Source organism: Eutrigla gurnardus (assembly GCF_963514095.1).
Source record: "Eutrigla gurnardus genome assembly, chromosome: 3".
Classification (NCBI taxonomy): Eukaryota; Metazoa; Chordata; class Actinopteri; order Perciformes; family Triglidae; genus Eutrigla; species Eutrigla gurnardus.
The window spans coordinates 5,005,931-5,146,334 of NC_139917.1; the positions used below are offsets into that span (position 1 = coordinate 5,005,931).

At 43.4% G+C, this 140,404-nt stretch overlaps 6 protein-coding genes across 11 annotated transcripts; 3 read left to right on the top strand and 3 right to left on the bottom strand.

Annotated features, from left to right (window-relative positions):
• Window positions 1-471: 471 nt before the first annotated feature.
• On the bottom strand, window positions 472-6,411 carry tmx2b (thioredoxin-related transmembrane protein 2b). The gene is made up of 8 exons (XM_084003617.1): window positions 6,110-6,411; window positions 5,057-5,117; window positions 4,821-4,934; window positions 4,315-4,391; window positions 3,974-4,080; window positions 3,831-3,896; window positions 3,567-3,696; window positions 472-1,977 (listed from the first exon to the last, which is right to left on the bottom strand). The coding sequence occupies exons 1-8, from the start codon at window positions 6,296-6,298 to the stop codon at window positions 1,798-1,800; spliced, it is 924 nt and encodes a 307-aa protein (XP_083859743.1). The 5' UTR covers window positions 6,299-6,411; the 3' UTR covers window positions 472-1,797.
• A 4,068-nt stretch (window positions 6,412-10,479) lies between these two features.
• Window positions 10,480-23,936, top strand: tesk1a (testis associated actin remodelling kinase 1a). The gene is made up of 10 exons (XM_084002152.1): window positions 10,480-11,056; window positions 17,161-17,282; window positions 17,377-17,425; window positions 17,618-17,764; window positions 18,807-18,889; window positions 19,247-19,337; window positions 20,453-20,536; window positions 21,174-21,260; window positions 21,398-21,491; window positions 21,642-23,936. Exons 1-10 carry the CDS (start codon window positions 10,850-10,852, stop codon window positions 22,844-22,846), a joined length of 2,169 nt encoding a protein of 722 aa, XP_083858278.1. The 5' UTR covers window positions 10,480-10,849; the 3' UTR covers window positions 22,847-23,936.
• Window positions 23,937-27,231: 3,295 nt separating this feature from the next.
• adisspa (adipose secreted signaling protein a) lies at window positions 27,232-34,250 on the top strand. Of its 2 annotated transcripts, none has more exons than XM_084005448.1 (6): window positions 27,232-27,325; window positions 28,216-28,279; window positions 29,722-29,858; window positions 29,968-30,121; window positions 32,008-32,133; window positions 32,584-34,250. In XM_084005448.1, the coding sequence occupies exons 2-6, from the start codon at window positions 28,261-28,263 to the stop codon at window positions 32,676-32,678; spliced, it is 531 nt and encodes a 176-aa protein (XP_083861574.1). In that variant the 5' UTR covers window positions 27,232-27,325; window positions 28,216-28,260; the 3' UTR covers window positions 32,679-34,250. The 2 variants fall into 2 exon arrangements, with proteins under 2 accessions (XP_083861574.1, XP_083861575.1); XM_084005449.1 differs by having other exon boundaries at window positions 27,233-27,325; window positions 32,011-32,133.
• Window positions 34,251-42,610: 8,360 nt separating this feature from the next.
• On the bottom strand, window positions 42,611-64,703 carry LOC311011468 (E3 ubiquitin-protein ligase TRIM21-like). The gene is made up of 11 exons (XM_084006417.1): window positions 64,559-64,703; window positions 55,583-56,111; window positions 53,774-53,954; window positions 53,177-53,272; window positions 51,436-51,525; window positions 51,165-51,308; window positions 45,251-45,398; window positions 44,973-45,017; window positions 44,841-44,867; window positions 44,545-44,720; window positions 42,611-44,214 (listed from the first exon to the last, which is right to left on the bottom strand). Exons 2-11 carry the CDS (start codon window positions 56,092-56,094, stop codon window positions 43,846-43,848), a joined length of 1,788 nt encoding a protein of 595 aa, XP_083862543.1. The 5' UTR covers window positions 56,095-56,111; window positions 64,559-64,703; the 3' UTR covers window positions 42,611-43,845.
• Window positions 64,704-67,453: 2,750 nt separating this feature from the next.
• On the bottom strand, window positions 67,454-94,321 carry LOC311011278 (uncharacterized protein). Of its 5 annotated transcripts, none has more exons than XM_084006124.1 (25): window positions 94,203-94,321; window positions 89,937-91,668; window positions 87,220-87,281; window positions 86,171-86,200; window positions 85,626-85,822; window positions 84,780-84,958; window positions 83,877-84,092; window positions 83,357-83,455; window positions 83,101-83,138; window positions 82,947-82,993; window positions 82,605-82,636; window positions 82,347-82,466; window positions 79,681-79,812; window positions 79,498-79,539; window positions 77,807-77,944; window positions 77,506-77,670; window positions 76,906-77,328; window positions 76,346-76,801; window positions 75,691-75,837; window positions 75,345-75,588; window positions 74,311-74,365; window positions 73,817-74,103; window positions 69,406-69,531; window positions 69,196-69,317; window positions 67,454-67,989 (listed from the first exon to the last, which is right to left on the bottom strand). In XM_084006124.1, exons 2-25 carry the CDS (start codon window positions 91,293-91,295, stop codon window positions 67,939-67,941), a joined length of 4,767 nt encoding a protein of 1,588 aa, XP_083862250.1. In that variant the 5' UTR covers window positions 91,296-91,668; window positions 94,203-94,321; the 3' UTR covers window positions 67,454-67,938. The 5 variants fall into 5 exon arrangements, with proteins under 5 accessions (XP_083862250.1, XP_083862249.1, XP_083862248.1 ...); XM_084006123.1 differs by having other exon boundaries at window positions 73,817-74,154; XM_084006122.1 differs by having other exon boundaries at window positions 73,817-74,365; window positions 84,792-84,958.
• A 41,890-nt stretch (window positions 94,322-136,211) lies between these two features.
• LOC311010855 (glutamine synthetase-like) lies at window positions 136,212-139,321 on the top strand (the record flags this gene model as incomplete). Its single annotated transcript, XM_084005498.1, has 6 exons — window positions 136,212-136,275; window positions 136,704-136,841; window positions 136,929-137,072; window positions 137,930-138,051; window positions 138,730-138,929; window positions 139,021-139,321. Exons 2-6 carry the CDS (start codon window positions 136,763-136,765, stop codon window positions 139,319-139,321), a joined length of 846 nt encoding a protein of 281 aa, XP_083861624.1. The 5' UTR covers window positions 136,212-136,275; window positions 136,704-136,762.
• Between the last annotated feature and the right edge of the window lie 1,083 nt (window positions 139,322-140,404).

Consider the following 140,404-nt stretch of genomic DNA (forward strand, 5'->3'; position numbering starts at 1 on the left):
CACAATGCTTTGTAACTATGACATCACTTTGTACCTATGACATAATGGGTCTAAGTATGACTTTAAATTAGTGTCATCTCTACATCACCATCTTTAGCCGTGTTGTCTTAATCCAGTCAGGGACCAGAGGGACGCCACAGCACCACATTCTACCACATCATTTTACTGCCACTGGTGCAGCATTAGCCTGGCCTCGTGTCCAGAGTAGGATCTTCCTGGATGATGAAGGCGTTGATGCCGTTGACTGACCTGAGCCCTACTGAGCACTTTTGGGATGTAACGTATCGGTGCATCCATTCAGAGACGTTGTCTGGTTCAGTCTGTGGTTTTAATGTTTCACTTTGATTCTCTGTGTGATTTTGAATCCAGCCCTCAATGGGTTGATGGTTTATGTTTCTGTCGACCGTTGTTACGTTATTTTGTTCTCAACAAATGATTCAATGAACACAACAGAACAAACAAACACGTATCTGAAGAATGGACTTGAAATGCTTCAAGCACACATTGTTTTATTGCATGAATAACAGACAGAGGCCAGTGTGTGAGGTCTTTTCAGCGGTCTTCTCCATCCATGTGCAGGAGCAGATATACAGAAGCCTTGGAATGCAGCTCAAATGAAATGTAATGACAAAAACATCAAATCTAGATCACAACTACCTGACAATACAAAACAACAGTTTTAGTTATAAAGTCATTGTGACAGAATAAAGTCACGGTATCCTAAAAAAAATAGCTAATTCAAACAGTATGTGTGCACATGTTTAATAGTAGAAAAGGAAAATATCCTGATAGGAATGTTAAAAAGACAGGGCGACCCATCACCAGGTTATGGAAGAAATAAAAGAATGAAATCAACTCTTCACATCCGGTCGGGAGAGCTGCAGCGGGAAACCAACATCACTGCTTCCCTCCACAAAAAGCCGACCGGACGGTTTCCGTTAGCCACCGAAAGGGGTTGCTATGACTACAACACTTAAATGAATCAATGTGTCGATGAATACTGGTTTGTTCTTTTGTATAAATACTGGGTTCTTCCACCAGATACAGCAGACGTCCATGTAGTTGGATCCGTGCAGCGAGTACGGCTCAGGAAACTCATCCACGTTGAGAAGAGTCGTCAGAGCGAGGGAGTAGAGATCCTATCACACGTGGTCAGTGGAGACGGTCCAGTTGTGATCAGATCTCCCAAAACACATGTTGATGTCAGAACTGGGTCTGAGGTCTGAAGACAGTCATGGTCTCTGAAGGGGACGGGCAGCGACTACAAACACCAACAAAGAAGTGGAATGGATGATGGAATGACAGTGGAGATGAACAGGAATGCTGTCCAGCTGCTATAACACCAGATGTGTGAAACAAGCGCTCCCATGTTGTATCTCCCAACAGCCTATTTAGTGTGGAGTTACCTGAATGTACAGTTCTTCATAGAATGATTAAAAAAAGGTCATTAAATTAGTTGCATTCAAAATCTAAATCAACAAAGTAGCATCACATTCAGTGCTCCCTTCCTGTTAGTCAGAACTAAAGTGACACTCAGACTTCACAGCTTTAAGAACCCTGCAGGCCGTACCAAATCCTGGACCCCCCCGCTAAAGTGTACACTCGTTTTCTTTCTTTCTGTTATAGAGGGGACATTATTGTGTGAACCGGGGTTTAGTGTGAAACACCAGTCCAGGAGGAGGTGGAGGAGGAGGAGGAGGAGGAGGTGGAGGAGGAGGAGGAGGAGGAGGAGGAGGAGGAGGTGACCTGGACCCACTCGTTCCATCCAGAAGTGAAAGCTGAGTGACTCAATCCGTCTTATTTGTCCTTCTTGGATTCAGAGTCCAGGGTGTCTGCGTGGGCTGCCGGCTGCTCGGCCTCGTCCTCCTCGGGGACCGGTGGGAACTGGGACGGGACCAGCTTGTCCCCTTTGGGCTTGTTGAACTTCTTGGATTTCTGGTAGAGCTCATTCAGGTTGAACTCTCGGATGATGTTCTCCTGGTGGGCAGAGACAGACACTGTTGTGGTACTGTTTGAATCAATGATGAAGACAGTATGAGAGTATTATTCTTGTCGAGTTGTTTCGTAGTTCTTGGTCGACTACGAGACGTGCCGGACCGACTCACGTGAGAGGCTTTCTTGTCTGGGCAGAGCTTTAGGTTTGGTCGTGTAGAGTTTACAAACTTGCGTGTACTTGCAGTGTGATGCATAAATGTCTGTTCATATTATTTACTGGATAGAACTGCTGATCGTGTGCTCAGCTGACACCCACACGCAAACACACACACTATTGATATTGATAGTGATCTATTAATAACCAACCCCTACCTGTGCACAACCACTGGTCTACTAATTAGGCGAGAAGGTTTTCATTCACACAAGTATTGAAGAAAGTAGCTGGTATGGTATCAAGGTGTGGGTGATGTCACACCTTCATTGCTGAGTTTCAGAACTGATTTGGACATTTTACCTCTTGTTTTAAAGCCTTGAGGGGTCCGGTTCCTGCCTTTACCAGTGACATCATGTAATGAGCCTGATCGCTGCCTGAGACCCCCTCTAAGGTTCCTAATGATACATCTTTAAATCTCTTCTCAAGACTCGATTTAGCCTACTGTTCTTTTCTCAATGCATGCTATATTGTTGTCTATATTTAAATGATGGTGATCTAGGGCTGGGCAATTTGGCCTAAAAATAAAATCTTTTATTCAAACTAATGGACAATTTTCGATTTAAACCTCAATGTTTCTTTTTTTTTTCTCTAAACAAACTAAAAAGACAGAGGCAAAATTTAAATACATATTTTCTTTAACACAAGAAAAAGAAATGAGATTACCAAGTAGTCTAGAATCCATAAAAAAGCTAAACTAAAAGTAATTTGGTTTAATAAAGAGTAAAAATGGTTATGTCTGAGATTAAGACAAATTAATCATAAATGAGTAAATTATTGTAAATGTTTGGAACAGTAAGGTAAACTGTGGAAAAATAGAGACTGTGCCTTTATTCTTGTTTGTGTAATTTGTAATTGAAGAGCCCGGGAGGGGCGGGGCTTAAGGAGGAGGGCGGGGCTTAAGGAGGAGGGGCGGGAAGACCCAAGAGGGAAGAGAGATCTCCGTTTACTGCCAAGGAGCAGTAAACGGAGATCGCAAACTTTTGGAAGTATTCTCGTTAGTTGGTAAAAGGACTTTTGAGCTCGTGGACATTTTTATGGTCCGTCTGTCGGCGCGGTGGACGTGATCGTATGTGGATGACTTTTGCTCGCGTTCTGGAAAGTGAGAGAGTCGGCTACTACGGAGTCCCTTAAAGCAAAACAAATCTACAGAGTCTAGAACTGTTTTTAAATTGTGATTTTGCGGTTCAACCATTTCACAAACTGTAGGAAAGTAAAAATGCTCATAAATCAATTAAATCTAAATAATCGCCCAGCCCTATGATGATTCTTTGAAAGGCTCTATCAGCGAGCCAACATGATGCTTCTAAAGATGGCACAACAAGTCTTCACTCTACTGTTTCCTCTACTGCAGCTATGTCCTCTATCTTTTTGAATATAAAGTATTACATATGATAATTGATCACACAAGCCGTCTGACCTCAGTGAAGCTCCAGGATACGGCTCTGCCCTTCTTGTCCACCTGGGGGCGCCGCATCACCTCCTTCCCACCTTGGAACAACACCAGGGACGGCAGCTGTTTGGACAGCGGAGACGTGGACACCTTGTACCTACGGGACAGAATCAAACCCACGAGACAACATGTTCACATGTCTCCTCGGTCCTCTCTCTCACACACACACACACACACACACACACACACACACACACACACACACACACACACAGGATTTAAGTGTCTTACTTTTTGGAGACCTCTCCGTAACGCCCGATGTCCACTTTACCAAACTTGAGACCAGCACAGTTATACCTGAAATAACAAACAGTGATTTAAGTTGTCTTGTTGACGTTTTAGTACTTTACATGTTTGGGTGGGCGGAGTCTTACTTCAGAGAGAGGTCAGCATATACGGAAGCGAAGGACTGGCACTCTGGAGACCAGTTGGCGAAAAACTCAACAATCCACGTCACACGACTGTCTCTGTCCAGCTCGTCCTGGGGGACGGGGACGGGGACGGGGACACGGACACGGACACGGACACGGACACACACACACACACACACACACACACACACACACACACACACACACACACACACACACACACACACACACACACACACACACACACACAGGTTGGATTTATGGTTTTAATAAAGAAAACTCTACACATATTTGCCTTTGATGATGTCCAAACTGCTACTACAGGCGGGAGCATATTTCCTCACATCGATGGTTTTGTCGCTGAAGTACTTGATGTACTCTGGTCCCATGTAAAGAGGAGGCTTACAGGTCATCAGAAACACTGCAACACACAACGGAGCCACAGGACAGGAGGACATTTAGGATATTTGCATATTTGCAGAGCTGGTGCTGAAGATGTGTTAACTGATGGTCAACGACTGAATCGATTGGCACACATTTGTTCATTTTATGGACACAAACATTCTCTGGTGGCACGCTCTCCAATGTACGCTGCTTTTTTCTGCTTTCATCATGTATATAGATCATATTTGTTGTCGTTTGTTTTGCAATGCGAGGGCGTCGCCCAGGGCTCTAGGATATTATTTTCAAACTACACAGAAATAACATTCAATCAAATAAAATGGAATTGTTTCCTCTGTCACTAACTACCAACACGTAATTAGAAATATTTGGAAGCTACTTCATTCCCAAACAATGTGCTCCATATGAGTGAGTCAGCCGACTGTGTGGTGGGAGTGTAGAGGCTGACCTATGCAGAGCGTCAGGTAGAGCAGGCCCATCCTGATGTCCAGTCTGAAGAACAGGATGACGTTGGCCACTTTGCTGAACAGGATGATGTTTCCCACATGCTGCTCCACCGTAACTAACATGAACACATACAGACGAAGGATAATGACGAGGAGGAGGAGATCATGACGCTGATCTTAAGCAGCGCTGTTTTCTAAATTTGCTCAGGAGAAATGAGAAAAGAAGAGCTTCACTCACTTGCTCGTCTGTTCTTCATCATGACGATGGCACTGAGGAACATGAGGACCTCCACCTCCCTCTGAGAACACAAACATGATGTCAGACAATATGGGATGTATGGGAATTAATGAACTACCATTTAATTCATTATACGATCTTGCAAATCAAATATCTTAAATTAATTTTAGTCTTGTAAGTGCATTTATACAGTTTCCCTTTTTTAGGGAGTTGAGGCTCGAGGACAGAGGATGTTGGACCCTGTACAGATTGTAAAGCCCTCTGAGGCAAAGTGGTGATTTTGGGCTACTTAAATAAAATTGAATTGAAGAGAAATATTGTTTTTATAGTATGTGTAGCTGTACACTGATGGATGCAGGATGCTGCAAAGTATCAGTGAAAGTTGTGGCAGGTGTGCACACAGCAACATGCAAGCATCTCTAAAGAGCTTCAGCGTGAATGGGATAGTACTGCAGCAGCAGCAGCAGCAGGAGGCCACCTTCCCTTTTAAAGCTACACTCTCTGATGGGACGACAAATCTCAATATAACTAAGAATTTAAGACATTTTGATGGTCGATTAATGTCTTGGAGTCTGTGATGTAACGCTACGCCCGTTAACAGTAAGAATCCACTCTGAAATTCGGCACAATACATACACGACTTGGTTTTTGACTCTATGAAAAAACTTGATTATGTCCTATTCCTGTATCTTAGTGACGTCAGAGAACGTCAATATATTTGCTACCGTTAGCTGGCTGACTAGATCTAAAGGTTAAATCTGTATTTAAATAAAGAGGATGTAAAGTCTATGTATGCCGTATGCAATATAAACACCTTCATTGACTATACTAAGTTATAAAATACGTTTTGTGTCTCGAGTATACCTGCCATTAACCAAAACAGTATGAATTTCCAGTTTTGCAACCGTAGTTCGGCCTGTCATCCTCTGCCTATAGCTTACAGCTAATATCACCGAACAGCTAACGGCAGCCCTTAATACCACACAACGGTGCCAACTGACTAGCTAGCTGACTAGCTGAGGGCAATTTTATTTTCTAGCGTTTTCTACGGACCCAGTCGAAGTCGCAGGAGTTGCCGTCCTCTCGCTGCGTGGACAGATGGTCGCAGATGCCCGGCGTCTTGCGGACAGCTAGAAAGGCTACGGACATGAAGATAGAGGCTATATAATAGGGCTTCAGCAGCCACTTGTACACCTGCGGTAAGTGGTACAGGAACGCGAGCAGCGGCGTTAGCAGAGCCATTTTCTATTTAGCTGTCGTGCTACAACTAAAACTGGTAACCGAACCCCGAATAACCCGGCCAGGCAGCCAGTGATGGAGCAGTTAGCTTAAATTGAATGGCTCGACGCTAGCTAACTGTTCGTTACAGTGTGAGTGTAGCCAAAATAAAACTTCCGGTTGAGATGTTAACAGTATTAACAGAAATATTGAGTGATATGTATATACATTGTATTGTATTATACAGTGTATGTAAAGTAAATATAATAGGCTATTACGATTTCTATTTCATACATGTCTTAGTTCTTTACACCCACGGGCGTGTTTTCTCACCCACTTTTAGTATGAAGGTGGAAGACGTAACTTCCGGTGTACTTGTGTTAACTCATGGTAGCTTGATTTGGCTTTGCCCTTTACAGTCGGCGAAATTGTATAGAAATCCGGATTTAAAGGGGCGGAAAGACGTACGGACTACGAAGGTCAATTAGGACGATGTGGTACGTCATGAACCACGTGGCCTGCTCGGCGAGATCAGGGAGTGTGGCCTTTGATAGATAGAGCAGCGGTTCCCAATCTTTTTGTGCCAAGGATTCTTAAAAAAAAACCTCTAGGGACCGGTTGTCAATTTTAATGCCTCGATTTTAATATGCAAAATGGAAACCATACATTTTAGCTCAGCTTAGCTGTTACTGTTTTACATAGTTTTTTTAATCAACATTGTCCCAACTCAAAATTATTATTTCTTCTTGTTGCTGAACTATTCCTGATTAACACAGTCAAAACATGCAACCATTAAACGTTGTGGAAAGTTCACTGGTTATCAGTCAACTAGCAGATGACACCACGGTATTTTTAAAACTTCACAGAGCAAATTCCTATAGGTTTCTCTGTTTACATTGAAATATAAAAAAGTGTGAAATATCAGCCTCTCTCTTCTCCCAGTAAATCATTAAGTTAAATATTTAGGATTATAATTTCAAAAGACAAAAAGATTAGGCAAACATCTAACATAGAAAAATAAAACTATAGCAATAGTTGGCTTCAGAGAGACTTACAAAGATGGAAGATTTGTCTATCCACCTTATTCATTGGAGATACTTGACAAATGAACCAAGAAAATAATTAATCAACTTTAAATTCATATGGAAAAATATATAATTCAGTGAACATTGTTGGTTTGATTTTCCTCCTAAAATCTCCAGGAATTTTGGTGGTATCAGTGTTTTATTAAGATGTGAGATCTTTATCCATCAAGTTATCTGCTTTTCATCAACAAGTCCTCCATTATTGGAAGCTGATACACAAACACAACTCTACCCCACACACAGTCCCCGTATGGAATAATAGGAGCGGAATAATTAAGACAAAACTTGATGGATGAAAATATTAAGTTTGGTCTCCAACTCTTTTTTATATATACAATACAAAATACTTGTGAAATGTTGTAAATTGTAAAATGTATGAATATCTATGAACCTTATTTCCTGACTGACCACTTGGATTTTTCAACTCTTTTATTATTATTTATTTATGTCTGCTCATTTATATTTGATCTGTCATTGATGTCACTCATTCGTTTTTATTATTTAGAAATTGTATTCTTTTGAATATGCTATATGCCTTTTTGATTGTGCAATAAAAAAAGCAACAATATAGAAAAACCTTCTTTTATTTGTTATGACAGTTTTCCCACCTCACTTGAACGCAGCACAAGCATTGCAGTGTGTAGGTTTTGCTTTGTAGTGACATCATCCTTTTGTGTTGATGCTGGGTTTATGAGCTCATCATATTTGGGGATTTATCAAACATGTTTGTTTGTTACTGAATTTGCTCATGAACCTGCAGACAAAAGACTAAATATTGAATTATGATATGAGTTTATTATTTTTATTTGAAATATTTGTTATATATTTTAAATACATACTGTTACGGCCTCATAGACTTTAGTTGACTTAGGCTCGATGAGACCATAGCACATAGAAGGGACACCACAAGAATTAAGTTGCAAAAGTTTATTTATTAAACTTAACGATTACTGGGGAAGAAAAAAGAGAACACATACAAACATACAGATATCGCGGCGTTTTCGTTTCATTGGTTACATCCAGGCGGAACAGATTTGCGGCGCTTCAATGGGCGCGGGCGCGTGCGCGTGCGCGTGCAGCGTTCCCTCATCACTTCCTCCAGCGTGAACAGGAAAACGCTGTCAGGAGGAGCACACAGGAAGAGGAGGAAGAGATGATCCGTGAAACTGATCCATTTCCTTTCACTCGTTTTATTTTGAAATCCTTATTGTTATTATTACCAATAAGGACTGTCTGTCATCACTGTATTATTTTTTTATCATAATTATTTCAACATACAATTATTAACTTATATCAAAATGTGCGTCATTGGCAGAGTGCCACTTCCGGCTCAGTAGCTAAAGTGGGATCGTTGTTATTGGTCTTCCAACCGAGGAGGTGGGATGAAACCGATTCCCGATCAGCTGTCGGGGTTTAGTGTCGGCGTCTCTTCTGCTCCAATCACAGCCTCCCAGTCGGTGCGCGTGCCAGTTGTCAAACTCGACACAGTGAGAGAAACACGAGAAATTCAACACAAAAGTCTCAAAGGCGTGAAAGTTAAAGGATTAATAATACGGACAAATACTCATCTTAATCCCAAAAGTATTTATGTCACACTATGATGTCATTTTTATACATATTCTTGTTTGTATTTGAGTGCAATTTGTTATACTTTACATTAAGTGACTGCCGAAATTACATGTTATGTTATTTTGTGTCACTATTAACACCACCAATCTGCTATACATGTTGTTTAACCTATATGATTCTATATTATTGTAATTATATTAAATATTATGTTCTAATCTAAAGCATGCTCTGATGGTGTGAGAAATGTAAATTAAACTTAGTAGTAAACTCTTCTATTGAAAATGTAAATAACCATCATTCGATTTGTGTGTGTGTGTGTGTGTGTGTGTGTGTGTGTGTGTGTGTGCTGGTCATTAAAATACAGGCTTTATGTTTCACATCTACATTCTAAAATAAAACAAGGTCATGTTTCTGTATATGATTTTTTCCCCAGGTTGTATGGAAGCCTCCACCACAGTCAGAATGAGAAACGTCCTCAAAGTCATAATAGGTTTTTTTTTAAATACTTAGTCATTATTATGAGATAGGCTACTAACTCATTATTCTGAGTTACTAAGTCATTATCTGAGATACTACGTCGTTATTTTTTTCTCACAGTGGCTGAAATGTGCTTCCATATAATTACGCCTTTTATGATAACTAGAACTGAACCTTGGCTGTTTCGCTGTGAAAAGCCTTTATTTTGAAACTACAGGAAGTGCCGTGTGTCGCTTCTCGCCTGACTCCGCGCTGCTTACTACGGGACTGGTCCTGCCAGCCACCAGCGGCGAGTGATGAAGCGGGACTCCAGACGGGATTATCCACCGCCGAGCCGCCGAGCATTTCTCCTGCTTTCAGGTCCTCTCGGACCGCGTCGACGTTTCCCTCCGAGCCGACGTGAGTAGAGGAGAAAGCCGCCGACGGCGCCTCCGTAGCCCGCTTGTCGTTGACAGCTCCCGTTAATAACGGTACCTACCGCAGGGTTTTCATTGGCCGGGTGAACTACGCCAACGTTACAATCTCCGGTCTATTTCGCCTCGGTTAAATTCGCATCTACTGAACGCAGTGAGGCCCGCATGTTGCTGAGCTGCGATGTCATCCAGTGCAGGTTATGGCTGATCGCCTTATCGCCCATAGCGGCTACTAGCCCCACAAACTCCCAGCCACCCGGCCGGAGGCAGCTAGCTCAGGCCCGGGCTGCCTTCACAGGAGCCGGGATGCATCATCACTAACCAGCGCGTAGCTGTGTGTGTGTGTGTGTGTACACTGTTGTGGTGTATTGTTTTCTCTAATATCCCATAATATTCACTTCCACAGTGACGTTTCCATGGCAGCCGGCTGCTAGGCCCTCCTCTCCCGGTACCGTGCAGCTGTGTCGTCCGTCATCTCAGCCTCCAAACTAACGGGATGACGGAGGGAACCGAGCCTCCTCACGCACTGGCACGGTAGATGCAACGTTCAGGGGTTGCAGGAATTCCTACAACCACTGTGGCACCCACTCTGCGATTTGAAGCTTTCATGAGTGAGACTTTTCCATTTTTCCTGGGCCCTTAGGGGACAGGGTGAGCCACGCACAAGCTGGTGGGAATGTGGAGCGTTGCTCAGGGGCTCCTCGGCAGCGTGGATGAATCTGGACGGAATGGTCCACTATCCTTCTCCTGAAATGAGTTGAATGAGATGAGCCTGAACCAGTGAGAAATGCGGCTCCATCCAGTAGGAATCTAGAGAGGGTTGTTTCTTTATTTGTGTCTACTTCACCAGAGTGGAACCTGAAGATCAGGAGTAATGTAAACAGATAAATGATACAGTAGACGCTTTGATTCTTCTGATCATGGAGTTGGGAGACTCTGACACCTTGTGTCTCAGGACTCCTGCGGTCTAACAGACATTTTGGTTTCCCTCTGGGAAAGCCCGTGGAAGAGCGTGGTGGTCCCCCAGCACCATGGACTACCACGCTGAGTGCTGCCTATGCGACCCTGAAGAGGGTCACTGCAGCCCGGACGAACCGCCGCTCCACAGTATCCACGCTCCCAACCGGATCCGCCCGTCCTCGTACCGAGCACTGAGGAGTGCCGTGTCCAGTCTGGCCCGCATCGACGACTTCTTCTGTGAGAAGATCGGCTCCGGCTTCTTCTCCGAGGTCTTCAAGGTACGTGAGCCGTCCGCTGATTATGCTGCCACTTCTCAGTGGTGATGTCAGGCAGTTTCAAACATCCTGTTCCCCTGTGCATCATCCCATCAACACAACCCATCGACATGCAGTGGGGCCCCTGGGGGCCACTTTACATGGTTGGTAATCCAATCTCATCTCAGCTTGTGGTTGATTTCAAATTGCTTGTCTGATATGGCTGGAAGGGAAATCCATACAGTAAAGTATGTGGCAATATTGCATCGATACACAGGCACCAAGTATCAATCTTTTGTTATATCAACTAGTAATATTTCAAGTTAAACCTTTTGGTGCTGACTGAGTTGTTTCTGGTGTGCTCATGGGTAAAGTCAGCGGGATTATTAGAAGGCAAACAAAGATGGAGTGTTGTCAGTCTGTCTGATGAATACTTTTGCTGCATTGTTTTAAATGTTCATATGGTCCCATGCTGAAGGCCTCCGGTGATTTCATTCCATTGTCTGACCAGTAAGGGACCGCCGTATTGATGTTATTATGTGGACGGGTATCGGCCGCGCTGTGAACGCTCAGCCAGTGAGCTGCTGGCTCCTCCTGATATCAGCCACATTAGTGCTACACACAGTGTGACTGTGGTGTAATAATTAGTAGTGTGTTTGTGTGTGTGTGTGTGTGTGTGTGTGCGTGCGTGTGTGTGTGTGTGTGTGTGTGTGTGTGAGTGAGGTGCCCGGCTGATTGGAGGACAGGTCCAACTGACCAGACCAAGTACAATACTGTGTGGACATCCTCTCTTCTTGTCTCCGAGGTTAATTTTTATGTACGAATGTAAACGTCCACGCGGCGAGCAGCCACGAGCACGTTCAATCAAGTTGGAGTATTTGCTTAGGGTGAAGGATCAAACAACATGGGATCCATCCCACATTCCTCTGCTCTTATCTGGAACACAACCCAGAAACACAAACACATGTTTTATGAAACTTGCTCCTCCCAGTTCTTATGATTTAAATGATTTAAATGGCCACTTAAATCAACCACTTGAGCAAATACCGTGAGTAAGTCACATGACAAATAAGGTGCGTAGCGATCCTCATCATTGAATATTTAGTTCTATTCAAGGCCTGAGTAGTTGGTCTCACTTTCACACTATGTGGAGTGGACCTTCAATCAGGGGAACAGTGGCTTCCTGTTTAACTTAGCTAGGTACATCACCAACACACCAACATCTTGCTAGCTAGCTAGATAGCTTAGCTACATTCCATCATTAATGTAACGTTATCTCAGCTGATGTGTTTCATCCAGCGACTCGTTCTATCAGCGGGAAGAGAAAGAAGGAGTGAGACCTGTTGTTAGAGGGAGTAACGTTACATCCTGGTACCCAACACACAGAGAGACCTGTTGTTAGAGGGAGTAACGTTACATCCTGGTACCCAACACACAGAGAGACCTGTTGTTAGAGGGAGTAACGTTACATCCTGGTACCCAACACACAGAGAGACCTGTTGTTATAGTAACGTTACATCCTGGTACCCAACACACAGAGAGACCTGTTGTTATAGTAACGTTACATCCTGGTACCCAACACACAGAGAGACCTGTTGTTATTTTAACGTTACATCCTGGTACCCAACACACAGAGAGACCTGTTGTTAGTGTGAGTAACGTTACATCCTGGTACCCAACACACAGAGAGACCTGTTGTTATAGTAACGTTACATCCTGGTACCCAACACACAGAGAGACCTGTTGTTAGTGTGAGTAACCTAACATCCTGGTACCCAACACACGGAGAGACCTGTTGTTATTTTAACGTTACATCCTGGTACCCAACACACACAGAGACCTGTTGTTATAGTAACGTTACATCCTGGTACCCAACACACAGAGAGACCTGTTGTTATAGTAACGTTACATCCTGGTACCCAACACACAGAGAGACCTGTTGTTATTTTAACGTTACATCCTGGTACCCAACACACAGAGAGACCTGTTGTTATAGTAACGTTACATCCTGGTACCCAACACACACAGATACCTGTTGTTATAGTAACGTTACATCCTGGTACCCAACACACACAGAACCTGTTGTTATAGTTACGTTACATCCTGGCACCCAACACACAGAGAGACCTGTTGTTATAGTAACGTTACATCCTGGTACCCAACACACAGAGAGACCTGTTGTTAGTGTGAGTAACGTTACATCCTGGTACCCAACACACAGAGAGACCTGTTGTTAGTGTGAGTAACGTTACATCCTGGTACCCAACACACAGAGAGACCTGTTGTTATAGTAACGTTACATCCTGGTACCCAACACACAGAGAGACCTGTTGTTATAGTAACGTTACATCCTGGCACCCAACACACAGAGAGACCTGTTGTTATAGTAACGTTACATCCTGGTACCCAACACACAGAGAGACCTGTTGTTAGTGTGAGTAACGTTACATCCTGGTACCCAACACACACAGATACCTGTTGTTATAGTAACGTTACATCCTGGTACCCAACACACAGAGAGACCTGTTGTTATAGTAACGTTACATCCTGGTACCCAACACACAGAGAGACCTGTTGTTATAGTAACGTTACATCCTGGTACCCAACACACAGAGAGACCTGTTGTTATTTTAACGTTACATCCTGGTACCCAACACACAGAGAGACCTGTTGTTATAGTAACGTTACATCCTGGTACCCAACACACACAGATACCTGTTGTTATAGTAACGTTACATCCTGGTACCCAACACACAGAGAGACCTGTTGTTATAGTAACGTTACATCCTGGTACCCAACACACACAGATACCTGTTGTTATAGTAACGTTACATCCTGGCACCCAACACACAGAGAGACCTGTTGTTATAGTAATGTTACATCCTGGTACCCAACACACAGAGAGACCTGTTGTTAGTGTGAGTAACGTTACATCCTGGTACCCAACACACAGAGAGACCTGTTGTTAGTGTGAGTAACGTTACATCCTGGTACCCAACACACAGAGAGACCTGTTGTTCTAGTAACGTTACATCCTGGTACCCAACACACAGAGAGACCTGTTGTTCTAGTAACGTTACATCCTGGTACCCAACACACAGAGAGACCTGTTGTTATAGTAACGTTACATCCTGGCACCCAACACACAGAGAGACCTGTTGTTATAGTAACGTTACATCCTGGTACTCAACACACAGAGAGACCTGTTGTTATAGTAACGTTACATCCTGGTACCCAACACACAGAGAGACCTGTTGTTATAGTAACGTTACATCCTGGTACCCAACACACAGAGAGACCTGTTGTTATAGTAACGTTACATCCTGGTACCCAACACACAGAGAGACCTGTTGTTATAGTAACGTTACATCCTGGTACCCAACACACAGAGAGACCTGTTGTTATAGTAACGTTACATCCTGGTACCCAACACACAGAGAGACCTGTTGTTATAGTAACGTTACATCCTGGTACCCAACACACAGAGAGACCTGTTGTTATAGTAACGTTACATCCTGGTACCCAACACACAGAGAGACCTGTTGTTATAGTAACGTTACATCCTGGTACCCAACACACAGAGAGACCTGTTGTTAGTGTGAGTAACGTTACATCCTGTTATATCCTAGCGTTATATATTCAGTCTGGGATAGCGTGCAGGTGGATGCAGCCGGACAGAAGGTTCAGGACACACAAGGTCACTTTATTGGCCATTAATGTAATTAATTAATGTCAATGAGCTGAACTATGATGGACTACAAGTTCTAGATACTAGACAAAGGACCATATGAAAATTTCATGTCACAATTATCCTGCACAAAATAATTGTGATTTGTAGTGGTTTGTTGATGAAGAGTTGGCAGGTCATTTTGCACTTGTTGATGTTGGAAGCAGTTTATGAGATTTATATTACGGTTGTTTTGCTGTTAACGAGGTGTTGTGTCGGCTTGTAGCGATCTGCTGTCTGCTGCCGGACAGAGCTCTAACGGACCCGTGGATTTGTACAGATCAGGAGGAGTGATGGGAAATCCAGAAAGCCTATTAGTGATACGCTATTAATACACACACACACACACACACACACACACACACACACACACACAGGTCCAGAAACACACACACAGACACACACACACACACACACACACACACACACACACACACACACACACACACACACACACATTTATATACTTTATTTGATTCCACATTACAAGTCAGGTTTCAGTAAGAATCAAATATTTTGAATGATCCAACAGGATAAAACACATCAGCACATTGTTACTGTTTCAGGGGTACAAGAAACATCTCCGTTTCCAGATGAACATGCTTCCTACGATAGAAGAAATTGAGCAGTACTTTACTAGCTGTTTGGCTGTTGTTCTAGAAAGCCCCCCAATGCGTAGTCCACGGATTGCCAGTCTATGCACATGCCCTAGACTACCAAACACCAGCACGATAAGCTGGCATTTGTAGCCCAGATTCTCAATGGTGGATATCAATGATTGATACTTTACAGTCTTAGAATAGTAAGAGTCTTCCATAAACAGATCAAATGCACATGATACCTCAAATAGCCTAACATTTCTGGTATTGTGAGATATGATGATAATATCAGGTGTGTTTGTCATTCCTAAAAAAGTGTTTGCAGGTGAGTTAAACCATTCATTTTGTACAGTCATGTGTTTGGAAAGTGTTTCATCCGCCGCACAGGGAATCTGAGCAGCAATGAGGTCCACAAGTCTGTTGTGTCTGGCAATGTAGAGTCCTTTAAATGATGGGCAACTGTTCATGATGTGAGCTACTGACTCCAGGTGTTGAGGGGAGTCGTGTAGCACACACCGGTCCAGACACACACACACACACACAGGTCCAGAAAGACACACACACAGACACACACACACAGGTCCAGAAAGACACACACACAGACACACACACACAGGTCCAGAAAGACACACACACAGACACACGCACACACCGGTCCAGACACACACACACACACACACACACACACACACACACACACACACACACACACACACACACACACACACACACAGGTCCAGAAAGACACACACACAGACACACACACACACACACACACACACACACACACACACACACACACACACACACACACACACACACACACCGGTCCAGACACACACACACACACACACACACAGGTCCACAAAGACACACACACACACACACACACAGGTCCAGAAAGACACACACAGACACACACACACACAGGTCCAGAAAGACACACACAGACACACACACCAAGATGTGGCCATCTTGAAAAATGGCCGCCATCTTGAAATTTCAAATGTCTCGGACAATTTTCTTGTCAAGTGACCCATGAAGACTATTCATGCCAATTTTCATGCTTGTATCATCAACTGAAAGATTCTCACAAAAATAAGCAGTTAGCCGCTCCACTAAAAGGTTAAACCTCTAACAAGTGAAGAGCAGCTGATTCCAGAGCTGGCAGAAAACCCAGAGAAGTCATTAACAGCAGCTGACCTACAACCTAACTAGTGCTCCTGTTAGCCTGCCACGCTAACAAATCCTACAAGCAGACAAAGTTACAGCATTACACACACACACACACCTTATATCAGTGCTGCACATGACTTCACGAACCATCCATTTTTCTTGAATATGTTCTTATTGGTGTTTCCTGTGTATATAAACACACACATTCATGGTAAATTTCGGCACAGTAACATAACTCCCTGTTATTGTGAGGTGGAGGAGCAGACTGAGGGTCGCTGCGGTGCCGCCGTGTGCTCCAGGCTCTATTTTAATGACGACCCAATGAGAACCACGGTTCTATTTCCACGTGTGGAGTTTTGTTCGGTACAAACACTGGAACACGGCATGAGTGTTGCATACAGCTGACTTCTACTGCATATCTTGAGTTAAACTCAACCTTGTTATGAAAGCTGAAATATACAATATACACAAGTAGCCTGTAGTCATTTTTTTTAAACACCACCGAGTTCAAGTTAAGAAGTTCACCAGCCACAACTCTGACTCACGGTTTCTTTGGTACAAAAACAATCCCATTGGATTGCTTTGTGGATGGGTGTCACGGTGAACCTCCTCTGCTTGTTCTCCAGGTGCAGCATCGGATCACGGGGCAGGTGATGGCGCTGAAGATGAACACGCTGGCTAGCAACAAAGCTAACATGCTACGAGAAGTCCAGCTCATGAACAGACTCTGCCATCCCAACATCCTCAGGTGGGTCAAAGCGGATACGGGTTTGTGTTGCCTGTCAGACCCGCGGAGGATTCTTCAGCATTGTGAAAGCTCGCGTTTCTTCCCCTCTCCTCAGGTTTCTCGGGGTTTGTGTCCATGAAGGTCAACTTCACGCTCTGACTGAGGTAAAACCATCACTGCTATCTCTCTTCTTATTGGCAGCAAAATGTTTTTTCTCTCTCTTTGTGTGTGTGTGTGTGTGTCACATTGAAAACCGTGGTTATGCAGCTTGCTAATCGTACTAAATGACCCGCGTCCTTTGACACACACTGATGTGTGTGTGTGTGTGTGTGTGTGCTGACTGCTTCTCCCTGCAGTACATAAATGGCGGTAACCTGGAGCAGCTGCTGGACAGCGATCTGTACCTGTCGTGGGCCGTCAGGATGGGTCTGTCTCTGGACATCGCCCGAGGGCTGCAGTACCTGCACGACAAGGGCGTGTTCCACCGAGACCTCACCTCCAAGGTACGGCACACGGGAAGGACACGCATCCAGTTGCTGTACAGACACAAACTCAAACAAACGGGTAGAGAAGTGTTTCTGTGGCCGTGGCTGCTGAGGAGGGAGCACGCCAGAGTTTCGTCCAATGAAATGTGACCTTTTGTCCTCATAAATCAGCACATCTGCAACATCTGGACACTGAAATCCCATTTCAAAGTGTCTGGAAGGATGACGTGTTGCCACCCATGGGTGTCGTACTCATAGTGTGAGGGAGGGACACGTCCCACTCACTTTTTAAAATCATTACTTTGGACCCGCCCACTTTTACATTGTCTAAAGTCAGCACATCTGTCTGTCCACTCGGTGCTATTTGCAGTTTCACGTTCAGTGGAGAATCAGTTAATATCAGTGTAACAGCTGATCCTTGTAAAGGTTCCCGTTCTGATCAAAACAGCTGACTGGTCCTCAATATGAAGTGTAGTTATTTACCAGGATGTTGATTTCTGTCACTTGAGAAATTAGCTCTAAATAAAAGCTCAGCTCACGTTGTTAGAACGTATCAATTGTCAATCATCAATGGGAAGTATATAACATGTAAGGAATAATCCGGGGAACTGTAGTTTACTGGGGAGTGTTCTCTGACTACAGTATTCTATGACTATGTGTTCTCTGACATAGTCATAGAATCTTTAAGCTTTTTAATATTTTCAAATCAAATTTTCAGATCTGACAGGAGCCCAGCACTTTACAAATGTACCTTATATTTCTTTGAGAATAAGCCAGATAAAATATCAAACCATGTTAAAATGCATCAGAATACAGGAAATGATATCTACTCTGTTAACAAATGTTCTTGGGGTGGAACATTTATTATATTCCCAGCAGTCAGTGAAGCCATGACTGGAACATCCAAACAGAGTTCCTCAATGATTTAGTTCATCACAACAAACGCAGATAAAACTAAAACTATGTGAATGGCTCCTCTGGAGGTCAGGGAGAAAATGTTGCTTTTGTACTTTGTAAATTTGAATTCATGACTCATTTGTTTGACTCTTTTCCTGTCCAGAACTGTCTGGTTCGCTGTGATAACGGCATGTTCACTGCTGTGGTGGGAGACTTCGGCCTAGCAGAGAAGATCCCCGATTACAGGTCAGTGGGGGGCTCCACGATGTCTGTCCATCTGCTGTAGTCTAATAACTAACCCCTCATGGAATAACTGTAGTCAACAGTGCAGTCTGATGTCATCCTGATGTCATCCTCATCTGTGTGTGTGCACGGCTGGCAGAGACTGTAATGGACGACTTTTGTTAGTGGTTTTAGGTTAAAGTGTCAATGAGTATAAATCTGTCATTATGCTTCGGGTCAAAGATCAGTGCTTAACTAAACTCTGTATACGTCAATGGATTACTTCATTGGTCTCCATCCCACGCTGAATTAAGATGGAATGGAATGTGCACCAATCACAGCACTGGCTGGTGTCTGAGCGCCTGCCTGTCTTCTTCACAGTGATGATGTGGGGAAGCAGCCTCTGGCCATCGTGGGCTCCCCCTACTGGATGGCCCCTGAAGTTCTGAGAGGAGAGCTGTACGATGAGAAGGTAAACCTGGGCACTCTTAAAACACTACATATAGAAATAAACACACTCTTCCTCTTCCTCGTGAAACGTTGAATATTTAGCAGTAAAACATCTCTCTTAGCTTGCTCGGTTGTTAGATCATGTTAAGATAGATGTTACTTCCACTTCTCTTGTGCTGCTTTATACTATGTTATTGCCATCAGATAAACATTGCAATGGCTCTATCAAGATAGTAAAGCTAGAATGAAACACAAAGGAGAAATACTCTAATGATCAGAGGTCTCATTAGGACTGTTGCATCCTCACAAAACGGGCCCTGAAGGAGGCGTACGCCACTTCCACACAAACACCATGAGTACCAACATTATGTCAATAAGGATTTCTCTCACACATCCAATTTCACCTCATATCACACGTTTCATAAACATGAAACCAGCAGTGTTACTTGTGCTCCTGAGGAACACGTTGCTTTCACTGTCCCTGGCAGGACAACGTGAATGAAGAATTAGGAGGAAGGAGCGCCTCCACTTCTGTGTCAGAAACATTCCTGGTTCATAAATGAGAGCCCATGTCGTTAAAGTAACTGACTTCAGACAATCTGGGGAAATAAAGACAAATTGCTCAACAAAAATTGACAAAGTGAAAAGTCCGTCCCTGGGTTTCTACATTGGTGACGGGAAATGAAAGGCAGAGCGATGCATCCTTTCACGAGAAACCATCCGTTTGGTTTGATGACTGGTGTGCAGGAAGAAGACGTTGGCCTCCTAAAGGTTTCACGTTGCATATGAAGTAGGATTCAAGCAGGTGAACACACTTTGACTCATCAGTGTGTTTTTGGGTTTTCCACGCTGACAGTGAGCTTCGTGTGATTTGGAGGAACTTTTGCCACTAAAACATAATCCGACAAAACAGAAAAATAAAACACAAAGAACACACAACTCACACAATGTTGATATTTTTAAAATTGTATTCATATATGATTTAATTTGTCTTTTATTATCTTAACTTAAAAAAAGATGTGTTCTATCAGTGATGTCAGTCCAGAATGTTTTGCTGCCATTTTCAGAGTTCATAGCATATTTTGATGATCAGGATAATCGTGATGTCACCAGTAACATGCGTTCCTCTCTGCTCAGGTGGATGTGTTTGCGTTCGGCATCATCCTGTGTGAGATCATCGCCCGGATCGAAGCGGATCCCGACTTCTTACCCAGAACAGAGGTAGGTATTATTTAGGTTTTCCAGGGTCGTTCTCCCAGTGAAACAGGACAGGAGGCGGGACATAACGTTGATTTGATTGTTGGAAAGATTAGCTCACTGCCTTCTCTGATTGGTTGGTTGATGGATGGACGTCATGATGTACAAGTCCTGTTTTGTTTTTCAGGAAGAATAAAAAATCATAGGACTTTGAAATGAAAATACCAAGAATAAGATTTAAATGTAATAACGCATATTGTTCAATAGGTGAACATTTTTTTCAGACCATGAGTGCAGTATCTGACCCGATACTGGTACCAGAACCAGGTCTGCTAATGGGTCATCCCTGCTTGTATCCATCATTTATTAATTAACAATGAATTATATTTTCTATCTATCTATTTTCTAAATAGAAATTGTAAGTAAATTCTCCAACTATAACTCCAATGTTCGTTCTTACCTTTCACAATAAAAGCCCTAGCCATATACGCTGCATTGCTGTTTACCAGGGGAACTTAAATCCACTCACAGCATTTAAATAAGAGGCAACTGAACAAATAAGTTCACAATATGTATGTATGTATTAATTAAAATGATGTCTGCATTTATGATGGTGGTCCACCAGCGCCGTGGATCTGACACGTCTTCATTGTGTGTGTAGGACTTTGGTCTGGACGTGGAGGCTTTTGAGAACATGGTTGGTGATTGTCCAGCTGCGTTCTTTAGCCTCGCTGTCACCTGCTGTAATGTAAGTACACACACACACACACACACACACACACACACACACACACACACACTTTCACTGGTCTGACACCACGTGGACAGCTGGACCAGATGTTCTCTGAATAATGTGTGATTGATGATGCTTGTCCTCGTGTTCAGATGAGTGCAGAGAGGCGACCCTCGTTCTCTGACATCGTCGTCACACTGGAGGGCATGGAGAGAGAGGAGGAGCCAGAGAAGCCCATTGCACTCGGTAAAAAGCAGCCTTCATTCAATATAATTACATTTTTTACAGCAGTGGCTGAATACTGTGATCTTTCTTTGAGTGCAGGTGTTATTTTTCAATGTATAAACTAAAATGTTCTCGTCCCTTCGGTGTCTTTCTCCCTCCTTGTCCGCTCAGAGCCGGTGGTGGCAGACGTCAGCCCGTACAGGCGCCGCAGCTCTCCTTGTCACCCAGGTGACTACAGCCAGAAACGCCAAGGCTTGGCGAGGAGCCAGTCGGACATGTTGCCCCCGGCGACCCTGACCCCTCCTCTTCTCGGGACCCCTGCACGGGTCAACCCCTTCTCTCTCAGACAGGACCTGAATGGGGGACGGTGTAAACTCTTGGACACACCGAGCAAGTCTGTCATCTCCCTGACCTTCACCCTCCCGGCGCTCCGAGACCCATGTTCCTCCCCCCACCTCCTCAGAGGGATGCCGGGGAGGCGAGGACTTCCCAGGAGGTGCCAGTCGCTCCCCTGTACTCCAGAGCTCAGCCGGACTGTAGCCTTGCCACGGGACACGGAGGAGCAAAAGGAGGAGGATGTCAGAGTGACACTCAGAAGAGGGACGGCGGAGGATGTGGAGGAGGACATGAGGAAGAAGGCGGAGGAAAGGTTGCTGGAGGAACACGCGGCGATAGCTGAGACGAGAGCGTTGTTAAAGGAGGACGATGGGACGGGAGAGCATTCAGGTCTAACTGTGGAGCTGGAGATGGTGTCTCTGGAGCGACTGGAGGAGGTGGAGGAAGAGGAGGGGGTTTGTCTCACAGAACCCATGGACTGTACCAAGTCTCCTGAGCCAGCAGACGGAATCATGGACTCCACACGTGGAACACCCCTGCTCACCTCCACGTCCTCCTCCTCTCTTCAGACCAATGGCTGGCGACTTCCCATCTCCAATGGCCCGCCCTCCTTGCCTGCTCTGCCACGACTGGACAACAACAATGGCTCAGCCCTTGTGATTGGCCAGCAGGTGCAGTGGGGTGGAGGAGGGCGGTCTAATGGTTACAATGGAGCCCAGGTACAGTCCTCGGACCCTAGCGGCCCCTCTGAGCAGGATGAGGTCATTTCCTGCCCAGGCTGCTGTCTGGTGGGTCTGAGTTTTCCCTCTGTGTGCCTCCGGGGTTCAGCTGCTGTGCCTGCCGCCCGCCGAAGGGCTTCGTTGCCACGGCAGCGACCCTACCGGAACCTAAACGGTACCATAACTGGTGTTGCTTCCTCATCAACGGCAGCTGCCGCAGCAACCAAAGCTCTCCTGTGTCGCAGCACAAACGGACTCGTAGTGGGGGGGCCGTCACTGCCGTGTGAGCCGGGACGGTCCCTGCCGGAGGCCCAGACATAGAGATGGAGTGCAAGGCATCATACTGTGGAAACCACGCCCACCACAGGGGAAAACAATGAGCGCCGCGATATGCAACCAAGGGCTGAACCGCTAACAACATGCCTGTAGCGAGCTACAAGGTTAACGTTTCAGCATGCCGATCATTTTAGAGCTATCAGGGGTGCAGCTACAACGAGCGTCCTTCATTTTCTGTTTGGCAGCTTGTAGAAACGTCTGTCTCCCTGTTGTTGGTGCATCCCATCATACAGCAGCTTTTAGGCCTTTTCCTGTTGCTTGCCAGCGAGCGATAGATTGTTTTCCCTCTGCTGTGGGCGGGGCTCTGTCTCTATAGGATGTCCCGCCCCTTCCTATGCTCCACATTTGACCTTATTTCTGAATAAATATCTACGCTACTCAACGGAGAGACAAGTGACTTTCTGATCATGTTTGAATTGTACCATGAATCCCACATGTGATGTTTTTATTAGGCCACGCCTCTCTTTCAAATAGCAGGGACACTGAATGAAGTACTGTACATATTATTTGTCTCTCCGTTGACTCCCATTCATGTTTTTATTGGAATAAGGCCCTTACAGTGGACACAGGAAGGGGCGGGACTTAGCCTCTCCATTCGGCTGCTGTAGGTGGATTTGGGTTTGAACTTTGGCACCGGCACTGAACATTAGCGGACGAGCTTAGCAAGCTTACTATGCTAACACTGAGAATCCTGCCCTGACATCTGAGATGTGATGTGAATTCTGGGTTACAGCAAAAGGTAATAGACTTTGAATCACAGAGCCCCCTGGTGGGCTGGAGGTCTAAACACAAGTCAGTGTGACAGCGAAGAACGCGTGGGCTGAGCAGGCTGTAAACTGAACTTGAACAGTCAAGTCTCATTATACATACATAGTATACTCGAGGTTTCATCACTAATTATAACGTTGTGCTCTCAAAGGAACTTGCTGAGATCTGTGAACACATGGCAGTTAAAAAGAAGCCGGAGGTGAGTCCAGCTGATGTGGGAGGACAGTAAAATGATGACGGACACTGAATAAAGTGGTGGTATGACTGCATGTGTTTGTGGCCCCCGTCAGATTTCTGGGTATTCTAAAGATTTTTTTTTTTGGCTAGAGCGCCATTCAAGTCTTTTATTATTTTATATAGACAGTGTGGAAACGGAGAGAGAGGGGTAGAAGACATTGCGGGAAACTGATCCCGGGCCGGGAGTCGAAACCGGGATCGCCGCATCGAGGACGTTGAGCCTCTGTACATGGGGCGGCTGCCCTAACCACTGCGCCACCGATTGCCCCAGATTTCTGGGTATTCTAGGCCCGTCACCGTGTTCACAGTTCTCAGCAATTACTTCGATCAGTACGGATATAAACGATGGCCCGAACTGCAAAAGTAAGTCAATGAAACCAGGATTCTCCTTCAATATGTACAGTACTTTTAGATAACGTGGGGGAAAACATTTTGTAATTCAGTGTCCCTTCTTTCATGGGGAGGCGTTTAGGAGGAATATGTCCCTCTGCAGGCTCACTACTGATGAAAACACTACTGGTTTTCTATGGAGCGAACAGTAACGCACAGCGTGGCAGCAGCTCCATGACCACATGTCAAAACACTGCTTTTTAATCTATTTCATTGTTAACGGTAGCTACAGTGGCAATATTTAAAAATTGATGAAGATGATTTACTTCCTACATTTTTATAGCAGTCGACTGTGTGTGTGTGTGTGTGTGTGTGTGTGCGCACGTGCACGCTCTGGGGAAATTTAAAGGTGCATCATATGAGATTAGGAGCATTTTTATTGGCTCTCAGCATGGCAGTGCCTGAGCCGATGGCTCGTAGCTTATGGTGCTAACAGCACAAACTATGGCAAATGAGCTAACAGAGCTATCAGTGCCACGCTTCCATGGTGACGCGGTCGGTCAGGACATCATTGTAAACGCCGTGCACTGCAAGCAAGCGCAACACACACACAGAGGGAGAGCGTCTTCTCTCTCTGCTCAGGTAAACTTTACTCCTCGATTTCTTTGATAGATGGCAGTTGTTGATGATGCCTTCATGCTCTGAATGTCGTATTTTGCGCCTTTAAGAAATAAACTTCCTGAGCTTGTCATGTACATTCTTTATTTTTGCACTTGAGTTTGCAGCACTTTGAGGAAAAACACCAGACTTTTACTAAACCTGCTTTATTTAAATATGTGCTACTGGTGTTTCCTGTGTGTGTGTGCGTGTGTGTGTGTGTGTGTGTGTGTGTGTGTGTGTGCGCGTGCGTGTGTGTGTGCGCAACTAATGACACGCACTAAAACCACAATAAAACTCCAACTCTCTTTATTTTCCTCATATTTCCGTCTCCATGTATCCTCTCCCACGGAGCACCACAGGGCAGCAACTTGGGTTCAGGAAGCTCTCCTGGGAAGTGCACACACACCTTTCGTCTCCCCCATGCATCTCTTGTGTGTACATGTGCATTTTGATGACACTGTTGTAACTTAAAAGTGGTACGTGAAGCTGGTATGCATATTTATTGTACAGATCGTTCCACACACTGTGTGTGTATGTGCTTTTGAGCGAAGGGTAGCGTGACCGATAGTCGCAGAATAACTTTGATCCTGTCATTTCGGATGTTAAACCACGGTTCTCGCTTCATTTCCATGTTCTGTTCTCTCCAGCTAGAAACCCGCGTGCAATAATCTGGTAATAAACAAATATGGTTGTGCATAACCCTTTGTGATGTCATCTTTTAACACTTGACCTGAAGATATGGTGGGGGTGGAGTACATTACAATTAGACATGACCATGCCACTGCACCATGTGTGGAAATGGTTTACATTAGAAATAAGGATCAATATCATTTCAGGTTTAGAGGCTTCAGGTTTGCTTATGTTGAGAAACTAGCAGACTCTCCATTCTTAAAAACAGCCCAGTGTTTCCAACTCCCCCCCAGACAAATACTACTCATCACCTTCAACAACCATGCCCCCTCCCTACCTCTCTGCCCTCCTCCACCATCACACCCCCACCATCTACTATTTATATAGCCAACGTGGCATCATGACTTTTCGTAAATATACACGTCACTTCCTGTGGCGTGTTATCTGTACGCAATTCGAGCTATCCGCGTGTATGTGTACGTTCTGAGCGAAACGACCCATCACATCCACATGTATGTAAACGCCCTTTAGGGTTAGGGTTCGGCGTTGATAAACACGCGAAAAGGCGATTGTGCGTAGTGATAACACGCCATAATGGCATACGAGTTGGCGTGTCATACATACGCCACTTCATGAGATCAGTCTGATATAGCACTCATCAAAACAAGTAGTTACAGCATACTTTACCAGGTAGACATAAAAAAAAGAAATGAGAGTACGTCAGATACACATTTCCACATATATTTACAAACAAATATAAATACATCCAAATGTGTGTATATTTTTTATTTATGTATAAACCCGAACGTGGTTGCAAACTACAGGTAGCCTGAAGATCGCATCCACAGGATGTAACAGTTTCCATGACTTCCTGTAGATTCGTTGTCTGTCTGGACCGCAGCTTTTAGTCTCCGCCTCCTGCTGCTGCCGCCTGATCCCAGTCCCCCTAAAGCCTTAAACCCTGAACCATGAGGGACTGAACTGAGGTGACCTGGTAAATGGTAACCTGGTTGAGTGCGAGAGGCTGTATTTCACGTTTTACACCCTGATCTGAATGTCTTCCAGGCTCTTATCATCCCAGACCAGACCTCATTGTCAAGTAATGTACTTTCTTGTTTTAGTTAAATGGCTTCAATAAGCTAAATTAAAATAACTGCTTGATTAATAAACAATGTATGTAACCTATGCATCGATGCTGTCTTACGTAAAGTGGGCATAAAGGGCTCAAAAAGTCTGCACATGAGTCCTCATGGACCTGATGATCTGACAGTGGGACAGACCTGAACCCTGAAGGACTTAACGGGGACATGGATCAAAGGCTGTGAGGCCGTGATGAGGACATTGAGATTGGGCCTAAGTCTACAGTACTTAACAGGTGAGGAGCAGTTCATTTCAAAGGTATGGAAGCCCCTTTCTGCTACTGTCAGAAAAAAGAGAAACTTTCTCAAAATAATGACTTCCTATCTCAAAGAATGACTAAGTATCTCAAAATAATGACTTATCTCAAAATAATGACTTAGTATTTCAAAATAACTAGTTGGTACCTCATTAGAAAGCTTCTAATTTTTCTGACAGCGGCGGAAATGGGCTTCCATACTAACGAGCCGATAACTTTCAACAATTGCATTTGTTTTTACTGCTTCACTGTATTCACAATGTACCTGCTAGCTGCGCGTGGCCGCCGTGGAGGCACGCGTGTGCGCGGCGCGCGCGAATCCGGTTTGAGCACGCTCTCTTTCCGTACAGGCGGCAGCAGCCTCCCATCCAGCAGGCAGATGTTTGGGTGTCTGTGACCGCTGCTAGAAGGCTCCTCTACCGTCCAGCGGACCTCCCGAAGCGGTACGTATTCACCGTGTGACTGAGTTCTCTTCCCGCAGCAGAGCAGCGTGACGGCCGCTCTGGAGGCAGCATGTCCTCCCCGTTCAGGAGGAGCGATTCTCGTTCACTGTAAGCGGGTGTTGTTCTCTCTCTCTCTCTCTCTCTCTCTCTCTCTCTCTCTCTCTCTCTCTCTCTCCATAAATCAGACGTCATCCTCAGGTCCCTGACTCTAGGGTCACAAGGGTAATGTCATTTTTATCATAGTGTCTAAAAAGTATATGTTTCCCTCTCCGCCGGTACAGACTAGTCAGACATTTTACTGTGTGTGATTCTGCCTGGGGCGTGTCAAGGACTTGAGGACCTTCAGGGTTTAGTCCAGACTAATGCATGAGGATGTATATGGAGCAACACAATGGCTCATTCACTATACTGTAAAGATCCCGTCATGTAACCCAGGGTTTCCTCAACGTGGCCATGCCAAGGACCCCCAAATAGCAGCAGCTTCTGGCGGGGACCCCCCTGTTGTTAAATCACGTAACATCATGACATCCATCCATCAACCAATCAGAGCTGGAGAAAGTGGTGAGCTAATCATTACACCTCTGGAGACTCAGGAAATGACGTTGCAGCTCCGTGCAAGGGAAGGAACCGGAACCTTTCGGTCATAAGCTTGCTTCTTTTAACAAAACTGAAATGCTGTGCACAAGCCATGCCTTTTATTTACATGTGAGCATGCTTTGCTTTACTGATTGAATGTAGACGTAAAGTGTAGGGCAGATAAGGCCGTGAAGGATCGAACGTCTCTGATGAAGGACATGAGGAAGACCTCGGACTCGACCGCTCCAGTTCTTATCAGCATGTCTCCCTGCTTCTCTCTCTGTCCGTGTTTGTCCTCATTCTCTGGTGGTCAGTGATGACATCTCTCTGGGATTGTCCTGATTCTTAACCACGTTACCATGGCAACGGGACGAAAAGGTAAGTCGGCCGTTGTCCACGTTTGTGTGTGTGTGTGGGAGTGCTTGGCCGTCATACAGTTATTTGATGTCTGTGTAGTTGTAGTTAGCCTCACAAACACTTCAGTGATGATGACACAGGGGAAAAGAGGGAACAACTATTTACATGCTCTGCATTTGATGGCTCCAGTCCTTTTTGGCAAATTAAAGGCAAGCACTGAAAATGAACATTTATGAGAGAAAGTATTCTTTTCTGTTTCAATATTCAAATTATATTCACATTTTTAATGCTAAAATTCAGCCTATTAATATTAACTACACAACACAGGCTTATACGTTGCCAATGCCATTCATCAGCAATGTGTTGTTTTACTTCCTGTCCACTAGAGGGCGTTCCAAAAACACTATCAATAAATATGTCGAATTACCAACAGCTGACAGCTTTCTAGATTAGTAATAATTAAGAAAGTAAAACAACCACATTGCCGTTCTCCTGGGGACGCTGTGTCCCTGTTGCCATGGCTACGCCCTCCTCGTCTCACCATCAGCTCTAATTTCACTTTCTCACATAGCCTACATCCTGCTGTTGGTCTCCTTCCAGATGAATAAGCCGATGGAGGCGCAGGTCGAGTGGTTATCTCCACGTGCGCGCCGCTGGCGGCTATTTCTGATAGTGAGATTGTGATTCAGAAAACGTTATTGTTTATCAGACTTCATGTGACAAAAGCATTATGCGGGTAGGCCAAGGTGAATAGGGAGAGATTTGCTAATGTTAGACAACACGTTTAGAAAAAACAAACGCATTTAAATATTAATTTCAGCATTCAGCTGGTTTACTGGATGAACCCAAAATAAACTATTTGTGATTTAATAGCAATAACCAGATCAAAATGATGCTGAAATAACATAATGATGGTGATCAGTGAAAAGTGTGAAGTCATGCTTTGTTAGGTCTGTCTGCAAGACAACAAGCTAATACCTTTTAAAATGCTTGTTTTCTGAATGGAGTTATGGGTGCTAGGCTATGCTAACATTGTAGCTGCTCCATCAACATCTATTTGCGTCTTTGCATTGACATTACATGTGATAGTGCCACACAAAAAGCACTTGGTATGAACATAGCATGAGACTAAACCAAGGAATGTGTTTTAATGGCTGACTGTTCTACCTTCCTGTAACGCTTGCCACTGTTTTTAAACAAGAAAATAACACCTCTGCACGGAGGCATCTGTTTTCCTGGTCTACAGGACAACAGCACTGTGACTGGTCTACAACTACTATAGACCAGTCGCAGTGCTGTTGTCGAGTTGGACATAGAGGCATGCTATTAATGTATCCAGATGTTTTCCCTTTTTATGTTATTAAGCATTTATTAAAAAACAAACATTACTATTTTGGCATTTGGTGACATAGGTCCCATCATGCTTGTTTGCTAGATGCTTTAAAATTTCACTCCGTCACCAGGCTCCACGTCGAAGGCTGGTGGGGTGCGTTTCCCTGACGATGACGAGCCCCCCGGCTCTCCCACAAGGAGAGATGGCGAGTCAAACCTCTGTACTCTCACTGCCATCCTAGAGAAGGATGGCAGCTACTTGGTCAAGGTGTGTCCATGTGGAATCAGAGGGGCTGTATCACGGTCCGGCATACGCATGCAGCTATAAATGATCATTTCATTTCTGCTTCTCTCTCTGCCTCTGCTCTGTCGTCCAGGCTGGTTTCCTGAAGTGCCACCACTGTTATGAGATTGTCTTTACTGTCCCAGATGTCCCGACTCTGGGCAAAGAGCTCTCCTGTCTTCCTTCTTCTTCTCCAACTCGGAGGTTCCCCAACCTCCGGGTCCATTGTATTAACTCCACACTGGAGGGTAAGTCCAGGCATGCAAACGATGATCACCATGTTATGGTGCAGGATCTGTGTCAGGAAAAAAAATCTGAAGGTCATTTAAGGGACTATGCATTAATGGATGTGTGGATGGATGGTTGAGGAAACCTCACTGTTTGGTTGTCTGCCCCTTCGTCTACCATGATGGTTTGGTCCTTGTCTATCATGATGGTTTGGTCCTTGTCTATCATGATGGTTTGGTCCATGTTTACCATGATGGTTTGGTCCTTGTCTACCATGATGGTTTGGTCCTTGTCTATCATGATTGTTTGGTCCTTGTCTATCATGATGGTTTGGTCCTTGTCTATAATGATGGTTTGGTCCATGTTTACCATGATGGTTTGGTCCTTGTCTATCATGATGGTTTGGTCCTTGTCTATAATGATGGTTTGGTCCTTGTCTACCATGATGGTTTGGTCCTTGTCTATAATGATGGTTTGGTCCTTGTCTATCATGATGGTTTGGTCCTTGTCTATAATGATGGTTTGGTCCATGTTTACCATGATGGTTTGTTCCTTGTCTATCATGATGGTTTGGTCCTTGTCTATAATGATGGTTTGGTCCTTGTCTATCATGATGGTTTGATCCATGTTTACCATGATGGTTTGGTCCTTGTCTATCATGATGGTTTGGTCCTTGTCTATCATGATGGTTTGGTCCTTGTCTAGCATGATGGTTTGGTCCATGTCTACCATGATGGTTTGGTCCTTGTCTACCATGATGGTTTGGTCCTTGTCTACCATGATGGTTTGGTCCATGTTTACCATGATGGTTTGGTCCTTGTCTATCATGATGGTTTGGTCCTTGTCTACCATGATGGTTTGGTCCTTGTCTATCATGATGGTTTGTTCCTTGTCTATCATGATGGTTTGGTCCTTGTCTATCATGATGGTTTGGTACTTGTCTATCATGATGGTTTGGTCCATGTTTACCATGATGGTTTGGTCCTTGTCTACCATGATGGTTTGGTCCTTGTCTACCATGATGGTTTGGTCCATGTTTACCATGATGGTTTGGTCCTTGTCTATCATGATGGTTTGTTCCTTGTCTACCATGATAGTTTGGTCCTTGTCTATCATGATGGTTTGGTCCATGTTTACCATGATGGTTTGGTCCTTGTCTATCATGATGGTTTGGTCCTTGTCTACCATGATGGTTTGGTCCTTGTCTATCATGATGGTTTGGTCCTTGTCTACCATGATGGTTTGGTCCTTGTCTATCATGATGGTTTGGTCCTTGTCTACCATGATGGTTTGGTCCTTGTCTATCATGATGGTTTGGTCCTTGTCTACCATGATGGTTTGGTCCTTGTCTACCATGATGGTTTGGTACTTGTCTATCATGATGGTTTGGTCCATGTTTACCATGATGGTTTGTTCCTTGTCTATCATGATGGTTTGGTCCTTGTCTATCATGATGGTTTGGTACTTGTCTATCATGATGGTTTGGTCCATGTTTACCATGATGGTTTGGTCCTTGTCTATCATGATGGTTTGGTCCTTGTCTATCATGATGGTTTGGTCCATGTTTACCATGATGGTTTGGTCCATGTTTACCATGATGGTTTGTTCCTTGTCTACCATGATGGTTTAGTCCTTGTCTATCATGATGGTTTGGTCCATGTTTACCATGATGGTTTGTTCCTTGTCTATCATGATGGTTTGGTCCTTGTCTATCATGATGGTTTGGTCCATGTTTACCATGATGGTTTGTTCCTTGTCTACCATGATGGTTTGGTCCTTGTCTACCATGATGGTTTGGTCCTTGTCTATCATGATGGTTTGGTCTTAGTTTTCCCTCCATTTAAATTAAACAGGTTACATAAAGTAAAAGAGGTAGGGAGTAAATGTGTTTGTCCATGTCTTAAAGGAGGAGTAAAGGTAACGTGTGAGTACAGAACTCACCAGGAGGGGGTCCTGCAGGAGGAGATCACTCTGGTAACCAGAGGGAGAAAAGGGAGCAGTCTGAAGGTCAGGTTCCAGGCCAAGGTCATCGGTATGTACACACACACACACGCACACACACACACACACTCGGGAACCATCATTGTGGGTGAAAATCACTGGTTTTATACTGCGTAATGAGTCATTGTGGACAATAAGCGACACAACGTCTGGGACGCCCTTGCGATGTCCTGTCAGGAAGTCTAGCACGCTTGATTTTAGTTTTGCGATCTGCCATCTGTAAACGAAGGCAAAACAAAAAGAGGAACGCCCTTTGGACCTTGACTATAAGCTTTGACTCTCTGAAGACGTTTTATATGAACAACAAACTGTAAACTCACTGAAAGAAAGAGAAGAATAGCTGTTTTTAAACTATAAGATGACCTTGAGTGTTCAGAAAGGCACCTTTAAATCAAATGTATTATTATTAGAATAGGTCCTCTTGAGCTCTGACTGATCCTGACGAGTGTTATCCCCTCATCCCTGTCTCTTCCTCTAACAGACCCACATCACGGGACCCCCATGCTGCTGGAGGGGGTGAGGTGTCTGGATGCTCAGAAACACGTCCGCAGGAAGCACAGCAGTGAGAGGATATGATGAAGAGAGACACACCCATTATGTATATGTATCTTCTTTAGACCTGAGAGGGATTAATTACACTCATTATTCTATCAGCACAGCATCATAGAGGAACCGCCTGCACACAACTCCACGCCGCTGTTCATTCATCTTGCTTGGATCTTTGTCAGGACACACTGAACAAAAGGGAAACGCATCTTTATTTACACATAAGGAACAAGCAGCCGATAAGCTCCATGGCAGGACGGCTCTTAAAAAACACACTAGACCTCCAAATATCCATGTTCATCATCAGATGAGCTCCAGAGAGAAAGGTATTTTCACTCTTCAGACACCCAGAGGTCAGAATCAAGAGGACGAACCTAAACATGTTCTCTGAAGATTAATCATTTTGTCCACAGAATAAAACAATATCGTTTTGATCATACGATGTCATTTATATTTTTCCGATATATTCTGATCTTGTTTGATTGAGCTGATGAATATGACATTATGTTATGTTTTATGTACTTTATTGAAGTGTACGCTGGTGTTTTTGATGTTCGGTGTTCATTACGTAGGAATAAAGATGTCTTTTCCATTCTGACCTGATAAACATCCAAGCAGCCGTGAAGTTTGAACAGCTCTTACCCAGTGTACATAGCTATCAGCCTCTGCAGATGGAGGGACAGTAATCCGGCACTCAAATGAATAAATATATGATTGCACTTTATTATTGCACCAATACTAGTCTCATTGTAGAAGTGAATTCGATTCACCTTTAGTGACGGCAGCTATGGAGGCACCGTTTGCAGCAAGAGCCACTTGACACCACCCTTTACTATCAGGTGACATGATGGGATGTTACTCCTGTATTTCTAAGTAGCCACACTATGTATTTGAACTGACATTTCACTTGTGTATTATGGGGATTGCATTACAAGTATTATACAGCACGATACTATTCAAATAATGTTAATGTATCATCTCTCTAAAGCGGAAAGTGTCGTCTAAACTTTAAACCATGAAATATGATTTTGGTGCAGAACAGAATCTGAGCAGATCTTTGACTGGAACCTTTATTATTATTTTATTTATGTATTTATTAGGGCCCGAGCGCTGACAATGTCGGTCCGCGAAGCCCTATTGTATTTCGAATTTCGAAAATATCATACTAGTCATACTACTCTAATCATGCATTTCAATTATCACATGCCTTCAGATCTGAAGTCGTTTATCTGTTTACATTTTGTGTCAAATCTGTTATAGATCAGGCCATAGAATATTGGTTTTCCAATTCTGTCTGATCAGAACTCCCCACTCAGGTACGTGAAAATTGCAGTGAATAAGAGAACAATTTCATACTTCGACCACAAGACAAATCAACAGACACCCACAAGTTATTACTCATACACCGCTCAATAGCGACAAAAAATGCTAAGTTGGATCCCTTTGATCAAAATCCAACAAAGATGCAATGCTTTTTAGGCCATAACAACAGCCCCCCCCCCCTCCCACCTCAGTCCTCTGGTATGCTAATGCCAGGCAATAATCAGTAATGAGTGATGAGAGTTCGACTTTGAGACTCGACCTGGAGCATCAAGCTGCTCCTTCCAAGCTGAGCAATGCGTCTAGTAATATGTACATAAAGAGAGAGAGGAAAGGTGGTGTTTTAATGATCAATTTTCTTCTTTGTTGTTTTTTTTGCCTAAGTTATGCTAAAGAGGAATAAAAAATCATCTTTTGTGAATTGATCTTAATGCCTTGATTAAACAAATGAGGAAAAATCCTACCTTTTAGGACACCAATTTTCTTTGTGAATGAATAATGTATCGTAAAGAAATAAATGTTGCATAAGTATGGGCACCCCTATGTTAAACTATGTTTAATGTTACTGTTACTAGAATTGCATGATAAAATGGTCAGTTTTAGTTTATAGATCACTAGTCAGGTTTATTTTGTAATAGAAGTTTATTTATTGACAATAATTGAAATTGAAATTACAATATTAGTCAGATAAATCACAATTGTTTCACCCCAGTAAGCTTCATACAACACTGTCTCCTTCCAACATGAGTGTTTACTGCAGCTGTTAGAATCTAAAGACACATTGATGCCCAAACAGGAATTCTGAATATACTTCCTGTTTGTTCTGACATTGTTGATTAAGGACGTGGCCTCCTCTGGTGGTGACCGTAGGTCCATCAGGACCATACCATTTGTCTGTTAATCTATTGACAATAAAGTGTCCTCTACTTGTATGCAAGGTCTCGTTCCTGTTGAATTATGGTTAATGTGTATACACAGGTGTCTCTCATGTGTTATGGTGCGTCCGGTGGACTCTAATTGTTTGTAACATCATGGAGGTAAAAATAAAGGAACATTTACAGCTTTAAATGCTTCTTTAGTGCTACCTTTAAAAGGTATGAGGTTAAAGTGGAATATAACAAACCTAAATTAAAGCAAAGGAAGTTACATCTTTAAAGATCTTAAATGAATACTTGGACAGAAACATGATATACAAAAGTGAGACTGTCATTATACATACTTCACTTTGCAATATCCATGTAAGGCCAGTTCAGTGTTTGATTTGTATATAACCAACGACTGCATTCATGTGATCTGACTGACCATGAGCATCATCCTTCTGCACATAATTGCTTACAATGATGGAATCTTATTCACCAGGATAAAAAAAATCATCTTGTCTAGTTGATATAGATTTTGTTTACCAGTCAAAGTATTGTTGGTAAAATGTATTTGTTGCGGCCTTTTTCCAATAAGCAGCCGCCACTGAGCGGGTTAAAAACACGCAGTCCAAACACAAAAGGCAGTCGCAGATCCAGAGTCACTTGATCCGATTTATTGATAACAAACAAAACACTTCGATCAGAATAAACTAGTAAAAATAAAACAATGGAAATAACTTTCTGCAATCTGCCCTGTGCAGTCAAAAAACTGTCCTGCTTCCCACTCTCACAACTCACAAGTGTCTGTTCATCCGTTCATCCCTCCACAGGTGTCATTAATCAACTCAAATCACTGCAGGCAGCAGCTCTGACACAAGAGAGGAGGGGGGAGGAGAAGCCCAAACAAAATACTCTTCTGACCTCATATCAGTCCATATAATAACGCAGAATATCTAAAAGCAAAGTAATAAACAAAGTATATTTTAGATTTAGCAACTAAATTTAAACCCAGATTCATTTTGGCCCTAACATACCGGCCCCTAATTGTGGATGCTAGAGCAGCACAATTACTAAACAAACATACAAAAAAGCCAAAAGGAAACAAACTCAGGCTGGGTTTTTGTAGATACATTTCACAATTCACAATGTGCATTTCATAGACCATAACACCTCGTGATTCTTCGTCCATAGGACAATATGATCAGGGTCAGAGTTCCATATGTATGTGGGATGTATGAGTTCAGGGGGGTGTAGATATTAGGTATGTGTTGTATGTTGTATTTGTGTATGTTTTGTAGAGCCAGAGGTTACTAGCTCTTTACCAACCAATCAATCCACTGCCTCTACGAGCAGGCAAAGCTTGTCGATGGGTCTCTGTAAGATACTGTTCTTGGTCCTCACCAAGACGCTCCGCACAAGCCCTTTGGACCCTGGAAGTGTCTTTACAACCCGGCCCAGAAGCCAGGAGTTCCTCGGTGCCGTGTAGTCCACTATGATGACAAGGTCGTTTTGGTGGAGGCTCCGTTTAGGGTGCTGCCACTTGCTCCTCTGCTGAAGATTTGGGAGATATTCTCTGATCCATCTTCGCCAGAAAAGATCCGCCAGGTACTGTACCTGTCTCCATCTCCTCCTTGAGTACAGGTCAGCCTTCTGGAAAAGTCCTGGTGGCATAATCGGTTTCGCCTTAAGGTGCAAGAGGTGATTTGGGGTAAGGGGTTCTAGGTCGTTAGGATCGCTTGACACTGTTGTTATTGGCCTGTCGTTCATTATGGCCTCCACTTCACATAGTACCGTCTGTAGGGATTCATCATCCAGCGTCTGCTCTTTTAGGACAGAGTACAGAATTCTTTTCACGGGTCTGATCAGCCTTTCCCATACTCCGCCGAAGTGAGCTCCTGATGGTGGGTTAAACAACCATTTTACTCCATCCTTCAATAATCCACTTTGCACCTTGTGATGATCCAGCTTTTCCAAAGCATCCTTTAACTCTTTCTGTGCCCCCACGAAATTTGTTCCGTTGTCTGTGCGAATGGTTGTTACGGTTCCTCTGCGACAGATGAATCTGCGTAGTGCACTAATACAAGAGTCCGTGTCCAATGATCCTGCCATCTCCAAATGAACCGCTCGACTCACCAAGCAGGTGAAAATCACGCCCCAGCGTTTCACATATACCCGGCCCCGCTTCACCTCTATGGGACCAAAGTAATCAACCCCCACGTGAGTAAAGGGCGGAAGATCTGGGGACACTCTGTCTTCCGGAAGGTCGGCCATCTTCTGCTCGACAACCTTTGCATGCATCCGTCGACAGAGTACACAACTCTTGATGATACGTCTAGCGGATGAGTTGGCATGTGGCAGCCAGAATCTTTGTTGAAGTCGGGAAAGCATGTGACTTCTCCCTGAATGCCCAGTTTGCTGATGGATGTGGTGTAAAATAAGCTTAGATACGTGAGAACTTTTGGGTAGTATGATTGGATTTTTTAGGTCTAGAGGCATTGCTGATTTGTTTATTCGTCCTCCTACCCTTAGCATGCCATCTTCCAACAGGGGATCCAGTTTACAGATTGAGCTGCTTGTTTTCACTCGCTTGCCATCTTCCAGCAGTGCAAGTTCCTGTGAGAAGAAGCATCTTTGCTCAAAGAGAATTACTGATCTTTCAGCCCGTCTTATGTCTTCCACTGACAGATGCATTTTCAGCGTTATCGGGGGCAGGTTCATTTTGGTTGTTGGACTTTTCACAAGTGTCTGGCTGGAGCTTAGGTCAGTCTTTGCCGACTTCTTTCTTTGACTTAACAGGATAAGAAGGTCTCTGAACCTCAACATCCAGGCAACCCCTCTCTGTAGTCTAGTCCATGAAGAATAGTACTCGATCAACTCGATAGTTGGATTTTTCTCTCCAATGTTTACACTGTTAACAGATGCTTCATTTTTTACCTCTGGATCGTCTCGAGCAATCTGTTTTAACCTTTCGGGTATCCCAGGCCAATGTGATTCTGGCATTTTTAGATATGTGGGACCCTTCAGCCATCTTGACTTCAGAAAGAGTTCAATATGCTGGCCACGAGATGCAGCATCAGCCGCGTTGTCCTTAGAACCAACATGCCTCCACTGTCTCTCTTGAGATAGGTGGTGGATTACGGAGAGTCTGTTGGCCACGAAAGTATGGAATCTCTTTGTTCGGTTATGGATATATCCCAGCACTGAAGTGCTATCCGTCCAGAAAATTGAGTCCTTGATTTCCATTTGTAGCTCTCTTTTTAGCATCCTGTCCACCTTTACTGAGAGAGTCGCTGCCGCTAGCTCCAATCTGGGGATCGTAATCTGTTTGAGGGGAGTGACCCTGGATTTCCCAAGAATGAATGCGACATGGACCTCTCCTGCACTATCTGTGAACCTGAGATAGCTGACTGTGCCATATCCCATCTCGCTGGCATCACAGAAGTGATGAAGCTCTGCAGACTTGAGAAGGCCGAAGTCACCAGGCTTCGTACATCTGTTCACTTGAAAATTCTTGAGCTGCTCCAACTCTGTGATCCATATTTGCCATCTCTTTGCAAGGTTTTCTGGGATAGTTTCATCCCATCCACATTTCAATTTACAGAGCTCTTGGAGTATTTGTCTTGCTTTGAGAATAAATGGGGCAAGGAATCCCAACGGATCATAAATAGAGCTAACCATGGAGAGGATACCTCTTCTGGTAAGGGATTTGTTCTTGATGGCAACTTTGAATGTGAAAGTGTCACTTTCTGTATTCCATTGGATCCCCAGTGCCCTTTCAATGGGCAGTTTCTCTTTATCCAAGTCCATTTCTTTGAGATTGCTGGCTCTCTGCTTCTCAGGAATGCTCAGCAAAACCTCCCGGCTATTACTGACCCACTTAGCTAAGGAGAAGCCTCCCTGATAGCAGATGTCTTTGAGGTCTCTGATAAGCTCAACAGCTTGGTCCACTGTAGCCACCGATTTAAGACAATCATCAACATAGAAGTTACGTTGGACTGTTTCGGTCACCTCTTTGCCATACTTGTAGATGTTGTCGTCAGCCGTCTGTTTCAAAGCAAAGTTGGCAATGCTAGGCGAAGAAACCGCTCCAAAGAGATGGACCTTCATCCTGTAGGCTTCCAAAGGTTTGGTAGTATCACCGCCAGGCCACCACAGAAATCTGAGGAAGTCCCTGTCTTTGTCAGGAACATACACCTGATAAAACATCGCCTCAATATCTGCCATAAAAGCAACTGGCTCTTGGCGAAACCTGAGCAAAACTCCAATCAGAGTATTTGCCAGGTCTGGACCTTGGAGGAGTTCCTTGTTCAGAGAGGTACTTTTGTATGATGCGGCACAGTCAAACACCACTCTAAGTTTACCCTTTTGACGATGGTAAACCCCGTGATGAGGTATGTACCATACCTGTCCATCCTTGCGTTTTAGCTGTTCGAGTGGCACTTTCTCCGCATAACCCTTTTTGAGCACCTCCTCCATGAATTTTTTGTATTCCATAGCGTAATCTTCATCTCTCTTGAACCTCTTAAGAAGATTTAAGGTGCGCTCTTCTACCATTCCATAATTGTCAGGCATGACTGTCTCCTTGTGGCGAAGAGGTAAGGGTAGATGATAGTGTCCATCCAGATGCTCAACTGATGTGGCGGCTATCTCCATGAATTTTCTGTCCTCATCAGACATTTCCTTCTTCTCTTCACTTTCCTTTTCAGAGAAGTCTTGGTTATATTGTTTCATGAGAAGATCTTTTAGCTGATCAATGGCTATTCGATTGACCATAGCAACAGGTCCAGTTTCCACAGCACAAGAATTGAGTGGACCATTTACCACCCATCCAAACATCGTCTTGACTGCATATGGCCCGTTTTCTTGGCTGTTGATTATGTCCCATGGCTCCATTGCCTTAGGAACATTGACTCCAATAAGCAGCTCAATATCAGCGTTGATTTCTTTCAGTTGTATGCCGCTCAGATATGGCCATTTTCTCAGATCCTTTGAAGTGGGTATATTATCTTTTGAGACAGGTATCTTACTTTGTGTGTACACTTTTGACAAGTTGAGGTAAGCGCCGCCTTCCAAGTTGCCGACCTCTAATCCAGTTAGTTCGTAGCTCTTTACTGGTCTGTTCTGACCCATCGTTTTTAGGACAACTGTCGTCTTCCGTGATTTGGGATTCAGCTGCCTCATCAAATTTTCTGTACAGAATGTCGCAGAGCTGCCAGGGTCAAGGAACGCATAGGTTGAAATGAATTTATCTCCTTTATCAACCTTCACTCGAACTGGCACAATGGCTAATGCACAGTCTTTGCAAGTCCCCACTACTTCTCCAGCTGAAACCAGAGCACTGCTGATAGACGTATCCTTTGTATCAGAAGTCTTTGGCTGAGGATTTTGTGTTGTCGCTTCTGGATAGTCTATATGCAGTATTGTGGGATGACTCCTGTTGCACTTTTGACATGTCAGCCTTCGTTTGCAATGTTTGCTCATATGCCCCCTTATCAAACATCCAAAACAGTGACCATTTGTTTTTAGAAAGTCAACTTTCTTCCTGTGTGGGTGAGCTTTGAATTGTGTGCAGTCTGTTATCATATGTTGTCCTTTACAGAAAGTGCACAATACGGACACAGACCTGCCCCCTGGTGGCTGCAGTTTGAATGTGCAGTGTTGTGCTGTATCTGAGGGTGGTGAGGCACTGCTTTCCACATCAGTTGTCACAATAGTGGCAAAGCTGCTTCCCTTACTCTTAGGTGCCCGTATAGACACCATTTGGTTTCTTGGGACTGTTCTTTTATTGGGGAGTTGGTGGTCTTGAATGTCCCCAAACAACGGGTCCATAAGCATTTTTGCATGTCTTTCCATAAATTCCACAAGGTGCTGGAATCTGGCTCTCCTCTTTGATCTTTGTAGGACATCATAGGCCGCCCCTCGCCATCTTTCTCGCAGTTTATAAGGAAGCTTGAATACAATTGATCTTATATTGCATGGAATATCAAGTTCATCCATGTAATGCAAATCCTGCATAGCATTAAGGCATCCCCTTAAATACATGGCATATGCCTGAAGTGCTCTCCCATCGTCAGCTTTTATTGATGTCCAGTTCAATGCCCTCTCCAAATAAGCACTTGATATTTTGATTTCATCCCCATAGTGCTCCTTTAATAATCGTTTGGCTTCTTCGTATCCTCTGTGTGATTCCATATGTAGACAGCTTTGGACAAGGCTTTTGGGCTGGCCTGAGGTGTATTGCTCCAGAAAGTAGAGCCTATCTTGGCTGCTACTTGTTTTGTCTTCAATCAGGTGCTTAAATGCTTGAATGAATGATTCGTATGTCAAGGGATCGCCACCAAATATTGGCACCTCCATTGTCGGCAGCATGGCTAATTTCTGTTGCATGATTATGAGTTCAGCAATGTCAGCCTGTTGTCTTTCCTTTAAGTTATCATGATGGCCAAGACTTTGGACTGAATCCTCAAAGCTGTGCGGTCTAGATGGTGAATAATGTTTCTTTGGGTCATGCTTCTGAGAACCATTTTGATTCAAAGGTTTCTCAACTTGGATGCCAACTTGAATGTTTCCAACTGTTCTCTGAAGAGGTGTTTTAGGCACTGCACCCATATTCATAAACTCAATAGGTGACACCTCCGGATCCGTGAAGTCTATATTCCTTTGTTTACTTTCTTCAAGATATGCATTCATTCCGTCCTCTTGGGTTTCACTGTAAAGTTCAAGGGTTTGTAGCACTTTAACTTTAGCAGCCGATGCCGCAATTTCTGCATTCAGTTCCAAAGTCTCTATCTCTGCTTTTAATTTTGCTTCTTGCAGAATCAGTGCTTGTTTGTCCTTTAATGCAGCAGCTTTGGCCAGCAGGGCTGCATTTTCAGCAACTGCTTTTCTGGCTGCTGAGGAGGCTGAGGAGGAAGTTTTCGATCCCTTTGTCCTTTTAGACACATTGGAAATGCTGTCATGAGGCTCCACATTTGACTGTGCAACTTGTTCTCTCTTCCACGTTTCCACTTCTTTGAGCCAGTAGTCAAAATTAGTCATCCTGGGCTCATACCAATCCACTTGATCCTCTTCTTTCTCCTCCTCTGATAAGAGCCTTTGCACAGACTCATGAACAGCACAGAATTCACCCACAGCTTCATGAAATGATTTCAAGCGCTCGTTAACCTCATCAACACCTTCAGCATATGTCAGTAAAGCTTTTATTTCATTCATTTTCCTGGTGCATGCGCCCAGTCTCCCCTTGCGGGATGCTTTAAGTGTCTTTAACATCGCTTCGGCTTCATGTGCATTTTTTGGGGCGTCCATTTTATTTTCTTTGATTTGATTTTGTTTTATTTCATTTCGTTTCCGATCTCATTTTGGTTTGCTGTATTTTATCCTTCTGTTTACGGAACTGCGCCCCTCCCGCGGGACACTCCTTTAATTATTTTCCATACATCTCATAACGCAGTTTGCAGCAGCATCAGACACATCCAACAACTTCAGTTTGTTTCACAGACACTTTGCTTATCCTCCATTGAGCTCATCACCACTTTTATTGTTGCTCATCAAAACGTTTCCAGCAATCCAGCGCTGCACTTTATTTAATTCATCACTTTACTCACGACCGGTCCAGTTTCTCTCCTCCGGTGTGCCTGTGCAGCGGTGTATCCGTCCTGGGTTTCTGCTCGATCCAAGCGGAGTTTTTTGACTTATTGTTGCGGCCTTTTTCCAATAAGCAGCCGCCACTGAGCGGGTTAAAAACACGCAGTCCAAACACAAAAGGCAGTCGCAGATCCAGAGTCACTTGATCCGATTTATTGATAACAAACAAAACACTTCGATCAGAATAAACTAGTAAAAATAAAACAATGGAAATAACTTTCTGCAATCTGCCCTGTGCAGTCAAAAAACTGTCCTGCTTCCCACTCTCACAACTCACAAGTGTCTGTTCATCTGTTCATCCCTCCACAGGTGTCATTAATCAACTCAAATCACTGCAGGCAGCAGCTCTGACACAAGAGAGGAGGGGGGAGGAGAAGCCCAAACAAAATACTCTTCTGACCTCATATCAGTCCATATAATAACGCAGTATATCTAAAAGCAAAGTAATAAACAAAGTATATTTTAGATTTAGCAACTAAATTTAAACCCAGATTCATTTTGGCCCTAACAGTATTCACTTGCAGAATATTACACAGCAATTTATACAGAAATATTTTATGTATAAAATTAATTTACAATGCATGCTTTAAACCTTTTAGTCCCCATGTTCTATGGGCCCAGAAACATGGAAGGTAATATTCACAGGAAATAATAAAAAAAGCTACATTTTACAGTTCATCAGCTGTTCTGTACTCTGATAAAAAAAAGGTCTCTTAATGTCAAGATGAAATGAAAAACAATAAATCACACAATAAATCACCATCATATTGGGCACCTATTTTACAATAATTGCAAAAACAAAACAAAAATAATGATATTTGTATATGAAAATCTAGTATTCCCTGTAAAACAAAATATGAAGTGGCTTATCTAAGCTAGTACTGAGCAGTCCTCCGTTATGCCACAGCTCTACATTCTAAGCCCGAACCCTTTTTAGTGGTCCAATCAAATGCAAATTAATTTCAATTCCTCTTGTAACTGGACATCACTCTTCGGGGGCGGATGTGGCTCAAAGGTAGAGCGAGTCGTCCTCCAATAAGAAGATTGGTGGTTCGAATCCCTCAAGTCCTCCTCAAGTCTGCATGCTGCGCCATCGGTGTGTGAATGTGAGTGTGTGAACAGGTAAAAGTGACTGAATGTGAAGCACCTTGAGTAGCTAGCCAGCTAGAAAAGCGCTATATTAATGCAGGTCCATTCACCATTACTCTCACTGGCAGTTTCACTGTGACGAATGCTGGGAACCACGCTGTTGCAATGAAGGAATGATAGGCAGATGTGATCAAATATGTTCCAGAGGTATGTTTGTGCATCTCAGTCTTCCTCCAACAAACATGGAAGCATGCGGAGGCGTTGCTCGGTAAAGATGTTGGCTTTCATTCTGTCATTGCAACAGGGCAAATGATTAGTGGAGCCTCATTCTGTCCTGATTTATTAGTACAGGGGCTGAAGAATGCATGAATGGTGCCAGAAAAAACACCTGTGAAGGTATAGATGAGCAATCTGGCCTCTACATTGTAGAAGGACACCACTCCCTTGTCGTAGTCCACGTAGATTCCAACCCGGGAGGGTCTGAGGCCGACCGTCAGGCTGGTTGAGGGCTCTGTGCGGAAGGAAAAGTCGGTCCGATCCCGCAGGCTGAGGAACCAGTAGCCATTGGCGGGGCTGACGGTGATTTTGCCCTTCCGAATGACGGACTGGCTTGCCACTCCCAGATCCCAGTCAGTCTTTCCTCCAACCTCCACCTAGAAAAGGGCCAGTAAGAAATAGCTTGCTGTCTTTACACCTATTAGGGTAAGGTTGATAAACAATTTAAATTAAACCAGTGCAGTGGCCATTCAAAACATAGCTGTTCAGAATGAGCTAAATGCTCGGCCCGAGGTGTTGAACCACTCATACAAACAGCTTCACTCAAGCCGCGGCAAACTATGTCAAACTGAGTCCGTTTGGTCCAGAAAAATGATTTTCCCTGGAACTATAATTGAGAGTGTCTTTTAAATGTATGGGAAGGTAGTTTTGAAATACACACTGTTGACTGTTGTCAGGTACACATCTTTACATGGTGTCCCACCTACCTCCCAGTAATGGCGTCCTGAGCTGAAGCCCTGGCGAGCTAGCACACACACCACCCGGTCGAAGCGCTCAGGGTTGTCGGGTACGGGCTGATTGCGGTCCCCACAGTGCACCTGCTTCCCGTCTGCTGAGATGATGAGACGAGGATGGGCTGTGCTGGTGTCGAGATTGATGCTGGCTGAAAGGTTGAGAGAGAGTGTGACGGTTGGGGATTAAATTACCATAACATACCATACCATAAATAACAATACATGAGTTAAAATGAGGTGACGCGAAGTGTAAAGGCAGCAATGATTACCAGCATATTCTTGGACCCTCCTTGTCTCTGCAAAGAAAAGAGAATCTATTTCCTTTCTGTATTTTGCAGCTTTTTTATTGATCCATTGAATTCAACATCATCAGAAAAAGTTCAAGGTCATCAGAATCTTACTTGGGTTGGTCCTGGGCACTGACTGGTCCGACAGGGATCGCTGGCCTAATTTGGAATAAAGAACATTTCTTTTATTCTACTGTTTGGATCTGATGTGAGCTCTAATCAGAAAGACATGAGACATATCAGAGCTTCTAGAACAAAAAACATGTGGACTATTTTTGGTCCTTTGCCCCAGTTAAAAGAATGAACAGTACAGGTGATATGTTTGTTTGTTAAATCTTAGCAGGACTTTGCTTGACGATCCAGCTTTATTCTTGGTCTGAATGAAGACTTACAGGCTTTCGGAAGTCTCTTCATCTCTTCCTGAAATTGCGCCATCATTTGATTGACGGTCCTGAGAACGGTCCCTGAGGTCAGCTCAGAGGACACAGAGATGCTGGACCAGTCCTTCGCTGGTGGAGGGCTGGACAGGGCAGGGAACGTCTGCAGAGGAAATGCCAAAGACAGATGTGACATCTGGTTTTAGGGATTGTCCTAAGATTATCTCCAAACCCCTCGATGTGCTGGGAGATAATGCACTGAGTTCTACTACAGTACTACAGCAAACAGACAGTAATAACAGTGAACGAGGGATGTTGGGACGGCTGTGGCTCCCAGGTAGAGCAGTCGTCCTCCAATTGGAAGATCGGTATGTGATCAGTGTATGAATGTGTGTGAATGGGTGAATGTAGACTGAATGTAGTGTAAATGCACGTAGAAAAGGCTAGAAACGTGTGATATAAAGGCAGGTCCATTTACCATTTAGTAATAACAGAAAAGTGGTCTAATAAAAACAGAGCAATGTCTACAAATGTGAAAACAAATATATATCTTACAAGCAAACACATTTTGTAGGTTTCTGCAAAGGAATGTTTTCATTCTCATGTGCTCATGTCCTGTTTCGTGCTGTGCATGTTAGTGTCTAAATCAATGTGTTGGTGGTGCATGTTTGTCCTTTATGCTGCTGTTTCTGTTTATCTTGCGTGTTTGTGCTTTATGCTGCTGTATATGTTTGTCCTGCTTGTTTGTGCTCTATGCTGCTGTATATGTGCTTTTATGTAGGTGTGTTTGTCCTGTTCTAGTCTGCTGCATAATGTCATAGGGCCCTAGTTTCATAGACCAGGCGCAGTCAGCACTCAGCGCACCTGCGCCACACCGACGGGGTGTGTCCTATGAAGGTATTATTGGTGCAAAAGGTTTGAGCACCTGTAACAGTGGAATTTGTAGTTGTGACAGTGATTGTGTATGTGTATCAGTAAATTTGAAGTCACAGACTCTATGAGTTGTGTACTTGTAGATTTTGTTTTCTCTCCACAAATACAACACAACACTTACACATTCACAAATTCTTAATTACAGGGGCACAAATCCTATTTTACAAGTCACAGATTAAAAAACTGACACACTCACATTTTTGCTCCTATTGTCATAGTATATTTGGTGCAAAACATATTTGTGTACCTGTATCAGACAATGTGAAGTTGTGGACAAAATTTGAATGTGTGCAAATCAGAATGTGAACTTGTGCAATAAATGTTCAATGTATTTAAAATAATTTGCAACGACACAACACAACACAACACAAACACAAATCGAGAAGTACAACTGCGCAAATCTTCCCCACGAGTCGCAGATTCTGTTTCCTTCACCTACAAATCACAAATCCCACCTCCACTGAGATATGTGGAGCAAAACGATCTGTGCATTCAGTCTATGGTGCAAAAGGCGGGTGCTGATCTGAGAGCGACTGATCCCACAGCCAATCAGAGGAGAGGGGCTTTTCCCCCACAGCCAATCAGAGGAGAGGGTGGATTCAGCACATGCTAAACTAACAGCAGCAGAGACAGCGATATAGGCAACTTTCAAGGTAGGTTGTATCTTTAACCACATTAATAAATAAACCCCAACGCGAAGCAGAGAAATTTAGCGTCCTGTCACTTTTCCTCTGTTTTGGTAACCATCCTCCCGGCCGTGTGCATTTGTTTTCAATGAATATACGTATGTGTGTGTATTGTTGTAGTCTTATCTGTCAAACTGTAAGAGAGGAGAGCTGTGACCCCGGGTCAGACCGGCTCATGCAGGTTTCGTTTTCAGAAAACAGACGTGGAAGGAAAAGAGTCAGATTCATATAACTTATATGCTCTTTTACAAGATGATTCTTTCTAGGTTTAAAACATGGATCTATAAAAAAGACTAGTTAATATCTATGCTTGAAAGATCTCAACGTAGTAAAGTAAATTACTCCTATTCTCCTCTGCCTTCTAGGAAAATGAAAACAAATGAAAACAAATGCACACGGCCGGGAGGATGGTTACCAAAACAGAAGAAAAGTGACAGGACGCTAAATTTCTCAGCTTCGCGTTGGGGTTTATTTATTAATGTGGTTAAAGATACAACCTACCTTGAAAGTTGCCTATATCGCTGTCTCTGCTGCTGTTAGTTTAGCATGTGCTGAATCCACCCTCTCCTCTGATTGGCTGTGGGGGAAAAGCCCCTCTCCTCTGATTGGCTGTGGGATCAGTCGCTCTCAGATCAGCACCCGCCTTTTGCACCATAGACTGAATGCACAGATCGTTTTGCTCCACATATCTCAGTGGAGGTGGGATTTGTGATTTGTAGGTGAAGGAAACAGAATCTGCGACTCGTGGGGAAGATTTGCGCAGTTGTACTTCTCGATTTGTGTTTGTGTTGTGTTGTGTTGTGTCGTGGCAAATTATTTTACATACATTGAACATTTATTGCACAAGTTCACATTCTGATTTGCACACATTCAAATTTTGTCCACAACTTCACATTGTCTGATACAGGTACACAAATATGTTTTGCACCAAATATACTATAACAATAGGAGCAAAAATGTGAGTGTCAGTTTTTTAATCTGTGACTTGTAAAATAGGATTTGTGCCCCTGTAATTAAGAATTTGTGAATGTGTAAGTGTTGTGTTGTATTTGTGGAGAGAAAAAAAATCTACAAGTACACAACTCATAGAGTCTGTGACTTCAAATTTACTGATACACATACACAATCACTGTCACAACTACAAATTCCACTGTTACAGGTGCTCAAACCTTTTGCACCAATAATACCTTCATACAGGCGATCCACCAAACTGCCAAACTGACGGTGTGCAAGGCTGCGCGGGTCGAAACTTGCATTACGCCGGCTCCGCCACCCTCCACCGCCCTGCGCTGCGCCACGAAACTAGGGCCCATAATGTCCACAGGGTATAATGTCTTATGTATGCTGGGTGTTTAATGTATTATCTATTGCCTCTGTCTGTCAATTTGTTCTTACTATGTTGTTTTTTAATAATTGCTTATACATGCATTTTATCTCTGTAATTTTAGGTTTCCTTTTGAATATCTGGCCAGGGACTACAGATGCAAACTAGCCTCTTTGGCTAACTCTGGCTCACCTACACCTCACCTTGGCTGTTGATTAGTGTGCAATGTCCCTGAAATCAATAAATTAAATAAATAAACATTCATTTGGATTATGTGACATAATATAGAAAGTTAATGAAAGTTATGTGGTCTAATAACGACTTTCACAAGCCAGGAAGTCCACTAGGGGGAGATGTGGGACGATGGATGGGTCAAATAGACACAGGACTTTCTCCAAGGAAACCACTGTTTGTGTCCAGTTTGAAACCAACAATTAAATGTTGTCTTAATGTGTGTTACGTAACATTGTTAAGCTTGTTACCTGACATTATGTTAAGGGTGGTTGTTATTTATATATGCTAGTTTCATTGCTGCGGTAGGTTGCGTTGTAGCGTTGGGTTGTAGCATTATATTGTAGTGTTGTAGCTTTATGTTGTTCCTGCACGTTGTTGCTTGACATAGTTGCGTTGCGTTGTTTTGCTACGTTGTTTTGATATGAAATGCATTTTTGGTTCAGAAACATTGATATTAATCTTATCAGTAATATACAAAAGCAAACAATGCCACTTCTATATAATTAAGCCAAGCATTCAACCATTATGTGTATTATCATATTTGGTAAGGAGTCGGGTAACTACATTAGATATATAATACACAAGTGTTCTGCTTCTGTTGTTTTGACCAGGGTGTCACCTTAACTGTTCAGCGACAATGTAGGCAATAAAAAAACATTAGTCGAGAGGGAAAAAGTGGGGAAATGAATGTATTACATTTTGTATGTAGGACAATATGTGAGCAGGCCTATTTGACTGGTGAACAGAATGAGGAATTAGCTGCACTTGAAAACATACCTGGAGAAGCTCCACAAGAATGTGATTTTGGTATGGAAATATTTCATGTTTCACTTTTACAAGGGAAAAATGTCAAGAATCAGGACAGTCTGGTGCTTGGATCGATAGTTTCTTGGTTAAAGTCTTGTCATATATTCACCAGGAGGAGGAGTTTATTTTGAAGCAGTAACTACAGTCAAAACATGTCAAAGTATTAAATGACATTAGAATCAACAGCGATTCGAACAAGCTGTCTGTTCTGGTTCTCCTCGACCCTAGCGCAGCCTTTGATACAGTCGACCATAACATCCTTTTAAACAGATTGGAAAACTGGGTTGGCCTCTCGGGGATGGTCTTACAATGGTTCAGGTCATATCTGACTGGGCGTGACTTCTCTGTGACCCTTATCCTCAGACAAAAACGATATAACCTGCGGAGTCCCACAAGGTTCCATTTTAGGTTCTGTTCTGTTCACTATTTACATGTTACCACTTGGCAAAATCATTAGAAACCACAACATCAATTTCCATAGCTATGCAGACGACACGCAATTATACATCGCTGTATCGCCACACAACCTCAGTCCTATTAACAACTTAGTTCATTGGTTAGCAGCAATAAATACCTGGATGACTAACAATTTTTTACAACTCAATCAGGATAAGACCGAAATAAAAACATTTGGCCCTAAAACCTAGAGAGATTACCTGGCTCAGCACTTACATTCACTGGCACACCAAACAAAAGACCAAGTAAAAAATCTGGGAATAACCTTAGATTCCAACCTCAACTTTGAGGCTCACATCAAAAACATTACAAAAACGTCCTTTTATCATCTCAGAAACATCGCCAAAGTCAGACCTTTCCTGAATCAAGCTGACACAGAAAAACGAATCCATGCTTTTATTACTTCAAGACTCGATTACTGTAATGCCCTTCTGTCTGGTCTTCCCAAAAAAACACTAGGCCGCTTACAACTGGTCCAGAACTCTGCAGCCCGAGTACTGACGAAGACCAGACAGAGGGCACACATAACTCCCATTCTAAAATCCTTGGCACTGGTTGCCTATTAGTTTTGGAATTGATTTTAAGATTCTCTTATTGGTTTTTAAATCAATTAATGGCCTGGCACAGACATATCCTCGACAGCTGGACCCCTGGTCGTGCCAAGAACCTCCACAAAGAAATATGGGGAATCCGCCTTTAGCCACTGTGGTCCCCTTCTCTGGAACAGTCTGCCTGTGGATCTAAGGGACTGCACCTCTGTAGACATTTTTTTTTTTAAATGCTTAAGACTTATCTTTTTAGCATAGCTTTTATGTAAGGTGCCTCACCATTCACTGCTGTGCCCTCCTTTCTTTTTACTTTTCATCCTCTGTGTTTTTTCTCCTCATAGGTTTTAATGTGGTTTATTGCTGTAGTTTTTATGTTTGTTGACTTGGTTTTTTTTATATACATTTTATAATTGTATGGTCTATCTTGACCTATTTCACTTTTGTGTTATCCATTTTGCTGGACTCTTTCTTTTGTTGTCTACTTCTGTTTTATTCTTGCTCTGTGAAGCACTTTGGGCTGCATGTTCTGCATGAAAGGTGCTATATAAATAAATAAAGTTTAAGTTTAAATAAAGTTTTACAGCCAGGAACCAAAAGAATCAGGTTCCTGTGGTCAAAATGTAAATAAAGGTCCTATAGAGTTTAATGATGTGCCTGGAAAAGTTCCTGCAGTGGAAAAGGAAACTCAGATTCTCTAGTTGAGCAACACATTACACATTTCTGAATATTCAGTAACACAACAGTTTATAGATTTATAATGAACTAGAGAGGCTAAGTCCCGCCCCTAGAGAGAGGTTAAGTCCCTTGTAGTGGTGTAACCGGTCTCGCTCCTTCTTCATGGTAAAATTTAAACATGAACATGAACACAGGAAGGAGCGGGACTTCATCCCTCTATGGGTTTAGTTATGCATGACTAGTGGATGGCTGTATTTCCTCCATACCTTGAGGAAGAGTACGTAGTCTTGGGTCAGAGCCAGCTGGCTCAGTGCTGAACTCCTCTGCTTCAGCTGGGCTATCTCCACCTGCAGCTCCCTCAGCAGACTCTGAGCTCTGTGCTCAGCCGCTCGCCGACTCACCGCCAACACCTGGAGGTGACACGTGTTGGAGATTAGTTCACATACTTCAGGATGTTGCTTTCTGTGCATGAACAGGACTTTTATTTCAATGAAAACTAAGAGCTTCTCTCCATACTTCTGGTATCTGTGTTTTTACCTCCAAGATTTCAGCTTGGCAGCGCTCCAAACTGGAGATCAGCTTGGAAAACACAGAAACCGTTCCTTCTGTCTCTCTCTCAGCAGCGGCCTGAAGAAAAGATGAACGTCAATAGATGTGAGGCCTTTTCTTTAAACTTATGAACAACTGTGGAGGATATTCTACAAGTGCTGCTCCACCTCGGCCAGTGTGTGTGTTACGTTGTTTCGTTGTTCCGTTGTTTCGTTGTTCCGTTGTTTCGTTGTTTCGTTGTTCCGTTGTTCCATTGTTCAGTTGTTCCGTTGTTTCCTTCTTATGTTGTTTCATTAATATTTAGTTTTTTTGAGATGTTGAATTTTTTGAGACTGAATGTTTTGAGATGTTGAATTTTTTGACGTTGAAGTTTTTGACATTTAATTTTTTGACATTGAATTTTTTGAGATGTTGAATTTTTTTAGACTGAATTTTTTGACATTTAATTTTTTTACACTGAATTTTTTTCAAATTCAGAGACAAAAAAAATTCAGTGCGAGAAATTTGATGGTTTTTAAAATTCAAAGTCTGATTTTGATACTAAAAAAAATCAATCTTAGAAATTCATATTCAAACTCTGATGGCACAGAATTACTTCTATACAAGTGGAGCTGAAATGAAGAAATGCCTTTTCAACACTTTTTGATCACATTTCCTATCATATCATATCGTTCACCTATTTATATAAGATGAAAAAATGACAGAAAACTTACATTTCTTTGAATTTTTGTATAAAATTCCATTATGTTTTTCTTCATGGAAAAAAAGACACGAGGCATGCTTAGGTCAGTAGTAGCAACGATTTTCAACCGATAACATCATGACATGGATCCATCCATCAATCAGAGAGAGAGAGAGAAGTTTGTGAGTTAATCTTTTCCATCAAATTCCTCCCAACGTTATGCCCCGCCTTCCGTCTGACTGGAAATACATCAGCATACCAAGATAGAGACTCTGGAAATTATGTTTCACCTCCACTTCAATAGTTTTGGGCTAAGGGCCACCACAAAATAACTAACGTTAATACATTAAAGTTATCCAATAATGTTAGTAATGTTATGTAAGTCTGATTCATAAATAATCCCTCTCAATCACTACTGACACACTACAACATTGTAAGGCTGGCATTTGTATAAAATGTTGCAATGTTTTTTGATGCTACATTTTGTTTTATCTCGCTTTGTTTGACTGTTTTTTTTAAAAACCTGTAACTTCATCTGAACAGCATGAAGATGATGATGTCAGCTGTATGAGTCGGCTGTTATCATGTTTACATGTGACTTCAATGGGAAGATAAACTCTTTGTTATTCTGATGGAGGAGATGGTTTGTGATAGAGAGTTTATTCGGCTGCATCTCTTGCTGCTGATCCTCGTAGAGGCCATGTTGATTAAAATCCAGTTGTCATGATGCATCCTGGGATACGTTGGGCCATGAAGGGTCCATCAGTTGGATCCAGGAAAAGAAGCCACATTTCTGGGCTGCATTTGAAGGAGACTTTGAGACGGGACACTTTTCTCAGCCGCTGGGACACATTCAGTCTTGAGATGGACCTCTGAAGGACGGACGCTGGACTGGGACACATTTGGTCTCTAAATGGACCTCTGAAGGACGGATGCTGGACAGGGACACAGCTTGTACCTGCAGAGACCCTGACCTCCCTGCCCCTCCTCAAATGTGTCTACAGTCTCAAACCAAGTCTGAACCTTGAACAAAGACTGAAGACTCACCTGGATGTCCTGTAAGGAGTTGTGTATTTCCTCCATCTTCCTCTCTCTCACACAGATGAGATCCTTCAGTTCCACCTCTGCAATACCCAACTGGAACTTGAGACGACAAAAGACACACATTTCCTTTATTATATTATGCATAACTGTCTATAACGAATCTCTCATCATAATCCCGAAGCCTGTCACATTCTCCACCAGATGGACCTACAGTTCTGTGGGATCACAAGCTTCTATAGACCATAATCTCATTGGCTGCAAAACACAGAGCACAAGCTGGTCAATAGCATCTTTTGATTGAGGCCAACAGAATTATGAGTGCGAGACATCAACTCACTTCCTGCACTTCTCAAGTCCCGCCCCTTCTTGTGTCTTAATTGAGAAGATTAGGTACAGTATGTGTCAATTGGATTCGTTTACCATAAATTACACATATGATGTTTCTCAGTTTAAAAGATAATTGGTCACTTCAAGAAAGTCTCACTTAGTCATAGTATCATTCAGCTGGGGGCGGAGCCTCCTGTAGGCAGCTTTTCTCTCTCTCACACACACACACATACACACACACATGCACACACACACACACACACACAGTGGTACCTTCTTGATGTTCCACTCTCTCCTGGCAGGCGTGATGCTGTGTCCTCGGTGCTCTCCCGTCTCCACACAGACGCCACAGATGCAGGTGTTATCGGTCCGACAGAAGAACTCCAGACCTCTCAGGTGGACGGGACACAGAGGCAGGTTGGGTGGAGACTCACCGGGGCTGCTCACACTGCACCTGTCATCACATTAAAATAGAGGCTTCACTTACCCTGCATCTGTGAAGACAAACTAATTTCATTAATTAATCATTTCAATGTCATTTTTCAAGTCAAAACAATTTTGCTGCTACATTCACATGACACACATTTAAAAACTTCATACAGCAAAGTATTGTGGTACTTTCTGTGGCAAACTATCAACGCAAATACGAGTTAAACCTTTTGGTAGCAGTTGCTTCTTCCGCCCACTAGATGGTGCTGACTTGTTTCTGTTCAGATACTCTTATTACATACTCTCTTATTACAGTGCTGGTAAATCTGTCTCTCTGAGACAAACTGCATCATTTGGTAATAAATCACAATATATGTTGTCACAACACAACAAACAAATTTGCAATAAGATGATCTCGTGACTGATATCACCATGATAATATGGTATTGTGGTGGCTTCCCACCGCAGCTCATTCGACTACCTGCCTGTGTACTTGTATATGCACCTGGATTGATTGACTAGTAATAGCGAAGGATTATCGGAAAACCTCAGGAGCCACTTGATATATTGTCCGTGTGAATGTTGAGCTGCTGTTATTTGGTTGGTGCTTGTTTGTCTCAGATTTATGCTTTTCATGTGTTTTACTGCTAATAAACATCTCTCCAGTACACATTAACGTGAGGCCATCTTTCCACGCCACAACACACGTTCATTCTTCTTTTTCTTTTTAAATGTAAGGTTAAAAAAATAAAAAATGATCAGTATATTGTTGGTTCTATCCGGAGAGTTCATACTGCCTCTCGGGGTCTCCTATATTCCACTTTTCTCTCCGCCAGCATTTTAGCTTGTTATCTGGCACACCCAACATCAACCCAGGAATGTGTCAGTTCTTCAAACAAATGGGAATTTAAGTGATTATTATGTTACATTTACTTGCTCCCATTACTTTTGTTGTAATATTTGTGGAGCATTAAAGACGACCCATTTTAACGTAGTGTGAGGCCCCGATCACACGGAGACACGGCGCAACAGGAACATCCGCTTCAAAACTACACTTTGGCGAAGTGCATCAGGTAAAGCCTGATGAGCCTGTGGAGCGTCATCAACCAGATGATCAAATGTGTAGTGAAGTGAAAAGCACAATTTTAATGTGGCACACTTGCATATAAAATCAATGCAAATACACGGAAATTCACACCGGACTGCCTCGAGTGGGCTGAATCAGAAATGGAGACAAAACATTTGGTAGCGATCTGTGGTCCCCAAGAGCTCTAAGATAGACCCTCACGTGAGTACAGAGACCAAACAAAACTATGTGTACAAACCAGAGACTGTCTGTGGTCCAAACAATAAGGTCACTGCCGTATTTGTGCCGACTCCGAGACAACGTTATGTTAAGTGTTTATGGGGAAACAGTGTTAGCATAGCCTAGCATAGCCCGATTGATCAGGAAACAATTTTCATTTTAAAAGTTGTTTGCTTATCATTTTGCGGATAGACCTAACAAAGCTCAGGCCTTTTACAAATCAGCCTCATTATGTCGTTACTTGGGCATTATTTTGATGAGTTTTACAGGCAATGCATTTTACAGGTAACACATGTTGCAGGCAACGTGTCTCGATGTGATCGGTGTGAAGGAATGTAGTTTGACACCTGCGGGGAGGTGAGTAGGGTGGAGGTGGGTCGGGATGCCTATTGTCCGGAGCCTGGAAGGACCTGGGACTTTGGGGGTCAGCGCGATAGGAGACGGTGGTGTGAGGCGTCCCGGGAGTCGGCAGCCGCTGAAAACGAGTAATCATCTCAGCAAAGATGGTGTCCGGCATCTCCACCGGCCTCTGTGGTGGAGACAGGCCCAGGTGATGGTGGTGGTTTGAATCCACTCCTCCACCTCTTCCATCCAAAGGCTCTCCAGCCATTTGCTTAAACTGCTCAGTGATTTCCTTCAGGGTTCGGTTGATCTGGAGCTCTGGTCGCTTGTGGAAGGACTCCTTGCAGAGGGGACACTGGTAGACCTTGGTGCCTCCTCTTCCTCCGTCCCAGTAGGAGGAGATGCAGGCCTGGCAGAAGCTGTGACCACATGGTGTTGAGACCGGGTTGTTGAACACATCCAGACAGATGGAGCAGGTGAACTGGTCTTCAGACAGGATGGATGCAGGCAGTGCCATAGCCTTCCAACGTTGAGCTGTATGACAGATAGTGTTTGCATCAGAAACAAAGATCTCATTCAGATTCAGACACATTTTCCCTCACACATCACATTTACATTATAAAAACTCAAACAGGTTCCCATGGTAATGCGGAATACAGTGGAAAGGCCTCGCTGACGACACAATCAGTCTCCGAGAGTATCAGTGCAGAAGATTCCTGCGTAAAAACAAATTCACGTCACTGGGAAATAAATATTTTCTCTTATTTACTTTCTCTGCATCCTGATGCATTTTCATTTAACTGCTGTGTGTGTGGGCTGCATGTTCTCCCCGTGTAAGCGTGGGTTCTCTCCGGGTTCTCCGGCTTCCTCCCACAGTCCAAAGACATGCAGGATGGGGATAGGTTAATTGGTGACTCTAAATTGCCCGTAGGTGTGAATGTGAGCGTGAATGGTTGTCTGTCTCTATATGTTGGCCCTGCGATAGACTGGCGTCCTGTCCAGGGTGTACCCTGCCTTCGCCCAATGACAGCTGGGATCGGCTCCAGCCCGACCCTGAATACAGGATAAGCGGTAGACAATGGATGGATGGATGGATGGATGCTGTGTGTGCCTTGCCATCCAATGAGCATTAAAACTTGAGCAGCAGCAGCAGCTCGAATGTCAGTCTGTCTGAGGGGCCGTCCAGACGAAGCAAAACAAACTTTTTTTCTCCGTTTTGCCTTGGCGTCGTTTCAAGAAAATCCGCGTCCAGACGAATCCACTGAAAACGACTCAGCGCGCTGTAGTACATATTCCAGGCCCTTATGCAGCGCTGTTTCTGCTACAAAAACGCAGAAGAAGAGATGGAGCGTGACCGGATGTTTGCCATTGCTATTGCAACACGTGAGAGTCACGGCTAATCTCAGCCCGACCACCCGATCAATAAACACCCATAAGATGACAATTTGGCCCATATAAATAAAACCAACAATAAGCATCAACAGCCGTCACCCTAAGGACCTTGACGAGGCGTTGTCACATGTTGGGATGGATTAATTAGACAAATAAATGCCTACATTCATGGGAAGTTAGCTAGCGGTTGTTTGTCAGCATCGTAATAAAGTAGCTTTTTTCCCGGAATATCGCCCCCTCTCTCGGCTCCGTTTTTTTTTTTTTCATACAGTGGCCCTGATACGCCGTCGTACAGACGAGCAGAATATCTGCTACGAGCACGGAGGCCGCCGTTGTTGTTGTTGTTACGAGACGTCGCGGGGGAAGAAGTCAGGCTCGAGGGTCGAGGAGCGGGGCGATGACGTCAGCGTTTTCGTTTTCGCCGTCTACACGAAAACGATCACGAAACGGAGGGGGGCCGTTTTTTTCTTTTGCACCCTGAGAGCTGGTTTCAAAAAAGTGCGTTTTCACGCCGCGAAAACGCCGGATTCGTATGGATGGAAGGGTGAAACGCACAAGACTTCTGCGTTTACGCACTGAAAACGTTTTCGTCTGGACGGCCCCTGAATGTGTGTGTGCCTCCTGCACTTAAACACACCCACGCTAACACACACACAAAAACAAGTGAGTTTTGCAATCGTAAAAATCGTAAAAATGTTAAATATAGTAATAAACTCAAGTCATCCACACGTCCTCTTCTGTTGGTTCTGCAATCAGAACTATTGTCAACCAGCTAATGAGTGTGTTGAGCTTAATCACTATGAACACACACTGGAGATCGTTGTGGCTCAATCCCACATACACCTTCCTGCTAGACACAAAAACTCACCAGCATCAAACGTGGGTTAATCCACCGCTGAAAATAGTCCCCAACAAACGCAACATTTCCTCATGTTTCCACTATGTGTTAAAAACTACAGTGACCAGCTGTTTTGGGAAAAAATGATTGTGAGACATTGTTAAAGATCCTGAGTAGTAACAAATAGACTGAGTGCCATGACAATGACACTAATACAGAATGATGATATTCTTTAGTCATCACAAGAGAGAAACACACAGAGAACATGACTGCAACTTTACTGACAAGTTACGTCTGCACACATTTCTAGTAAGCACTCGACCTCTGGATCAGAGTGTTTAGAGAGTGGCATTTTTATCCTAAAAGGAGGGAGCATCGCACTATGTTCCAGTCCAGTTCCACTCTGGTCCCACTCACACAACAAGTCTGAAGCATGACCAAGTCTGACCCAGAATCCATCTGTGTCTTGCACAGTCACCAACAGTATTTAACACTGAGCTATAATGAGAGGAACGGCCTATCGATGATATGTCATACCCTCATACATACCAGTGCTTGTGCCCCTGCATGAGCAACTGTACCATGCAGAAGCACAACTCTTCCTACAGCGCCAAAGCACTACTCTTCCTACCGCGCCGAAGCACAACTCTTACTACTGCGTTGAAGAACAACTCTTCCTACCGCGCCGAAGCACAACTCTTACTACTCCGTTGAAGAACAACTCTTCCTACCGCGCCGAAGCACAACTCTTACTACTGCGCCGAAGCACAACTCTTCCTACCGCGCCGAAGAACAATTTTCCTACAGCGCAGAAGCACAACTCTTACTACCACGCAGAAGCACAACTCTTCCTACCGCGCCAAAGCACAATTTTCCTACAGCGCAGAAGCACAACTCTTACTACCACGCAGAAGCACAACTCTTCCTACAGTGCCGAAGCACAACTCTTCCTACCACGCCGAAGCACAACTCTTCCTACAGCGCCGAAGCACAACTCTTTCTACCGCGCCAACCAAAGCACAACTCTTCCTACAGCGCCAAAGCACAACTCTTCCTACAGCGCAGGAGCACAACTCTTCCTACAGCGCCGAAGCACAACTCTTCCTACCGCGCTGAAGCACAACTCTTACTACCGTGCCAACCAAAGCACAACTCTTCCTACCGCACCAAAGCACAACTCTTCCTAAGTGCCGAAGCACAACTCTTCCTACCGCACCGAAGCACAACAAAAAGGATCCAAATTAACTTTACATTGACCTTGTTTTAGTGCTGAGACACAAGAAAAATGGACAACTAGTGTCCCTGAACATGAAACCAGTAGATTTCATCTGTGACTATTTCACAAACTGCTGTGAGACTGTTTGCAGACACACACCTGACATTATCACAGTCAAACTGATGATAAGGTGGAGACTCACGGTGGAAAGTGGCTGCTTGTCTCCACGACGATGAACGCAACTCCTTAGCTGCAAAACCTCACGTACATGTGAACTGGGGACTCAAACAGCTGTATGCAGGCAGGGAACTACTGATTGGTTAATAGATTGGTTAAGGTCGATTATCAGTCAAAAACATTCATAATGAGCATTCATTACAGTAGTAATTAACAACACTTCGTCCTACATCCTGATTTTACACACAAAGATCACTTTGCTCATCATGGCGAGCCTCAGCTTTATCATATTTGAGAAATTATCCCTGTTGATGTCACAAGGGTAATCTCAGCCATTTATTGTAACTGATAGAAAGCCTGTAATACAAACCGGGGGTGGCACCTTTAATTATTTACTCAGAATTGTATCATAATCAGCTACTATTTTTCTTTATCTATTCAACTTGTAACAATTTAGGAAATGTAACATGATTAGCCACATTGTTGTCAGCCGCAGCTTCTACAGAATTAGCTGTTTATTTAATGGCTAAAATGCTGAGTCATAGTTACACTTGGTGAGAAGTTTAATTACTAGATTAGTTTAATTATGTGTGTCTGTCGCTCTCATTGTCTGCTGGATGTTTGTTGGAAGCACACACCCACACACACACACACACACACACACACACACACACACACACACACACACAGACACACACTTTCACAAAATATGACTTTTGCTTATAAAGCACAGGACCTGAGAAAGGGTCGACCAATCAGATCTGAAGGCGGGATAAACAAATGACAAACAGTGATAGTAAACTGGCCACCAGTGTGACTGACATCAAGTACAAGTTGTACAAGTCAACTTTCAGAGGGGACGACGCTTTGATCAACGATCAATCGATAATATCTTTGTGCCACACTGATCCAAAATGAAAACAGAAGTAACAATAGGAGTAACAATGTGAACAAACACCAGAGTGAAGTTTATCAGGTGAGGTCAGACTTCAGTCCAGAGTGCTCTGAATTAAATTCTATGGAAACGTTTTCAAAGTAACAATGAAAGGTTTTAAGAAATATGCTTGCTTTACCCAGTTAGATTAGGACTTCTACATCTTCTCTCTGTACGTCCAGGACAAAGAAACACTCAGAACCTTTTTGTGTAGTTCTATACAGATTAAAACCTTGTCATGATGTCTTTAAAGTGGCAGTCTGTAACATTTCCATCTATTTAATTATCTTTTAAGTTCCTCTCTATGAAAGAGTGAGTTAAACAATGGTGGTTGATCATGTGGCCACTAATGAGAGTGCTTGTTGCTGCTTTGCCCAGAAATAGGATCTCCGTGTCTGTGGAGACATTCCCGCTAAATGAATTAATTCATTTTCCGTCAGTCAGCAGCGGTTGGTCTGCAGGTGGAGCTACTCACGGAAGTATGCTGCGTTTACTTGGAAAGGGAAATCAGTAACTTCCCACTGCTGAGTCAGGCTCCCTCTAGTCTAAAGTGTTTGACCAGGTACATTTCATTACTGCTGACTCACAATGGAGGATCAACAGGCAGAGCAAGAAGACCATTCAACTTCCAGTCCAAGAAAAAGAAACAACAAACTAATGGAAGTGAAGAAGGAAAGTCATCAAGAAGCAAAGTGACCGCCAACGAGGGAAAACCAGGACCTCCTTTCAGTGTGGAGCATTTGAAGGCATCACGCAGATGAGAGACAGTCACACTGTTGGTGAGGGAGATGAGTCCCAGAGGCTCACCTGCAGTTCCATCTACTCAACTCAACTCAGCTTTATTTATAAAGCACTTTAAAAACAACCAAAGTTGGCCAAAGTGCTGTACACACACATAAAAACAGAAGAGTATAAAACACATAAAATAGATTAAAAACAAAATAAAACAGTAAAAAACAGTTAAACAATAAAAGACAATAAAAGACAACATCTCAAACTGTGTTAAAAGCCAAAGAGAAAAAGTGTGTTTTCAGAGAGGATTTAAAAACAGGAAGTGGGTCGGCCTGCCTGATGTGCAAAGGCAGTTCATTCCAAAGTTTTGGTTCAGCGACTGAAAACGTGCGGCCCCCTCTTAACTTCCTCTTCGTTTTAGGAACGACTAACAGCGATTGATCTGCTGACCTGAGGGAGCGTGAGGGAGCGTATGGCTGGAGCAGGTCAGACAGATATTGGGGGGCGAGGCCATGAAGACATTTAAAAACAAAGAGAAGAATTTTAAAATCAATCCTAAAACGAACAGGGAGCCAATGAATCAGTGCTAAAATCGGGGTGATGTGCTCTTGCTTTTTGGTGCTGGTTAAAAGTCGAGCAGCAGCATTCTGAACCAGCTGAAGTCGAGAGAGGGACTTCTGGCTCAGACCGACATAAAGTGCGTTGCAGTAATCTAAACGAGTTGTCATAAAAGCATGGATTAAAATCTCAAAGTGGTGTTGAGGAAGAAATTAATTGACTTTTGCCAGCTGTCTTAAATGATAAAAACTGGACTTGACCACTGATTTGATTTGTTGATCAAGCTTAAGGTCACTGTCCATTTTGACACCCAGGTTTGTAGCTGCCTGTGTTAAATAATGGCTCAGCGGGCCCAAATCAATACGTAATTGTGGGGCATCACTGGGTCCAAACAACAGTACCTCAGTCTTTTTATCATTTAAAAAACCAAAAATGTACTGACATCCATGCCTTTATTTCAGCAAAGCACTCTAAGAGATGATTGGCATCTCCCTGTTTCAATGACAGATAAATCTGACTGTCATCAGCATACAAATGGAAACCAATGCCATATTTCCGAAGAATTGATCCCAGAGGAAGTAAATAAAGCGTAAAGAGAAGAGGGCCAAGAATAGAGCCTTGAGGCACACCACATGTGAGAGGCGCTACAGAAGATTGAGCGGCTCCAAGGCGAACACAGAAACTTCTCTCAGTCAAATAGGATCTAAACCAGTCCAAAGCACCACCTTGAATACCCACCCAGTTCTCCAAGCGAGACAGGAGGATCTGGTGGTCCACTGTGTCGAAGGCAGCTGTTAGGTCCAACAGAACCAGAACAACAGAGTGGCCAGAGTCTGTGGCTAAAAGAATATCATTAAAAACTTCCAACAGTGCCGATTCAGTACTGTGATTGGTTTTAAACCCGGACTGGAACACTTCAAGACTGTTGTGCTCATCTAAGAATAATTTCAGTTGGCAGTAGACAATTTTCTCCAGAATCTTAGAAAGAATCGGAAGTCTACTGCCAGAGAGGCCGCTAGAGGCAACACATCTCAAATCTTACAGATTGACACTTTAACCCTGGAGAATATGAAACATGAGGGAGTCACCTGTAAAACTCCAGTCTGTTTGAAGCTGAGTGATTGATTACACGTTTCTATCATCATACGCCGACGTGTTTCCAGTGAAACAGGAGGCGGGACATACCAACGGGAGGAATTAGGTTTGAGGGTTGAAAAGATGAACACACCACCTTCTCCAGCTCTGATTGGTTGATGGATAGATGCCATGATATTATTGGTTGGTACTAGCTGATGTGATCAAATGGATTTTGTTTTCCAGGAAGAACAAAAACATTTTTTTTTATGTTAAGAATATGAAGAAATTGCTGGATGTGATCTAAAAGTGTTTCTTTTCTGCTGGATTTTTAAGTCTATACAGGATAAATTAAAATATCACCCTTGATGAACACTTCATGTATGTCAATCCATCAATTACTGAATTATTCATTCTGTTAAAAAGGAAGGGTTTGCGATCATTTTTATTCATATTTATTACTGTATATTTTTCTTTGATTTATATGTTTATTTAAGGGCTGAAAGGTGGTGTAGTGGTTGGCACCTTAGATTTTCTTCTTATCATTATGAATTTTATTTATTTTCTATATATTTAGTTTTTACTTGCATACATTGTATATAAAAAAGGGTAAAAATTAATCACAAAATTAATCACTCCATTGCAAAAAAAAAACCCCAAAGCAAATCGACCCCCCAGAACGATAGCTATAGTTTACTTTTACTTTTACGCCTTCCTGTCCATTGTAAACATATTCAGTTGAATGTGAGTGATGAGAAATGTGAGGTTGCTGCTGCAGAACCAAGACTCAGGTGGAGTTTGGAGTTAGACAACACAGCTGTCGGCAGTAACACTCAGTGAATTGTCCCACGTTGAGAAATTCCCCAGGAGCTGAGCTGTGATTGGCTGTAATCAACCAGATAGGCAGTCATTTCTACAATCTCCACTATCTTCCACATTCTTTCACACACTCACAATCATAATAATCCCATCATAAAACAATGCTCCAGCTCTAGAAATGGCTTTTAGTGGGACACATAACAAACACTATGGTTAGCTGGAACCTTTTCAGGGTGTTGCTGATAACGACGGAGCGTAAAGTCCCACGCTGTAAGAAAGGAGATAACGTCCTTCTGGACATTTCCTTCAACCATTGAATTCTGTAGATTTACAGAATGACCTCAGCCACCATGCACTACAAATATGTTACACAATCAAACTTGCATTAGAGTCTGAAAATGAGTAACACGGAAACATCAAGGGTACCACAGGTTAACAAAAGAACGACAACGATACTGAGCTCACATTAACTCCTTAACATGAATCGTCTTAGACAAGCATTCGTTTTTATATTTACCAAAGGAGTGTGAGGTCGGTTTCTCCGAATCCACAAATCCAATTTAAGATTTAGTTTGTGATGGCCACTGCCTCTGGCAACTTGCTGGCGCATAGACCGTCTACAAGGACGTAGTCATGGTGATGTCACCTGTTGGTTTGTGGACTACGTTTTTGAAGACTCATGTGAAGGGACCAGAGAAGGAAGTGACCATATTTGGACTGTGGAGGAGCGACGGGTGGATCTGATGAACACAGGGAGCAGAGCGGCACCCCGAGCAGCAACTTTACTGGATCTGGATCCATCTGTGACCTGTCAATCACCAGGTAGCCCCGCCCCTAAAGCATCCCCTGCTTTCTGGTCTGGTGGACTCTAAATGGACCATAATGTACTAAATGAACATCATGCTGGATTGAAGAAGACTTGAAACTATTTACTGAGATAATAAATCAGGAGAGAAGTAGGCTAATTTTCTCATAGACTTCTATACAATCAGAGGAGTCACCCCCCGATGGCCAGCAGAGAGAATGCAGCTTTATGGACCTTCAGCTTTGGCTTGATGCCTGTGCCAGCGGAGGTCCTTGCTCCCACAATTCAATGTGTAATTACAAATATGGGTAAAAAGAAACCGTCCAAAACCGATACAGAAACACTACATTGGCACATATATTTACTTTTCAAATTGTTGTTATCTCACGTTTCTGGTTAAGACACCACATGTGTTTGGACCTGAAAAATGTCTCACCTGCTCTGAGGACCAGGGGATACCAGAGGAGACGTCAGTGGTGGGACACTGCCGCGGCGTATTTCCAAGGCTTTCTGGGTGTCACTGTCTGTCCGTGTCGCTGGTCTTTCCTCGTCATATCAGTCCTGTGTGTGCTCAGCAGTCACACATTCCTCCCCTTACTTTCTTCCTTCTGTCGTTGTGCCCTCCTTCCCATCCAGCCCAACCTGCTCGACTGGTGCAGGTATGCAGCTTTAAACACTCCTCTCTGCTCTTTGAATCCAAACAAGGCCAACGTGACAAACGTGGTGCACAATTTACATTTGAAATGCTGCAATTCAAGATTGTATTAGTTTAGCGTGCAAAATGAATTTAAATAATAAATAGGTTATTGCATTTTTATTTGTTTTATTTTTCTCTCCACACTGATGGAACATGCCATATCGTTTATTCTGCCTCATTCCACGTCTTCTCAGGACTGTAGGGATCTAAACGTGTACGAGATCACCTTGAAGGAGACGGTAATCTCCTTTAAATTGTTACACAGATCGCAGTTTCTGGCTCTGGCATACGAATAATCCTAATTTCATGCACTTGGTTCACGTCATCACCTGATTGCAAAGCACTTGGAGCAGCAATTGTATTATGAAAAGTGTTAACACAAATGTATCAACATACTTCTTATACTGATGTTTTTGATGGCGTATTTTGGTCACTGTATGAAAAAAATGGTGCAAATATATGAGAATAAGTCCCAAATTTATGAGAAAAAACTCACTTGCCGTGTATGCTGCCTGTGTATGAGTCATTATTGCTGTTTAAATGATTGTGCTTTGTCATAATAGTAACGTTAGTGTGTTGTACAGTAAATTATGATGCTATTAGACCTGGGGCTCGTTGCACAAAACTAGGATTAAGACATCCAGGATAAGTGACTGAGCTGAGCTCAATCGATCCAAAACAAGAGTGTCCAGGCTTAATTGGTTGCACAAAGACCAAGCCAGGATGAGCAGACATGGATTCATCAAGCCAGGTGAAACCAATCCTGGATAGGTGCGCGCTCACGGCTCCCTCAAATAGACCCCGTCGCCAATCACAGATTCACTGATTCACCATGGCAAATAGAGCGGCATACTTTTCCCCGCCGGAGGCAGAAATCCTCATGGAGGCATACGAGGAGGTCAGGCTGCTCTCACTCAGCTTTCGTACTAAAAAGTTTGAAAAGTAAAGCACGATAATTTTGTATGCTTTCCTGCGTATTACACAGAGCCGTGGTCACGTGACCAATGCGCTTTATGCTGGTTATTAGAGAGCATCAGACCTAAACCTAACCATAACCCTCTGGGGGTTTAGCTCAGCAGGTAGAGCAGGTTGCCTGGCAACTGCAAGATTGTGGATCCCTGGCTCCTCCTAGTTAGCATTTACCTAACCCTAACTAACCCTAACCAACGAAAGATCATATACATTCACTGAATAATATGAGAACAAAATGCAGATTTTTCGCTAGGAATGTCATCAAAACATACTTTAATACTCTCCTCCTCTAAAACAACACTATTACACTATTATGAATTTATTCTCATAAATGTATGACTTCATTCTCGAAGTCTGTGAATTTTTATTTTTTCTCTGTGGCTCTAATATTCCGTCATTTTCCTTATAGTCTATGGGAAACTGTAAATTACCTAATGATAGCAACATCATCTAAAATCATAATTATCCAAAATGATTGAAATGAATGATCACAAACGTTTAAATAATGACAGTGTGTCTAGTTATATGTGATAACAATGTGGGCAGTGGAATAACTATTGGTTTCCGTTTGTGGTGACTGCTGACTGAGGTAAGAGATGAGATTAAATAGATCCTGGAACTTAGCCTGGTCTGGAGCAGGCTCACTCCACAGAATAAATCTCCATGGTAACTTATACCATAACATATCCTACTGCCCCCTATCCCGCTTTTGTCTAACTGGATCACGGATAACCAAGATAACCAAGATATCCCGGCTTAATCCCTTATCCTAGTTTTGTGCAACGGGCCCCAGGTCTTCTTGGCTGATAGTAACACAGTGGAGGGACCCCCTATCATACATCCTATAAAATGTTGTTGCATATTAAACCGTGTATAGCAGCCTAGAGCCAGGTATTAAAGTACTTTGTAATGACGTATGTATACAATGCTAATCCATTGGCATTTCTACATCCTGATTTTTATAGGTTGTATTCATGTTAAAGGTTGTATCAGCGATTCTGGGCCGAAACATAAATGATCACATTCATCTGTTTTTACATCACGATCCGCTAGCTGCTCTCTAGGCAGCCTAGGCTCCGAAATCGCACACAAAAACAAATGGTACTACCAACACCTCAAAAGCAAAATAAACAGTGTTCCAACCAATCACGTTCATGATCATTTTCAAAACACGGGAGGGAGGGGCTAGCTGGCTCGGTTTGTTTTGGATCTCGCAACGGAAGTGAGGGCAACCAGAATCGCTGATACAACCTTTAATGTGTATTTTTGGACACATTTCGATTTTTGGAAGATAAAAAGTTTGGGATCAAATAATTTCGGGGACCCCCCTAGGGGTTCCAGACCCCATTGAAGATCTCCGATAGAGTGGAAACAACCAGCATTTGTGCTGGTGTAACTCCTACAAGCATCTACTTTTCCTAAAAAGGCCCTAATAAATTCTCAGGGTGGGATCCATATCATATCAAGAGCTTTTCTTTGGATCACCTGTCATACCAGTATAAACAGTATTTACAGTACGCATGCTATCTTGACGTTATTTACAATACTCCTACATGCAACAGCACAAACATGGCTGACAGTTACTGACTCCAGTGTGGAGGAGGAACAACTCAGACTCATGTGGACGTGGTTTCATAACATGAACCTTCAGAAACAAACAGAATCCATCATCTGAGCCAAACACAGACTGAAGACTCACTAGTTTTATTGAAAACACATCTTTATAGGTTAAGTTACTCTTTCCATTGAGACACAGATACAGTAGAAGCCCTAAGGTGGCAAAATTAACTCAAAAGCTGTTTCCGTCCTTTCGGTGGAGCTGAAGTTGAGCTGAGATGAACATACGTCAGCAGTGATGTTTAAACGCCTCTCTTCATGTCGCATGCACAACAAACACTGAACGAGTGATATCACGTATTTCAGTGAAACACCATTGATTGTGCACCGTTCTTACTGCCAGACTTCATTAACTATACACAGTTTCTACCATTTCACTTCAGTGTTCATGAAAAATCTGCCGCATATTCAGAAAAACAGGACATGAGACTAATCTACATCAAAATGACAATCTGGACCCTTAGTGAGAAATGAAGTGACAATAGAACAGGAGGGGAATGGTGATTCAGTCAAGACTTTCACAGCAACATTCAGACGGAGTCGGGCTTCACAGTCACCGGGTTGGTTGTCTGCAAGTATTTCTAGAAGAGATTGAACAAGGAAACTGGATTAGACCTGAACATCCTGGCATCTGTGAACAAGAACAAGACATTTTTGTGTTTGTAAACAGCGAGGACGTATTTTGTGGGCGGAGCCAAATGGAAAGCAACAGTTCTGTAGCAGCGCTGTCACAAGTGAGCGCCAAAATCACAAACAATATGGATCATCTGGATCCTTCTTTGATTATTTGACTGGTTTTCCAGCAGAAGACGGACTGTCTGACATTAATAAGATAACAATTATCAATGTGGTGAGTTCACGGACTCATTCTCACTGTATGGATGTAAGTACATGGACTAAATTACAGTGGATCTGCTATATCTGTTGGAAATCTCCACTAAAGAACAACCCAGTATCTCCACTAAAGAATAACCATGTATCTACAACATAAAACACAAGAAGCATTGTCAGTGTCTACAGAGTTAAGCCTTGACTCCTTTCCGGCATGTCCAGACCGTTGGAGCGCTCACACTAGTCACACGATGGAGCCTAAAGTCACACGGACTTTAAGCTCCACTGTGCACCCTTAAAAAAAAAACTGGGTTTTCAATTTCGAGCTGAACGTAGTCTGCAGCCAGACAGCTCATCAAATGGTCAAGATAGGTGAAGGTCAAAGTTTAAGAACCATTGTTTGTTTAATAAAAGTGCCTGTGTTGCATTTGGCATGTGTTAATTTGACTTGGAACTGACTTTGTTTTTGTTATTTCTTTATGAGAAAAAATATCGAGATATATATCGAGTATGGCCATTCAGATAAAAAATATCGAGATATGATTTTTGGTCCATATCGCCCAGCCCTTGCCGTTAAAAACAGTCTGATACCCCGTTTCATTTGTAGTGGTACTTAAAGCCTAACAGTGTTTTAATATGAGTTTCGTGGATGTGTGATCAGTTCTGCTCGAGTACTGAGCGGATCCACAAGAGGACGGTTTCAACTTTGCAGCAGTCAGAACATAAAGTCCAGGTGCATAGCTAAGTAGAAGGATGGAGTCTACACATGAAGTTAAAATAAGATTAAAGCAGGACAGGGACAAAAGAGTTGGTCCCCCCAAAAATGCAACTGCAACAGTTTAGCATGAAACGGACCGTATGATCGTTTGCAGCGTTCACATATGTGCAAAAAATCTAGTTTGGAGTGCTGAAAGTGAACAGCTATGTGTGTGTGTGTGTGTGTGTGTGTTGCATACCTGTAGGTTCTCATAGTGTTTGAGGGTCTTGCAGTGGTTTCTCTCTGCCTCTTTGGTTCCACTGAAGAACCTGTTACACACCTTACAGAAGAACCCTGTCTTTGGGACCAAGAACTCCAGACCTGTGGATACATGACATGGAGTGACGTCTACCAGCTGATGACCTCTATCAAACAGTCAGACATTGTAAACAACTAGTAAGTGTCGTACCAACAGGGCTGCTGGGGTCAAAGGGAGGGAGGGAGCAGCCTGAGCTCATGGGAGTGTCGATCTTTAATCTCTTCTTCACATTCTCCTCTTCGGCCTTTGCTTGATCTTCAGACCTCTGGTGCTTTCCTGTGAGAGACAGACGGACAGAGAACCCTTTAAAATCTGGAGCAGGGACTAAAAAGACCAGGTCCTGGTTTTACTCAGCAAGCTCATCCAGATAAACATAGTAAACATGTTTTTTTTATAAACACAGGCTCCAGCAACTAAACACCTCACCAGACAAGATAAGATAAACTTTTAAGATGAGGTAAATAAGAACATGAAGTTCAGTATCTGCAGGAACCAGGTAGTGCCGCCAGCTAAGGGTGCCCTCACGCTAGGAAATCTGTACTATGGACAAGCACGTTTGACCCCACAGGGCTCCAGAGTGCGACCAAAATTTTTATGAGTGCGACTGAAAAAAATGGTAGGTCGCACTGGTGCACCTTACACTGCTCGGGTGAAAAAAAAATTCATAAGCACAGCATCTCTTTGTGTTCTCCTGATGGCATCGAGGTCTTAACCAATAAGAGACAGAGCTCGGGCGGGTCCTTGCCTCTGATTGGCTGTGGTCCTTTTCACTGCTGTAAATTGTGTCAGTTCGAAAATGCGAGCGAGCAGAGCAGGTACTCTGAGCGCTTCGACGCTGAGCGCTTCGATTTTCTTTGAAAATGAAGAGAGGCAGAAAGCCTCGCCCCGAGACTAATTAAAAAGCCCAAAAATATGCCTTCAGACAGGACTGGTTGAAGCAATTTCCCTGGCTGATGTACGATGAAGAAAGGGACTCAATGTACTGCATTTATTGTCGGGAGTGCGGTCAGAATATGGCCGGTAATAGTGTGTTTGTGGTAGTCTGGTTTTCACCATACTAAGGTCAATCTTTTAAGATTGAACATTAGTCTGGGGAAGCTGCGCTTTGTTTCTACTGCTCAAGAGGTGGGATCAATGGGCATCGTTCAAATGAACGATGCCCATTATGTTTCGTCATCGTCACGTCACCGGCCAATAGCGTGCCAGGAGAGAATGGCCGTTTCTGATTGGAGCCAAAGATTCTGGCAATGTAACAGCGAAAGTAAGCCTGAGGGTGTCCAGCCTAAACTGCCGAGCGAAATCCAAATTTCCCGGAAGTTCAGGCAGGGTTCACCCATCCTACGTTTGTGGAGGAGTCAACAACATTTCGCATCGAGACGTTGAAAAAGCGCAATATGTCCAAAAAGCATACTACATGCCGTGATAAGTGTGTTAATAAAGTGGCCCCTCATCCAGCTGCATTTCAGCGTCAGGCTGTATCAATCAGCTCCGCTGAGGTATCTGAAATGATTATAAAATTCAACGTCGCATACAATATTGCAAAGGAGGAGTTGCCGTTCACTAAATTTAAGTCAGAAATGATTCTGATGAAAAAAATGCCGACACTAAAGAACAAGACAGCTGAGGTTGGAAACGCCACGTACACGTCATTCATGACTGACGGCGACACAGACGTCTCTACGAAGGAGTGCGTTATTGTCTACTGCTGCATTTTGCATAAAGGGAGGCCGGTCAACATGTTAACTGGACATGTCGTGTGGAGCATGGACACGCACAGTGTTTGAAGGCCCACATTACAGCATGAGAGATCATGAATAGGAAATTGTATTGTAGCCTATTCCTATTATTATTAAAAATGAATAGCCTAAGTAAAAATATAAGTAGGCTAGGCTAAGATCACATAAACAGTTTTCCATTTGCAATCTATAGGCTGGTGACCTGTATGATCTTTTTATGCTGCCACAAAGCAAGCATTTACTGCGCTTGGGCATCAGTGTGCAGATTGGCTGGAGAAAACGGTTCCTCTGGGTGCTGATGGTGCTGCAGTTAACCTAGGCCATAAGGGGGTGTCATTATGTAAAAGGAGAGCCATAAAAAGGTGACTTTTTGGCGTTAAAGGCGACGCAATGAAAAATGTTGGTGCACCTAAATTTTGTGCTGGTGCACCTAAAAAAAAAAGTTAGGCGCACCAGTGCAACCAATGCAAAAAGTTAGTCTGGAGCCCTGCCCCAGTACACTTCCTCAGCTCTGGCACAGTTGGAAGAGAGGTGGGTACAGTTGCTCATGCACATGTACGCAACGTGGACATGATGTACTGTGAAATCGAAGTTGCAGTCATCAGGGCTTGAAGCAGGAAAAAATCCTGTGAAATTTTTTTATGCATTGGGGAGAAGAAAATTCTGACATTTGCAATCTAAATGAATTAATCTGGTGCACTTTGAGAGTAAACCCACATTATAGTTTGAAACAACATTCAAAACACACACAGCCAGTATCACTAAGCATAAAGTCCGCTAGCTTAATGCTAACGTATAATACCTCAGAAATTAGCATCACCAAGGGCGTAACTTTGAGTTGAACATTGGGGTGGTTGAGATTTCCACCTGTGAAGCAGGTGTGTGTATATATATATATATATACATATTCTTTGGCCACCAGCCACTGCGGCAGGTTTGGGTTTACCAGCCCAGATATATAGTTTGTGCCTAAAATAAAGTTGACCGACTCAGAAAATGCATAAAAATGGGTCTTGAACGTGTACAAAATACACATTAAAGTGTGTGCAAGTGTTCTTGTTAGGACTCATGGTCCTTAATTGTCTCTAACTTTAAGTATTTTGTCCCGATTACAAATGGGTTTGTAGTGTTTCCCACAGGATCTTTGGAGACTATGGTGGGGGGATTGTCATCCTCTAGGGGGGTCCGGGGGCATGCCCCCCCGGGAGAAAATTTTGAATAATTTCATTTTAATGCATCAATTTGGTGAATTCTGAGAAACAAAATATGACATATCAATTACTGACCAATTTCTTACAAACTGCTGGTACTGATACAAATGTTGACATACTAAATGGGGTTGAGGAGTTTAAGCATTCAAGAAAAGATGAGAACAAAAATGACTAAAACACAATTCGTTTATTATTATTATTATTATTATTATTATAATTATTATTAATAATGATAATGATAATAATAATAATAATAAAAGTGGGTGACTATTCCTCAGCCTTCCTTGGTGTTTTGGTTTTGACTGAAGCCTCGTTCACATACGTCGTCACTCGCCCATCTCTGAGAGACAACTGTCAATGAATGTGAATGTGTTCTAGCGGAATGTGTCCAGGACAGGCGATGTGATGTGGTCGATCGGAGATAAAATAACTTTAACTTTCTGCGATGCGAGTGAAGCGAGTACCAATCACAATGTAGAATAGAGATGATCGACAGTTGCCGTCAACAGAGAGTTCCACAGATAGTTGTCGCTTGAAGTCGCCGCCGGCGGCAGTGAGTTTTTTTTGCCAGCGAGTAGAATTCAGCGAGAAAGCGAGTGACGGGCGAGTAGCGACGTATGTGAATGGGGCTATACGCGCACGCACTGTCGAACTCGCCGGCTGGGGGGGGGGGGGGCAACCGTGAGTGGTGGCACTGGAGCCCTAGCAGTAGCTACCTCCTGTTGGGAAGATACTTTTATTCTTTTGCTTTTTTTCGCGTGCTTTCTTCATACCACCGCTGATGCGGGGAGAGACCGGGAGAGACCGGAGAGACAGTAGAGAAGCGCAGGTCCGGCAAGGTGGGCGAAACCAAATCTCAGAGCGGGAGGGGGCACAGACAAACGTCACTATTTTTTACTGCAACGGCTGTCACAGCGGCGGCAGCGCCGGTCTACTGATCTGATCGCCCAGGGCCAACCTCTGTCGTCATCCCGGGGGAGAAAAACGAGCCAAGTAACTTATCCGCACGCTTTTAGAGGTTTGCCGCTGGCTGGTTAAATTCTTTTTATTAGATTAATGTTGGTCTCATTGATGAAATCTAACAACTGTGGCAGTCGCATTAGTTTGTCTGAATGAAAAGTGTGCAGGGCTGCCTTTGGGCTGATGTTATCAATCGCTCTGGCTACGTTGTCCCGGTCCGAGGTGCCTGGAAACTTAAGGCCCGCCCTACTCTGCTCTGATTGGCTAGACCTTGGTTACCTTGAGTACCATTGGTAGTTGTAACTATCACTTTAAACGACTGGTTACAGTTAAAAAAAAAAAAAAAAAAAAAACACTTCACCAAAATATTGCTACGCCGGATTTCCGGCACCGTGCCGGAGGTCTTCAAGCCCTGAGTCATGTTCTCTGTGTTGTTCTCCGTTGTGATGACTCAGAGATGGTGCTTCTTGGAGACTATATGAAGCCGTTCGTGTGTTGCATTATGACGTGATGATGTATGTACAAGAGGTAACCATGCTCAGGCCCAATGGAAGTGCAGGCCAGCAGGGGGACTAGAGAGGGGGGCAAAGTGTGGGGAAACTGGGCCTAGTGGGAGTGCACCCGAAATCAAGTAAACCAAACCAGTAAGCATACCAGTGTTCACAGCAGGAGCATCCGTGTCTTTGTCCCTCTCATCCTTTATCTTCTCCAGTTCCTCGGTTTGGTCCGACACCACCTCCTCCTTCTTAGGCTCACTGTGGTTGACAGCATTGTCCTCTTTCTCCTGTTTGTCCCTCTCAGAAGTCTCTACTCCTGTTGCTGGGCCGTTTGAGGAGGAGTCAGCTGGGGCAGCAGCAGGAGAGGAAGGGGCAGCAGCAGGAGCTGAAGGGGCAGGAGCTGAAGGGGCAGGAGCTGAAGGGGCAGGAGCTGAAGGGGCAGCTGCAGGAGCTGAAGGGGCAGGAGCTGAAGGGGCAGGAGCTGAAGGGGCAGCTGCAGGAGCTGAAGGGGCAGGCGCTGAAGGGGCAGGCGCTGAAGGGGCAGCGGCAGGCGCTGAAGGGGCAGCAGCAGGAGAGGAAGGGGCAGCAGCAGGAGAGGAAGGGGCAGCAGCAGGAGCTGAAGGGGCAGCAGCAGGAGAGGAAGGGGCAGCAGCAGGAAGCGGGTTCAGCACGGTGGTGGAGTCCTGATCGGCTTGCAGTGTAGCTTCTAAAGAATAATGACACACTTCAGGCCATAATCAATTTCACAATCTTATAACTTTAAATAAAAAAAATATCTAAGATGGTGTTTCCTTCACTTCATTATTACATTCACTTTGTAAAATGTAGCATTTGGTAAGAAACTTGAATGAATACAATTTGAAGGGAATGTTTTCACAGCAATGTAAAATAGAAATTAGAGAGGGAATTATGACCTCTACACTACAAATGAAAACCTTTTTTTTTTTTTGTCAATGAAATACAATCATTTATTTCCTCATCATTTGAATTGTGTTGACTACATTGACTGCGGGGCAGTTAAAATTATTAACAAAAACAGTTATCTGTATTGAATGATATGTTTCATTGACAATCGGCAAAAAACGTGATCAGGGCATCTCTAAGTGATATTTGCTCATCTGATCTGGGACTCTTATTATATTGTTATTCATCCCCATGCATGCTGCTCCGGGTCACCGCAGTGACCGGCTCTCCCAGCACAGTCCTGCTTAGAATGGAGCTAGCAGCTAACTTTCAAGGATGTTGGATTGACTTACATCATGAGAATTTCAAGGTCAACTCATGGAAAAATATTATTGGTCAAAGGTTATTAACGCTATCATGTGTTCAAATGTAATCTTATAAAATGTCGTTTTTGGTAAGAAATTTGAATGAATAATGTTTTTTGAAGATGTTTTCACAGCAATATATAACAGATATAAGAGGTAATTGTTGCCCGTTTAACACAAGCTGTACAGTAGTTTGAAGCAGCTGTATATAGTTAAAACTAATACCAAGATTTGATTAATCAAAGATTCACATTTTTGAAGGTTTACTTGACTTCACAATGGTTCAAATTAGTTTTCTGGATTGTTGTGAAAAAGTTATTCTAGGTTATATCATAGTTCTTTGCAGCTCAGAAAATAAGAATATAAAATGAAGACAACCATTGCATCTCTCTAGATATTCGTTGAGTGGGATTGTACCTGTTTCAGGTGTGATCTCGGTCTCAGGTGTTTCTGGTTGACACGTTGTCACGGCTGCTTGGCCGGGTGAAGAGTCACCTTGTGAAGCCTCTGAGAGGGACGCTGCAGCCATGACTTTGAAATCCGATGACACTAAAACAGCCGAAGTCTCGACTGGAGGCACAGGTTCAGACTCTGATACATGCTCATCAGTGGTTGCTGTGGAGTCCACCGTGGTTTCTGTGGTAACCTCCATGGGCGTGTCCTACAAACGGGAAGCAGGAAGGGGTCGACGATGTTATTACATTGTGGAGATTTAAATCTCAGTCACACCAATAAGCAGGCAGAGAAGAAGTATTACGTGTACCAAAGGAGTGTCGTCCTCTCCCTCGGTGGTTTCCATAGGAACAGAGGCGGAAGGAGAGGAAGGAAGGTCGGTCACATCTCCAACTTCATCTACCGTCACAAAGTCATTCATGTTGAACGGAAAGTCTTCAGACTCCTCGTCCTCCACCTGAGTCCATGACACGACAAAACGATAGAAGTTAGGATGAGAATAAAAATCCAGGATGTCAGTTTCGGTTTATTTGATAGAGCGACACCCGTTTAATGACCAGCTAACCCATTCATTTTTAAGCAGAGAAGCATTACCTCAGTGAGTTTTGCCGCTGCATTCTGAATCGTTCTATCCGTCCAGTTAGTCTTTTTATATTTTTTCATGTTTTCACTGATGTTAATTAGCACATTTTGATCTGGTTACAGGTGCAGCTTTCGAATATCAGCTGGCCTCCGTTTGTTTAAAGTAGTTTGACTGGTGGTCTCTCTAAAGGCTGATCAGAAGAGCTGTCTGCTTTCATGCTCTTTAATTGGCTCTGAGAGCGACAATGCTGGACACACAAATGTTCTACGGCGGTGGGTGTGTGTGCCAAACAGCTGGAAGCACACGCACACACGGGGGCGCTGTTCACGGGTTCGGCAATGTCCAAAACGTTGTCTACATTCAACACTTTGTGCCTCCTCACCGTTTTGGGCTCCACTTCTGGGTTGCTGAGCGGCTCATCTCTCCAGGAGCTCTGCTTGTATCCCTCGGACCTGGAATAAGTGTACGGTCTCTTCCTCTCCCTCCTCTCTCTTTCCCTCCTCTCCTCCTCCCTCCTCTCCCTCTCCCTCCTGGTTCTTTCAATCCTCTCCCTTTCCCGCTTGCTCCTCTCCTCCTTCTCCCAGGCCCTCCTCTCTCTCTCCCTCGCCTCCTTCTCCTTTCTTGCCTCCTTCTCTTTTCGCTCCCTCTCCTTCTTCACCTCCTCCTCTGTGTGATTCTTGGCTGGCTCTTTCTTCTCTTTTACTGCTTTGTCAGCCTGCTCCGTCTCTATTTGTGTTTCCCCCTTGTCTCCACAGGCGGACGCTGCTGTATTGTTAGGATGGCTGACGCTTCTTGTTCGACATTCCACAAGCAGCGCGTTCACCATCTCCTGAGTCACCTGTTGAAACAGGGATCAAACTGTCACAACTCAGAAATAATTACCAAGTTGGAGGTTTCGGATCCGAGCTGCAACGACACAAGCAGAGTTTGTGGATGTTTTACCTTAGGGAGCTCCGGCACGGCCGACTCCAGGGAAGCTGCTTTGATACCAGAGTCGGGCGGCTTCGTCTCTTCACCAGCAGGACTCTTATCATTACCTGCTGTGGATTCATTGACAGCTTTCTCCTCTTCCGCCGTCTCCACAACAGTTTCAACAGTCGATATTTCCCTCGCGTCTGTCTCCATGTCTGCTGCTGGTTCGGTGTCTGGTGCAGCCAGAGAGTCAACAGGAAGCTCGTCTGTTTGGACATCGTCGTCTTTGCTCACGTCTTCACCAACTGTCTTGTCGGTGCTCGTCATCTTCTCATCCGTCCCATCAACTTCTTTTTCAATCCCCTCGAGTGGAGATTCAGTATTCTCCTTATGTGCTGACTCTGCAGTGTCTGCAGCTGCTGCTTGGCTGGTTTTGCCATTCGCAAGTGTATCCTACGATCAGAGACAAGGAGGGATTTATTGATCAAGTATCAATCCCATGCATTCCGGTGTTTGATATGAATTCAAGCTGCAGGAATGTATGCCATTAGTTGAACATTTTTTTTTTGTCTAAATGGATGTCCCATAATTTAAGATAACCACTGGATATCACAAATCAAAGTTCCCAACCTCGGACGCTTCTATCTTTGTCGTGATGACTTTGGTCTGTGTGTTGGCTTTGGGGTCAGCCTTGCGAGAGAAGAACAGCGGGTTGTTGTGGATGATGCATGGAAACATCTGGAAGCGTTTGTAAACGGACAAGGCCATAGCTGCAGTCGCCATCTCACAAATAACCTGAGCAGGAAGAGACATGAAGCACATTTGATGACTGTCGGCATAATCCGTGATATTAAACTGTCAACTCGGACCAAGAAGGTCCAGGAGATGCTGGATCAGCACGTTTGCAGCTGCACAGACAAACCGCCCTCACCATATTGTTGAGCACGAGGGTCTTGATGACGGTACCAAAGCGTCGCACCAATTTCTGGACCTCAGAGGGGCCGGACGGTGTGCTGGGAACATTATTGATCACCACCAGGGAGCTCCAGCCAACTGGAACAGAACTCTCCTGCAGGATGCAAAGAAACAGCCTGTCAGTAGTCAGCCAGTGGGAAATGACTCGTCCATCAACAGTTTATGTAACAGTTCACAGTATACAGACCATTCAAGTTAGCTCCATCAAACCCTGCAACTTGATAACTACGGAAAATGTTGTTTCATTTGTAAATTCACTGATTGCCTATCTTCATACTTTAAGTATAGAATCTTTTAGAATTGGTAAACAATGATGACGTACGTTAGTGTGCACACACAGTTTGTCAATCTGTGCAATCTAAACTGATGTATAGAAATATTTGGTGGAGAAAGCTAGCGTGCAACGTTACAAAGACACTCGGTCATCTGTGGTCCAGAATGTCAGGTTCGACTTCATTGAGTTTTAAAATGGGCGCTAGAAAACAGTCCAGTGGTATCCACACGTTTAAGAGACACTTTCTGTGTTTGTAAACAGCGATGATATATTTTGTGGGCGGGGCCAAACTGGTGTCAGAAAGTGACAGTTCTGTAGTAGCGATGTGAGCGCGATAATCACAAAGAGTATGGATCATCTGGATCTTCTCCGATTACTGGACTGGTTTTCCAGCAGACGACGGACTGTCTGACATTACTAAGATAACAATGATCAATGTGGTGAGTTCACTGATTTAATTCTAATAAACCGATACAAATGACATCGTAGTAACGACATATTGACAACGATTAGTAAAAAATCTGAAGTCATGGTTTGTTAAGTCTGTCGGCAAGACGACAAGCTCACAGCTTTTCAAATACTTTGGATGGATCAGAGCTAGGCTACGCTAACATTGTAGCTGCTCCATAAACACTTAGAATATTTCATCATTTGGACATCCTATAGCACAACAAGATCCCCTTTCAACTTGTTTGGGCTGTTTTTCTGCCACCACAATGCACACGCTACTGCTGTGACATGAATCCACTCCAAATCGGTGTATAGCTTTCAGCCAGAGATACATAATGCTGGTGTTTGAGTTTAATCAGTGAACGTGTTCATTGGTGACGGGAATCCTCATAAAAGCCTTTCATCTATTTTAAACCCACCTGTGTTTCATATCTATGCCAAACATTTACTGAAGTTACTAGGAGCTGAACGTGCCCAGTCAACAATGTAACAAGCAGACATTTAGATGCTGCTACAAGTTTTCATTGAATGTTTCAAGCTTCTAACTGGTCTGGATGGCTGGAGCAACACAAGAAGGGTCAAAGAAAAAATAGTTCTCAAAAAGATACCAAAAAGACCACTACAGTGCTGCCGAGAAGATGTGGCTTCATCAAAAAACCCCAGCACACTGCATGTGTTTCACAGAAGTCATGAAAACTGTTTACGTTTTTAATGCGATAACTGTGTAGAAATCTACTGTGGGATTGCCGAACATACACGCAATTTAAAATGATTAATTACCCGACCAAGGTGAAGGGACTACAGACAAAAAACTGCCTTAAAGTTTGACTCAGTTACAGCAAAGTTTATGTTCACCGAGTTAAATCTAGAAACCAGGAATTACAAGAAATTGGACAGAGAAGTTTACTGGTGGAAATACTCACCAATGGGTCCACTGATCCCATCAGAAGATTGTAGAGAGCCACCTGTGTACAGAGGTTTTAAGCATTAATCTCAGTTAATGCTGGACAACAGTGAGATAACGGACAAAGAAGATAAAACAGCAACAAAGGAGAGAAGATGATGAAAATCCAGTGAAGGACAGCTGGTCAGTGGAGAGAGCCTACCGGTGTGCTGAGACCAACATGCTGTTTGACGTGAGTCGTCTTCAGCTCAGAGTCTTGAATCTTTGCAGGGATGAGGGCATGGACTTTCTCCATCTCTTGAGCCATCTCCGTGTCTGGCATCGACACAAGTACCTAACATACAAAAATAATGTTTCATTAATGTGCTGGAGGCACAACAACGTTATGTTATTCAACAATATCCATTCACAGGAAATGGTCATCCTAAGACAAGAGCTCTATTGGCCACGTTTCATGCTGTCCAGGTGGAGATAGTGGAAACAGCACTCATGCCAGTTAAATGTTGATGCAGCAAATGTGTTTCCAAAATCCATTTATCGCATCAAGACTTTTTTTTCGACAAAGGCAAAAACCATCTCAAGAGAGAGGAAATTGTTCTTTTGTTCCTGCAATAGGAAGTGTTTATGGAACTTTGAGGTTTCCTTTCAGATTTTCTATTTCAAAACGTAACTCATAAAAACATGCAAATGGAAAAAATGTGGGTCATTCCAAGGCAACTCATCTAGGGATCTCCAGGTCACCCCCACCATGCAAAATATTATATTAGACCCTAAAAAAAAATGTGCAAAAAACTTTTTTTTTTTTTAAATATGCAGATATTTACTTTATTGTACCCATATTTTTCAATTAAGGCATCAGAAAGGACCTAAAATAAGGTGAAACATATTCATCAAGAAAATATGGAATAACTCACAATTTTTCCTCATAACACAGACATTATAGGCTCATTTATTTATTCACGTGTATATTTTGCCAGGATAACACAGTTCTTAAATCTTTTCCAAGTCATCAACTGTGTTATCCTGGCAAAAATATACATGTTACTAGATAATGGGCATATCACTACTGTGCAGTGGTGGACAGTAACGGAGTAAATTTACTTAAGTACTGTACTTAAGTACATATCCAGAAGATTTGTACTTTACTTGAGTATTAGATTTCTTTGGTACTTATTACTCTTACTTGAATACATTTCCAAGACAAATACTTTTACTCGAGTTCATTTCTAGAAAGGCTGAAAAGTACTTGTTACTTTCAGGTCTGTTTTTTTTTCTCTTTCTTTTTTTTTTTTTTTTTTAAGTACTATTGGACACAAGCTGTGTTTGTCAAAGAAGGAAACCTATCACAGTGCAGGCTCTCCACTGGGATCTACGTAAAAGCGGAAATACGTAATGCCTCCCCAGTGGCGCCGCCAGCCGGAATCCTGTACGCACTGTGCGTACTTCTTTTGAAGGTGGGCTAGATATTTAAATTTCAGCGGGTGACACCAAACAACGTCTGCCCAAGCAAGTCAGAGCTTTTCTTTCTCTCACACAGTGACCTGGAGAGACGCAGCCGCATTTGAGAGGACGATCGCGCGTGTGTGCGCAATAGCGCATAACGTGTGTTGGCCTCTCTCCACTACACAATACAGCTCGGCTCTAGTCTCGTCACCTCTCTGCTGCTGAGCACTGTGGGCCGAGCCGATGCATGTCTCTCTCCCCGGGCCGGGAGAGTTATCATACCGTACTGTGTGTGTGTGTCCAAGCGTGTGTGTGCGTGCGTGAAGTTCTCACAAGCGTGTGCTTGTGTTTAGGGCAGGGATGGAGGGCACACAAAAAATATTTGCACCGGGGCCTTTCACCATGATATACGCTACTGATTTCACTGATACTGAAAACATTCGATTTTGTCTTAAAAAAGTATTTTTCCATTTGTTTGCGTACATTGAAATTGAATCCTGGCGGCGCCGCTGTCCCTCCCCATAAGGATACATGGGGAGACAGAGTTTGTTGTGCTCCTATATTGTCCTTCCTGTAAAGACAAGTGACTTCAACATTGAGTTATTGGAAGCAGAGATGTAGTTTTTTGTAAAACAGTGATTCTCAACCAGTGGTGTGGGGACAACATTGGTCTTTGAGGGGGTTCCAGTTCCCAATGATAGAGAGTTGGACGATGCGGGTTCATTTGGTTACAATTTCAATGATTGTTAATAAACATCTGCATCATCTGTTGTAGTCCTGTGATCCCATTCATTTTATTTGAAATTTACTCTTACTTTTATTTAAAGTAAATTTAAAAGCATGTACTTTTGGATACTTAAGTACCTTTAAAAGCAAGTACTTTTTTACTCTTACTCAAGTACCATGTCTACTGAGCTACTTTTACTTGTAACGGAGTAAATTTTGACCAGTAGTATTTGTACTCTTACCCAAGTACTGGGATCGAGTACTATGTCCATCTCTGCTACTGTGTTATGAGGAAAACATTCTGAGCTGTGTCCTACAGTTTCACCTTATTTGAGCTTGTTTTGGCCAAAAAGCCATTTTTAGCTTCCTACAGAGCGTTAAATAAGCATCCCCGAGGCTAACTGATGCCTTAATTGAAGCTTTTGGATGCCATTCAATAGCTATTTGCAATATTAGCTTCCTAGATCAATCCATTATAAAATTATGCCTTCCTGAATTTGGAAAAAACATAATTTTTTCGCACAATGTTCTAGCAAATTCTGAGAAGTGACATGGGGAGGTTCCTGAAATTCTGGTGAGTTGGTGTGGAATGACCCATGTACTCAGGACTTGCATTAGCTACTTCTATAACGGCTGTCCAGTCGGGTTTGTCCTCTCCAAACAACAGTAAAAGATTTAGATCTGACGGCTTGGACCAACCTTTCCGATTTCTTTTGCCTGGATGATGTCAGAGGGATTACCGAAGGGCTCGACCATCTTAATGATGTCACTCTCGGACCAGTCGCTCTCAGGAAATCCTGTGAGCAACACCATGCCTTTCTGTAGGACACATTGTATTGAGATATAAATATAATGTAGCATAATTATGAAATTCAATTAATCAAACATGAGGCCCATGATTTGGTTGAGAACACATCATTTTCACAACGATGTTTAGTATATGAATACATCATGTACCTCATTGGGAGTCTTCTGGTCAGCCTCGGCTCCTGCAGTAGGGAGGTGGAAGTGGAGGAGGTTGGGCAAAATTCAAACAGAGCAACACTTAGTGTATTTTCAACAACACAAGCACAAGTCAAAAGACATATGCTGTGGAGCCGCCAATCTCTGGGCCCAACACACAACCACATTTTATAGATTATTTCTGTTTGAGCTTACATTGGGTTTTCTTGAGGAAAATATTATACATTTAAGACATAGTTATTATATGTTGATATACTGAGCTTTTCTTGACGATTAGGATGTATCAGCACAGACTTATTTCATCGGTGGGTATAGCACAGTTTCCTGTTTTCCTACCTTTGTCTTCCCCAGCAGCGCTGCTGTCCGGTCCTGGAGCAGGTTTGCTGTAAACACACACACAGAAGGAGCAGTTTAGAAACTGGCAGGCTGAGTGAGCAGCATATCGAGTTAAAGTAGGAACATTCAAATGACAACAATGTCTGTGACAAACCTGTTTTTAGCAGCAGGAGACAGTCCCGCTTCAGACTTCTAAAACAAATAAATAAAATGTATTTACTCCAAACAATTAAAAGAAAAAGCTGAATTTGGTGTTTCAAATAGATCCTAAATTAACATCTACTTCTTCTTAAACCTCTAACACAAAATAAAAAACACATTGTGCTTTTTACAGTGGAGCCTTCATGTATTTATGTATCAAAGGGTTTAAATAGAATAAGCTATCAATATAATTGGTCTGTATTTTCCACCTTGGCGATTGAAGCAGCGATTTGTTGCTCTCTGATGGAGAGGTTTGTGGAGTTCGCCAGAGCCTGGGCGTCTTCAGACTTCACCATGCAGACAGACGCCTGCAACACAGAAACAGAAACGTTCATCTTCTCATATCCATGGCGACTGTTTTTCAGAGTGATGTCTTTTAATTTGAGCTGCATTTCTATTGAAAATGTAGATGTGGCTAATTTTGCTACAACAAAAAAGAAAAATATAATTAAAAAAAAAATGTCATTGTATTCCCATTGATTGCACATTGTTTCTTGTTTTGCAGTGTGCTTACTACATGAAGTAAATAAAAAAAGATTGTGACTAAACTTCAGTGATTAGTGCTATTTGTATTATTACCACATTACATAAGCATATCAGCTTTAAGTCATGAATAAATTAACAATTCATCTTTTGAGTTGTGTTGTACAGGGTTATTTTGTCCCTTCCCTTTCCCTAACCAAAAGTCAAATTTCTTGCAAAACTCATTAATAATGATGCCCTTTGTACCTTTTGTCCCTCGCCCTTCTCCCTCTCTTCCTCTGAGCATGGCATGAGGATCACGTTGTTGATCTTGCCGAAGGACCCCACCAAGTCGGTAACTTCCTGCTCGGAGGCATCCTTTGGGATGCCCGTCAGATAAACCAGACGATCTGCGACTGCCAAGTCCTGGGAGGCAGGATTCACGATCTTCCTCTTCTTTTTGGCTGCTGGAGGCTTAGCAGACTAGAAACAGCAGCAAAGCATTTAAGATTAGTTTTAGGAGAAATCACGTTTACAACAACCCAAAGCAAACAAATGCAAGATTTTAATACTAAACCGTGAATTTGTATTCACATCGACGTTGTGGCTACAGAAAAAAACCTGCTAACGTTGTAAAAGTGGAATAATTCAATACAAACTTGCTAAGCCACAAGAACAAATGTTTTTCAAGTATTGTGCCTGAAAACAGCATCTAGCATTCGTCATCTTCATTATATAAATAACAAATACTCACACAAACCTGAAATGTGTAAGCTAGTGTAGTGTGCTCATTTCAAACACTGTGTGGGGAACACTATGATATCAAGTCGTTAACGGCTGAACTCAGAGCAAAGGACTCAATCTCACTCACTCAGCAAACAAAGTAGTGAGTCATGTGACACCATCAGTGTTTCCTCAGGTGTGATCAGAGGGAGGTTTAAGTTGTTAAATGTTCCTCATGTAGTCTGTAATGTTACTCCTCCACTGATTGTCCTAACCTCAGCTCAGTGAGTCGGTTTACTTTATATAGATGGGGCCGCCGCTCTGACCATCCTGTCAGTCATTTGAATAGGAATGCCCCGTCCACTCCTATTTTATTTCTATGGTTCTACCCGTCCTTCTCATCGACACAATAATCTGTGAAGAAGTGTCAGCAGCATTGCCACTTGCCATCTTAGTCACCTTGCCCCCCGGCTTCGTCCCGCTCTTGACGGTTTTGGTGGAGGACTGTAACGGCCCATGTCTGGAGCTATGAGTCGCCTTAGAAAAGGATGGATGCCGGCTGGTGCCAGTGAAGACCTTCGTTAAATCATCATATGGACGCTTCACACCACCGCGAGAGGAACCTCCTGGAGACACCACGTGAATCATCGGGAGGACAGCGGAGCAAAAAGAAATGGTGGAACAGATGTTCACAAAGAGAACAATTCAATTAGGTCTTACAAGTCTTTACAATTATATGAAAAACAGACAACCAATTGCTGTTCTTAGGACAGCAAATGAAGAGGGGCGGGTTTAGAAGGGGGTTCACTACACTAGATATTCTCCCTGATCTGACTCAGCTATTAGAAAGTGCAGCGCCATCATTCCTACATGATAAAGGGCTCACATAAATTAGAGATGCACCAATTGCAATTTTCTTGGCTGATTATGATTCTTTGATTTTCATTCTAACAACTATAATTATCCATCAGCTAAAAAGCAGCACATTTCCATCAGCAGCTGATCATTCATTACATCTCAAATATCTGTTAAGCAAGAAGGTTGTACAAACGCTCTTCAAGAATGTGCTTTAAGAAACAACACCACTGTTTTTGCATCTAGGGTACCTTCAGTAACAAGGCTTATATTAAATGACGTATTGGAAGTAGATTAGATACAATAAAGCCAACATCAAGACATCTCTAAATCTACTGAATAGTCCTTTAGCACTTTTGCGAATCAGCTGAAAAACTTGTATTATTCTCATCCTCTTTAAGTCGTCTTCTACCTGCTACTCTCTAGCATGCGGTCTACCTGCGTAGGGTTGGTGACGAGGATGACTGTGAGGAAGGTAAGGCCCTGTGTGTGGCCGATGGAGATGGGGGCCCTCCCTGTGTTTGCTGTGAACCGGACTTGGTGTAGGAGAACCGGAGAGGGATCGAGACAAAGAATGGGAGGGAGAGCCATCCTTGGGATCCCACAAAGCCCGGCTGCCGTATCGTCCGCTGCGACTGGATGAAAGGTAACACTCATGAACAGACGGGAAGGAAAAGTCGTAGTCCAATTGTGTTTTAACAGGAGAAAGTTTGATATTTATATTTTAAGTTGTAAGACCTAGATATTAACTATTTTCTCCACTATAAAACCATGTAATCTAATTTTGCACAAGATATCTTCAATAATAATTCGGACAATTTTAAACAAACCAACAAAACAGCCATATCTGTGATTGGTTGTTTATGCCCAGTCAAGTTATTTAAAGTATTTTGGATGTGCAAACTAACAGCACTGACTCCCCAAGGCTGCTGGTCACAGCTAAAAACACATTATTGGAAACATAACAACAAGAGTCCACTGACCTTGGTAGATTTGGTTTCCAGGCCGGGTACCTTCAGGACGGACACACACACGCACACACACACACACACACACACACACACACACACACACACACAGATTTGAATTTGAAAGGATAATAAATTCATTTGTTTACATCAACACAAAAGCTGTAATATTTAAAATCCACATTGCGTTTGATAATATTCTGTGTCAAACGGTCCCTTATAGTACTGGGCCCACTCAGAAACGGCATCCCTACTCTGCAGTGCCTAGATCTACAGTTCTACGGTTTGTTTCATTGTTATACTTTTTTTTTTTTTGTTATATATATATATACATTTTTTTGCATCTTTAATTTTGAGCTCATATTTGCCTTTCTGACTGGCCATCCAAACCTAAATGCAGAATAATTACCTAACTATGACATAACACTGAAGATATACTGGAGATGCAAGGCTTCAGAAGCACATACATGTCTTCACTAGTGATTTCACATTTGGTTGATTTTGTTTTTAACACTAACTGATCTCATTAAAAAAACAAAAAAAAACAAACAAGCGAAGAGACAAGAATTACAATAGAAGCTTTCCTTTTTTCCAGCGCTCCAATGACTTAATAAGATTTGGCACCACTTATGCACCTATATTTATTGTTTTGTGTAGTGAACGCCAGCCATTCTAATTTATTTTCTGTTGCCTATGCTGCTATGCTAATGCACGATTGTCCAATCATTATCGGTTGATATTCTTCCTGAATAGTTTACTCTGCAGTCTCTACAAAGGCGAATAGTCAATAAAATTGTGTATTAATCCTGAATTAAACATTTTCAATACTCATTTGTTGTTTTCTTACTGCTGGACCCGGTGAGAGAGAGAGAGAGTGTGTGTGTGTGTGTGTGTGTGTGTGTGTGTGTGTGTGCTTCGTCCCATCTGAACAACTCCACTGGTTAACATGGGCACAGAGGCTCACGTTGGATTAACATACAGACAATAAATAAACCTAAAAACCGGCACGTGTAACCTGTCAAACATATTCTCAGTGGTAAACGATTAACATCCCTAGTCCTCACTTGTTGCGCAGGTCTCTGCAGGCAGCAGTGTGGTTGACGGTGTTAATATGGTCAACCCAGTCCTGAAGAAAAACGACAAATGGGAGAGGAAGATTTCACAACCGGACACAAGCAGAAGCAATCTCAAACAAAGCTAGATTCATACTTCACGTTTGAAGATAGACAAAAATTAGCTAAATCTAAGCAATCAGATAACTTGTGAAACTTCCGCCAAAAAACTTAAGTAAAGACAAAAGCTCCAGAGGATCGTTGTTTCCTGGTGTCATTATCTAACGTGGTGTGAAAACCCTGAATTCAACAAGTTTAACATGCCTACAATAATAAAGAAAAAAACAAGAGGTTTAGATTTGGAAACCTGGAAACTTTTTCGACAAAGGCCACTACTATCCATCAGGCCACAACCTACAATAGTAATATTTTTGTAAATTTGGAGAGACCTTTATTGACACAAATGCAATCTTTTAATGAGAGAAATGAGCGTTAAATTGCTTTAGTCCAAATATATAACTTCAAAAATTCCACACTCGGCATACTTGATGAAATTAAGTATTTATGTTACAACACTGCGGAGTCAATAACACCACCATTTGAGACCATGACCATCTCAATGCCAGAGACCAGAGCAGTGGATTTTCCCACAAACAAAGGAGTTTCAACTAATGTTGAACAAAGGAAATAATTCTATTATACTTTGGTCAGTTTATATCAACCTTTTAAATCACCTGTTGAAACATAGTTAATGATATAATAATTTCTACACCAAGCAGACATCATCCCGGTCCATTAATAGATCTGTAAACATGCAGTTGTCATATTTACAGTTTTGGGCAGATAAACCGAATTCTTAATTACACACTGTCTCACAGTCAATTTGATATATTTTGTGATTAAACTACATACGGAAGGAATGCTATTCAGTTTGATGCAATCTGTAACTCGCTACTAGACTCTAATAAAGTCTACATACTGCTCCTGTAAGAAAACAGCATCTTTGTTGATCATTTTTGAACTTGCACTGTATTCTGTACTGTTTGTTCATTGAAAATGTACTGTGTACTATAGATGGGTCTGGTATTTAATAAATATGTTGTCATATTAATGATTGATTGATTTATGTTTGCTTAATCTCATTTATTTAATGAGCAAAACAGCTAAAGCACCTTTTCCCTCTGCAACTCTTGTGTTTGGGTGAAAAACTTTAATAGACTTGCACATGAAACTTCTAGTTGAGAAACTGTAGTATTTGAAAAAGTAGTTATATGTATAATGTTTGGGCTTTACCAGTAAAGGCAGCACAACAAAACATGTTTCCGATACTGAGGGGCTCTTCTGGCCTTTTGAGGACACCTTCCTTATTATTTTGGAGTCCATGTTAACAGATTAGGAGTGGCCACACTGCCTGTGTGTGCGATGCGTGTGCGGCTCGGCTGCTTGTCCGCTGCGTCTCTTCTCCACATTTGTGGCCTCTCCAATTTACTGTGCATGCAAAGTGAAAATTGTTTTTTAACATGGCATCATATCGCCAACATTACATTAATACAGTAATGAACACAAGTATATATTTTTACCTCGTGATTTCCTGCTTCCTTTTCAAAATAAAAGCCAGATGACTTCTTACTGTGGACAGAATCCCTTCACACAAGGCTTTTATTCTGAAATATTTGCAGCAGTGTTACGGAAAATGCTGGTGTGACTGCACAACTCCATAAAAACACAATTCCAGCTGTTATTTCAAATGAGCAAGCGCTTCTTAACCCATTTATTTATATAGAAAAACAGAAAGAGCTTTAAATTTATTATAAATGTAATGATAATTAAATTAAATGAAAGAATGAATGAGAGACGCAGTAGGTTAACGATGCAGCAGTCAGGCGCTGCTCATGCAGGCAGTGTGGCCTCTGTGTTATTTCTTTCAATGGAAACTCAAGTATGATCACACATTATTCTAAACAATGGGTTTTGCTGGCAACAAACTAGCTGGAACATTAAGAGCAGGGGTTTTCAAAGTCTGAGACTGTTAGCGTCCCCTCAGGCAAAGCTGGGAAAAAGATGCTCTGCCCACTCCCCTTAGTTTACTCAATTCCTGGATGTCCATGGAATCGTAAAATGTCATTAAATCCCATAGACACTCAGCAACTGAGCCAAGATAGCCTAACGTTGGGTTCACACTGGACATGAAAATGTAGCGCAATGTCAATTGTTGCATGAGTTAATCTCTGCCGTCTGTGTGTGTGTGGTGTAATTTAAAAAACACAATCAAAAACAGCAATGAAACTATCGCTGAAGACTGTGACCTCTGCGCTGTATCACCTTCTGTGTGAACAGCCCAAGTCCTATACATTGGTGCCAAATGGTAGCAGGCAGCAATCCTCTGAAAGTTGTCCAGTGTAAACCCAGCATTATATTGCTGATTGATATAATTTCAGACTAGACCAAATACGCAAAAAAGAACTCAGGCATTTGTTAGTTTCTAGAGCTGTATTTCTATTTTTCCACTGTCATTCGCTGCGTCCTTCTGCCTCCCACTTTGAAAACCTCTGATTAAGAGCAACTGTACTAAGGCCTACTAATTTCAATAGAAATTACAAACCACTTAAAACACTACTTAAGTGACAGAATCAAAATCACTCATGTCGACAACTGCAAGGCTGCAGACTAAATTTAACATGTGATGATATTCCTTTCAGACATTGTTATGAGGGCATGTTGGCACTCACCTTTTCCTGATCACACTGTGTGTGGCACAGGGAGCAGGTATGGGGATACACCTTTGGAGACACAGCTGAGAAATCACTTATCATGGTGGGGGTAGGTAACTTCTTGCTGCTGCTGCGTGGATTTGAGCCAGATGAAGAGGAGAGAGACCGTCTCGAGGAAGCTTCGCTCTTGGTTTCAGATGTGGGTCTAGGTTTGGGTCCTTCACGCCTGTAGTCTCGGTCTAGATTACGAGATTTGGCTGATAGTGCAAATTCTCTCCCAGGTGACCGATTGCTCTTGCGATGTTCATTACTCATCCTGCGATAGTCCTGGTCTCCATGCTTGCTTGAGTCACTGTGTTCCAAACGAACCTGCCGCCTTTCCACTTTATCTAATTTTGGAGCTGATGAGGACGACGGCGAGGCTGGGTACATTTTAACTGTCCTTTCACTGGAGAGCCGCTCTCTTTTGAAAGTCTCTCTGGTACTGGTCTCGTCCTTTGCCCGACTGGCGTGACCATAGTCGATGACTTTACCTGCTGTCTGTGTAACAGTAAGAAGGCTGGGCACTTCCGGTGTGAGGGAAGAGCGGGAAGGAGCTGGCGGCATATCATGGATGCTGCGTGAGAACGAGGATGAGGAGGCGGAAGCCACAGGCTTCTGGTTACCCGTCTTGTTGATCTGGATGTCACGGAGAATGAATGGTAAAGTATCTGGCGTTAGCTGATCATCAGGGTAATGACTCAGCACTTCTAAGTCCTCATTTGAAAGTCCAAAGCTAGCCAAGATGCTCCCTGCACTCTCTGGTGTGTACAAAGTCTGACCATCCGCAGCACCACCACTTCCCCCACCATGGGGGTGCCGTGCTTGAACTGATGGCGAGTCACTTACAGGGGCAGTCCAGCTTGGCATGCTTGTTCCGGAGTGGCTGCTCTGTGGCTGCTGTTGAGGCCCCTGTTGTCGTTGGGACTGGTGGCTAGCACTCGGAGGAGGATTGGCAAACAGTTTAGCTGGAGGTTGGTAGCTTGACCAATCCACTCCTTGCTGGTGACCAGGTTGATTATCAGAGGCGAGTGTTATCTGGTTAGAGCCGTAGCTTCCATGTTGACCAGAACCTGAGCCTTGGTTCTGGTGTTGGTTCGGTCGGTTCATATGATCAATGAGGCGGTGATCCATGTCCCGAGCACCCCGGATAGCCAGGGCGGACTCCAGCTCATCAGGAAGCTGTGTAGGACGAGGAAACTGGAAACCCATCACCGGAGACAGCATATTAGAGGAAGACCGATTCTGATGCTGATTTGGAGGTGGCTGGTGATGAGGAGGCCTGGGCCCATTAGAGAAGGGCTGTGGCCCTTGTTGCTGGGAGTGGTGGTGGTACATGGCAGCGGACAGACTCAGCCGCGGGTTTCGATACGTTTTTCTGTGTATGTCCACGTTAAACCCAACAGATGACAACTGCAGACTATTGAGAAGACTCCGGAGGGCCAGGTGAGGAGGTAATGCCGCTGCAACTCCGTTGTTGTGACACTGGTTGCCAACAGTTATGGTCGCTAGAGTAGCAAGCTGCTGGAGAGCAATCTGTACCCAAGTCTCAATCTGAGCCAATCGAAGAGCTGTCACTGCAGCAGCGCCAGCCACGGGTCCAAATGTGAAATGGGTCCCTCTGGTACAGTTGGCAACGGAGAATGTTGCATTGGGCTCCAAACGAAGGGTAGGAGCAATGTGCAAATTACTGTCGGCGTGCACAGCGAGGCTGTGAGGTGGAAAGCAGAAATTATACTATTATAGATGAATAAACTTTCATTTTCATTTTAAAAATAAGATTTCAAAAAGTCCTTTTCCCAACGCAGTTTTTTTACAACAGGTTGGCTCAGTCCTCATTTGGTTTGTGATTTCTTTCCTTTGTCAACTGTCAAAGCACTAAGAAAACACCTTGAGAACTCTGTCCTGTAGTCCCAGAGTGCTTTTCTTTTAGGACGGGAAAGCAAAGCAACATTATGCAACACAGCAAATATGGATTTGACCTATACTGAAACTGATCTGCTATGCATGTTCAATATTACAACAGTGGTGGGCTTTGTCCAAACATGGTATAGACCTCTTTGCCAAAATATTCACAGCAGAACAAAACAATTATAATAGCACATGATCCAGTCTTCCCCTGAATATTCCCTGCAGACAACATAGATCATTGCAATTTCTACAAATTCTAAATCACACTTACCATGAACTGGAACACATTCAAAATAAACAGTGTAATTTTCATTGAAAAACGCTGGTAAAACTCAAATACTAAAATTGTGAGCACAAATCAAACATTTTGAACAATGTGTAGGCCTGTTTGAAATACTAAAATATTTTGCATTATTGAAAGAAGAAAGTTCAATGCAAGTAGGCGTACACTGTATGTCAGGGATGCTTTACCTGGGGACTACTTTTGCCAAATGAGAGGAGGCCCAGGGTAAGGCAATAATTCTAGGATTTGAGGATTCATGGTGTATGTATTTGCACATCATCAGACATGACAACCAAGTATCCAGATCAGTATCTGCCCTCTCTTATTTGTACCTGTACCAGAGCCATACTGGGGCTGAATGATTGGTTGTTGCCTTTTAGACTGCCTTCAATTTTTTTTTATTTTAGCAATACTGTTCATGTCAAACAGTGAGACTACCCTACCATCTTGTTCTATTCAGGGTCGCGGGGGGGGGGGGGGGGGGGGGGGGGCTGGAGCCGATCCCAGCTAACCCAGTCTATCACAGGGCTGACATGTAGAGACAAACAACCATTCACACTCACATTCACACCTACGGGCAATTTAGAGTCATCAATTAACCTATCCCCATCCTGCATGTCTTTGGACTGTGGGAGGAAGCTGGAGAACCCGGAGAGAACCGACGCTTACATGGGGAGAACATGCAAACTCCACACAGAAGGAACCCGATCCGGGACTGGAAACCAGGACCTTCTCGCTGTGAGGCGACAGTGCTACCCACTACACCACCATGCAGCCCTTTGCTCTATGTCATGTCATAAATAAACCAAAACATATACTGGTGTGCACACTCAATTTGGTGAGGCTCTCACATCTTTGAGGACACATTCTGATTCTGATTTCCTTTGAACAGACCAAGCAGAGCAAACATTGACCAAATATTAGCTTTTAAGAAAAAGTTAAACTTGCATGCTGAGAAACTAAACAAGACACAAAGAGATTATTTTGTTGCTATAATCATCTCACCAGATATTCTTTCAGGAGGTAAATAGGATAAAAGGCGAAGTCAAAGTTAAGCAAAGTAGCATTTGACAGAAGATATTGCATGCAGGTTAGCAACAACATAAATAGCAATAACATTCATTTCTACTTTCTCAAAAAAAAAACAGGCATGTGCATTAATAATCTGGGTAAGCAGCCAGGTACATTCACAGCGTTGTACGTAAACATTACTTCACTGGCTGGACACCCAAGGTCAGCACATTTAAGTCGAGTTGAAACATTATTTCTATCTTCCATATGGCAACATATTCCCAAGTGAAACAGGACAGACAGGCGGGACAAAACTTTAGGAGAGATTTGATTTGATTGTTCAAAAGATGAGCTCACGACCTTCTCTTGACAGAAGGGTGTCATATTATTGGTTGGTACAGCATGCATCATATTTTATGTTCCAACACGAAATGCATATTGGGTTTTAAAAATGAGAGAATTTGAGTGGGTGTTTTTTGTTTATTTTTACATATACTGTTAAATAGGTAGGCCTATACACTATAACCGGGGATGTGATCTAAAGGGTTAAATGGTTACATATAAAGTTCAAACATGTGATTTCTGATGCAACATATGGCACAAGGGGTGACTCTTATTTGGATTGAGTTTTAAATTAACATTAATTTACACAGAAGAAGAAAACGCACAGTTTACAATGGTGAACTTCGGTGGTGAAAGTGGAGAATTTAGTATGATGGAGAAGCTGTCAAACCTGCGTATGTCTACGCTGCAGCCCCTGCTTGTAGCGCGTACTGGATTACAAGTATAGGTTCTGTACACACTCTATAGAAGCTAAAGACTATAAACATATATAAGCAACTGTTGGAATTATGATAGAATAACTGCCGTATTGACAATGATGTAAACTGTGAAATACAGGGCCACACATTTCCGCCATTTTGGGTGTTTTCGCGACCTAGCTAGCTAACGTTAGCTATCAAGAGGAAAACGTATACAGTTCCGTTACATTTAATGAACACTCGTACCGCTCCCGAGTGCACAACACATCCAATAAATACCTTTCACTAATAGTCGATATGCTTCTTTGTTGTAACCGGAAAGTCTTGCTTCCTTTTCAGCCCGAAAACTACTCATTAGTATCAGGCTGTGTTCTACCATCAGGAACAACCGGGGAAACAACGAGACACACTTCCGCCGCGAGTTTTTCACAGTAAAACATCACCTCCACTACAACTATTCGTCTTATTTCGTCTCTTTTTTTAAGTTCCAGTTCTTCTTTTGTGCGTTAAGGTGACAATCTGGTATCCATAGCCAAATTATGACTGTTGAAATACTTAAGTAATGTATATATTACAAATCACTTCAATAAGTATTTAAAAAATACTTTCACTGAGCGGTTTTAACACTAAACTAAAAACGACAGACTTACGACACACTGAGACTTTCTGGATGTGAAACATTATCTGTTGAACTGATAAATATCAGATGTGGAATTCATGATCCCTCCGTTGATGACTGAATATATTGTTTCGAAAACAAGATCCCATGGGGAACCATGAATTGAAATAAATGCTGACAAAATGAGAAGAGACTGTGAACAATTTCTACAATTACTACGTGGTGTTTGTTGTCAAAACTAAGAGACAATCAGATCTTAGATGAGGCGAGAGCCAGGCATTCCCCATCATGCCCAGCCCCAGGGCTTGCACGGGAGAGCAACAGCGGCGCCTGCCTCCAAAAACTTCGGCCGCCTTGACCTCGTGAGATCATCTTGTCCACGCGTTCATGACGACAGAGCAAGTCGGGATCAAGTCGGACACAAATCTAACCGGCATGCCGGTGATGGAATGTGCAGGCCTGGTTCCTGGACCTCGTTGTCTCCCCAATTCACATGCCAACATAGAAGGCTAGAACCTATTTGTCTCTCTCACAGACACATGCACACACACACAGACACACAGACACACACACACACACACACACACACACACACACACACACACACACACACACACACACACACACCTCTTAAAGCATTCTACTTTTTCAACTAGTGTGAGACAAACGTTTGACTCCCCGTCCAGGACATAGCATCTGTTTGGGGACTCCAGTCTGTTCTGGGGACATGTTGTACGTCATCTACAGTGGTAATACACTGACTCTGGATAAGTCCCTCTGGATAAGTCCACTTCAAAACATCCAAACTGCTCCTTTAACACAGCCAATTATCTGACTGCGCAGCTTTCCTTCTCAACTGCTTCATTAAGTTTATAAAAATATTCCATGGTTGTTGGGAACAGAGATGCTTAAAGTTCAGTTTAAATAATAACAGCAGCCAAGGTTTTGATTCCATGCATTGATTCAGAATTATTTCTAAATTACACACTTTCTTCTACCGCCAGCAGGTGGGGCTTTGCCCCACTCAACCCATTGACTGTAATCATTCTAATGTTTATTTTTGAGCCCAGCCAGGGAGCATCTATCACTCTGATTGGCTGGCCCGGAATTAACTGAGAAAACTGATGAGTGTCTGGAATGGAGAATGGACAGAGGGAACATTTGAGCCAGCATGTGAGAAGCAAGCAACAATCTGGGCATGTGACAAAGATGATACACTCACTACAGCAAGTAATATCTCATGTGACCAATTGGTTCAGATTGAGAAACCAGCTGCTAGGTTTTTGCCTTTGGGGATAGTGAATCTGAATGGATATTCAAACCATGCAGAATGGGTTAATTCTTAAAATAATTAGGCATTTTATGGTAAAACACCAAAATCATTCAGGTCCTGAATGATACCTCTTTCATTCAATGGTCCTCTGAATTTATTGACAACGGAGATGACTACTTGGCAACAAGGATTTTAAGTTATTGCTCAATTACAGAGTTATACATATTGTATGGACGTCTTGTCCATACAACATTTAAAACTGACTTTGTTCCTTGTGCAGGGAAATATACAATATTAATTATTTTGCAAAAAAAGGGAAAGAGCCTATTGTTTGTGACAACATATTCTATCGTAGGCCTACTTGTCAAACTTCACAGCGCTACTCCCAAATCGGTTGGAAGAGGAAAATGCTGTCAGTAGAGTGCAGATCTCCATCAGGCATGTCTTTATGTGTTATTATTATTATTGTTTCTGTGTGTTTCAGTGTGAATCACCACAACCATCGGCACCACCAAAAATATTAATCTGATGGGTCCAGTAGTATGTGAGTTTAGCTGTGGACAGACAGATGCATGCGCCCACATACACACACACACACACACACACACACACACACACACACACACACACACACACACACAAATAGCCTGTGAGGGTGCTAGTAGCCTGTCATTACTATGATCAGCCAGCAATGGGAGACTGATTCATCGGCAGGTTGAGCAAGCTGAAAGATGGCTCATGTCTGAAATGGAAGTAACTTGAAGATGGATAACTTTCATTTACTCTTCAGTAGGTTTTACAATCGGGGAAGCTTCAGTCTCAGGGGGTAAAGCACTGCCGCCTCACAGCAAGAGGGTCCCGGGTTCAATTCCCGGATTGGCCCCGGGTTACTTCTGTGTGGAGTTTGCATGTTCTCCCTGTGTGAGCGTGGGTTCTGGTTCTCCGGCTTCCTCCCACAGTCCAAAGACATGCAGGATGGGGATAGGTTCATTGATGACTCTAAATTGCCTGTAGGTGTGAATGTGCGCGTGAATGGTTGGTTGTCTCTACATGTTGGCCCTGTGATGGACTGGCGTCCTGTCCAGGGTGTACCCTGCCTTCGCCCAATGACAGCTGGGATCGGCCCCAGCCCCCCCACGACCCTGAATACAGGATAAGCGGTAGACAATGGATGGATGAAGGCCTGGTTTGACTAGAATTCATGACATGCCTGATGATGGCACACCACTCATTTGAATTCATTGACTTCTTCTCCACATTTGACCTCACACTCTCCCCCTCTCCACCCACTCACAGGGCCTGGAACCAACTTGACCTTGTCTTCACAAGATCCTGTGGCACCTCGACCACCACTTTGTGACTTTCTCCCTCCCCATGAAGTCCACCACATCCCTCCCCTCTACACCTCGAACTGTCACCAGCCGCCGCAACCTGAAATCCCTCTCTCCCTCCGCTCTCTCCTCAACTGTTATTTCCTCACTACCATCCACAAAACAATTCTCCTTAATGCCTCCTCCATCCTGATGTCCTCACTCTCCTCTTCTTTGGACATTCTCTGTCCCCTCACCTCACGACCAGTGTAATCATCTCCCTCCCCTCCCTGGCTCTTCGAACTTCTGCGAACCAACAGATCATTGTTGCGAGCGTCAGAGAGAAAATGGAAGAAATCGGGCCAGCACGAGGACCCTGCTCACTACCACCACCTCCTCTCTTACTTCACCTCAACGGTTTCGGCAGTTAAATCTGCCTTCTACCTGTCAAGAATCAAATGTTCTGCCTCCAAACCCCAGGAAACTCTTCTCCATGTTCTCCTAATCAATCAGGATTCAGGACTGCTCACTCCACTGAGACGGCCCTCCTCACAGTGACCGAGTCCCTGCGAGACGCCAGAGCCTCATCCCACTCCTCCGTTCTCATTCTCCTCGACCTATCTGCTGCATTCGACACAGTCAACCACCAAATCCTCCTCTCCACTCTGGCTGAACTTGGCATCACTGACTCTGCTCTAACCTGGTTCATATCATACCTGACAAATTGCACCTTTCAGGTCACATGGAATGGCTCTATGTCCAAACCCTGTTCTCTGGATATGGATGTCCCTCAAGGCTCAGGACCACTTCTGTTCTCATGATACACCGGATCACTAAGCTCTTTAATCACATCACATGGATTCTCCTACCATTGTTACGCAGACGACACCCAGCTGTTCCTCTCTTTTCCCCCAAACGCCGACACCCACATTGCAACTCGCATCTCGGACTGTCTGGCTGACATCTCTGTCTGGACAACTGCACATCAACTCAAGCTTAACCTGCATAAAACACCACATCATCCCGGGGAAAGACTGCCCTCGCATGGATCTGTCGGTCACTGAAGAGGACATCACAGTATTGCCGTCGTCAACTGTGAGGAACCTGGGTGTAATCCTCGACGACCAACTATCCTGCACCCCCAACATCACTGCTGTGGCCCGATCCTGCAAATTTGCCCTCTACAATATCCACAGGATTCGGACCTTCCTCACAAAGGATGCAATGCAACTCCTGGTCCAAGCACTGGTCATCTCCCGCATTGACTACTGCAACTCTCTCCTGGCTGGACTCCTGGCCTTGGTGACTAAACCATTGCAGCTTATCAAGAACGCTGCAGCACGCCTCGTCTTCAATTTACCCAAATTGTCCCATGTGACCCCCCTCCTCCGTGACCTCCACTGGCTCCCTGTTGCAGCACGCATCTAATTCAAGACGATTGCACTGGCCTTCAAGGCCATCAATGGAACAGCACCCATCTACCTTCAAACACTGGTCAAACCACACGCCGCACCACAAGCACTTCGCTCCTCTACTTCAGCTGGCCGGCTGGTACCACCATCGCTGAAATCAAACAAATGTCACTCAGCAAAGTCATTGGTGGAATGAACATCGCCCCCCCCAAAAAAAGCACTTCTATGTTCTTACCTATAGCACTTTGATCATAGCATAGTTGTACTTAAGGTATCCTTGCTGAACAGCCACTACTTTACTTTACTTGTTTCTTTTTTTTCTCTTACTTTGTCACCACTGATATGTTGTGGTTTCTTTCTTTCAACAAATGTACATATTGTAAGTCGCTTTGGACAAAAGCGCCTGCTAAATGCCCGAAATAAATGTAAATGTAAACCTTTGAAGCAAAATTGATCATATCAATAGAATCTGCAAATCGGGACTGTGCTGACCATCGAAATAGAACACGAGTAGAACAGCCATTGAAGTGTTTTCAGCGATCATGTGACTACTACAAAAGAAAATGGTGATTGTTGTGAGTTGTTATGGCAGCAACACACATCAGTGGGGCTGTAAAGTGTTGCAGCTCACCAGTAAGAGACAGGACACAACTTTAGAGGCCGATGTCTGTCTGTCTGCTAATCAGCTAGTTATCTAGGTAGCTGGTTAGCTAGGTAGGTGTCATTGATGTCACTGAATGACAGAATTACTGAATGCGTCACAGGGACTGATGCTGTCCCTTTTTGTGGGCACAACTAATGTATTAACTCTTTACCCTGTTAGCAGCCAAGCTAGCCACCTGATACTTTGTTCATGTCAACAATCTTGATTTTGGCTGACTCGTGCTTACATGGCCTGGACCAGCTAGCATATTACCAATAAGCTCACCAGCTACAACATCACCAACTATCATGATGTGAAGATGAATTTCACATTTAAAACAAAGTAATTATGTTGGTAATAACTTTCCAAGTGTAATTATATAAAGTTTGAGCGACATCACTAGGATTTAAAGACAGCCCCAAGGAGAAGCATCTTTTTAGGCCTGTATTAGAACGACACAACAACCAGTGAAGAAGTCCAGCTAGTAACAAGTTTAAAGCAACACAACAGACATCGTCTTCTTCTTCCATTCTCTGTTGAACAAGAGTTACTGTCATGTTAACTTTTAGACACATTAAAGCTGCATACTTAGAACCTGATTATGTAAATGTGTCTTAAAGTGATACCGTATCTAATTCCTCTCTCCAATAGATAAGCTGCAGGTCTAAAGAATGTAATTTAATTACACCAGTTACTGTCCTGTAGGTTCAATCAGAGCTCAGAAATGTTTCTGTCATAAAGTACAGTAGAATAAACCAAGACTGATTTAAAGGTCACAGTGAAATCTGACAACAAAAATATGAACTTTACCCAAATAACTGTATTTTGTATTTATTCCAGCAAAAAGAGGAAACAGTGTTTGTAAAAAATAAAATAAAATAAAAACAAAAACAAAAAGACAAATAGGCTTTACAGAAATGCTTATTTTAAAAGTATATTCTTTCTACAGACTATGATGCTATAATCCTAAAACTGTATGTATACCCTTTCATCAGTATGAGATTATTCTGAAAACAATTTAGGCTAGCTCCAGCCCCCCTAAAATAGGTCAACAACGTCACTGTTAAGTGTTATATAAGAAAGAAAGAGGAGATGGAAAGAACGGAATGTAATCAAATGGCTGTAATGTGGTCATCTGTTTCTGTGATAAGTTTGCACTGCTGGCCCCTCTTAACCTGAATGTCAGGGGTTGAACTTTATTAGCGGCTAGCTACTTCTGTGTGTGTGTGTGTGTGTGTGTGTGTGTGTGTGTGTGTGTGTGTGTGTGTGTGTGTGCGTGTGTGTGAGAGAGAGAGAGAGAGAGAGAGAGAGAGAGAGAGAGAGAGAGAGAGAGAGAGGGTGACATAGAGGACTAAGACAGAACATTTATTGATGTGCTTATGTGCCATGGTAATAACTTGTCAGCTTGAGTTTCTCTCTGGCCACGTGCTCCAAGGTGTGACGAATTTCGCTCCACATTTAAATCACTGACATTGCGAATACTTGACATATGTAGTCGTGGATGGGGATCAGAATCCACATGCTGAGGAGTCTCCCCCTGTTCCCACATGATACTTGCTTCTACACCCAAGGCAACATTCCTGTGTCGAGTCATATGAATGACTTCATTAGACCATCTCAGATAGTGGATCAACATCCTGCCGAGGCTTTCAAAATGAACGCTGAGACATAGGGCCCTAGTTTCATAGACCAGGCGCACCCGCCACGCCGACGGGGTGTGTCCGCCTGGACTTTGCAAGTTTCGTGCACCGCGCAGGCGCGCAGGCTCGCGCAGGCACACCTACCTTCACTCCCACCCGCGCAAGTGGGAAAGAGGGAGGAGAAGAAGGCGTGAAGGTGCGTGTCCACAGGGGTGATTTTAAACGCGTGTGGGCGCGCCGCTTCCCAGTATTGCACGCTTGGCAGGCTGCCACGAGAGGATGATTGACAGGCGCTCTCCTTTAAACAACTAATTTTTGCGAGCGTTCCCGAGCGTTCCCGAGCGTTCCCGAGGCGGCGAGTCGAGCCCGGCGCCTCTGATTAGCATAAAGTAGATTCGACTTCAACTTTAGGCAAATGAGGAGCGGCCAACTCGCGCGCCGTCTCTCGACATTCGCCGCGACGCTACCAGAATGCATTGCACAGCTTTTCACATAAGGTGCGTGTCCACAGGCCTAAAGTTGAAGTCAAATCTACTTTATGCTAATCAGAGGCGCCGGGCTCGACTCGCCGCCTCAGGAACGCTCCCAAAAATTTGTTGTTTAAAGGAGAGCGCCTGTCAATCATCCTCTCGTGGCAGCCTGCCAAGCGTGCAATACCGGGAAGCGGCGCGTCCACTCGCGTTTAAAATCGCCCCTGTGGACACGTACCTTTAGTGGGAGACGAGGAGGAGACGAGGCGTGGACTGGGATTAATACAGCCGATTCAGATCTTCACCAATCAAATGAGCTCCTCTCCTCACCTTTAATGCACTAGGGGAGGTTCAGTGCAAGTTCCGTCACTTGACAACCCGATGACAGAAGCAGCGCCGCCGCTCCCACCACGCGCATCACGCGCTGTGCGTGCGTATCATAATAATAACAATGCCCATATTATAAAAAACAGGAGAGAGAGAGAGGGAGATGTTTTGGTCCGAGAGGCTGAGTTTCCGTTACGCGTGCCATCCGCCTTTGATCTGACGTCAGATGTGACGGGACAATCTATATAGGTATACATTCACGTGTTGATTCAATTAGTTGCATTAAATAGTGTTTGTTGTGATTATTTATTGCATTTAAATGTGCCTGGAACTGTGGAAACCTGCCGTCAGCCAAACTTCCACTCCGCCAGCTGTGATTCGCATTGAATGAATGGACTTTATTTACGCCTTGCGCCGATAGTAGACCAGGTTGGAGCTGGCAGGCTTTCAGCGCAGTCTCGGCGAGGCTTTTTGCCACGAAACTTCCGCTACGCCAAGCTGAATCTGTGACGCCTCCCCCTGCTGAGCCGCCACACCCATCTTGGCGCAGGCGATCCACCAAACTGCCAAACTGACCGTGCGCAAGGCTGCGCTGATCGAAACTTGCATTGCGCCGGCTCCGCCACCCTGCGCCACCCTGCGCTGCGCCACGAAACTAGGGCCCATAATCTTTGACCTGTTGGAGCTATGTGGTATGACCATAGACTGTGGATAAGGAGTGGTTTGTGGACTACAGTTTTTAAGCCACCTTATGTTTTGGTCATCGCCATCTTGTTTTTTTAAAAGCCAGCAGTGACGTATGGGGTTGGAGCTCAGAGCATCAATACGTTTTGATCGAGGGCACTCTGTCAGATTTAGAATGTTTACAACTCTCACGCTCCTCCCCCACGACCACCGAGCTCCTTCCCCTCGACTTTGTGCCCTTTGAAATCCCTTAGATCTTCACCCCTTCAATCCCTTCACCTTTGAAACGCAGGTCCGACTCTGGTTTTATCACGGGCACCGTCGCAATCTTTCTTTTTCTCCTTCTTTTCCACCCTTGTTTTCTTTTCCTTGGTTGTTTTGGACCTCCTCGTTTCGGTTTTTAACGAGGAATTGGAGGCTTGTTCCTACTTCCCTCCGCCTCCCCCCTGTGATAGTGGAACGACCCAAAGGGGGAGGGGCTCTGTGTGTGCACGCACACGGCCCTGCGTGCTGATTGGACAGGATGATCCAGGCGCTATTTTTTCTAAAACCGGATGATTTATGTTGTTCTATCGGGGCATAGTGTCGGTTTGAGTGAATATGATCAAACAAATGTTGCCGACTGGGACTTTAAGTTTCTTAAACACTGTAAAGGGTTAAAGACGAAAACAAGTACAACTCCGAGACCGGACAACGATGTGGAAGTGACCTGTCAATCACAAGGTAGCCCTGCTACCATGTGATGAAACAAATTAGTCATCCACATGTTCTATCGTGAGCAGCCTTTCGACAAGTGGCGACCAGATGTTACTGCACATGTTTTGAACCCCAATATCATGCGATATGATGCTCTTTTAGCATCCTTGCATGCTGCCAGAAAGCACATAGAAAAATATGGATCAGAAGCAGGAAGGACATGGAAGTCTATGAGGGAGGCCAAGATGAGAAATGGAAGAAGACTGATAAAGTAGACAATCCGTGGGGTAAAGTGGAAGGCTGGTAGGCCATTATTCATAACCACTGTACCTCACTGTACGTCATTGACAAACCCAGCACTTTACAAACATTTAGGTTTTTAAATTGTAGCACTCTGTGGCCACCATACTTTTCTTCATACTGTAGAAACAGTGTCAGTCCACAACTATTTTAAGAGTAACACATGAGCACCAGATAACAAAAAGATGACAACTTTAGATTTGTTCACCTCTGAAGGTCAAATTGTTTCGAAGACCCTTTATGAGTTTTCTAATTGTGTCGACAAGATTTATAGACCATTTGACTGCTGGTACTCTGAAGGTCCAGTATGGGATCAGAGTCATGTTCTCATTCATCGCCACAGTGAAAGACGACCTCAACATTTGCCAGTCCTCAGATCTTTTGGTTAGGCTTGGAGTAACAGGGGTTGAGTGTGAAAGTGAGTCTTATTTGGTAAATTACAACATTTTCATTGTATGTTTTGTTTGTAAATAAATTCATAAAATTGTCCAAACGATGTTCCATCCATCCATCGTCTACCGCTTATCAGGGTTGCGGGGGTGCTGGAGTCTGGAGTCCCAGCTGTCATTGGGCGAAGGCAGGGTTCATCTGGACAGGACGCCAGTCAACATGTAGAGACAAACAACCATTCACTCTCACATTCACACCTACGGGCAATTTAGAGTCATCAATTTACCTATCCCCATCCTGCATGTCTTTGGACTGTGGGAGGAAGCCGGAGAACCCGGAGAGAACCCACGCTTACACTGGGAGAACATGCAAACTCCACACAGAAGGAACCCGGGGCCGACCCGGGAATCGAACCCGGGACCCTCTTGCTGTGAGGCGAGAGTGCTACCCACTACACCACCGTGCAGCCCCCAAATGATGTTGATAATATTAATTATATATTCACTTCAACGCATGGCATATAGCATCAAATTAACGCGTCATGTTTCCATCACTACCGAGCTGGAGCAGATAACGTACCGGTACCGGTGGACACACGGATGCCAACACGTCACACGCTTGTTTTTCTGTGCCTGCATGAGTGGCGTGTGGCGGCTGCATCGCTGAAGTGATATGTCTCTCAATGTGTTTCATATTGGCCAGGATGTTTCATTTCATTGTATTATAAATGTCCATTATATTTATCATTAGATAGAAAAAGGTTAAGAAGTGTGTGTAAATGATCATCACATTTTTGGCTTAATTTTACTACACAGTCCAAATATGGTCACTTCCTTTTCTGGTTGCAAAAAATCCAAGATGGTAACAGCCAAAATGCTGAATTCAAGGCTTCAAAACTGTTGTCCACAAACCAACAGGTGACGTATGATGTGGAGTCTATGGTTAGAACAGGTGTAAGTAGTTGGGATCATTTGGTCCGCGGGGAAAAAGATACATTGTGGCATTTTAGTTCTGCTCTGGTTCCTGTTCACAAACAATCCAGACAAGACCGGAAGTAACACAGTCTGATCGGTAACTCCTTGATTGTCATCCTACACCAGGATCCATGGAGTGTACCAAAGCTCACGCCAAGGTGATTGGTGTGAACAACATGGGCACACACACACACACACACACACACACATGATGGAGCACATCACTTTTCAATGGACTTAATGACAATGACATGGAGTCATATACAGACCTATAAATCAGGTCTGATCATATACTTATATGTGGCCTTAAATACAGATCAACCAGGGTTTGATTGACAGCTTAGACACACACAGAAACAAAGCAAACGGACTAACCAGCAAACGGATCTGTGTAGTTTGATTTAAACTAACTATACTATTGTGATTGAAGAGAACAAGGCGAGAGACAAACGTAGAGTCCTGTGTGCGGAGTATGAATATGATGCTAACGCACAGAAATGTTGCTCCAACTTGTGTTCAGCCCGTGAGCATTAACCGACACAGGGTTGAAATTAGAGGTGAGATTAGCATCATAGCTTCTTCAAGTGATAGTTAGATGTCTCTAACATGCTGCCGACAATCAGCGTTGATGCGTGTAGGTGTGTGTGTGTGAGAGAGAGTGTGTTACAGCATGCTGACAAGCAGAGGCTCATGGGATAAGCCTCCAAAATCACAGCTGTCTACGCCAAATGAAAAATGATTCCTCTCTGCAACAACGCGGAAGTGATAATAATAATAATAATAATAATAATAATAATAATAATAATAATAGCTTTAATTTATAAAGCGCCTTTCACAAAACCCAAGGATGCTTTACATGAATGAAGAACAAAGAACAAAACAGACAACAAACTGGCAAACAAACCAAACTGAGACAGGTGGGAGAGTTTGGTTAAGGCTGCGGTGAATAGATGGTGTTTAAGGCGTTTTTGTAATGTGGGATGAGGCGTTTCTGATGACTGTGGGGCAAGCGTCACGGAGGGTGGGGGCTGTCACACTGAAAGTACGAGGCTGGTGTGGGGGATGGAGTAAAATAAATGTGTTTTTACTATTTCTACTCACATCCAACACCTACAGCTGCATACAGAACACAAACTGACTATGGCTAAGATAGTAGTTTCTAGCGTGGCGGCCATGACCAGTGTTTTATTCTCATGGTGCTGAATAAAGGCTTGATGTGGTTCTTTTAATTCCAATTCTTGGCTCTAGTAATTGCATCTATAATTGTATTGATTAAACTTTGAACCATTTTGTTTTGAGTGGACTGTCTGAATTGTATCTCCTGACATCATATCCATCATTCCAACTTGAAGATTTTAAACCGTGAAAACTTGACTGATCAGTCTTGAATTTGGACATTGGTTAGATATAGCATGCACAAAGAACTGCATGCAAAAGTGGAGTGAATATGATGAGCATTGCTATCGATGATAAATATATTTATGGACTGATCTATGGGGAAAATAATTATTAAATCAATCCATTTTCTACCGTTTATCCTGTATTCAGGGTCGCGGGGGGGCTGGAGCCGATCCCAGCTGTCATTGGGCGAAGGCAGGGTACACCCTGGACAGGACGCCAGTCCATCACAGGGCCATAATTATTAAATAATAATAATAATAATTAAATGCAAAAGAAGAAAGCACGGTCTTTATTGAGAATAAATGATATTGATGATTGACTTAATTTGACTAAAGTGAAGTGGTTGTTCTGACCCTGACTCGACCCTGTTACTCACCGATGAGCTGCTTTTGGGAGGTTCTTGTTGGTCCTCTTAGCTCGCTTCTTCTTGTTGTTCTTCTGCATCTCCAGACCAGATCTGGAAACCTACAAACCCTCCCTCAAAGCTCCAATGATTAGAGATACGAGGAATGAAGAAGACTGAAGTAATCCAAAAACAATGTGAGCCCTTCCTGCAGACCTGCCTCCACCTATATGACGTCCCAGCACTGCTCCATGTGTGAGTGTTGTGACCTTACTCCCTCCCTCGTTGCCTCCTCCCTCTCTGGCATTTCACAGACAACATGACTCCCTTCTCCCTGTGAGTGTGAGGGATGTTTATTATACTATAATTAGAAAAAAAAAATTATGTTATTGTAGTATTTACTCATAATACATACTTACACATACATACATACTAAAAATAATTATATTATGAATCATATTTATTATATTGTTTTCATATATTATATTCATATTTATTTTACAGATTCATCTACTAAATTGATATTATTAAGTACTCTTATTACTGATGAAATTAATTAATCAAATGTATTATTTTGACTTAATACATGAATAAATCTATCAATTATTATATACTTAATAAATATATATATATATAATATAGATATATAATTATAAAATGATATATATAAATATATATATTATACTGTATAAAATACATATTTTAATAATTAAATAATTAAGAATGAATAACTATTAATATGACTATTTATATATACTATTTATAACAACGCTAAATTTGATTATTTACTACTAATGAAATAAGTATACTGTATCACCAGTGTATCACATATGAATTAATCTGTCAATGAACAACACATTGACCAAACTCCATTTGAATCCCTGGATCCTTTCAAGCATGTGTAGCTGTTTGTAATGTTTGGCTCCAGCATCCAGGGTTCCTCTTTTACAGAATGGTAGGGATGACTGAGTCACAAGTCCCAGCTTCAGGGTCTCCAGTTACACCAGAGCTGGGGGGGCAGAGTGGCTCCAACACTTGGTCTTGCTCATGTTTATGTTTATGTGACACACTTTTTCATAAAGGAAGTCTGAAATACCAGAACAGAGCAAAGAGGAAGAGTAGACATCAGAAGACTCTTCTTAAGGTTCAGGCTGAGGTGACTGGTTATACTGGGACGGAGAGGCTGAGGTGACTGGTTATACTGGGACGGAGAGGCTGAAGTGACGGGTTATACTGGGACGGAGAGGCTGAAGTGACGGGTTATACTGGGACGGAGAGGCTGAGGTGACTGTCAAGCTAACAGGACACCTGTCTCTGTCACATGCAAAACCAACGGTAAAGCTCAAGTTATCAATCAGCATTAGTATTGCTGGTCACGTTAGTTGTTAAGCCATTTCGTTGCCTAACCTTAACTTCCTGTGAAGAGGGAAGTTTAATTAATTTTGACAATATGTTACAAGCGTATTTTGGCATGCTGTTACTGACGAGTGCAAAAGTAACGCTAGGGGTTACGTATATAGTATATATATATATATATATATATATAAATCAGGAAATCAAGAAAATCAGAGTGACAGGTGTTGATGGACATGAGTAATGATGTTTCCATTTCTGCCCGGGCAAAAAATGCAAAACCCTGAGCAGCATGAAATTCCATCTGTGTCCATGCGTGTATGTCAGTGTGTGTGTGTGTGTGTGTGAGGTATTTTTAAGGTAATCTATCTATCTATCTATCTATCTATCTATCTATCTATCTATCTATCTATCTATCTATCTATCTATCTATCTATCTATCTATCTATCTATCTATCTATCTATCTATCTATCATGCATACATACACACACACACACACACAAACATCCCTTATGTATTAACTCATTATTACTCTCCTCTGCTTCCTTACATCACCTCAGATGATCCATGATACTAAAACACCACCACTCACTTCCTTATCCCCTAATTTTTACCATTATTGCCATTATTCAAAAAATCATTAAGAAGCACTCAATGCACTCTACTTGGGGCTGCACGGTGGTGTAGTGAGTAGAACAGTCACCTCACAGCGAGAGGGTCCCGGGTTCGATTCCCGGGTTCGATTCCTGGTTTGGGTTCGGGTTCCTTCTGTGTGGAGTTTGCATGTTCTCCCCGTGTAAGCGTGGGTTCTCTTCGGGTTCTCCAGCTTCCTCCCACAGTCCAAAGACATGCGTGGGGATAGGTTCATCGATGACTCTAAATTGCCCGTAGGTGTGAATGTGAGTGTGAATGGTTGTCTGTCTCTACGTGTCTCCCTGTGATAGACTGGTTACCTGTCTGTCTCTACGTGTCTCCCTGTGATAGACTGGTTACCTGTCTGTCTCTACATGTGGGCCCTGTGATAGACTGGTTATCTGTCTTTCTCTACATGTCAGCCCTGTGATAGACTGGTTACCTGTCTGTCTCTACATGTCAGCCCTGTGATAGACTGGTTACCTGTCTGTCTCTACATGTCAGCCCTGTGATAGACTGGTTACCTGTCTGTCTCTTCATGTCTCCCTGTGATAGACTGGTTACCTGTCTGTCTCTTCATGTCTCCCTGTGATAGACTGGTTACATGTCTGTCTCTACATGTCGGCCCTGTATTAGACTGGTTACCTGTCTGTCTCTACATGTCAGCCCAGTGATAGACTGGTTACCTGTCTGTCTCTACATGTCAGCCCTGTGATAGACTGGTTACCTGTCTGTCTCTACATGTCTCCCTGTGATAGACTGGTTACCTGTCTGTCTCTACATGTCGGCCCTGTGATAGACTAGTTACCTGTCTGTCTCTATATGTCGGCCCTGTGATAGACTGGTTACCTGTCTGTCTCTACATGTCGGCCCTGCAATAGACTGGTTGCCTGTCTGTCTCTACATGTCTCCCTGTGATAGACTGGTTACCTGTCTGTCTCTACATGTCGGCCCTGCGATAGACTGTTTACCTGTCTGTCTCTACATGTCGGCCCTGTGATAGACTGGTTACCTGTCTGTCTCTACATGTCGGCCCTGTATTAGACTGGTTACCTGTCTTTCTCTACATGTCGGCCCTGTGATAGACTGGTTACCTGTCTTTCTCTACATGTCGGCCCTGTGATAGACTGGTTACCTGTCTTTCTCTACATGTCGGCCCTGTGATAGACTGGTTACCTGTCTTTCTCTACATGTCGGCCCTGTGATAGACTGGTTACCTGTCTGTCTCTACATGTCAGCCCTGTGATAGACTGGTTACCTGTCTGTCTCTACATGTCGGCCCTGTGATAGACTGGTTACCTGTCTGTCTCTACATGTCAGCCCTGTGATAGACTGGTTACCTGTCTGTCTCTACATGTCAGATAGACTGGTTACATGTCTAGGATGAACCCTGCCTTCACCCAATGATAGCTGGGATCGGCTCCAGCCCCCCGGGACCCTAAACACAGGATAAGCGGTAGACGATGTATGGATGGACATTATCTTGACTTATCGCAAGTCTTTTTCCTCTTGGAAGAAATGGGTTTCCATATTAAACTTCATGCAACTTGGAGTCAAAATTGAGAAAATTGGACAGATTTGCGTAGCATGTTTTTCCTGACCATTGCTTTTGGATGTGAATGTTCAACCCTGTATTTACAAATGTTGGCTTTCATGTATGTGCTGTCTTTCCCCTTCATAAACCTGTCCTGTCCTTTGTCCTCCCCGTAGGGAAGTACTACATAGCCACCATGACTTTGATCACAGCCTCTATCTCTCTCACCATCTTCATCATGAACATTCATTTCTGTGGTGCCGAGGCCAAACCGGTCCCTCACTGGGCAAAGGTGCTCATCATAGACTACATGTCTAAGATCTTCTTCGTCTACGAGGTGGGGGAGAACTGCACTACCCCGGAGAGTGAGAGGACCCCACTGTACCCCGAGGAACCCTTGAACGATGACAGCGGCTACCTTGACGAACATTTCCATGACTACCATCATGACAGCGACCCGTACAGGTACAGCAACGGCCACGGCGTGCATCATCACGACAACAAGCATCACAATAGACAGGCAAACAGCAACGCCAACGACCAACGTCGCCATTACGACCACAGCAACCACGCTTCCAGGCTGGAGAGGGGCGAGGGGAAGCGGGAGCCCATGCAGCGCTGCCACCACATCAGGAGGGATGAATTGGACTACGCCGCCCCTTCTAGTCCACAAAACCGCCAGCACTTGAATGGAGGGCTGAAGGAGCAGCTCCTCTGTTCCCCAGAGAAACTTCAAGTCGCAGCCTGCCCTTGCTGCTGCCCCTGCCTCCAACATAAACAGGTACATCACCACAGCATCTCCTTTCATGTATTAAAAAATCTGCTGGCAATGGAAATGTGTTTTCTGTGCTGTCTGTGGATTGTGGATTACGTTGAGATGTGGACTACTGAAGTATTCATTAAGTATCAAATGTGTTCCTGTGACCAGAACCTCCAGAGCAGCATGATAATTCACATATATATATAGCAGACATTTATGTTTAATGAGGATGTCTGCTCATTATTACACATCCTTCTCTTGCTGTTGGGACAACCCTAATGGAGGTACAATCCCTCAGTGGTGAGATGGCGACATCTGCTGGCTGATTTCAACACACGTTAAATGAACAGATTTACATTTACATTTAGGCCATTTAGCAGACATTTTTATCCAAAACTTACAATATTTACATTTGATGGAAGAGTGCAACAGTACAGTAAGGATTTCACAAGAACAAGTTTCAAGCACACCCAAGTTAACCCTTAGCTGAGATAAGTGCTAAGATACAAAGTGCAAAATACTAAGTAAGTAAGTGCCAGTACATACAAACAAACAGTGAGGAGGCTAAGCAGAGTCTAGGTGAACTCTGAACAACAGGGTTGTTCAGATTTGGATGAGCTGACATTCTTAAACATACATACACGTGTGTGCGTGTTTGTACCATATCACAAATGACTGGGAAAACCATATTTGATATCAAAGTTTTATTTCTTCTTGGACCCATGGGCAGAGCGTAGGTTAGTTAAAAGGTAAAGTACATGCACAGTTGGTGCTCTGGAGGTAGGCTTTAGTGTTTGAATATTACGTTAAATGTGAGTCAGAAAGGTAAATTCATCCTTACTCTCCAAGTCTCACATTCATCACAACTCATGTAAACAGATTTCTTTTAATCTAGACTAGAAAAACAAAGCTATTATTGTGAGGAAGGATGTAGGATTAACCCTCTTATAGATCATACATAAGGTGGTTTTATACTGGAAGTGACGACTTTTCATGCACTCATCAGGTTTGAGATTGTGGGTTATTTTGCTTCCATAACATGTTGCATGTTAGTACCTATTCACATTTCTACATTCCTCCTACATTCTCAAAAATGTAATATAAGATTATGTCTCACTTGCGTATATTAAAACATGAAAATGTTTTTAGGTTTTGCTTAAGGTCAGTAATGAAATGGGGAAGTTCCAGGATGATAACAGACGTTCAGTCTGGAAGACTACACTTTTGCATGCCGTCATTCACTCCTGTCGCTCATAACGCTGTCATAGTTTGGGGATGTCAATCATGATCTGTTCTTATCAGCTGGTCTTTTCTATGATGGACAAGGGCGGCACTGTTGGGGCTGTATTCTTGGATCTGAGAAAAGCCTTTGACACTGTGAATCATAATGTACTAATTGCTAAACTCTCTTCATTTAATTTCTCCAACAACGCCCTCAAGTGGTCAGAATCATATTTAAAGAATAGAACTCAGTGTGTGAATGTCAAAAATCAAAAATCTACCGCCCTGGATACTCTGACTGGGGTCCCACAAGGATCTATACTAGGTCCACGTCTGTTCAGCCTCTACATAAATGATCTGCCATCTGTGTGCTCTGATGTAGAGATTCAGCTTTATGCTGATGACACTGTGATTTATACACATGGCAGTAACAAACATCAGGCTGCAGCAAAGCTTACTAATGCACTGAACCGCATCACAACTTGGCTAATCCACTCATGTCTTCAACTAAATACATCAAAAACAGTCTGCATGTTCTTCTCCAAAAAGCAATACTGCACTCCTGACCCAGACATAATGCTTTCTGGTGAAAAATTACAAGTTGTCTCTGACTTTAAGTACCTAGGCCTTCTGATTGACTCTAAACTGTCTTTTAAATCCCATGTTAAAAAAATTAGTGACCGGGTTAAGTTCAACTTATCAAATTTTCGCTTTGCTAGAAACTCAATGACTACCGATGCAGCTATATATGCATGCAATGATAATGTCACATCTCACATACTGTCTGACCAGTTTTGCACAAGCCAATAAAACAACACTAAAACCACTTGAAACTCTACATAAACAAACCCTCAAAGTCTTAGATCGGAAGTCAAACACCTACCACCATTGTCTCATTTTAAAGAAGTATAAACTTCTGAGTTGGTATAACTTAATAAAGTATGCCAATATCTTATTTTTAAAATTCTGCATAATAAAGCCCCCCCACCACTTCAACAGTGTATCACTCAGAGGTCAGATACAAGCCGGACAACCAGAGGCTCGTCCAGAGGAGACTGTGTTGTACCGCTTAGAACAAGTGCCTTTAGCCACTCAGCATTCTCAGTTACAGCATCTCAGTAATGGAACTCAGTACCAGGTCATATCAGAAACATTAGTTCTTACCGTTCCTTTTCAGGACAGCTGAACATGTGGCTTATTGGTAATCAGTTATGTGTACATTAGGACTGCAAATGCTTCCACTGCTGTCTTCTTTGGTTAAAGTCGTGTCCTGCCTGCATGTTACCCATGCTCATGTCTTGTGCTGTGCATGTCAGTGTCTAAAACAATGTGTTGTTGGTGTGTGTTTGTGCTTTATGCTGCTGTTTCTGTTTATCTTGCATGTTTGTGCTTTATGCTGCTGTATATGTTTATCTTGCATGTTTATGCCTTATGCTGCTGTATATGTTTGCTCTGCTTGTTTGTGCTCTATGCCGCTGTATATGTCCTTTTATGTAGGTGTGTTTGTCCTGTTTTTAGCCTGCTGCATAATGACATAATGTCTACAGGGTATAATGTCATATGTATGCTGGGTGTTTTTTGTATTATCTATTGCCTCTGTTTGTCAATTTGTTCTTACTATGTTGTTTTTTAATGCTTATACATGCTTTTTATCTCTGTAATTTTAGGTTGCCTTTTGAAAATCTGGCCAGGGACTACAGATGAAAACTAGCCTCTTTGGCTAACTCTGGCTCACTTACAGTTTGGCTGTTGATCAGTGTGCAATGTCCCTGAAATAAACCAATAAAATAAAAATTAAATAAAAATTCAATAGCATCCTGACCCTACTTAATCATAAATACATACCTTTAGTACACACATGCTGCTCTAACATGCGCCCCTGTTCAGACTTTTTCATTACACATCACATATTTCTCTTTTCTTCATTTTCTTTTCTCTCCAGATTGAAGCCTTTTAGCTACATGTTTTTTTTCAATTCAATGTTAATCTGCTAGCCCTCTCTTTGTAACTGACACTGGAAAACAGCCTCATCTGCTCGCCTACAACCTAATGTAAGTAAAGTAATGCCTATAGCTGTTAACTCATCCATAATTGAGAGTTCATGCATGTTCAAGGCGAGGCCCAGATTGTCTTACCGCTCCACTGCTCGGTCACACATGCAAGCACACCCAACGTTAACTAACCGAGAAACTTTGATCGATTTCTGTGCTTTGGTGTTTCAAATGGACAATATGTGTGCAGTTCCTCTTTATGTCAAAGCAAAATCAAAATGGCAATGAACCAGCACAACCACACACACACACACATATACACACACACACACACACACACACACACACACGTACTCACACACACACACATATAATTTCTCATTTCCTTTTATACTGCACAAAGTATGATGATTTGAGAGAGGTGTTATTTTATGAAATCTATGGACAAAACCCTGAAATATTTTGGTGCTCTGATGAACAGAAGCTGGAGTGGTTGTTTAATTTCAATGTGTTTAAAACTGCTAACTTTATTTCTCAAGCTTGGAAAAGAAGACAGATACATTTGTTTAATTAATTTTTGATGCGTTGTTGTTGTGCTGATTCAGTTGTGTTCTGGATCTGACTTGGTGGTTTCTTTTTCTTTTGTTTTTTTTTTGTTGGTGTCTTGTAAGCCCATGTGGGCTGGGCATACAAAAGTATGCATGACACAATAATAAAAGTCATTCATTCATTCATTCATTCATTCATATAAAACACTCTGTCTGGTGTTGCATTAAAGTAAACATGAGGTGACTCTTGAGTAGCGCTGAGGTCCCGCTGTGACGGAGGACAATGAATGTCATCAATGAGGAGGGAGGCAATCAGGATGCCTTGGCGATGATGAGGATGCTCATGAGGAAGACCATGAGGAAGAATATCCACATGAAAAACCTATCCATGACCTTAGCAACCTTCTTCCACTCTGCGGCCTTGACGCAGGTGGCTCTCTGCTCGCGGAAGCAGTTGGCGATGTACTGGATGTTCTTCACCACCTGAGGAAGAGACACATAGATGAACTAAAGCAAGCACTTAAAGAGTAGCTTAACCCCCAAACTCCAAAATGAGACGGAGTAGCCTATATGCTTCACCGCCAGCGCCTTCCACGCTTCATATATTCCAGGCGAGAGTGTTTCTGCTGTATCTCCTGCTGCTGATTCGCACGTAGACGCCATGTTATAAATCCAATCAGCACCGGTGTGCAATAGCCTACATGTGTGGACAAGTTGGCTCGTGGTGATCAGTTGGATCCTGTTAATCAGGAAAACAAGGCCATATTTCTAAGCTGCATTTGAAGAAGTCTTCAAATGGAAGCTTGGGGCATAATGTTGTAACAAATATTATTTCTATTAAATAGGCTTTGCTTTGCATTTGAATTAACGTGGGATTATTTCTTCTAATGGTACCAACTTTTTTTTTTTTTACCATTTGTGCCTATGCCACGGGCCGGCCCTGTCTCAAAGTGTCCTTGGGCAAGTTACTGAACCCCAAAATGCCCCTGAAGGTTGTGTAATCGGTGTGTGAATGTTAGGTCAGATCCTGATAGGCAGGTGGCACTGTCATGGAGCCGCTCCCATCAGTGTATGAATGTGTGTGAATGGATGAACGCTGACATGTAAAGCGCTTAGAGTTGTTGAAAAGACTAGACAAGCACTAACAAGACTAGCACCCAACAAAAAATCTATGTGAGGAACTTGCAGACCACTTCAGGGGTAAAATTGTTGGCATTAGATCCACTCTTTTAGAACATAACATTGTTGCTTTTAACAGACCTGAACCATCACTTTTATCTGAGGAGACAATGGAACATTTTGTCCTGGTTGATGCAGAAACCCTTGGTAGAGTTTTCTCCCGAGTAAGCCCAACAACCTGCCTTTTAGACCCAATCCCCACATCACTCTTAAAACAATTTTATGCATTCTTTGAGTTTGAACTTTTAAATCTTGTTAATTGCTCTCTCCAGACGGGTGTCTTCTCCACTGCCTTTAAAACGGCAGTGGTGAAGCCCCTTCTGAAGAAGAGCAATTTGGATCCTGACATCTTCGCCAACTACCGACCTGTATCCAACTTACCCTTTTTAAGTAAAGTTTTAGAAAAGCTGGTTTTTATCCAATTAAATTATTTTTTAAACAACAACAACATTTTAGAACAGTGTCAATCTGGTTTTAGGATGAACCACAGTACCCTCGTGAAGATTGTTAATGACCTCAGGTGTAACAGTGACTCTCAGAAACTGTCAGTCCTGGTGCTACTGGATCTAAACGCTGCTTTTGATACAGCAGATCACCACATTTTGTTAAATAGACTTAGACACCTAGTGGGCCTCTCTGGTACTGTTCTTAACTGGTTTTATTCCTACCTCATAGGTCGTCACTTTCTTGTAAGTATGGATACATGTTCCTCAGGAATGCATGAACTTAAGTGTGGGGTGCCCCAAGAGTCAATTTTAGGTCCAATACTTTTTAATTTATATATGCTCCCACTTGGGGACGTCATCAGGAGGCATTTCATCAATTTTCACAGCTACGCTGATGATACACAGCTCTACATTGCTGTGTCTCCTGATGACACGGGACCTATTGATTCCCTTTTAAATTGTATTTTAGATATAAAGTCATGGATGGCAGAGAACTTCCTGCAGCTCAACCAGGACAAAACAGACTTTAATTATTGGTCCTGAAGGCAAGAGAGAGAAACTTTTACCAAAACTAAATGCTTTTAAACATTCACAGTGCGTAAAAAACCTGGGCGTTCTTTTCGACTCTGAGCTTGATTTTATTCCATACATCAGAAATACTACAAATATTGTTTTTTACCATCTTAAGAATATAGCCAGAGTTCGCCCGTTTCTCTCTCTGTGAGCCGTCACAGACACACCCACACTGCTGGCATCTATAAGGGGATCTTCTATTCTATTCTATTTTGTTTTCATTTGATGGAGGCACGTGACCAGAGAGGGCAACATGTCATCCTTTAGCAAACAGCTGTCCTCTATCAGCTGTAAAGGTAGGTTGGCATTTGTGTTTATTTCTTTAACGGTTACTTTTCTGTCTTGCTTTTAAATTGAACCAGGGCCGTCACGATCAGAATTTCACTTCACAAGTTCAACCAAAACAATTCACGATAAAGATTGCAATATCTTAAGAACATTTTGAGAAATAAATAGTTAGGATGTTCATCAAATTAATCTTTTATTTTGTTTAATGTGAGTTTTTTTCTCTCAAATTTTTGGCAAATTTATTACACATGAAATACTGATTATTTGACCGGTTTTCCAGCAGAAGACTGAAGTCCGACATTAATAAGCTAAAATGTATCCATGTGGTCAGTTTCCTGAGCCGTACACACAGTCACAGTGGCCAAACATAATGTATATCTGTGGAAAACCCAGAATCTATACACAATAAAAAACAGGCGACAAATCTCTTGATGCTTAAAATGTACTTTGTCATCATCCAGTAGCCTACTGAGATTTGTCAGATGATTTTGTGTTACTAACTCATGACGACCTCAGTCATCACATTACTGAGTTTGTGCTCAGTCTTAGGGTGAATGTCATAATACAGATATAATATTACCTTAAGTCCCATTCATTCATTGTTGTTATTACTTATTATTAAATAGCTAAACTGTCTACATGCTGCTGTTATGCTAATGTTGCTAGTTGATTGGGGGGGTTATGTCTTAATATTCTTTGTTGAGGGGTGGGTTACCCAACAATTTTTAGTCTGAGGGGGGGTCCTTTTGTCATGAAAACAGCAGCATTTCAAATATAGTATAAAAATACACCTCAGCAACACAATATTTTTAAAATTATATTTTTGGCCTTTTATTGTGGGAGGACAGCGTGAGAGTGAAATGGGTGACAGAGAGGGACAACATGCCTTTAAAGAGGGCTGCAGGGGGGATTCAAACCCTGGATAAATGCATAAAGTGATCAGGGGTCTGAAAATCCTGCTGAGAATGTCACAAATCATTATTAACTCATTAATTTATCATTGTGTGATGAAATGAGCTGCACAGGCCAGGATTCTGTCCAGTTCATCTATTTAATGGCCAACAAAATAAACATCTGCAGTTATTATAACCTTTATTTAAACTCGGGAATATATTGAGGAGCAACATCATTTGCAATATAGCCAAGATAAAGACACAAAACATTTTTGGACAAGACAAAACACAAAACATTTGAAAAATACATAAGCAAATCTGAAATATCAGAAGAGTAAAGTGACACAGAATAATGAAGACAGAGAAATCTAGTTAAAAACAGGAGCAGTTAGAAGTAAAATAAGACGCAGTTATGGATTTAAATTGTCCCAATGATAAGAGTGTGGTAAGTTTCAGGTGGTTTTGCAGAGTGTTCCAGGTTGCAGGTGCACAGTAAGAAAAGCAAGATTTTCCCAATTTGGTGTGGACAGAGGGAACCTGCAGTGTGATCCAGTCCTTTGAGCGTGTATGATGGAGACTTGCATTGAAAGAAACTAAAGAATTGATATAGGATGGTAAGAGACCAGTGAGAGCTTTAAAAACAAATAAAATCCAGTGTCTATCACGCCTGTCAGAAAGCAAGGGCCAACTTTTGAATACAGATCACAGTGATGAGTGTTGTAGTTGTCACCTGTAATAAATCTCAGGGCTGAATGATATACAGTGTCAAGTGGGTGTAGAGTTGCAGCTGATGCATGCATGTATAAAATGTCTCCATAATCTAAAACTGACATAAAAGTTGCCTCAATAAGTTTCTTCCTGCAATGAAGAGGAAAGGATGATTTGTTTCTGTAAAAGAAACCTATTTTTTGTCTTAGTTTTGTCACCAGATTTGACACATGATGTTTGAAAGTAAGTTTGTCATCGATCCAAATTCCGAGATATTTGTACTCTTGTACTCTTCTTGTCTAAAGCCAAGATGATATCATTTAAAACAAGCGTTGCAGTGGTAATGATGCTATGCTTTTCAGAGGGGGTCCTGTATAAGTATGGTCAAATAGGTTACCAGCGGATGCAAAGTGTTGATTGAAAGCAGCGCATATTTCTTCATGATGTGAAAGTGAGCATCCATCTGGTGTAGTGATATTAGAGAGTCAGGGTGATGATTTACGATTAACAGAATTTACAGCCTTCCACAATTTTGCTGGATTTGAATAGGCTTTGGGAATCAAATTTAAATAGTGGTCAGATTTGGCCTTTCTTATTGCAGCTGTACATTTATTTCTAAGCTGCCTAAATGCAAGCCAGTGACCTGGGTCACCAGTACGCCTAGCACGCATCCAGGCTTTATTTATTTTTTTAAGTAAGGAAGACATTTCTGCTGAAAACCAGGGACTAGACCTGTTCTGAATTCTATATTTTTTAAAAGGGGCGTGTTTATCTACTATAGAATTAAAAGATTTACAAAAATGGTCCTGGGCTAGATCCACATCAGGGATTCTAACAGTGACATGAATATCACTATTTGACAGATCAATTAAGAAGTATGGTCCAAAGCAGTCCACTCCCGTCGAGAAGAACGGAGGCCTGAAGATCCGCAGGCGGGCAGGGGGTAGGTCCGCCATTATTGGAACCACTGGCTGCCCTCTCCATTTTCTGCATTCCGCACAAGTCCTCTGATGGTGCTCGATAGCCTGTCTCCCACGCAGGACCCAGTACTTGCGCCTGATCTCGGCGAAGACCCTATCGGGCCCTGGGTGGAGTAGTCGTGCATCCACGTCCTTGATAAGGAGTCTTGTTACCGCATGGCAGGGATCGAGAACTATGGGGTGGATGTCGGTAAGACAGGAAGTGTCCATACGACGAAAGCGTCCACCGACTCGGATTAAACCCATTGTTGGATCCATCTCCGGTGTAAGCGTACTGAACTTACTGCTGGGCAGTACTGGTTTACCAGCCCTGAGACACTTAATCTCTCCTGGGAAGCAGTCTGCTTGGCTAGCCTTCAGCAGGAGGGCTTCGGCGTCAAGAAGGTCCGGTTGAGGTAAGGATGGGTCAGCCGCCGCCCCATCAAATAACTGCTGGGTGGCGTTGACCAGGTCTGTCCAGCTGTCGAACTGTGTGACATCTGGTGTTTGAAGTGCCAGACTCATCTGTGTGAGGCAGCAGAAGATACTTTGCTTGAGCTCAGCAGCATCTTCTGGCTCTGTGGCGGTGGGAAGCGATGGCCAATTTTTAGGCGGACAACGGAGGAACGACGGCCCTTGAATCCACAGATTTGGCGCCGCCAGCTCAACCAAAGTCTTGCCGCGGGTGAGATCGTCGGCTGGATTGTTGGCCGTGTCCACATACCGCCAGGTGTACACGGACGTCAGGTCCTGAATCTCTGAGACTCTGGTTCCAACGAAGACCTTGAACCTGCAGGACTCTGATGTCAACCAGGTTAAGACGGTGGTGGAGTCAGTCCAAAGGAAGGTCTGGGTGATGCTTAAGGTGAGCTCTCGATGAACGAGGGAGGACAGCTGGGCTCCTGTCAATGCTGCACAGAGCTCTAGACGTGGCATTGACTGCTGGCGCTTCGGAGCCACCCTAGACCTTGCCATAACAAATGAGACATGGACGGTGTCGTCACTCTTCGTTGTGAGGTAAACTACCGAACCGTATGCCTGTTCAGAGGCATCACAGAAGACATGCATTGTATACGCTGTGGCTTCATTGGCGATGTCCTGTGGTGCGTAGGTTCGCGGTAGGGAGATATTCGCCAGCTCGGGGAGTTCCCTCTCCCAGCTGGACCAGGCCTCGAGGATGTCAGGAGGAAGGTTTGGGTCGTCCCAGCTCCTCTTCTTCGCCCACAGTTTCTGGACGAGAACCTTGGCCCGCGTTGTGTAGGGAATGATGAATCCAAGAGGATCATATTGTCTGGCCAGCACCTTGTACACGTGGCGCATGGTGGGAATCTCGCTCTCCATCGGCTTGGGCTTGTAGCCAAGTTGATCGGTTGGACAATGCCACCGTAGGCCCAGAGCCGGCTCCTGAGGGTCGGTGCTCTTCTCAGCTAACCATAGCTCTGTGCTCTCTGATCTGGCAGTGGAAGGCAGATGGGAGACGACAGATGGGACGTTACTTGCCCACTGCCGGATCTCGAATCCTCCCGAGGCCAGACACTGCCGCATCTTGTCCACGAGGAGCTTGGCAGACTCGGGTGTTGAAAGGCTCTGGAGACAGTTGTCCACATAGAACGACTGCTCTATGGACTGCAGGATGTCTTCGTTTCCCTCTGCGTGGTCTTTGACGTGCTTCTGCAGCGCGAACGTTGCACAGCATGGGCTGCTTGTTGTACCGAATGGCAAGACCTGCCACTGGTAGATGTTAGGTTGCTCTTCTCGTCGCAGGTTCCTCCAGGCGAACCTCAGCAATGGCCGGTCCTCTGGTAGGAGCCGAACCTGGTGGAACATTGCCCGGATATCTCCACTGATGGCGACAGCATACTGCCGGAACCGCAGGAGGACCCCGATGAGCGATGGTCCAAGGGTTGGACCCGGGAGGAGTTGCTCATTAAGGGAGAGGCCGCAGTAAGTGAAGGAGCAATCAAAGACTAAGCGATCCTTGCCGTTGTGATGGACGAGGTGATGGGGAATAAACCATGACTCGTTGGACTTATCCGTCTCTTCTTTGCTGAGCTTGGTAACGCACCCTCCATCGATGAGCTTTTGGATCTCTGCTTTGTAGACTTTGGCCTTAGCTGGGTCTTTTTCCAGTCGGCGTTCTGTGCTGCGGAGCATTGGCATGACTGCTTCAGCAGCGGCTTTCAGCAGTGGCGCGTCCTTGGCCCGGAGCAGAGGTGTGGCGTACCGGAATGTGTCAATGACCTTCACCCTCTCAGTGCGTGCTTCCAGGATGCCCACGGCCTCTTGGTCCAGACGGGACCGTACTGCTAGCTTCTCGCTTCGAAACGGGAGGACGTCGAGCTGCCAGAGACGTTCAACATGTTGGTAGTAGTCATCTGGCGCTGGCTTGAGAGATGTGAAGTAGCATGAAGCAGCATGAGACCCGAGACCATCTGGGCCCTGGAGCACCCAGCCGAGCGCGGTGTGAACAGCTGCGGGTCCACCTCTGGGGCCGAACCTGACGGGCTCGTTGGCTGTGATCAGGTGGGTGCAATCTGCACCGATTAGCAGTAGCGGACGCACCTTACTGAAGTCATGCAGCTGGAGGCCCCTCAAGTGGCGATAGCGCTTCTGAAGGGCAGTTTCGGGGTAAGATTGCTCTGACAGGGCTAGCCATCCCGCTGTGAAGGCACCCCTAACCAGGTGCTGTTCTGAAGGCCGTGCCAGGGAGGCCACATGGAAGTTCACCGACGCACCAGTGAGGCGAGCCACATCTTGGCGGATCGTCCGCAGAGCGAGAGATTCGGCTTCACCTTTGAGTTCCAGGTGACGAACGGCAGCTGGCAGTATTATTGTGCGTTCGGCCCCATCGTCAAGGATCGCGTAGGTGTGCAGCGACTTGCTCCCATGGCTAATGATGATTGGCACCACCTTGAGGTACACCTTTCCTCCTTGCTTGGAGTTGGCTAGGGAGGCGCGATCCTCTGGCGTGATGAGGTAGACACGGGGACCTGGCTTGGTAATGGTATGGAGAACTCTGAGGTGAACCTCCTGACATTCACTGCACGCTTTCTTCAGGGTGCAGGCGTCTTGCTTATGGTTGGTGCGACCGCACTTACGACAACGCTTGCCGTCTGCTATCCACTTCTCGATCTCTTCCGGTGAGTGCCGGACGATGTCTGGACACTGTGATAGGTAGTGATCGGCACTCTTACAGAAGAGACATATCCTCTCGAACTTCTGCTGCTTGGCCTCCGACCGAAACGTGTCTGAAGGCTGACGGCTGTCAGATTTAGGCTTGTCGGAGCCATGATAAACTGAGAGGTTGCGAGGCCTGGGGACAGGAACTTGCCTATCTCTGTTGGGGGCCTGTGGCCCTTCAGTCCGATGGCGCTGTGCCATTTTTGCGGACAGTCTTTGAGCTTCAGCCTTCACCCTGAGCCAGTCGGCGAGGTCTCGAAGGTCGTACGGGTTTAGGCTGTTTGTATTGAGGCGACCTTGAGCCGTCCCTCGATTGCTTAGGGAGCTTACTCAGGAGCCGATCGACATGGCCGGTCGACATCACTTCCATTCCGTTGGGCCCTTCCAGCGATGTAAGCATTCCCACTAGCAGGTCGACGCTAAGGGCGAAGCGCTGGAAGGCTTTGGAATCTCCTGCTTTGAGGTCAGGAGAGTTCAGAATCGTGGCAATCTCACTTTGCGCGAGTTGATGTGGCTGTCCGTATTGCCGCTGTAAGGCCTGCATAGCGGCGGTGTAGGGCTGCGCATAGTGCCTGCAGGACTGTGCTATCAACCTGGCTTCATCCAGAACCAGGTGCTCCATAAGTACACGGTACTTGTAATGTTCAGAGAGTTCCGTGTGGGGACTGAGTAGGTGGTCCAGCGCCATCTTCAGGTCAGTGAAGTCTCTCTCATTGTCGTTGACCAACTTAGGCAGTTTTGGTACTGGGACTGGCTGCCTGGGAGGCTGGAGAGCGGAGGGCATCGGTGTTGGTGTATACTGGGGCTAAAGGGCATACTGGACCGGTGGGGCTGGTATAGGCTGATACGGTGCTGGACCAGGTACTAGAGGCACCAGCTGATAGGCTGGCTGAGTTGTTGGAGCAGGCTGGGGGTGGTACACCGGTGGTGGATGATGGCTCAGCTGGTACGGTGCTAGAAGCGCTGACTGAGTTGGGATGACTGGCGGAGGCTGATACGCTGTCTGCGGGGGGACAGCAGGTGTGTATGGTAAGGGCGCCACTGCCCATGTGGGTGGTTGACAGGTAAACTGCTGAGGCATGACTCCTGGTTGCTGGCCCACTGGCTGGAGAGCAGATGCAGCTGGTAACTGGTGTGCGGGGTACTGCGCTGTTGCAGTCTGGGGTTGATATGCAGGCTGTGCAGGCGTAGCTTGAACATATTGATATGCAGTCTGGGGTTGATATGTAGGCTGTGCAGGCGTAGCTTGAACATATTGATATGCAGTCTGGGGTTGATATGTAGGCTGTGCAGGCGTAGCTTGAACATATTGATATGCAGTCTGGGGTTGATATGTAGGCTGTCCAGGCGTAGCTTGAACATATTGATATGCAGTCTGGGGTTGATATGTAGGCTGTGCAGGCGTAGCTTGAACATATTGATATGCAGGATAGGCAAGTGTCATTGGTGTAGGCTGATATTGGGCCTGTACGGCCGTTGGCATATTGGCGTACATGATCTGCACCGGCGATGGCCCAGGCTGGTTTGGATGGAAGGCAGGCTGGTACCCCGCTGCTGTTGACAGTTGTTGGCCCACTGCTTGCACCGCCTGGGAGTTAGCCTGTGTCATGACCATACTCGTCGCAGTGGGAACTGGCGGCCTAGGAACTGCTCCGAATAGCGGTGCAGAAGTTATTGTGGATGGCAGGGACTGAGTCAACGTGTAGCTCTGCTGCCTTTGGCCTAGTGTACAACCTGTTTCAGACCGCCACGCTGCGGTTGTTGTGCACAGCGACGGTGTTAGCGGCAGCTTATCTTGAGGCTGGGTAGGTGGTCCCGGCTGGGGGGATAACGGCTGCTGCTGAATGACACGGCTGTCTGGTTGGGGGTCCAACCAAGGTGAGTGGTTCGACGGGACACCTAGACCAATATATGGCGTGTGCTGTTGCGTAGGAGCTTGCATCAAAGCTGTATTCGGAGGGGGGTGGCGATTGGAGCCCCAAAGACACGTGCTGGTGGCTGGGCAGACTGCTAGCATCCGATGCTATTTCCCATTGACTCGCCTCATCGTCGACTGCTCCTGGCGAGAAGGGACAGGGAGGGGGCCCGAGCGCGGTGTATAGCTGGTCACCTGTAGCGGCGGACTCGGTCCGCAGGCTGAGTGACCGCAGCTGCTGTGTGCTGGCGCTCTCGATGTCGTCTTCGAAGGAGGCAGTATAAGGCATGAGGGACTGTGGTAAGCTGACCTGATAGCCCTTCATGTGTGCTGGAAGCTGTCGCGGCCTTCCTCGTCTTTGTGTTCCGCTTTCGGCTGCTGCTGTTCTCTGTGCGTCCATGGTTACGTCGTGGGTGAAGTCATCCGGCTCGAAGGACCAATATTGTAAAATGTATATGTATGTTTGCTGGGACCACTTTATCCAGGACGGTAACTCCGGTCAGAGAGTAGACGCATACGCAGGGAACAGTTCAGGATGTTTATTTCTCTTGCAGACGAATGACATCAATGATGGCGTCAACAGGTAGCCAAATGAATGACGGAACAGATGAACGGATGCATGCTCGAATGAATGACGTAGTAATGAATGGTTTTTCTGTAAGACAGAATAAGAAATAGACAAATAGTTATTACTAGATTTACCTACTAAAACACACCGGGCTCTAGTACTAACAACATCCCATAAATGCTATATAAACATAACTGGAACAAATAGCTGCCACATGCACACGTTAACACAATAATGCAATAGTGCAATATAACGGCCGACATGGTGCGGCAGAGTGACACACACATGCTACACGAGGTACAGGCTAATACACTAGCTACCCAGTTCGTGAGTGAATCGATTAACACAGTGGCAGAACCACACAAATCACGACCACTTTAAGGAAACGAATTACGGAATGTATATAACATTTATATCACGTAAATACACGTGGTCCAATATTACTCACTCTTCACGAACGCATTCTTTGTCGTGGCGTGTTAAGCGATCGTGCGCAACGAGCTCTGGCGCAGACCCGTGCGACTCGTAACTCTAGGACCCTACGGTGCTACCTGGGCTGCCCAAAGTGCCTGAATAGAAATAATCACTGCCTGATAGATGGCTGCTGGGACCTGGACGAGCTGGTGGCCGGGTGTGGCGGCAGATACTGCGTCTTCAACAACCAGCTCTCAAAGAACAAAGAGCAGGTGTCAGAGGTGCTCAACTTAGTGGACCTCATTATGCAGGGGAACGGAGGGACGTGCTATGGCAGCAAGATGCTCCAGAAGGCGGAGGAGGATCTGGCACAGGAGCTGCAGGAGTGGAGGCTGCTGAACGAGAAGGAGGAACTGCTAAAAAAGAAGCAGGAGGCAGAATTAAGAGATTTGTATGAAAAAGAGCTTGAGAGGTTTCAGCAGAATTGCAGGCAGGAGATGGAGGAGCTGAAGAAAAAGCTGGAGCTAGAGAAGGAGGAGGAGGAGAAAGTGGTGAGAGATCTGCAGGACGCCTTCAAACGAGGGATGGAGGAATATGACAAGAAGGAGAAGGAGAGGAGCATACAAGAGATGGTGAGAGTCATGGAAATACGTTGAGACGAAGAGGAGAAGAGGGTCGCGCTGCAAGAACGGCTCCACCAAGTTACCAAAATGTTGGAGGAGCAAGAAGAGCAGGAGAAGAAAATGAGAAGGGAAATGGACGAGAAGATCCAAAAGGAGAGAGTGGAAAATGAAAAGAAGGGGCGAGAGAGGGAACATCAGCAAATAGAGAAAGAGCAGGCGAATAGGCAGAGGGAGGAAATGAAGCGAGATAAACTCAGCCAGAGCTTGGAGGAGCAGAGCAGGAAGGAGCAGGACAGGAAAAAGCAAATGGAGGACCTGCTCCGACGCGAGAGGGAAGAGTACCAGAAAGGACGGGACATGCAGATGGAGAATCAGAGGGCAGAGAGGAGGCAAGGAGAACCATGGCCCTCACGCAGGAGCTCAAGCTCGTCAGATTGGAAGTCGAGCAACAAAAGGCGATCGAAGAAAACCTCAAGAGGGAGCTGGAGGAGGCTCGGCAGAGGGAGAGGGAAACATGCGACAAAGAAACGCCATTTGACAAGAAGCTGTGTAGCGAGCCGAGCGAGAAGAAGTCTGCAGAGGAAAACAGCTTTAAGCCGAGTTCACACCGGACCGAAAATCTGCGTCTTTGAGAGAGTCGGCGTCCGTGACATGAGTCTACTTGGTGTGGTCGCTCGAATCGGCCACGTCGGCGTTCATTTCAGCCGACTCAAATGTATAATCTGCCATTCGAGTCGGTCATTCTTTTACCATTCTGATTGGTGGAGGCTAGCAGCTTGACTAGCGAATCAGTGAAGCCCGGAAGTGACGATGGTAAACATACCAGATAAACAGTGGAATCGAAGAAGGTGTCGACACACTCTCTCAACGCATTGTTTTGGACAATTCCCGACACAAATTTGGATAAGCTCCTTGGGCTGCTCGCTGTTGTATCCACGGCTTCACCCACTGCGCCTAATAACTGTTCTCTTTCTTTTTCGCTTACGACTGTCTTCTTCCATAAGAATAAGTGCGAGAGCTGACAAGGCAAGTGTCTCCATATCGACATCATCCAACATTTTAGATTTTTCCGTTCAGAGAGTAATCACAACTACAGTCTACAACCTCACTCTGCTGACAACAGTGACTGGTGAGGACAGCGTGCTCTGTGTTATGGTCTAGAGAGGACCGGCTACTTCCGGTTTTCGTATTTTTTGGCCCACAATACAGATTAGCGCCGCCTGTTGTTTTGGAGACATTACATCTCGCACAAGCGCGGAAAGTATGGCGTCGGCTGTAATTCCGTAGGTGTGAACCGCCCATGTCGTTGTTCGAGTCGGCCATATTAAGTAGCCCGACTTCATTTACCGACGCGAGTCGGGCAGTTCTTCCGGTGTGGACTCGCCTTTAGAGAGTGTTGGAGCTCCCTGCTGTATACAGTAGATTTTTCCTTTAAAGGACAAATACACTCATTGTGTCTTTTTCATGCATTTCGTGGACTGTGACCTATTAACAGGAATGTAAATGTACAATCTGTTGTAACTTTTGAATCATTAGGAGTCAATCCATCAATGCCCAGTTAAACAAGGAAATTAACATGAATGCAATTTAATTTCAACAAAATGGATTTAATTCCAGTGTGTCCTAAATCAGAAAATGCACAAAAATAGTACAAACGCTAAAAAAAAAACTTTGACTGTCAGGCTCTCTCTCTGTCATCTAAATCTGGGTTCAAACATTAACTGAACAGTAACAAAACTGTCAGCATTAATAAAGATACTGTTTGAGTGCTACTTCTGTGTTTCTATCTGATGCTCCGACTTCAGCTGATCCATCTGGTTCAAAATGCTCAGCTTTTATCCACAGCACACACACACACACACACACACACACAGAACTGTCTGTAGGGTAAATATGAGGCTACATCAAGCAACTGGTAAGCCTAGCTTAGCATTAAAAAAAACAACAACAGAGAAACAGCTGGCATGTCCCGGTTTGAAGAAGCAGACAGGAGCACCAGCATGGGAAAAAGGCAATATAAGCTGTGGACGGGGGCAGCAGCAAAACATATTGTATGTGACATAACAACATTATGTTGGGAGGAATTTGATTTGATGTTAGTGTAGCCTGTGCATTAGGTTAGGATTAGAGTGCTTTAGTTTATTCTCCCTGCACGATGAAGTGAAGCCTCTCAGAGCAGCATTCCTCCTGCCGGTGAACTTCTCCTTATCGTTCCCTCCACCGGATGAGGCGCTCGGTGTCTGCATCCGTCCCTTTAACGAACAACGGTGCACCGCGTTATTTACCACCGTTAGTAAATATATAACCACGTTTTAAGATAAGCACTATCCTCTTAGTTAACGTCGGTAAAAACGGCACATTTGCCGCTTCGCTTACGCTCGCTAACCTCTATGGTAAATTAGCGTCAGTAGGCTAGCCGGCTGACAAGACCTTTGATTCGTAACGTTAACGTACAATTCCAACAACAATAAAGTAATGTTCATTATCAATATGATTTAAAAGTCAGCTGGAAACATAAAAATCATGTTACAGTATACTTACATGTGTACGCGGTTTGTTGCTGGCTCTCGCCAGAATCACCGCAATCGTCCGCCATTATCCAAAACTTTTCAGAAGTCAGACGAGCCGCGATGCATTTTTGGGAAGTTGATCCGTGTTTTAGGTCACTTTCGTTGTGGCTTTTGTATTTGTGTTGTGGCCTTTGTATTTGTGTTGTGGCTTTTGTATTTGTGTTGAAGCTCTTGTATTTGAGTTGTAGCTTTTGTATTTGGCCTGACACCTCTGGGCCACCGTAAATAAACAGTTCAACACTTAAAGCTGTGACCTAAACAAAGAAAACTTTAAGACATGAGGTTATACAAAATTCTTATAACAGTCATGATTATCTGGTCAAAAATGATTGTGATTCACGATATTATCTAAATAATAACTTTTTTACTTTCCATTCTGTTAAGAAACAAATATTTGTATTGTCTCGCACCTCAAATAATCTTAAATAAGATGATCATGAATATAAGGTTTCGTCCAATGACAGCTGGGATTGGCTCCAGCCCCCCCGCGACCCTGAATACAGGATAAGCGGTAGACAATGGATGGATGGATGGATGAATATAAGGTGTCCCTGTATAAATCAAGGATGAATAAAAGATTTATTTTTGGATCCTGGGTTTTTTAAATCAGGCTTAATTTTTCACTTTTCTACCATGATAGTGAGCTAGACAGCTTTTTCAAGTCACTCGTGACGATATTCACGATTATGGAGATTCACCTTATTGTGAAATAAGAATAGAATTTTATATCGTCCCCTCCCGCCATCTTCTGTGTGATACACTGACTATGAATAAGTACCTCATACAAGCCCATGCAGGTTGGCACAAAGAGACTCACAATAACTACATAAAATAACACAAACTCAAAGTACAAGTGACTTCTTTTTCACCGAGGCATTTTAAGTTCCTAATCTCAAACCAGTTCTTCGAGTTGCCAAGGAAATATTGGTATAAGGAAATCTGCAGTGGGCAAAGGGAAAGTGTGGTAGGTTTCGTACGATCAAAATAAGGCAGTTCTTGTCTTTACTAGGGCTGCTTTTTAGCAAATGCATTTAAGGGTGGAACCAACCAGCCAGTATACCCAGTCAGTTTCACCCAAGTTTCCTTTCATTTTCACACTCAGTCTGGAGAAATTCATCATGTCAGTCCTGCCTGATAGCCTCAGACTTCACAAGACAGTCAAGAAGCACTATTTGTCTCTAACTAAAGGTGCAGAGTGCAGAGTGACATACGTTTGGATTGATGATGTTGGAGAAAATCCACAATGCAAAACCAGGACCCTGGACAAAGAACCAACGGGAATCAAAGGTAAAATTTAATAATGGACACAGAGGGGCACTTTTTAGTAAATGTAGTTGTTTTTGAAGGGCTTTAGGCAGGTACGTTTCTAGGTATTTAAAACATCAGCCCAGGCTCAGCCCAGAAGGAAATTGATAAAAAAAAAAAGGTTGTATGTAGGGCTGTTCGATTTTGCCCAAAAATAAAATCCAGATTTTCTTCTCTCAAAATCCGTTTTTCGATTAGGATTACGATTATTTTGTGAAATGACAAAAGGCAAAGAAATTATTTCAAATATGCTGTTTTTTATTTAACATTTTGCATTTTTTTGCAAATAATTTCCCCATTGGGATCTGAGTGCAAACCTTGCTCTTATTAAACAAAAAAATCCCTCAAGGGATTAATATAAAGAACAATTAATGAACTTTTGCCATCTGGCTTTGCTCCATTTGCCTCCAATGGTAGGCTTCTAGATTCTGAAATTGTTCCAGATCTCTCTTTCTCGTACTACTGGGAATGTTATTTGAGTCAGTCGCATTTGGTTCCTGTCCCTGCTGCACAGTTAAAACCTCATACGGGAGTTTCAATGTTGCCATATAACAACAACCAGTCCATCCATAGGGTAAAAATAACTGCTGTGGTACCACAAACCCACCAAAAATCTTTAAAGCTCCCTATAGGGTCATTCCATGTGAAAACAGCCAAAATCGGGGTATCATGTACATGACACCTCTCAGATTTTGCTGAAAAGCGGTGAAAATATGCCGTATGTTACCAAACAAAGGAATCTGAAGTTTCAGGTCAATATCTCAAACGGTTTGCCCGTGGCATCCATTTGAATTTCAAGTGCCACACCCCTTTTTGACACATTGGAATTTCGCATTTCATTTGTTGGCATTTTTGGAGGCCCATAACTTCTGTTCTAATAGTGATAGAAGGCTGAAAATTCCTCTATTAGGTCATTGTAATGTGTACTTCACAATTCTACATGCAGAATCAACATGCCTTACTGTTTGGGTGAGAGGTGGGTCACCAAAGTCCAATTTTTTTTTGACGGCCAAAATTATTTTTCACTTTTTGGGTGCTCCTAGCACCACGATGAATGATCACATTTATTCCAAACAGGATTATTTGTTATATGTGGGACCTTTGCTCTTGCCAAAATGAACTTGAAGGGTATGGTACACCTGGTGGGGGTTTTATGGGGGTCCAAAAACCCTCCCGGGCAGAGGTGACTCTTTTGGAACCCCATATTTGGACCCCCAAATGACCACGTGGGCACTTGATGATCCTAATGGGATTTATAGCAGATAAAGATACATATTTGTTCTTTCTTTTAATGAAATAAAACCTTTGACTATGAAGCTCCTTGATATGAATTTTATTCGTCAAAATGCACCATTTTGGACTTTTTTTTCCAGAAGTCTGGAATGTAGATCAGGGAGAATTTAGTGATGATAAAGCATGAAAATATGGGAAATAACTAAGTATTATGCTCAGTGAGGGCAAACAATTAAATATTTAGACTGCTGGCCATTCATTTCCTGAAAATCACAAATTAACCCCTTATCCCGGATGAAAGAGACCCGCCTGTGACAAGCGACTTGCAGCATGAGCAAGTCTGCAGGCCACTGATGCAAACCATATTCTGACACCAATGGAGATGTTTCAATGGGCAAAAGAAAACATTAAGAACATTACATTCTTCTTTGTTAGTGCAGAAAATATTAAAAAAACATGAGGAAACGTACAAATTGGAGAGACGTTACGCCTCGGCCAAAACGTTCAGTGGAACACGATCGCATCATTGCTTTATACCAATTTCCAAAAATAAGATACGGATGAAAAGAATATCACAGGATACAATATTCACAGATGTCGATGGAGGACAACAATCGGATTCAGAACACTTGGATACAGAACACCTGGGGGCAGAAACCTCGCAGTCAGATCATCCACAAAACTACATTTTCCAGCCAGGAAAATACATTGCCTGTATCTATGATGATGACTGGATCATTGGAAACATTGTTGAAGGTTCAGATAAACATGGTGATGTTTTTGTAAAATTCATCTATGGACGCAGTGCTCGCCAATTCAAACGTGACCAAAAGGACCACAACAAAATGATGTTACTGTTTCCACAATTTCTTGGATAATAGTTATCCATAGATGAATTTCACAAAAACGTCACCATGTTCATCTGAACGTTCAACAATGTTTCCAATGAACCAGTCATCATCATAGATACAGGCAATGTATTTTCCTGGCTGGAAAATGTAGTTTTGTGGCTGATCTAACTGGGGTTCTGTATCCAAGTGTTCTGAATCCGATTGTTGTCATGCATCGACATCTGTGAATATTGTATCCTGTGATATTCTTTTCATCCGTATCTTATCTTTGGAAATTGGTATAAAGCAATGAAGCGATCGGGTTCCACTGATCGTTTTGGCTGAGGCGTAACTTCTCTCATTTGTATGTTTCGGGTTTTTAATATTTTCTGCACTAACAAAGAAGAATGTAATGTTCTTAATGTTTTCTTTTGCCCATTGAAACATCTCCATTGGTGTCAGAATGTGGTTTGCATCAGTGGCCTGCAGACTTGCTCGTGCTGCAAGTCGCTTGTCACAGGCGGGTCTCTTTCATCGGGGATAAGGGGTTAATTTGTGATTTTCAGGAAATGAATGGCCAGCAGTCTAAATATTTAATTGTTTGCCATCACTGAGCATAATACTAAGTTATTTCCACTATTTTCATGCTTTATCATCACTAAATTCTCCCTGATCTACATTCCAGACTTCTGGAAAAAAAAGTCCAAAATGGTGCATTTTGATGAATAAAATCCACATTAAGGAGCTTCATAGTCAAAGGTTTTATTTCATTAAAAGAAAGAACAAATATGTATCTTTATCTGGTATAAATCCCATTAGGATCATCAAGTGCCCACGTGGTCATTTGGGGGTCCAAATATGGGGTTCCGAAAAGTCACCTCTGCCCGGGAGGGTTTTTAGACCCCCATAAAAACCCCACCAGTGGTACCATACCCTTCAAATTCATTTTGGCAAGAGCAAAGGTCCCACATATAACAAATAATCCTGTTTGGAATAAATGTGATCATTCATCGTGGTGCTAGGAGCACCCAAAAAGTGAAAAATAATTTTGTCCGTCAAAAAAAAATTGGACTTTGGTGACCCACCTCTCACCCAAACAGTAAGGAATGTTGATTCTGCCTGTAGAATTGTGAAGTACACATTACAATGAACTAACAGAGCAATTTTCAGCCTTCTATCACTATTAGAACAGAAGTTATGGGCCTCCAAAAATGCCAACAAATGAAATGCGAAATTCCAATGTGTCAAAAAGGGGTGTGGCACTTGAAATTCAAATGGACGCCACGGGCAAACCGTTTGAGATATTGACCTGAAACTTCAGATTCCTTTGTTTGGTAACATACGGCATATTTTCACCGCTTTTCAGCAAAATCTGAGAGGTGTCATGTACATGGGTGGCTGAGTTGGCACGGAATGACCCTATAGTTACACGCGTTATAAAGCGGAATTTCGGAATTTGCTCATCTGGCACATAAAAAGTTACTGAATGCAGCCCTCTATCAATGCGTCGTCCCTGCATAGCAAATCGCATTATGTAACTGTCACATTCAGAAATTCCCATAAACATACTTCCCCATGAGTATCATTCAAACAAAAACAAGCTTCTGCTTTCAGTTTTTGTGTCTACTGGTTCAGGGAATGCTCTTGTGACATCCTCAATTTGATCGAGCCAATTCACATATGGTTGTTGGCTCCCCCAAAGACATGTTCCTTGGGGTCTAAATACCCTACTGATTTCGACATCCACTGGTCTTGTGGTGCATATTGTATGTACTGCAGCCATGACAGTGCATTAGATTAGCAGACGTGACTCAGTGGCTCAGGTACTGTTCCCATGATTGAAGGCCATGTGTTTGGTGTTGGAACTTACACACGGACAACCACGTCCAGTAGATGCCAGTCACAAACAAATGGGATTCAAGCGCTCTCTGATTACCAAGTCGTGGGCTCTGGGGATGTCATAATAGATTCCTGTAGGCTATTGTATCTACAACCTCTGTCTCTACCAAAGATAACTTTGTTGTATTGTTAGTAACTACTTCTACTGCTTCTCCTACTACCTGTGTTGTTGAATTATTGTCTACCCGTGGCGGCCCTTCCATTTTTCTGGAAGTTTCAGTTGTAAGAGATTCTATTTTCAGGCTGCACGGTGGTGAAGAGGGTAGCACTGCGGCCTCACAGCGAGGGGGTCCCGGGTTCGGTTCCTTCTGTGTGGAGTTTGCATGTTCTCCCCATGTAAGCGTGGGTTCTCTCCGGGTTCTCAGGCTTCCTCCCACAGTCCAAAGACATGCAGGATGGGGATAGGTTAATTGATGACTCTAAATTGCCGTAGGTGTGAATATCATTGGGAATGGTTGTCTGTCTCTTCATGTTGGCCCTGTAATAGACTGGTTACCTATGGAGCTAGAACAGTCTCATAATTCATAAATGCACACAGAAATTCATAAATGCACAAAAAAGATTTACAAATGTATTTGGGGATTTGTATATACATGTGACTCAAAACACAAATACATTTTCAATGCACACACAAATATGTTTCATTTCATATGTAAGTAAAAAATATTCACATATAAAAAACAAGATTCATAAACATATTTCCAATGCACACACAAATCAAAAAAAAAATCACAAATACATGAATGTTAAAGTATTTGCAATCTTCATCAAATACGCATTTGGGGCTTGTTACATTCATATATGAACTGTTGGACCTGTATTTACAAAGTGCTTTTAATTTGTAAACCTCCCTGCATTTGTGTGTGAAACTTTTGAGACTCCCCTGACGTGACTCTGATCCACAAATGCGTTTTTTCTAAGAGGAGGTTGTCTGTAGCCAATCAGATGTCTCCCTCCTTTACAGCCAATCACGTGAGTGTCTCCCCTCCTCCGGACGGCGGAGACGAAAGATGGCCTCTGGCAGTTCAAATGTAAGTAAAAAGTACTCATTTCTTGTGAATCTTTTACATAAGTCATATTCCAGAATTATGAATGACTGTTTAGCATGAATCGTGACGCTAAATCAGGTCTGAAACCTGTTTTCAGTGACAGAAAGTAAATGCATTCAGCTGTATTTTTTGTTTGACACTGAAATATAACAGGCGAAACATCGGAATTAATTTATTCACGGCCACATTAAGTTAAATTATTAACTTAACCGATTATCCATCTGATTATCCGTCCTGCTGCGAGCGAACAACTTCTATCAGTGGTGACTGACTGTATATAAAAGTAAAATATAGACTATAGTCTAATATATAATGAGCTCCTGACGCTCAGCTCAACGGGTGAGGAGAACACCTGTAGGCGGAGACGCTCAGAGATAAAGTCAACAGCAGCGGATCAGCTGATCTCTCACTCCGTACAAACGCTCCGTTCTGATCCAGCTCCACTGGACTTTCAAAGTAAAGGTGCCGCAAGCTGTAAATTAGTTAAATAGTGAAACAGCAGCGCTTTTATAGCCGGTTTTATGATTAAACTCTGAACATAACCTGGTGGGGACCAGGTTATGAGCTAAGCATAAGTTACCGTGGTGATCTAAAAGAGAGCCACCTTTGTAGTACAGCCTGACTGACTGACTTGTAGTACAGACTCAACATACCTCGCTAACCCACTAAACTGGCTTCGCAGTACACAGGACAGAGGAAAGATGAACGTTAGCGGAGCCGTAAGCTACGGCCGATGACGCCGCTGCGTGAATGACTCCTGACACTTAAACCTAACTTGCTTCTGTAATGCTAACTCTAACATGTCAAACTGTATGATGTGTTTGAGGACTAATTTATCTAACTAACCAGCATACGGTAGCACCCGAAATGGTAAACACAGCCGATAAACAACCAAACAAAAAATACAGCTGAATGCATTTACTTTCTGTCACTGAAAACAGGTTTCAGACCTGATTTAGCGTCACGATTCATGCTAAACAGTCATTCATAATTCTGGAATATGACTTATGTAAAAGATTCACAAGAAATGAGTACTTTTTACTTACATTTGAACTGCCAGAAGCCATCTTTCGTCTCCGCCGTCCGGAGGAGGGGAGACACTCTCCATAGTTACCTGTCCAGTGTGAACCCTGCCTTCGCCCAATGACAGCTGGGATTGGCTCCAGCCCCCCCGTGACCCTGAATACAGGATAAGCGGTAGACAATGGATGGATGGATGGATGGAGATTCTATTTCCACTACTTTATGTGTAGTAGCACTGAGAGTCACGGAAGTGGAAGTTACCGTCATCTTTGTTGTAGCATGTTTCTTCTGAGGTCATACGCTGAAATTATTATAACTCAAAAGCGAAGTGAAAAGTTTCTCACTTGTGTGTTTGTGTTTGATGGTAGTGTTTTTCCTCTCAGTGTGTTCTAAGTGACAGTGTGTGTTGTCGTCATGACGATGGTTCACAGTGTTCGCTGCACTGAGCCTGTTTTGCATAGTGATGTGATGTTTAGCTCAGGTGACTGTTGGTGATGCGGACTGCTAGTTTTGCACATGTAACTGCAGTTGTGTCATTTAGCAATAAAAAAAACTGTAATATCGTGTCTGATGTGATCACATGTTGTGTGTAACTCTGACAGACATCCCAGAGTGGGAGACTGCATGGACTGGACTGGAAGCCACTTTGGTCCCAGTGAGAATGTTTCGAGATCCTTTCACTCTTGACCCTGATAAACTGGTTCTGTGTGAAGTGCTGCAGAGCAACCGTCTGCCCAAAGGTAACATATTACATACAGTCAAGAGGCCCATAGTCTGGTGTGCTGGGATGTCTGATTTTGAACTTTTGTTTTACTTTTTCTACACAGAAAGCAATCAACGCTCACAGTGCGCTGAAGTCATGGAGGAAGGTAGAGAGTTTCAGCCCTGGTTCGGGATGGAACAGGAGTACATGCTGTTGGGTTTGGATGGACGGCCCTTTGGTTGGCCTCCTGAGGGATGCCCAATAAGTGGTGATTAAAAACAGATATGAGAATATTGGCTCGAACTACAAAATATACTGTATGTTGAGAATAGCAGAGAAACATGTTATTCATTTCTAAAGTTTAAAATTCCTATAGTTTAAAATGTATTACATCAGACAGGGGAAACAAACAGACTATATTCACAGGGAGGCAGGGAGCTGACGAGGGACAGGTGAAACACATAGGGCAGGTAGGTAATCAACAGGAGAGGGTGAGTCAGGACAGCGGCAACAACAAGGACCAGGAACTACAAGACAGGACACCACACAGGGGACAGAACTATAAAATAATACAGGAAATTAGCCAATGAAAAACACAGATCATGACAGTTATACATTTTTTTTTTTTTTTTGATTGCTAAACGACAGCGGGCACAACTGGAGTCACATGTGCAAAACTCTAACTAGAGTCTGCACAGCAGCGGTTCATGTGGACCAAACTCTTAACTCCTTTTTCATGGCTTGAACACAGTTTTATAAAGTCTCCACACTTCTCTCCTGACTTTAACCACAACCTGCACAACACTGTGGATTGACAGCTCTTTGTTCAAATGCTAAACACACCGCTGCCAAAACTGTAAACCTCACATTCAAAACAGGATGATTTCAACCTGTTGACTTTCAAACACTGATGATTGTAATTTTAGCTGAAATCCTCAGCAGGTTTCTTGTTTCAGACTTGGTAGTGAACACATGGAGATACAGGGAAAGAGAAGAAATACCTTTTTGGGGGGTGGGGGGGTAGACAAACAAAGACATGTTGGGGAGAAGTTTAAAATGTATTATGTCATAAGTGTGTTTTAATTGTTTTCTCACCAAAACTTGTTTTGTATTTTTTATTCTCAGGGAGTTGTGCTGTGGGCATTAACAAAGTTTACGGAAGAGACATTTGCATCTGTCACTACCAAGCCTGTCTCTATGCTGGTGTGAAAATCAGTGGTACCAATGCAGAACTATTAACCTGCCAGGTATCAACACATGTTTTGAACTGTTTTATTTCCAATATTAACCAACAAAATAGTAAAAAAGTAGCTTGTACATGTGAGTTGAGATGAGGTTAAACTCTGCATCGGAGGGAAGTGAGCCTAACATGTTAACCAAAGTAAGTCTTTACAATCAAAGTATCAGGTAAGCAAGAGGAAATTAATTACTATAATTGATATAATAAATCATGTTTGTTGTATGGAGGCAGCAGGGGGCCCAAAATAATCATATCAGTGTCATAACTTCATATAGTGTCCCACTTGTCACAGACACATACTTACACAGAAAATAAGTATGTAAACTAGGTAAAACATCAAATAACTTTGGTAATAACACTTTGGGACACAACTGGTCTCGTGGTTGAAAGTCCTGTGTTTGTGTGTGTCTCATACAAAAGATAGAAAGCCAGTAGTTTCTTGCGCAAGGCCGCCTTTCTTTGGATCAACTTGTGTTGCATACAAGTTGTGTAAATGTGCAGGATGAGCAAAAGTCCACCTCCCATCATTGTTTTGGTGTGCTAGAGGTTATCGCATTTCGTCACACTACCGTCCTGCTCTCTCTGCTTCTTTAAACCCAGGATGCTCCTGTAAATGGAGACGCCGCAAACGATCCGGGCATTGAGGGGTCTATTCACTGTTTGAATAACGCGTTTGTCTCTTTAGTGGGAGTTCCAGGTCGGCCCATGTGAAGGGATTGAAATGGGGGATCATTTGTGGATGGCTCGCTACATTCTGCACCGTGTCTGTGAAGACTTTGGGGTTATTGCCTCCTTGGATGTTAAACCTGTTGATGAAAAAAAAATGGCATCAGGCTGTCACGTCAACTTCAGCACCAAGGAGATGAGGAGCGAAGGAGGACTTCAGTAAGTCTAGACCACTGAGTAACACGCACCACATCAAAATACACCTGTGCTCTTGGTTCATAAATAAAATCTGTTCTCTGCAAAATTACAGGCACATCGAAAAGGCAATCAAAAAGCTGCACAAGTCTCACTTGCAGCACCTCCAAGTCTACGATCCACATCATGGTGCTGACAACAAGAGACGCCTCACCGGTCAATTCTGTACCTCCAGTTTCCATGAATTCTCTTCAGGCGTAGGCTCTCGTACGGTTAGTGTCCGCATCCCGGGCCGCGTTAGTCGGATGGGCTGCGGTTACTTTGAGGACAGGCGTCCTGCTGCCAACTGTGACCCCTACGTTGTGACGAGAGCCTTGGTTGAAACATGTCTGCTGGAACCCCCGAGGGAAGGATGAAGTGCATCGATGAATTACACTTACGCTTGCTCCTGGGTGGTGATGGGGAAATAATGATCGTGTTCCTGCTCTATGTGGAAAGTGTCATGAAAACGTATTTTGTGATATGATACTATACATAAATTGGATTGGATTGAATTGATGAGGTGAAGAATTAAAACAAAAATAGATTGATTATAAATTTGCATCAGGTGTGTTTTTTCCCGTGCACAAACATGTTACGTCGAGTCAAGTTTACTGTGTTTACACACTTTTTCACCAAGATGACAACTTAAGAGTGTAAAGTTACAGAGAACACGTCTGAATGGAACAGATCACTGGCTCACAGAATGAGTTGTGGCAACATAAAAACAGACACTACAACTAATGAGAAAGAGCTAGAAAAAGGCGTTTAGAATATGAAATTAAATATGACTGATATTTTCGCAGTTGTTGCAGTAGTGTGAATCCTGGACACTGGATATCTTCTTTGGCGTGCAATTGCAGGCCGAATATTTATATCAACAAAGTCACTTGGGACCGCAGTATGATGCCGGAGTGGGTATAACTTCCAGTCTCATCCAAGAGATCATTCCTACTGTTGGGGTAGTAGCAGGAGCAGATTTGGTTATCAACAGCTAATTATTAATGTCAATCTGATTATCGATATTAATAATTATATTTAATATATTATTATAATATAATCATGAATAAACGGGGCACCACCCTGGGATCAGGGAAAAGATAACCAAAAACTGTATTCAGTCTCAATTTAAAGGTTTTATACTCACATGCCAATCATCGTGATCATTGGCATAGAAGTATAAAAACAATCGAACAATAAAAAAGGCGTGAAATTTGAGCACTAGCCTTCACAACCTGCTGTTATCCAGTGACATATACACAACAAGCACAAGAGACCTCTAGTTATAATATAATACGATTGATTAAAATCAGTAATAATGATCACAATCAATAACACTGCAATTAACAAAGCCTTATTACCTAACTACCTAACACACAAAACTAAGCTAAACAAAGGAAGAGACACACGTGGAGTGTGTGTGCGTGCGTGCGTACGTGCGTGTGTGTGTGTGGAGAGAG

What these genes read in the sequence shown, in the direction of transcription:
- tmx2b (XM_084003617.1), bottom strand. Translation starts at nt 6,298, where the DNA reads ATGGCTCTGCTAACGCCGCTGCTCGCGTTCCTGTACCACTTACCGCAG. An exon ending in ACTCCTGCGACTTCGACTGG is followed by an intron (nt 5,118 to 6,109) that starts GTCCGTAGAAAA and finishes TTGTGTTCTCAG; the next exon opens with AGGGAGGTGGAGGTCCTCAT. An exon ending in TATGCTGACCTCTCTCTGAA is followed by an intron (nt 3,897 to 3,973) that starts GTAAGACTCCGC and finishes TTGTTATTTCAG; the next exon opens with GTATAACTGTGCTGGTCTCA.
- tesk1a (XM_084002152.1), top strand. Translation starts at nt 10,850, where the DNA reads ATGGACTACCACGCTGAGTGCTGCCTATGCGACCCTGAAGAGGGTCAC. An exon ending in AACTTCACGCTCTGACTGAG is followed by an intron (nt 17,426 to 17,617) that starts GTAAAACCATCA and finishes TTCTCCCTGCAG; the next exon opens with TACATAAATGGCGGTAACCT. An exon ending in AGAGAAGCCCATTGCACTCG is followed by an intron (nt 21,492 to 21,641) that starts GTAAAAAGCAGC and finishes TTGTCCGCTCAG; the next exon opens with AGCCGGTGGTGGCAGACGTC.
- adisspa (XM_084005448.1), top strand. An exon ending in ATGGCAGCTACTTGGTCAAG is followed by an intron (nt 29,859 to 29,967) that starts GTGTGTCCATGT and finishes TCTGTCGTCCAG; the next exon opens with GCTGGTTTCCTGAAGTGCCA. An exon ending in TATTAACTCCACACTGGAGG is followed by an intron (nt 30,122 to 32,007) that starts GTAAGTCCAGGC and finishes CATGTCTTAAAG; the next exon opens with GAGGAGTAAAGGTAACGTGT.
- LOC311011468 (XM_084006417.1), bottom strand. Translation starts at nt 56,094, where the DNA reads ATGGCACTGCCTGCATCCATCCTGTCTGAAGACCAGTTCACCTGCTCC. An exon ending in CCCTACTCACCTCCCCGCAG is followed by an intron (nt 53,955 to 55,582) that starts GTGTCAAACTAC and finishes ATGTGATGACAG; the next exon opens with GTGCAGTGTGAGCAGCCCCG. An exon ending in CAGGACGCCATTACTGGGAG is followed by an intron (nt 44,215 to 44,544) that starts GTAGGTGGGACA and finishes GCCCTTTTCTAG; the next exon opens with GTGGAGGTTGGAGGAAAGAC.
- LOC311011278 (XM_084006120.1), bottom strand. Translation starts at nt 91,295, where the DNA reads ATGTACCACCACCACTCCCAGCAACAAGGGCCACAGCCCTTCTCTAAT. An exon ending in TGCAGAGACCTGCGCAACAA is followed by an intron (nt 86,201 to 87,219) that starts GTGAGGACTAGG and finishes TCCGTCCTGAAG; the next exon opens with GTACCCGGCCTGGAAACCAA. An exon ending in CAGAAGTGGAGCCCAAAACG is followed by an intron (nt 75,838 to 76,345) that starts GTGAGGAGGCAC and finishes TCATGGACTCAG; the next exon opens with GTGGAGGACGAGGAGTCTGA.